General features: G+C 38.4%; 3 protein-coding genes across 5 annotated transcripts; 1 reads left to right on the top strand and 2 right to left on the bottom strand.

Annotated features, from left to right (window-relative positions):
* Positions 1–9723: 9723 nt before the first annotated feature.
* On the bottom strand, positions 9724–42632 carry LOC140231955 (CMP-sialic acid transporter-like). Of its 2 annotated transcripts, XM_072312103.1 has the most exons (6): positions 42444–42632; positions 31912–31959; positions 16194–16531; positions 13516–13735; positions 10752–10928; positions 9724–9977 (listed from the first exon to the last, which is right to left on the bottom strand). In XM_072312103.1, the coding sequence occupies exons 1-6, from the start codon at positions 42457–42459 to the stop codon at positions 9724–9726; spliced, it is 1053 nt and encodes a 350-aa protein (XP_072168204.1). In that variant the 5' UTR covers positions 42460–42632. The 2 variants fall into 2 exon arrangements, with proteins under 2 accessions (XP_072168204.1, XP_072168205.1); XM_072312104.1 differs by lacking the exon at positions 31912–31959.
* An 8611-nt stretch (positions 42633–51243) lies between these two features.
* Positions 51244–53282, bottom strand: LOC140231702 (G patch domain and ankyrin repeat-containing protein 1-like). Its single transcript, XM_072311856.1, has one exon. It carries the CDS (start codon positions 53280–53282, stop codon positions 52176–52178), a length of 1107 nt encoding a protein of 368 aa, XP_072167957.1. The 3' UTR covers positions 51244–52175.
* Positions 53283–54194: 912 nt separating this feature from the next.
* LOC140231551 (testis-expressed protein 47-like) lies at positions 54195–102600 on the top strand. 2 transcript variants are annotated; one of them, XM_072311688.1, is made up of 8 exons: positions 54195–54290; positions 62937–63009; positions 63541–63644; positions 64670–64870; positions 66136–66195; positions 80957–81020; positions 93366–93461; positions 100447–102600. In XM_072311688.1, exons 1-8 carry the CDS (start codon positions 54201–54203, stop codon positions 100488–100490), a joined length of 732 nt encoding a protein of 243 aa, XP_072167789.1. In that variant the 5' UTR covers positions 54195–54200; the 3' UTR covers positions 100491–102600. The 2 variants fall into 2 exon arrangements, with proteins under 2 accessions (XP_072167789.1, XP_072167788.1); XM_072311687.1 differs by lacking the exon at positions 54195–54290 and adding an exon at positions 60014–60154.
* Positions 102601–130287: the final 27687 nt, after the last annotated feature.

Here is a 130287-nt window from a genome sequence, read left to right as displayed (position 1 = left end):
AGTTATGCATTACTTTTTTTTTTTAATGTTGAAGAAAACAAGTGAAAGCATGTGGTTGTGTCTCAAAGAGGGATGTGTTTGGTTCATCATGCCTATGATAGGAATGATAAAAGGGGTGTGGGAGAGGCTAAGTACTTACTTTCCTCCTGTCCAGCTAGTAGGTGGTGGTTCCATGTCACCTGTTTAGGATTGATCTTCTCTTTCGTCTTTGATTTGTGTGTTTGTTTGCTATTTTTGAAGTGTGCACAGACGAGGCTGATGAGCTATTAGGTATGACTGATGAATTCATCAGATTTGTCAAGTGTTGAATGAATTACCTGTTGTGTCAAGACTGTTCTACCATATTGTGCTTATGTAGGAGTGTAAAGGGGGGGGGGGGGGGGACATTATACATTGATCCCTGTATGCTTATATTTCTTGTTTAGTTAGTACCCCACCTATATGCAGGTATCACTTGCTCAAGTCCATACAATGCCTGTTACCATGTAAGGAAGAAAATCTTGAGGTTTTCTGTAATCTGACCATTACTTTATGAGGCTTCAAACTGTCAAGATCAATTAGAAACTGATCCTGATTCCTTCCTGTGTCATTGCTAGTAACTTAATTACTTTACGACTTGAAAAGCACTTGGAGAGTGCAGACCTCCGCCAAGCAGCCCATTTTCACCCATACATGCATGCTGAAAGTTGCCCAATTTCCCAATATAGAAGCCTTTTGTTAAGGTCATCAGCTTCTAGCTGCGTGGCCCCTCGCCTGACCAGAGCACACATTTTTTAAGCGCTTATGCGAACATCAAATACGTGCAGCTTGAACTCCCAAATTCATAGACCCTATCGGCCTAAAGATAATGAATCCATAAAAATTCCTGGATCAGTACCAAAATTAATCATATGTTCCTTGTGTCTTTATCAACTTTTCCTGCCAGTTTCATTTTAATCCGTTCACAACTTTTTTGAATTATTTTGCAAACAGACAAACCAATGCCAGTGAAAACATAACCTCTTTCCTTGGCAGAGGTAATTATCCTTACAAAATATACAAACTATTCACTGCTGTTGCTGAACATAAGTTCAGAAAACAGTTCAAAATTCTTACTTTATTGGGGGATGTGTAGTTAACCGCATTACTTAATCACGATAGTTCATTGGCTTTGATGCAATTGCGACATGGTGATCATGAACGTTATTCTCAGTCCATGGATGTCTGTATTCAAGTTATTTTACTAGGCTGAACAGACCACTGGTAGCCATTATTTTCTGTCTTTTGGTGTTAGTGTAGCATGAACTGATTTTCCACATTTTAAGTGATATGATGGTTTGTGCGACTTGTATCAGGCACAGGAATGAAGACCTGTATGTAATCACCATTTTGTATTTTGTACATTCATAACCTGTTCACATATTTCTGCTTAATTTATTCACTTGTTTATATATACATATACATATAAATATATATATGAATACAAAATTGCATAAAGTATATATATGTTCATACATCAAAAGCAGGTTGATACGGCCATGTGCAGTCATGTATAATTTGTTGGCAAGAGATGTCGGAACAGGTTGCGCGCCACAGTAACGGTCTGGACATTCTCCTGCGAAGAATGGTAAAATGGCTGGGTGGTCGTGACAATGTTGGCATTATGTATACATCATAGGGATTCATATGTTTATAGGCAGGGTTTATTATACTTTTACTATGGAGCATTCTTGTAATATCACCTCTTTTATTTATGTGAACTTTAATATTGTTTGTACATTTGTGTAGCAATGATGATATGCGAAAAAAAGGCAAACTGAATAAAAGAGCTTAAACTCTGCTTCCCTCGTCTTGTTCATATTTTTGAAGGACACTATTGTAAAGAATGTAGTCTGAAATAAATATTCATATTGATAATCAAACACGGAATTGTGTCAGATTATTGTAGTTGTGTGCATAGTTCGTGTGTCGAGATTCTGAAATAATGCAGTGAAAGTGCAAGTGAAGCCGACTACAAGATACTCTGGGCGCAGCAAATTTTCGTATTGTAATGAATTCTTGTCAAAGTAGATGCCTGTAGGTTGCTACATAAATACACTCATATTAAGACTCTGGACACTTGCTACACATTATTCCCCACTGGCAGATGACAAAGTTGTCTTGTAAGCATATGTTTGCAATATCGTAAAAGTGCATTTGTGCACTCACATTGAAACCTTCCAACTATTTATTATAAATTATCCTTTTTTTGTGTGTCTCCAAGTGTGAACAAGTATTTAAGGAAGAGAAAGAGAGAGAAATAAGGGAAAAAATGTTTTATAGTTTCAGTGGTTAACTTTCTATGAAATCCTGCCGTCTACTGTATACGCCAAATATTTCGCGAGGTTATTTTCGTGAATTTCGCGAGTTGGGTGCTATTCGCAAAATCTAAGACACATGAAAATATTGACTCTGATCAAGCTATGAATGTGAGGTACATGTATACATTTCTCCATTTGGTAGAGGACTCCACGATCGTGAATTTAACCACTCTCGAAATCGTCGGGAAGTTCCGATTCGAGAAAATTTAGACTCGCTAAATATATGGCGTACACAGTATACAGGAGTGGAAGCACCTGTCAATCATAGCGGAAGAATGTCAGTCACATCTTTTACAATCATGTCAGCAAATCGGCAGATAGTGTTGTGCTGTATACCGCATGCTACTGACCCCAAATTTAAAAACACCACATAGCGACTGTTACTGTCTGTTTTGTGTGTGATGAGGTGCAACATGTTCCACATGTTTGTGTGTGATGCATACGAGATTGGTCACCTGGTTTGAGTTCTGTGGGTATCAAATCATTTCCCGAGATGGCAAAATGATGTGTTTTCATGCAACCTCTTTTCCAGTGAATTGAGTTAAAGGACAAGTTCACCTTCATAGACATGTGGATTGAGTGAATGCAGCAATATCAATAGAACACATGAGCAAGAGTTTGAGGAAAATCAGACAATCCGTTTAGAAGTTCTGAATTTTTGAAGTTTCTGCTTAGTCACTGCTGGATGAAAAGACTACTGCAGCTTGTGATGTCACATGTGTACAACAATATAAAGAAAGTATCAGAAAAATACAATATATTTTCACTTTTCTCGCATAATATAACAACACTTGACTTCCCTCTTTTAGAAGGCAAGGGAGAATAATATTACCCTTAACATATGTCAGTGACAGGTCAAGGAAATGTGCACTTTTTTCAAAAAGTACAATTTTGTGAAATTCTCTTCATATTTTCCTTATATTGTTGTACGCATGTGACATCATACACTCTGCGTGTGTGTGTGTGTGTGTGCGTGTGTGTGTGTGTGTGTGTGTATGTGTTTATGTGTGTGTTTATATGTGCGTCGTAGAGTCATTAAACTGAAATTCACATTCCTCTACCAATACCCTCATACAAACTAGTCACACAATTATTCAGAGTGTGCGAGAGACCGGCACTTTTAATATTCTTTTTTTGGCAAAAGTCAACTAAAACTGAAGGATAGCAAGAACAGAACAGGCAACTACACATTTTCTCCACACTTTGAACTTACACCATATGGATGATAATCCCATATTACTGCAGAAGTGGAAATTTTCGCGGTGTGGAAATTTTCGCCCATTTCCTGCAACCAGAAACTAGTGCGAAAATAAAAGCACGCGAATATATTTGCTTGCCATATGTTCTAGTAGTTGATGTCTTGATTCAACGGAATTAAAAACAAGTGAAATTCTTCTTATCGGGCCGAACACGAAAAATTAGTCGCGCAAAAATATCCACTTTTACAGTATTAATAACGGCCTTTGAGCAGAACAGGGTATCTACATAACTGAATGCTTCTTTTTCTTTACAAAATAAACTGCCCAGGAATATGGAGTACTTTTTATCATGGTGGTGGGGGATAAAAAAGGTACAATGTACACAGATCCAATTGTAGGGATTGAACGAGCATCGTGGATCTTGACAAGGTTTGTTGAGCGGGATAGTAAGCCGTCATAGACTGCACCATATGTGGGGCAATCATGTCAAGCCACCTCCCGCTCAACTTGGACAATACGTCGTGGTCTTCCGTTCAGTCTGTCAAACAGTATTCTTTATTTGCACAGTCCCTCAATGACTTTCAGTTCTCAGATGTGATTCGTATGTGGTATAGGAATAATAAGAAAAAGAAAATTCAAACTGCACTGCCTCTTGGCTGAGAAATATGACTGCAAAAATATTCCCAGAACATCTTTCACAGTTTATCAATATCTCCGGGCACCTTTCAGTTGCTTTACAGCAAGTAGAGTTAAGTCATCATGCAAACATTGCATGACCGAGACATATTATATTCAGTGACACTGGTACAGAAATTCACTCCTTTCTAAAACTCCTGTGACACTTCGCCAACAGAACAACACAAACGTAGTACAGGAAAGAGTTTTGAAACATTGTAAGACAAACTACATGGATCAAAACATAACATACATGTACATGTACAAGCTGTTGGCTGGAAGGTAAGTATAAGTCATATCTGTGCATACTGCTTTGATATACAGTATATACCAAATTCCTTTACTCCGTTGTTCATCTTTCCAGATGAAATAAAAAAGTATAACTCTGGTAGATTTACACTCCTCTCAGCCTGATGAGTGAATGATGTAGATGACACCCAGTAGAGGAATCTTTTTACAAAAAGTAATCTGAAAAGTTTTAAGTTGGGAGTGTAATAGTAACACTATTTGTAGAGGCCGGAGCAATGGCAGCAATGGAGCTTAAAGTAAAGAATTTAGATTTTCTCCAAGAATTTGTGGCAAGTATAAAACTGCCTGTTAGTTTGAGTACAATCTCAAAATCAGCGATAGTCACACCAAAAACAAAAAACGACCAAAGCAATGTCATAAGTATATGAAATAAAAGTTGCACTGCATCTGTCTGCTGCAACAAAGAAGCAAGCATAGCAGAAACAGTGCCAGAAAGAACGGGATACATCAAATATTTACAACTTTGATTTCTTGTTTTAACATACCTGGGAAAATTGGATCCCAGACGAATTTTCATTTTGAATAAATAGCCCAAAGGGGCAGTATGGAATGGCCAAAAAAATGAAAAATTAAGGAAAAAAAGAATAAAATGAAATATAGACACATTGTTCACTTCAGGCCTTTCAATGGCATTTTAGTATGTACAAGCAATATCTATACCCAGTACTGTACCATGATAAATTTATATTTATGATATACATTCTTTTGACTTACTAACGTACATTTTTGTCATTCCATACTCCGCGTCTACACTCTTTGTTCACAGTCTGCTTTCTAAAAAGTAAGTCAACTTTTGCTGAAGGTATAAATACCTGTTCTTGAGACAATCGCTGTGAATTGCTGACAGTAAGTAGCACAAGCACCTAGAAACCATACATGGTGTGAACTCTCTTATGATATGTCAGGTTCTAGAATGTGGTCCATTGTAAATGCATATTCTGGTCACAGGACATGAGTTAATGTTATGCAAACTACACTTCGTGCAGCGGTGGCACAGAACATTAATGAGTTAACTGTCAACACGTGATACTACATGTAATCTATAACTGATAACATCATATAACATGTAATAGAGCCAAGATACACATTTCTCTGTCTACAACAAGCCAGCCAGCTGCAGTTGGTAACACTGTACCCAGCCAGTGCAATACTGGATATTGCCATGTACTGCAGTACATAATGTAATAATCCAGCTAACTACCTGTAACGGTTATGATGTAAACACCATTTTTGGCCATGTTTGAATTTTGATATGAAAAAAAAAAAAATCTGCCTTACTACTCAGACAACACTTAGATAAAAATTGTTAAATCCATATGATGTAGTGCAAGGGATCATTTACAGCGTTGCAAACTGCACTTGGCCCAGAACACTTTGTGTGTTTAGCTCCAAAGTGACATCCTTGCTGCATAGCCCTCATACACTCACAACTACATGTACCTTATTTGATTATCCATGCATATGACAATGGTTGGATTATGCTTTTTCTCTTTCCTCTTTTTTTTTTTTTAAATCTAATAAACCAATAGGAAAAGATTTAAACTGTTTCTATCTGAATGAATTTCAGTTACCTTAACTTTGCCTGGGATTTACATCTGCTACTAGTTGTTGACCTTGCGTCGATTTATTCAAGAACAGTTTATTTTCATCTTTTTGAAGGTTGGGATGCTCATGCGTGATGGATGGATTCTGGAGACATGCATGGTTAAGTGTTAAAAAAAAGCATACAATAAGATTTGACTACACACAAATTTGCAATTCATACAATCACATAGTACATACTCCTTGTTCTGTCACAATCAACATTCACCTCTCCTCAACTATGCATTCATTGCAGTGCTCAGACAGTTCTCCAGAGATATGAAATATATAATGACGAGGGGTATCTTCAATGGCTACAAAATTGAAATAAACTACAAAACATGGCAAAAAGGGCAGTGGGCTAAACATCCTATATGATATAAAGAATGGCCACCTTTTCAAAATAATATGTGAAAGAGAGGCAATGTTGAGCAGAGTGTCATTTCAGTTCAGCATATATCTACTTTGACTTTTGAGGAATAGGTCAGGCATGATACTAGGGGTACTCATTCTCCTCCTCTTACATTTACACTTTGTGAGGCACAGGAACAAACCAGACGGTTTTGCTTCTCAATGTTGTGTTTAGTACTAATGTTTCTTTCTTTTTTTTTATCATTAGGATTCATTCATATGATGGTCAGTCGATCTGTCTCTTACTGTACGAGCTGAAATTTTCGCGGTGGTTTAATTTTCACGAATTTCACGAATCGCCTTTGAACCGCAAACATAACAACACGCGAAAATAACAACGCGCAAATAACTAAGTGCAGTTAGACTCTCGCAACCGCGAAATTAACAACACGTGAAAATGTCCTCCAAGTAGCAATTCGCGAAAATATCTGTACGCGAAAATTTCAGCTCGTACAGTATATCAGTGAATACACAAAAATATTAGTCCACTCATAAACTCAATTTCTGTTATTCTTGTAGGAATGAGTGAAATTTCTGAAATCTCACAGAATTTTCGCAGTAAGAATACTAGAGAAGCACTCTGAGAGCGCAGACCTCCGCCAAGCATGCAGCTCATTTCCACCATTGACCCTGTTCTTCCATTGAGATATCAGTGATTTCCACCCATACGTATAGCATTGTGTGCTGAAAGTCGCCCGATTTCCCAATATAGAAGCCTTTGTTACGTCATAAACCCTCAGCTGCACGGCGCCCCTTGCCCTAGCAGAAACTAGAGCATGCACTTTAGTGCGCGCATGCAAACCTCAAACACGCGTAGCCTGAACTCCCAAGTTCACTGACCCTACCTGCCAAAATATCAAAAATCCTTCATAATTCCCCCCCAAATTCTCAGATCACTACCAAAATGTAATCATCTGTTACTTGTATCATTCTAAACCTTTCTTGCAAGTTTCATCCCATCCGTTAACTACTTTTTTAGTTACTAGTCAATGTACCCGTGGAGTGCCAGAAATCCTCTATGGGTCTACGGAGGTCAAATAAATGTTTGCGCTACTCCTTGGTCCGATCTTGGCCAAACTTGCTCATCTTGTTATTTATATTTGGTTTTTGAATAAAATTGAATTGAATTTAATTGGATTAAACTATCAAATAAAAATCACCTATGATGACCCATGATGATGAACTTGCTTGAAGCATAAGTAGGCGTACACCTGGGAATCCCCATATAAGTAGGCCCAGTGGCGTATATTAAGAGAGTCTGGCCAACTCGGTTTTTGGCTTATGTGTTTTGAAGCCTGTGATTGGTCAAAAGCTGGTCCCGTGATCTACAGGCGCCATGTCGTTACTGAAGTGCGCTCATACGCAGTGCCCATTGTTAACTACCCCTTATTTGGCTTGGTTATTTTGTTACGTCTGAGCGTACACGCTAACCCTGTAACACGTAATACGCGCGGTAACGACATGGCGTCCAAATTAGCAGCTGGCCAGACTCTCTTTATATACGGCACTGAGTAGGCCTACATAGCACCCTCTATCGGGTGTCTGATTATATTTTTGGGGGAATCCCCATATTAAGTAGGCCTACATAGCACCCTCTATCGGGTGTCTGATTGCAGCTGACGAAAATTAGAAGTTATTTGACCTTTGACCCCAGTGACCTTGACCTTTCCAAAAATGAACCCTGCAACGGCAATTTGGCGGTCAACCTGCATCCACCCACTAAGTTTGATGGAGATCGGACCAAGGACCTGGGAGGAGTAGAGGAACAAACAGACACACAAACAGACAAACGTTGCTCGAATTATAGTATGATTTTGCACACAGACAAACTAACTAACTTACAAACGAACACACAAACCAACGGTAACGAAAACATAACCTCCTCCCTTGGCGGAGGTAATAAAATAAAAAACTTGCACTACTCTACATTTTTAAATAGATTCATGACTTTTCACCTCCAGAACCCTTTGTCTTAACTTTTCACATTAGAGAGTCAAAATACTAAATTTACAATGATGTTTCTCTTTTGAATAATTACAGAAGTACTGTTATGCATAAGGATTACAACATATCATCTCACTTCAACTTCCCTAAAAGAAAGTTGTTGTAACTCTGGGTAGGCAATGCACATTGTAGAACAGATAACGTAAATCCTACAATCTCATTGGTCGAGAACTGTGCGTTGATTTTCACTGGCCGCACATTGCCTCATGACAATAGCTACTGTAAACATGTTATCACGCACTTTGGAAAGATTTTGCGCAGTCAGAATAAATGCCTATTGGCTTGCAAACTATGCATCCAGTAATTACTGGAGGCATGGTTGGAAATACTGGATGCATGATTTTTAGTCTATGGCAAGCCAAAAATAAATGCATCCAGTAAATTTGATATCAAGTTACATGATTGAAAAATGGATTTCTGGCAAAAATCATCCCCCGTTCTATAAAACATATGTTGCATGTCTTTTTTATGCATCAGTAGGAATGGTGTGCATGCCGTAACTATGAAATCAAGCCTAAACCCATTTGGCTTCGCCTTGTCATTTAAGCACTCCATAGTTACCTTCTGCACACAATTTCCACTGACGCACTCAGACCTGTACGTCATTTGTATCACAGACAGAGACAGAATTTCTTCCTTTCTTGTTCTGTCTAAAAACCACATTTCCAGTTCACTTTCATTGTATTACACAAGCTCTACTGAACGCATTGTAGGTTTCTGGGCATAAAGCGTTTCATGTTCTGTTGGAAGAATACAACACATGTGTCACAAAGTTGTGTCAGAGAAGCACTAACATATACATGCACATTAGTAAGACAGGAAAAGATTTCTACACGACAAGATATATCAGCTGAGAAACGTTCATTCAGGTTAGAAAACAATTTCTAACTTCAAAGTGACAAAAAGGCTAAATCTGAGTGCACGAGGACTGGATTAAGAAATGAAAATGTTAAAAAAACAGACATAAATTCTTCCTCTCCTTCCACCATCAGCGTGCATCTCTCTGGATTCATCTCACGCTGACAACATCCTGCCAAAGTTGAGACTACGATGGCTGCACTCTTTTCACTGGAGTGAAGAAAATGTTTCATCAAGTGGTGGGGGCACCTCAAAATGGGGCTCCTTGACCAACAGCAATCCATCTTTCCATCCATCCATCCCGCAAATCATCCCCCCCCCCCCCCCCCCTCAAAGAAAAGAACATGCTAGACATTTTGCGGTCCCTTCTGGGGTCCCTTGCTCGCCACCGTCGTCGCTGGCTTCGGCAGGCTGTAGAGGTATACGGCCACGATGACGAGAAGCGAGCCGGTGCAAAAGAGCCATCCGAATGACTTATGGAAGAGGATGAAGGAGCCTAGAGCGGCCATCACTATGGAGACCGATGTTGAGAAGCCCTTGATGATGTTATCCGTGTATTTGACTACCACTGATGTATACAAGCCTCCTATACTGGCCAGTGCTATAAACAAAAGAGAGATGGGCAACAAGAACATTCAAAATAGATACAGAGGATTTTTCATTTCTAATGACACGAGTCAGAACAGTATGCCAATATAAATATTTTTACAATTACTGGCTAGATTAACATAGCAGCAAACAATGATGAGAAGGTGGTGCAAGGTGTTGAAGACTGATATTGACTACCAGAAAAGTCACTTTGAAAAATCCACAAGCAAACTTGAGGAAATCTACGCAAGTACTTTTATTTATCCTGCTAATGTTTACACTGAAGAAGAAAAACAGCAAAAAATTATGATAGACAGAAACAAGCAAACTAAAACAATAAAAAACAAGATACAGAGAATTTTATTGTGATTGAAACATGCATTGTTTGTTTGTTTGTTGGTTTTTTTTTTCACAACTGCTTCTTACAAGTCTCTTGGGTAGTTAATCATTCTTTTTGAATGTCTTTGACTACAGTGGACTCCCATTATAACGAAGTCCTAGGGACCAGCAGTTTTCTTTCGTTATATCGAAATTTTGTTATAATCGAACAGATAAACAATAAAAGCACATAGAGCAGATAATGTTACGGCCTGAATTTTTACTTCGTTGCAACCGGAATTTTGTTATAATCATGTTGGTTATAATGAAAGTGCACTATACTAAACACACAGGGCCCTGAAAATCAGGTTTACATCAATTCAATTGCACTTGCGCATTGTACTGAGTAAATCCTCCAACACACAATAATTCAGACAAAGGAATGACAAGGACTTTTTTTCTGTCTTACCGATTATTCCGTAGACATAAATATTGTAGCCATGGAGGAAACCATTTTCCACTACGTTCTTGAAATCTTTGGTGCATACACCTACGAAAGCACTGATGATTCCAAACAGATACATCTGCACGTTGCGTATCCACAGAGTTGTGTCTGAACCTTTGAGGACCTTTTCAAAATAAACACCTGCAATAAAGAACAAGCGGGGGTAAGAGTCAAAATTTTATCTACAGATGCAATAACTATGGGTCAATCAAAATGTGGACTCCTTGCAGTAAACATGTAAGTCTTCCATTTGGCAATAAACTGAAAATGTTCTGTATCCTGTAAGCAGGGATACAATCTTGTTAACAACATTGCAGTGTTCTGAAGGCTAAAAAAGCACATTCTTTTTGTGGAAAAACAGTATTTTTAATATTTCTTTCAACAGATATGTGTAGTAATACAATCTGGAAACAAAAATTTCATGAAACCTGCAGTACATTGGGCTAAAACTAGTACAAAATACTGCAAAAAAAAAGTAAGTTGGCATACATGTATCTGTGTAAGAGATAAGAAGCAACAATAAATTACCTGAAATTCAAACAAAAGATATCAGGAGATTAGTGAGCATATCGTCTGTTGAGAATGAGAAGGGCGTTAAGTGGTCTTGAACACTATGGCCCGAATTCACGAAGGTGGTACAAATGAAACCATGGTTTAAACCATGGACAAAAATGTCAAGCATGTCCCCTTTCTCACTTTCTCACTCATTTCAAGCATCTAAGGACATGTGTGCACAGTGAATGACAAGCGCACCTATCACAACGTTTACAGCTTGCTATTCTTAACAACGTACTTAGGACAGGGGTGGAGCTTTCCTAAATATCTTCCTAACTAGAATACCAACTTCTTCCTAAGTCAGAAATTTGCATACTCCCACCCCCTTCCTAAGTTTCTTCCTAAGTTTAGGGGAAAAAAAAAAAAACAACAACTTAGGAACAGACTTAGGAAAAAACTTAGGAAGATTTTCAGAATACCACTTAGGAAAAAATCCTGACTTAGGAAGAAATTTCTTTCTAGGAAGGATTTCAGAATATCACCCCAGAGGAATGACTGTGTACCTCCTCTCCCCCCCCCCCCTCAAAAAAAAAAAAAAAAAATTACCCCAAGGTTTGTCTATCCATTCACAAAGTAAGCTGTGTTGGAGGACGTACTCTGAACCAACGTAACATTGAAACATGCAAGCTTAAATCATGCACACTGTTTTGTTATAACGCAAGGAATTCCCTTGTTTGTAATATCAGAATCTTGTGCATAAAGCCTTCAAAACAATGGCTGCAGTGTCTCTGAAGCCAAAGACCACAATCCTTCTGCTGTGCAGGGGATTAATTGTCATGCTAGTATTGAACCACAAGTTGCACGACAATTCAGCCAGCAAGCCACAACTTGCTCAACAATATTTCGTCATCTTTAATGCACTGATTCAACATATAATCTAACTTTTATCCTTGAAAGAATTAAGTTTTCAGCAGCAGCAGCAACAACAACAAAATCATGCCAGGAATAGTACTTTGTGTACTTTGTGAGAGTTTGGCACAATTGGCCTCACTACATGGACTCGGTTCGTTGGGGGATCATGGAGGGACAGGAAGTGTGAGGGCTGGAGACAGACAGAGGCTATATCCCTCTAATCAGCCAACAGTCACAAACAGTTCGAGGAAAAATAAGATTTTAACCCCCTTAGCCAGATAATCAAATGTGCTGTTGTCATGCCAATGGTGCACTGTGGGCTACCTGTTTACTGTGTCTAGCTGTCGGCATGACACAGAGTAGCCATTTCAGCATATTATGATTAGGCCATCTTCACTGTCAACACTAGTCCTATGGGGAATACTTCTTTATGAAGTAAAAAAATATCAAAGAAGGATTTTTTTCTTTAAAAGTAACTTCCACTTTCTGGAAGGGATGGATGAGCAGAACGCAATGTCTTAGACCCTTCAGCTAAGTCCTGAAGAAATGTCTTTACAAGAAATCAATTGATAGGTCTTCATAGTGAATTACTTAGGACTTATCCCCAGCCTTTCAATTTTGTGCATTTTTCTATATTCACACGAAAGATTTACTGGTGATATAGAGTTTACCATTGTACCATTCTCTTTGCACTTGATACAGAATTGCACTCAGTTCAGTTCAGTTCTTGGTATGGCACATGTGCCTGGTTGATACCATTTACTGACAATTTCTAGACACCTAGGGTGAACCATGGAGTCGGTTTCGTTTCGAGATTGCATGTTTTGTGGTGTAGGTGTAGGTCCTACTGCACTCAATGTAAAGAGACAATATAGCAGCATGTGTACACAAAATGCAATTTTAAAGTATCAACTAGCAATAGCTGGAATTGATATTGATTTTAAAATACCAACTAGCATATAGCTGAAATTGATATCAATTCTAAAATATCAAGTAGTATATAGCTCGGATTGATATCCATTTTAAAATACCAAATAGCATATAGGTAAAATTGATATCAATTTTAAAATTCCAACTAGCATATAGCTAGAAAGTTTATATTGATTCTAAAATATCAACTAGTATATAGCTAGGATTGATTATGAGACAAGATGATTTGAACTAGATTATAGTTGGGATTGAAATTGATTTTAAAATACCAGATTAGCACATAGCTGGGATTGATCATAATACAAGACGAATTGAACTGAAATAGAATATTGTTGGGATTGATACTGATGTTAAAATACCAACTAGCATATAGCTCGGATTGATGTCTGACCTGCAAATCCTGAGCAGAGACAGGAAACTATGATGGCTATCAACCCTTTGGTGTAGTTATAATGCTTCTGGTCCTTGTTGGTTGTGGCAGACTCAACCTGTACCATCGCCACACCCGCAAACAGCAGAATGATGGCTAGCCACTGTGTTGAGCTGATCTTCTTCCCAATCATTATCACCATAAATATGGCTGTGGTGATGATCTTTACTTGGTAGGAAATCTGGACATCAAAACACAAAACAAAAATCAGCTCGATGTGATGTAAATGTAATCTGTACTTCGCACAAAACAAAACAGAAAAAGAAAAGTTGTAACTTCTGTGCTTTTTTTTTTTTCACTTTCACTAGCCTTACTGTTACCAACAAGTTTTATCAAATTAAGAAGATCTTTAAGGGCAGATATGCCCAACTCTCAGCCTTTGAGACTTTCAACAGTTTTATGTATCTCCTATGGTATTTCAAATACAATTGTAGAAGCACTGTAGTTTCGAGAATCTTGACCAAAAATGTGGCTGCAGGTTGTGTTTCGTTTCTAACAATATTCATAATCATTCTTTTTTTTTTTTCATCACTAACATCACTATCTTCACCATCATCAAAATCTTCATCATTATCATCTTTTCCATCATTATTATTACAAAATCTTCACCATTACTTTTACCATCTCCATCATTTATATCATCAGCATCTTCATTATGATCATCTTCTCCATTACTATCAATGCCAGCTTCATCAATATGGGCGCCAGACAACTCGCCCTCGAGACAAGTCGCCCCGAAGACAGCTCGCCCTCGTTTTTCGAGGGCGAGTTGTCTTGGGTCCGAGGGTGAGTTGTCTCAAGTGGCGTAGGAATATACCACGAATGTTTGATTTAATTTCAGACAAAATAAAAGCTGCTTAAAATGATTTTGCATTCATCTGCCTAAATTAAATTTAAGAATGCACACAGTTTCTATTTTCTCCGATTAAAATCATTTTTAAAATGAAAATTATGGCATTTTGTTATCGCATTTTCCCAGCCCTGAGATCTCAAGAATTGCCGAAACGTCCATGCCCAATTTGAGCTCGCCCCCTGGTTCTTCTCGGCAAACTGCAGTAAATTTTTTGACTTTGAATGCACCTCTTAGACTTCATTTATGATTCAGGTTTGTATTATTGATTAATGATGCTAGATAGTAGGTTTAATTCGATTAATATTTCACTGTCTTCGTTTATTCAGCAAAAGAAGAAGAAGATACGATCTCGCCTTCGCCTCTTTTTCTCCCGCTGGCGCGGCATGCATTGTAGGCTGCATTGTGCTCCAGTTAACAGCTACAGGAACACAATGCAGCACGCAGTCTACAATGCATGCCGCGCCAGCGGGAGAAAAAGAGGCGTATCTTCTTCTTCTTTTGCTGAATAAACGAAGACAGTGAAATATTAATCAAATTTAACATACTATCTAGCATCATTAATCAATAATACAAACCTGAATCATAAATGAAGTCAAAGAGGTGCATTCAAATTTCAAAGTCAAAAAATTTACTGCAGTTTGCCGAGAAGAATCAGGGGGCGATTCGGCAATTCTAGCGATCTCAGGGCTGGGAAAAACAAAATGCCATAATTTTCATTTTAAGAGTGATTTTAATCATAGAAGATAGAAACTGTATGCATTCTTAAATTTAATTTAGGCAGATAAATGCAAAATCATTTTAAGCAGCTTTTATTTTGTCTGAAATTAAATCAAACATTTGGGGTATATTCCTTCGCCACTTGAGACAACTCACCCTCGGACCCAAGACAACTCGCCCTCGAAAAACGAGGGCGGGCTGTCTTCGGGGCGACCTGTCTCGAGGGCGAGTTGTCCTGGATCCATCAATATCATTACCATCTTCTTCATCATCATCATCATCACAATCTTTATTATCATCGTTTTCATCATTGCATCACCATCATCTCCTGTCCAGTGTGTCTCTAAGAAAAGTAAACCCAACTTCAACGGCAAATTTTCAGAAAACTGTAAAATATTTACACATTATTTTTTCATGGTTAGATAGTCCAATACAGTCCTGTAAGTCCTCTGTCCAATGATACCACGTAGATTATGTAACTCTCATGCATGACTGAGCATGATTCAACTTAGTGAATGGGTGTGAAATCATCACTGTGGCAAGTTCCGTGATCAGCATACTTTCTCACATTGTACCAGATGGCTCTTTTTGTTGCAGGCTGCCTGTCAGGGAACTGCACCCGAAAAGCCTCTTGAACTTCCACGAAACATCTTGTTTCCTGGTATTGAGTTACCAGGAATACTTTCTGCTCAATTGTCAACTGTACCATGTTTGGAAAGCATGTGAAGTGTGAATGTGTCAGGAACAACCTTTGCTGAAGTTGTTATGTAATCATAGGCCTAACATGTGACAAAAATTTAACTTCAGATATGCCCTGAATGCATGACAATAGCAAGAAATATCTTGCCACAGTGATGATTTCACACCCATTAACTAAGTTGAATCATGCTCAGTCATGCATGAGAATTACATAACCTACGTGGTATCATTGGATAGAGGACTTATTGGACTATCTAACCATGAAAAAATAATGTGCAAATATTTTATAGTTTTCTAAAAATTTGCTGTTGAAGTTGGGTTTACTTTTTTTAGAGACACACTGTATATTGGAGCAGCATCAGCCTGATACCTGGTATGTGGCCGCATCCAGGTTGGAGAGGGCTATGAAGGCCAGGTTGTTCTGCAGGGCGTAGATGATACTGGGGATGCACATCTTGAAGGTGTCCGATGGGCTGCACAGGACATTGTGGTAGACGTCTCGCACCATCCCCAGCAGGCTGCGGTGCTCGTTCACCAGGATCAGGAGGCTGATGAAGAGTTTGGAGCACTCCGACAGGAACACGGTGGTGGTCGGGTAGTAGAGTGGGCCATCTTGGGACCGGGTGAAGCGAACGAGGAGGATGTATCCCGTTGCATTGAAGGTTAACACACACAGGATGTAAATCTTGAAGGAGAGACTTACTCCTTCTGCAGGGAGGGAAGGTGGTGGGATAAAGAAAATAGTGCAAGTTGAAGGCAGCATTTCTCACCTGTAAAACAAAATATCTATTCAATTGTTTTTGATGATGGTAATTCCTTTCAGATCAGAAAACATGGATTCAAATCAGGGGAAATAGCAGAAAATACAATGCCATTTGGATGATTTCCATTGTATATAGTCAAAACAATGCAACAGTTGTATTGAGCGTGTGTGTGTGTGTGTGTGTGTGCAGTCAAAATTTTGAAAGCATGCTGCAGCGTCTGAGAGTGAGCTACAAGCCAGAACATGCCATGAAAGGTGATCAAATGTTTCAAAAGTGAACCATGCCACTACCAAATATCACAAAATTTATTTTTTATGAAAAGCACACATTCCATCAACTTGTTACTGACATATTGTTGGGGGTAATCTTATTCCCCCTACTTTCTGTAAGAGGCAATGTCAAGTGCTTTTTCATAGAAAAGTGAAAATATGTTGCATTTTCTGTATATTTTTTATATTGTTGTCCATAATGATATCATCAACTGTAGTAATAGTAGCAGTCTCCTTATTAAGCAATGATGGAACCGACACTTTAAAATTCATAAGTTTGAGGAAAATTGGATATACACGTGTATTGCATGGATCATTTCGTAAAACAATCTCTTTTAATACTCGGATGCTATATTGGCTGAGAAAATTAGGTTCTAACGTCAGAAATACTTCTCTCTATCTAGGTTAGTACATGCCTTATCCCCCAAGATTTTGCACACACAGGGAACATACTGTCTAGCTCATTTCCATAATATAACTTCTTGATCTGATTCAATCTTGGTAACCTTGATATGCAAATTAAGGTCAAAGCTCAAAAATATTAATAATATGTGGATTGAACCGATCTCCTAAGATGTAAAACCTGACAAATTTCCAGGTCTGTTTGTAACACCTACAAATTATTTGACATGAATCCAAGACCACACTGCACTGATGACAACTGCTATTTAATGATAAAACTTTGTAGGAAAAAAATAATGGAAAGGTTGGCAAAAGAGGTGAACAGCATGCTTTTCACCAAGATGTGTTGATCTTACTACAGACAGTTGTTTAGACACCACGTTGTGATGTGATTGAACTTCAGGGATATTACACAGAGCATGTACATTTGTATCACAAAACAAAATGTTTGATACTTTAATGATAGTGTATGATCAAAATTCCTACTTTTTATTGTTTTCTTTATTTATTCACAGGCTTTTTTGTGGATTATTTTATTTAATAACAATAATATGTTGTAAACTTTCTTGGAATAAGCCACTGACAGGCCTTTGGCCCTTAGCTTGTTCCCCACAATTGATATCATCATGTTCATTCTCCTATAAACAGCTTTGAATAGCTGTACTTTATCAGTGATTCTTTCTATACCAGTCTTTGCATGTTTGTCTGTTTTTATCAAATGTGGAAAGCATGAACTTCTAACTTCATATCAGCTTTGAGATCCTCACTGAGATTCATCCACTTGCATTTGATTAGTAACCCATTCCCAGGCTATGGCTCAAAATCTTTGATTATATGACATCATTTGTGATTGGCCTATTGCCAGAGGAGAGATTAGAGTGCATACAGGAAAATCTTTGGAGATACTTTATTGAGCACATGCAGGCAATCCTTTTACCTTTTTGAAAAACTGTTTAAATATAATGACAAGAAGACACATACAAGAAGAAGAAAAAAAAAAAACCTTTGCTAATTTTTGCCCTGGCTGCGCATTCTCATTAATAATTCATTTAAGTTATGATTTCGATAGCAAAAATAAAACAAAACAAAACAGCACCAAAACAAATGAGGGAATTGCAGGAGTGTAATTTTCCTGTTCACAACACAATCACTACACAGTGCACATGTGGCGCTTTGCATTGTCATTGAACTTCCGTACATTTGGGGTTACTCTTTTGCATCTCCTAAAAGAAGTCATTGAGTTATAAAGCCATTCCCAAGGGTGGAACTCTTCCCACTACACAGGAAGGACACATTTCAAAAGAGTTCACTGCTACATACTTACCCAGGCGTAGCTTTGGGGACGTGGCACCATTCAGAGAAAGCCGGAATTGCTTATGCACATATAAATACTGATAGGTATTCTATTTGCTCTACAGTACATGTCATCTGAGTAAAATTTGGAAGGGAGGTGCTTTTCAACGGAGTGCGGAAAGAATTCCAAGTTTCGTTCTTTATGTCTGTTGATCATGAAAGGACAAATACAATACACAATACCTCTGGTAACACTTCGTGGCTGGGGCATAAAACTGAACACAATACCATCGATACCACTTATGTACTACAGTGCTCACTGAGTAATCACGAACCACTTAAAATGGGAGTAAACTTGTCTCCCGACCCCTCCTGATTTTGCAGGGACCACTGTGCTACTATATGCTTTTTGAGCACGATATGGCATGGTTTGTTAACTACAGGGTTTCTGTGGCAAGTTTTGTACTGTGAGGTATATATAATATATAAACATGGGTTCAGTATTAACTACCGTTTCCTGAATGATTGCTGATATCAGTCTGTTGCAAACAAGACTTGCCCTCACAAAACTTTGCCATCACATGCAACGTAATGGCAGTAATATATATTGAAATCCTAGGAATTAATACACTGCTGCAGCAGTTTGCTATTTTTTGTGAGTTTTTTGGTGAGTCTCTCATTATGGAGAATGACTGAAGACTTAGAGCTCGCCCACTGCAGATTTCCCTCAAATTTTGACTTTTACAGAACTCCATATATTTAAAGGACAAGTTCACCTTCATAAACATAAGGATTGAGAGAATGCAGCAATATTAGTAGAACACATCATTAAAAGTTTGAGGAAAATTGGACAATCCGTTCAAAAGTTATGAATTTTTGAAGTTTTTGTGCAGTCACCGCTGGATGAGAAGACTACTGCAGTGTATGATGTCACATGCATACAACAATACAAGGAAAATATAAAGAGAATTTCACAAAATTTCATCTTTTGAAAAAAGTACACATTCCCTTGACTCGTTACTGACATATGTTATGGGTAATATTATTCCCATTGTCTTTAGAAAGAGGCAAGTCAAGTGCTCTTTTGTTATGCGAACAAAGTGAAAATATGTTGAATTTTCTTTATATTTTCTTTATACTGTTGTACTCATATGACATCACGAGCCTTAGTAGTCTCCTCATCCAGCGGTTCCAACACAAAAATTTTTAAAATTCATAACTTTTGCATCGATTGTCCAATTTTCCTCAAAATTTCACTGATGTGTTCTACTAATATTGCTGCATTCTCTCAATCTTTATGTTTATGAAGGTGAACTTGTCCTTTAACTTCACATTTTCAAGTCAATTACGCTGGAGAGGCTAATTATAGTTAAATATGCACTAGTCAGCTGGTAAGTGCATGTGTACCATCATAAATTTAATGGCCATCATCAACGTTTAGCCTAAGCACTCGGCGTGAATTCGATCAACAGATGCATCCATGAGTGAGATTTCACAGGTGTTTTAAATCAATATTTGCTACGCCAATCGCTTTTCCCAAGTACAAACTTATATTCTAGGCTACACATGTTCACAATATCATATGTCATCTACACGAATGGCAAGAAAAGAAAAACCTCTTAGACAGGATAATGATTAACAATTGTACAGCTTCAAGATCGTTCCACTACAATTTAAGTTAAGATGGTAAATGCTGGTAAGGTTGGAGATAAAAGATTTTATAAACCTCTTGCTAACACAATAATGTCATTTGGGCATGAAATGGGCATTTATAGAGTGAAGGCATATTGTATGACCTATTAAATCAAAGTCTTACTGGCATATCAAATTATAATCAAAGCAAAGGTGAAAAATTAAATGTTCATCTGTCCCTTGTCCAACCCTAAAAATTAAAAGATTCCTTTCATAAGCTGGCATATTGTAGAGGTAGGCAATTCAGACCTTTCCTAAGAATTATAAAATTTGAAACTTCATTATGATGAGGGGGGGGGGGGGGGGGACAATACTACAAATTTCCAGTGAATCTGTTCGGATCCCAAAACAAATTCCAACCTTTATTATGGCTGCACAAGGGGAGCAACTTCTTGAGTGACATGGGAGTAGTTTTTCATATGTCTGTTTTAAAGGTACATGGTCCCGGTGTTTTAGTCAAATGCGTACGCGGGCGCACGGCGCAAGTTTCCTATAGAGACCTACGCTATCGACTTCTCTTTGGCGCTTACGCTTTGGCCTACTTTCCCCGAGTCCGAAGAAGTCCGATTCACTGTAGTCAGTGGTCCGATCACAGTTCGGCTCATGATTCGGCTGAGAAGGATGACAGCTTAAGCAAACTTCTTTTGTGATGTCATAATAACAAGCACATATGCATGCACCCTGGCATTACTACAGACTGCGCGATGTGCAAAGAAGACAACAAAGGCAATGTTACTTAGCAACACCTACACACTTTACTCTTGATAACAGCTCAACTTCGGTAACCTTCGTATCAATGCTGCGGTGATCCGCAGTATCATCAACAGCGCCATCTATACTACCGGGACTATGCCCCTTTAAATACTCTGAGGTGTGTTACCCTCAGATTTCATTCCACGATGTTGGGTGATATAATTCTTCAACTCTGCAAAATTTTGTGACGTTTGTAAAAGGAATATATGACCTTTAAACAGGATGCATCAAACATCAAACAGACTGTTCATTGTTGCCACGTGTAAATTCTTTCGAGGAATCACAGATGTCAAAGTGAAACTTCACTTTCATATTGACTTGAAATAAAATCAAACACACAGAACAATCATTGGTTCCCTGCAATCTGACCAAAATGAGGAGTTGAAAAAAACAAGTCTTCTCACAACAGTGAGATTGGTCAAACATAGCAATACAAATTCAGGTAGAGCAAAAAAGTCACGACAAAACACTTTGCATCAGATTAGTTTAGATTGCTGATGATTTAATAAAAGGCCTACTCTCTTAGGGAAAAGTTGCAATCTACTTTAAAAAAAAAAAGAACAACATGTTCAATATTTCCTGCAATGAGTAAATGCTACATTAGGGCACTTGACAAATATTGTCATTTTTTGAGACCATGAGGTACATGTACGTGTACAAATGCCTGTCTACATGTAAATACAACTATTCTCTCTCCTAGGAAGGTATGCAGCCGCAAAAGCAGCATTTGTTCTGGACAAAGAATTCCCTTTTATTTGCACACCACGGCCAGTGATGTATGAAAAAATTCAAGACACACTGTACACTTGACTGCTCAGGTTGATTAAAATTTTGTGGATGATGAGAATCATATCTTGTTCTATGTGATTATGAATTACTTGACCTAGCAAAGGATGTAAATATGGATTTCAATTTGCTATTATCCACAACAGTTCCAAGTTTAAAAACTACACACACACACACACACACACACACACACAAATCCAAACTGGTATTCCATTTCAATTTTCTTCCACAATCTTCAAATGGGGAATTATAATAAAAAAAGTTAACTTCCGCAATTCAAATTTAATTAAAGAAAGAAATAAAGGCCTTCATACCCACATCTATGCTCGTACTGCATTTGGCTTCATGAAGAAAAAAACTTATATTTTCTTCCCCCTCCAACAGTCAAAATGATCATGAACATATGAAAATGTGCAGAGTTAAAATTTGAGATATTCAGTTCGTATTCTCTCCAACATATCGTTTGGATTCTATAAACCTCTAGATGAGACTGTAGATAAATTCCTAAAGTTGATGACCTTTCCCTATGTGGGTGCTATAATTCTCTTTCCCTCTGTAGCTGCCATCTCAGACTTTTGAGTTTTGCTTGTGACTTTGGTTGTGTTTATCTGACTCGAGAGGGAGAATCAAGTATCAAAACGCGTTTTCAATGGCGTTTACGAAAGGTCAATTCCATTGTGACTTATGGGACAAAGTGACAATTTTCGGCAATTTCAAACCAGTATTTTGAGAAAATAGTTGCATCAAATGCATTTTTCTCAGTTCATGGTTAGATCCATCATATCACAGTTTATGAAAACACCATACTTAGTCTGAAAAGTATCATTGCATTACGTACAGCAACGAAAAATTGCTGTCGTGACTTATGGGACATCTGAGGACCACCGTTTTTCACATGGGAAAGTAAGTTCTGAAATATTCTTACACAGAGAGTCTCTGGAAAGATATTTTCTTTCCTGAATGTAGCAAAGGGTTGGTGCTTACCCTGAGCCAAGTGGTATGAATATCTACTCATTGGTACAGTAGCAGGATAGGGAAAACCAGTGTGACTGATGGGACACAAAAACGTGACTTATGGGACGCTATCAACTACCACATTTTGAGATTGAGAGAATAATATTTACTGATGCCGGAACAAGTTCTAGAACATCATAAAACCAATCTATGACCAAAGAACATTCAGAAAATAAGCCATTTGAGAATTACACAAGCTGTATTATGGTGATAATAGTGTATCAGAAATGATACATGAATTCTGCAAAAAATTGGCAATTTTCATGAAAAATGAAGGTTTTCCGGACATAACTCCACTCCACTTTCACCGATGTTCACAAATGAGGTATCAAAATATCCGTTGTGAAAGGCTGCTTTGAGTAAACAATACCAGATCATCTAATTAAGCTTCATTGATCATCTATACTCAATAGTTTGATTTTCATAAAATGCAACCTTTCTGTGGAATTGACCGAAAGTAATTTGAAATGCACTTCTTGAATGCCGCATTTATCTTAACATCTATAATCGCGATTCAAGTGTTGTCACTACGCAGTTGCTTTGGGCAGTTCGATCCGGGAAGTAGAGGTCAAAGGAGGCGTTACCTTTTTTTTCTTTTCTTTTTCTTTTTTTTCGTAACCGACAGCACGTACAGTATACTAGAAGTTGATCTTACCAGCTTGGAGAAAGGAGTTTCAAAACGGCATTGCCGTCATCTACTCGCAGGAAGGCGATCATGATCTCAAACGTGTTTCAAATCACCCTTTGAATGGCGTTTCAAGTTGGCATTTCCAAATGCGTTTGAAAAAATGACTGAATTCATCTATCACCAAAAAAAAATGCTACATTCAGCGTTTAGGATCATGATTCTGCCTCAAAATGCCATTGTGTGTGTGTGTGTGTGGGGGGGGGGGAGGGGGGGAGGGGTTGCTTTTTTTAAAGTAAGTTTGTAACAATTCCCCTTCCCTCCCAAGCACACACACACACACACAAACACACACACACACTCACACACACACACACAATGCAGTGGGCAAAGAATGCCACGGGTGAAAGACATTTAGCCTACTTGGCCCCTTTGACACTTGAGTAACCCGAAGAAATTATGGTATGAATGCATACTACAATTTAGTACAGTCAGATTAGTCTCCGGGTCAAAAGCCCTGTTGTTCCTCACGAGCACCCTGCCTTTAGATAATTTGTGCAATATATATGAATTGTTTGAGAATCAGCTGTCGGTGAGGGATAGGTCAGGGATTTCATGGCAGACAAAGCTTTGGCTGGCCTTCACAGGTCATGTCCATCGTGATATCCTGATCATTTTGGGGGAAACAATTACAGCTTTATAAGGCAGTGAATAACACAAAGGAGCAAAGAGCCAAGAAAAAGTCCCATAGCATCAACAAAGCAGATCTGTTGTTTTTACATACAGTGTAGCTATAACATTCACATATGTTTTAAGAACTGTTTTTGGTTTTATTGGACTACTGTAAAAGCGGATATTTTCGCGCGACTAATTTTTCGTGCTAGGCCGCATTTGAAGATGAGTGTGGCATGTTTGTAATTCCAAGGAATCAAGACATATCAACTACTAGACTATATGGCAAGCAAAAATATTCACACGCTTTTATTTTTCGCACTAGTTTCTGGTTGCGAGAAATGAGTAAAAATTTCAACAAGGCAAAAATTTCCACTTCTACAGAATGGACCTAATCTTAAAGCATAACAGAAATCAAGGTACATTAATGCACCACATATCTTTTTTTGTGTTTTTTTTTTTGACAAGTTGTATTTCACATTTCATTAACATTGCACACTATAATGGATGCACATTATCTCAGAGTCGAGAATTGTTTTTTTTTTTTGACAAGTTGTATATCACATTTCATTAACATTGCACACTATTATGGACGCACATTATATATCTCAAAGAGTCAAGAATTTTTTTCTTAGTCTTTATTAATTTGTAAACTCACATGATCTTTTCTGCAGAATGTTAACATAAATGAATGCAAGTTTTACTTACAACCATGCAAACTAGAACATATTTGCACAGCACTCAAGTTTTTACAGAGGGCCTAACCAGATGATTTGTCAGACTTTTTTCCCCAGGTTTTGCATTAACTCATTTCAGGCTAAGTGCAAACATAAAGAAATACACACTAATGATTCCCAAATATCCCATATTATATATTCCTGGGATAGACTAGCCAATAAGTAACACATGGTGTGTTCAAATATTTGACAAATCTTGTTAACTTTATTCTTTTCAATATGAGTTTGAATTTTGCATTATCCAAATTTTTTGACCTGTGTAGGTATGATAGTCATAAATTTGAAATTGCATGTATCAGACAAAGTGCTTTCTGCATGGTTTGAGTGTCTTTAGTTCTTGGAATGAGTAAACCCATACACACAGGATGGTACAGATTTTTTCAATATCAGGCACAGAATCAAGAAAGTTATAGGCTATTAAAGCAGGGCTGCACACTGGCGCTGGTCCGACGGTCAAAGACCGGTAAAAGTCACTGTCGGACCGGTAACTTTTCAGGAAATCCACAAGTTACCGGTCCGACATGACCAGTAAGAAAAAAGCATTGGTGGGGTCAGTAGAAAGAAAAAGAGCAGCCCCTATCAGGAAGAAACAGAAGGCAAGATATCGCACTGTTCAACAAGTTTTACGCAAGTTTTCGTTTATGTCTACCGGTCCAATTTGTACAGTAAACATATTAGTTTTGAGCACTAGCAGTCGACCAGTTATTCGCGCTCGCTTGCGCATTTGGCGCTGTTCACGCACTGCCATGCAATGCAATACATGCAAAGCATGTATAGAACAGTGTAACTGCTTTTCGTTTGCTTGCGATCGGCGGTCATGCCAGACAAGAAGCGTTGATAGAAGCGCACGCATTTCTGAGTCATTTTGCTCATGATTTTTTAACGCAAGATCAATCCGATCCCGGCTTCGCAGCAGCGTGGCAGTTATGTTAGAACTAATTTACTTGTGTTGATTTTTAGAAAAAGTAAAAAGACATTCGATATTCAACGATACAGTAAATGGATCTGATTGCGTTTATTTTCATTTTACACAGTCATTTCACAGATGAATATTTTCATTCGTTCAGAATGGTCTCATAATGAAGATAGGCGCAAAAAGGATCACGAAATCGGCCCTTCCGTGTACTTTTTAAGAATGCATGCACAAAATGTGAAGAGATAATACTAGGGAGAAAAAAATCATAAAATCATCGCAGTCCCGCTTACATATTTGAGGTAGAAATCGTCCCAAAAAGGATCATGAATTCGACCGGCCGCGTCGTATCTTTCAAAAGCTTATGTAAGAAATGCGAAGAGATTATAGAGGAGAGAAAAAAAAAATAAAGGACACATTTGGTGAGTACATCATAAAAGATTACAGCCGAATAACAATTCATGAAATCAACGCAATCCCGTTGAAATTTGAGGAAATAACGGGCGCAAAAAGGATTTTGAATTCAGTCCTGCATGCCGTGTTGGTTATCAAACACGCATGCACAAATGCGACAAGATTATCGGGAGAAAAATAAAAAAACACATTTTTACCCTTCTGGTGCGTGCATTACAAAAGATTACATCTGAAGTAATTCATGAAATCGCCACAATCCCGCTGATATTTGAGGTAGAAATAGGCGCAAAAAGGATCGTGAATTCGGCCGTGACGTATACCTTTTAAGAACGCTCGTACGAAATGGGAAAAGATTAGCGGGAGAAAAATAAAGGACACATTTTCACCCCTTTTGGCGTTTGCATCATATAGATAGATCAGATAGATCAGATCAGATAGATAGTAATTCATGAAAATTCGCAATCCCCTTGGAATTTGAGATAACAATAATAGGCGCAAAAAGAATCTCAAATTCGGCCCTGCATGCAGTGTATAATTTTGAAAACGCATGCACAGATGCGAAGAAATTATCGGGAGAAAAATAAAGAACGCATTTTCAACCCTTCTGGTGCATGTATCACAAAAGATTACAGACGAAATAATTAATGACATATCGCAATCCCGCTGATATTTGATGTAGAAATAGGCGCTAAAAGGATCGTGAATTCGGCAGTGACGTAGATAGGCATGTACGCAATGCGAAGTGATTATTGGGTGAAAAATACAGGGCACATTTTCAACCCCGTTTGGCCCGTGCATCATAAAGATTACAGCCGAATAATAATTCATAAAATCATCGCAATCCCGTTGAAGTTTGAGGAAACGATAGGCGCAAAAGAATCATGATTTTTGGCCGTGTCGTGTATCTTTTAAGAACGCATTTACGAAATGCGAAGAGTTTATCGGGGAAAAATAAAGGACACATTTTCAACCCCTTTTGGCGCGTGTATCATAAAAGATTACATCCGAAGTCATACATGAAATCATCGCAATCCCGCTGATATTTGAGGTAGAAATAGGCGCCAAAAGGATCGTGAATTCGGCCGTGTCGTATACAGGTACCTTTAAAGAACGCATGTACGGAATGCGAAGAGATTATGGGGAGAAAAATAAAGAACGCATTTTCAACCAGTATAGCTGGTGCGTGCATCACAAAAGATTACATCCGAAGTAATTCATGAAATCGCCACAATTCGGCTGGCTGATATTATTTTGATGCAGAAATAGGCGCTAAAAGGATCTTGAATTCGGCCATGTCGTATTCGCATGTACCAAATGCGAAGAGATTATTTGGAGAAAAATACAGAACACATTTTCAACCCCTTTTGGCCCGTGCATCATAAAGATTACAGCCGAATGATAATTCATGAAATCATCGCAATCCCGTTGAAGTTTGAGGAAACAATAGGCGCAAAAAGAATCATGATTTTTGGCCGTGTCGTATATCTTTTAAGAACGTATTTACGAAATGCAAAGAGTTTATCGGGGAAAAATAAAGGACACATTTTCAACCCCTTTTGGCGCGTGTATCATAAAAGATTACAGCCGAAGTAATTCATAAAATCATCGCAATCCCGCTGATATTTGAGGTAGAAATAGGCGCAAAAAGGATCGTGAGACTCACGATCCTTTTTGCGCCTATTTCTACCTCAAATATCAGCGGGATTGCGATGATTTTATGAATTAAATTCATAAAATCATCGCAATCCCGCTGATATTAATGACGTGAGTTCGGCCGTGTCGTATACCTTTAAAGAACGCATGTACGGAATGCGAAGAGATTATGGGGAGAAAAATAAAGGACGCATTATCAACCATTCTAGCCGGTGCGAGCATCACAAAAAGTTACATCCGAAGTAATTCATGAAATCGCCACAATGCCGCTGATATTTGAGGTAGAAATAGGCGCAAAAAGTATCATGAATTCGGCCGTGTGAAACATCTTTTAAGAACGCACTTATGAAATTCGAAGAATTTATCGGGAAAAAATAAAGGACACATTTTCAACCCCTTTTGGCGCGTTCATCATAAAAGATTACAAGCCGAAGTAATTTATGAAATCGTCACAATCCCGCTGATATTTGGGGTAGAAATAGGCGCAAAACGTATCATGAATTCGGCCATGTGGTGCATCTTTTAAGAACACACTTACGAAATTCGAAGAGTTTATCGGGAAAAAATAAAGGACGCATTTTTAACCCCTTTTGGCGCGTGCATCAGAAAATATTACAGCCGAAGTAATTTATGAAATTGTCACAAACCCGCTAATATTTGAGGTGGAAATGGGCGCAAAAAAGGATTGCGAATTCGGCCCTGCATGTCGTGTACCTTTCAAGAACGCATGCACAAATGTGAATAGATTATCGGGAGAAAAATAAAGAACCCCTTGTAGCGCGTGCATCAGAAAATATCACAGCTAAAATAATTCATTAAATCGTCGCAATCCAACTGACCACCAAGAGCAGGTTATGCAGCAAGTTCGTGCGCCGATGTTTAGAAAAAGTCACAAACGCATTTGACACAATCTGAATTTGTTCATTATCATTTTACACAGTAATTCACAAACAAACATTCTATTTTTTCCTATTCTTTTTTTTTTTTTATTTCTTGTGCAATATATAATGCAAGTTTTCCAAAAGATATTAATCTGTAGAATATACATGGGTGGGGGGGGGGGGGGACGTCCATAAAAAAAAAAAAACAAGAAAATGAGTTTGCAAGTCATTTAATGTTTTTTCAGGTTGTCGTTGTTGACCGGTAAATTTTCTGTTCGGACCGGTAAAAAATGGTAAAACGGGGCATTTACCGGTCCGACAGAGACAGGTTGGACCGGCAGAAAAAATGGGTTAGTGTGCAGCCCTGATTAAAGCTTCAAATGTTTTCACTACCTGATTTCTTTTTTGTTTTTGTTTTTTATTACGCAGAGTCAATAAGGTGTTATCCTACCCTCACATGTCTCTAATTGACAAACACACAAATCTTAGAGGAATTGAATTAAAGGAATTAAATTGATTGAATTGAATTATGTACCATTTGCAGGTGAAACAAAAACCCAGCTTTAGTGCTTCAAAATAGTTCTAAAATGTGAGTTATGGACAGAAACAACTAATGCAAAAATTTTCATCAGGATAATCAATGTTAATTAAATTGTTAAATATTCAAAATGCAAACAATAGTTATAAGATTGTTTTTAGATGAAACCGTCTACAGTTATGGTTTACTAAGGATAACGGTGATATCTCCAAATCTTTTCCATATATTTTGGGTTTTATTGCAAAATTTTTATGAGATGGGATGTTTTGTGATATAACTGACCTACACATATGCATCAAATGTGAACATTTTTAAAATCACTGCTCCCAATGGTAAGCTGTACCTTTAACGAAATGTCCTGTGTTTTTATTGATATCATACCGGAAAAGTGGTACGGTAGCTTTCACACTGCTGTTGCAATAACTGTGCAATTACTGCTAGGAGTGAAGGGACACAATTCTCAAGATGCTAGTTTACGACTGCCGTAAGTCAACATTGAGGTTTATGTAATGAGATTTGTTGATGAAACCATTCAAAGGAGGAAGTGACCAATGAAAACGAAACTTAGCGTGAAGACAATTTTTATAGAATAAGCTATAATGTAGCCTTTTCCATCATGCACACATTTACTCATTGTTATGCTTGGAGCCATGAATATCAGCAGTGGATGTGCTTTTTTTGCCACAAAATCAATCAGTATTTGTGATCATGATACATGTCATAAAAATGATGTTATACACTGTAATAAAGAAAAATGAGATTCATTACATCTGACCTTGTGTTTCTCTAGTGCACCTTTGTGTCAATTTCAAAGCTGGAGTGAGGTTTCACACAAATCCTTTTAATGGTATCATAGAACACTCATAGGACATAAAAAGTATCATAAATCATGATGGAGAAGAGGGCGTATTCATGCAATCTGAAAAAACATTGTTCTGGGCCCAATTTCATAAAAAGTTGATACGATATAAACTCTTGCTGGAATAGCCATTGTCACAGAAACGACAAACAATCAAGCTTCCTGATTGGCTGTTGCTATGGGAAGTTGCCATTCCAGCAAGCGTTGCTATCCAAACATCTTTTATGAAATGGGCCCCTGGGTTGCAGTTTACACATCTTTGTCATATCATGAAGATTTCTAAGGCCTACACCATGTTACTCAAGGTCAACTTGTCATGCACTAAAATGAAACAAAATAAGACAAAATAATTATGTAAACAAAATCTTTGGCTGGTATTTCATGCATGGAGTATGACTGCTTCTGAAAAACTCTACCCATCATGACACAATGCAAAAAGACATTATGATGCTGTACTGAAACTTTATGATTAAATACAATGTAAAATAACATGTTTGCATTTGTAGCAATTTTAGTGAGCAATAGATGATGTAATGTAGATAATGTACTTGGTTCTCAACATGCACAAAAATGAGAGAAACAAAAACATAAACACTCATAGAGAAGAATGTCTTGGGAAAAAAAAAAAAAAGACATAAGCAGATACTGTGTCATACCCCAAACAAATACTGTAAACACTGAAACTTTTGCAGTACATTAATTTTCGCATATTTCACGCTACTTCTGGCTAGCGCGAATTCTAAAACCCACACAAGTATTTTGACAAGTTTCTCTGCACATTTTGAATGGGCCGATAACTGTACAGCGTGAATTCAAGAACCTGCGCGTACATTTTTTGAGCCACTCAGCATGAAAAATTAATCGTGCGAAAATACTGATGTTTACACAATAGGAAGCCAGAATGATGACAAATATGAGAAGCATTATATGATTCATACTTCAAGAGATACTCTGAAAGATTAATATTGCCATATTTCACACAGAAGGAATGCCACTTGAAACACACATTAGCTTTGTACCCAATTAGCAAGCTCACTGGATCCCACATACAAGATAGACAGAGAAATACATATGAAGATGGACAGACATGCAGGCGGGAAGTTATACTTGCATCACTTTCTAGTGGACTATTTTAAAGGGATGGTATAGTTTTTGTTGAGACCTGGCTTCAGATTTGTAACTTTTTTGTGAGATAATGAGAAACTTCTTATGAAATATGAAAGAACATATCATTCCAAGAAGAATTCAATGTTTACGTGATGAAAATTGGTTTGAAATGGCCGAAATATCGAAATCAAAGCAATCCTAATAAAAAGTGGGACACACCTTTTATTAGGATCACTTTGTTTCACTTTGTGTTTGGATATCTCAGGCATTTCAAAACTAATTTTCAACAAATGACCTTTGAATTCCTCTTAGAATGGTATACTCTGCAGCATTTCATAAGTGGTTTCTAAGTATCTCACAAAAAGTGGAAAGCTCAATCCTCACCTCCACCAATACTATACCATCCCTTTAAACAAGTCACAAGTGGAATTGGGTAATACCTGGCAGCAATAAAATACAAACATTACTAACACAAATATGCCCTTCATTCAGAAAATATCGATAGAACATATAAAGTAGAGAGAAAGGAAAAAAGAAGAACACTTGCACCCTGTATCCAATCTTACACCAACCAAGCTTAAGATATGGAGAGCTTTGCGAAACTACCACTGCATTTTACCTTGCGAAGGATTAAAAGACTTTTTTTTTCACACCAAGATTTTGCCATGATGAAAAGGTAATTTGTAGTACAGATTATAAAGTTGTACACTCCTTACCACTCTTTCTTGTGGCTGTAGAGACTTGAGATGTGCTGCTGTTGGATTCTAGTGGAGACAGTCAGAGATAATGACATGAGACCACTGTGCAGTATACAATGTACAATAGTCAGCGTATGTCTCTTTCTCAATCTTAGTATGGTCTGAATGTTTTTTCTTAGTGTGTGTGGGGGAGGAACTGCAGGACGGGAGTGTTGAGGGTCAATGGTGCCCCCACCATTTCAACTCGAATATCTGGACAGAACCCTTGGAAAATCATGTTTTGTTTTGTTTTTTTTGGTATTATTTTGTTATAGCTGTAGTTGTAGTTGTAGTTGTAGTGGTACAAGGTAGTTGTAGTAGTAGTTGTACTGGTACAACATGTAGTTGTTGTTCTTTTTTAAAGAGCCAAACATGTAGGGACCTGCAGCCCCCCAAGCACTCCTTGTTCCATGGCCCCTGATGGTGGTTATTTATTCTCATTTTTCTTTTAAAGGTGCATGGTCCCAGTGTTTTAGTCAAATGCGTACGCGGGCGCACGGCGCAAGTTTCCCATAGAGACCTATGCTATCGACTCCTCTTTGGCGCTTACGCTTTGGCCCACTTCCCCGAGTCTGAAGAAGTCCGATTCACTGCAGTCAGTGGTCCGATCACAGTTCGGCCCATGATTCGGCTGAGGGGGATGACAGCTTTAGCAAACTTCTTTTGTGATGTCATAATAACAAGCACATATGCACGCACCCTGGCATTACTACAGACTGCGTGATGCGCAGAGAAGACAACGAAGGCAACGTTACTTAGCAACACCTACGCACTTTACTCTTGATGACAGCTCAACTTTGGTAATCTTCGTATCAATGCTAACGGTAATCGGCAGTATCATCAACAGCGCCCTCTACACTACCGGGACCATGCACCTTTACATGTAAGTTTTTACTATGGCCAAGCATGTTGAGAACCATAAAGAATGTGTGGTAAAGCAGTCCTTGAATGCTGTGACTGTATTTCCTGCTGTACAATATCTTTCCCGATTATCATCTCTGACCTACATATGTACAGATGTCCCTACCTTTATGATTCTGGTTCCAATATCTACAGTTGTAATGAACAGACAACTGATGAAACTAAAGCTCATCAGGTCACAGCATCAAAGTCTAGCATGCAATTGGGTCCTGCTTTATCAAAACACCTGTAGGCTAAGTGCTGTAGCTATGCTTTCCGCGTTCATGCAGATTTTTATGTCTGTACAATGTACAGTGTATGACTAAAAACCTGTATCAGATTAAATTCTATGTAAACCTAACCCACATTCATTTCATTCATTTTTACAATATAGGATACATTTTTGTATCCACTTAAGTACACAGCATCATGCACTTTGAACTGTTCAAACAGGATTTAAATCAGCTTGTTTGATTGAACAGTGATCTTCATTCCACACGAACAACATGATGAATAAGGGGCACTGACGTGCTCAATCAATACATTATTCTCTACCTTGAATATGAAACTGTTTGGACAGTTTCAGGTTGTGATAACATTATCTTGCTCCAAAAAATAGACAACTAACACTGGCTCTTGTCTCCTTACTTAAGTTAGAGCAGATGCAGTTTTGACATTGTACAGTAACTGGCACGTATCCATCATCTTTCTTTCTCATTTTAAAGGTGGTATATGTCGTTCTAAATACTCTTCTTCTTCTTCTTCCTGTACTTTGCAAAACCTCTGGAGAGTATACTTGCACATCTATGGTAGGCTATCACACATTTATACATAACACACATGAGACTCGAGGCATAAAAGTGCCAAAAAAAATGTTTCTAAAAAAATTTGTACACTCAAGTTAAAATCATTCTGTTCTGCCCCGGGTGACTACTTGAGGGTAACATCTCTGATTTAAAGATTTACTATCTTCTTTCATCAAATATGAAGTCAAGAAATATATATAAATATTCTGTTCATTTATCATACTAGTCTAACAGTAAGTGCATACCATTGGCGGCACTTGAAGCTGGATACAGTGCTTATGTTATGCCAAAGTTGGTAAAACCTGCCTAGCCACTTTCATGTTCTTGATGGCTCAGATATATGATAAGTTTTCATCTCATTTAAATTCATGAAATTTTGTCAATCAGCTGCATTTTAAGTTTTAGGACTAGAAATATGGAGCAGTCCATTAGACTGACAGACGTACAAACAGAATACACTGTACAGCAATATGGGTACGGCCTGTGTATAAAGCAATCATAACTGGCATATCAACCAACGCACCGCAGTTATTAGCTTCAATGGCCTCTTGTCATGATCTACATACACATGGCTGTCATCAGCACAAAGAAAACAGATCACACCACAAAACATCCAAGAACACCAAACATGATGATGACCAGTATGAGAGGGATGAACATTTAGCATGATCCCAGTATAGGGTTTGAAATGCAAGGCCCTGGGGGGTGTTTCATCAACGTTTGTCAGCGCTGACTAATGTTGATGAAACACCCCCTGATGTCATTTCAGGATTTAAATCCTCCTTGAAACAACACTTTTAAAGGACAAGTTCACCTTTATACATGTTGATTGAGTGAATACAACAATATTAGTAGAACACATCAGTGAAAATTTGGGGAAAATCGGACAATCCGTTCAAAAGCTATGAATTTCTAAAGTATCTGCGCAGTCACTGCTGGATGAGGAGACTACTACAGTGTATGATGTCACACGCGTACAACGATATAAGGAAAATAAAAAGAGAATTTCACAAAACTTTACTTTTTGAATAAAGTGCGCATTTCTTTGACTTGTTACTGACGTATGTTAAGGGTAATATTATTCCCTGTGCCTTCTGAAAGAGAGAAGACGAGTATTCGTTGTTATGAGAGAAAAGTGAAAGATGTCATTTTTCTTTATTCTTTCTTTACATTGTTGTACACATGTGACATCACAAGCTATAGTAGCCTTCTCATCCAGCCGTGACTGAGCAAAAACTTCAAGAATTCATAACTTTTGAACGGATTGTCCGATTTTCCTCAAACTCTCACTGATGTGTTCTACTAATATGCATTCACTCAACCCACATGTCTATGAAGGTGAATTTGTCCTTTAAGTCTAAACTCTGATGACGCATACAGTATTTCACATTCCTGACAAGTCATGATCTGATAATGCATTCTATTAGTCAAAGTGTTTCCAGACTAATGCCTGTACATTAAACTTGATTCTGTGCTAGCCATTTTTGTTGCATCCACAACATGCCCATGACCAATTAGCTATGCACAACTAGATGCACCGACGTTAATGTACTTTTTGTGTTCATGTGTACATATCATAAATTCCACATGTAACCAAACTGCAATAAAATTACAAGAAATATGTGTAAACCAGTTATATCTAATCTCCATTCACTCATATAAATCTGTTATCAGGAATCATTGATATCGATGTTGACTTGCATGCTCACAGCAAGTCACTCTTTGCAAGCTCCACAGCATATTAACTGAAGGTTGGCATCAAATTCTGGTACCCACATGTTCACATAAAATTTGATAGCTAACTTCAGTTTCACATTGTGTAAGCAGCATATGCCTTGAAGCTTGGAAATAGCAAGTTGATCTGAGTGACGGCATGAAAACATCTCATTTTTGCGTAAAATTAGATGGCTAACTTCAGGTTCAGATTGTGTTAGCAGCATACCCCATGATGCTCGCAACGTGTGAGTTATTTTGAGTGATGAAGTGCAGATCGATGTGGATATAAACTTTTTCTCATTACCAATTTGGTTCAAATTATTGTGAGCGATTATTGTATTTCCTGTATTTTGGTGCATATTGGTTTTTTGGAATTCGAGATATTTACATGGATACTAAAGTATGTCAGCGCTCAAATGCACCTATACGCACCTTCAATGTCTCTATGCCTCCTGAATGCAGTGCGTCGTAACGCCCTTCTTTCCTCCTTGGCCATTTAAATGAAACTGTTCTCCTGAAGGAGGATATTCCTGAGAATACCCTGGCCATTGCAAGGTTTCACAAATGGTCCACCATCACGATGATGATGTTATCCATTCACTGACTGGAAATTTGACTAAAGCAATGACTAATCCACTGATCAATAATATTGTAATTAGATACTGCTGTCAATCATTTTTTCTTCTCTGGAAAAAAAATATGGGTCAATTTCAATTGATTGTCATATGATTACACTGCAAATTGGTTGCCTTGGGAAATTCATCTTTGAATGATTTTTAATCAGATTCTTTATGGACGTTCACTAAAATATGTTCTACACCAGGTCAATGAATCAGATTGTAAACATCTACAGTAAGTAGTAGAAGTCTAACTGCTATCATAACATAATTATTCAAACAGTTACAGTTGGCATTGTTGCCATAGCTACTTAGGCCATCCTGTAAAATGAAACAGGGCTGTAAATTACACACTTAGACATCTATTCTGAGAAGGCAGTATACGGCGTGGTTGTATCCATGGCCGAAGAAACTGGGTATAGCCACTCGCATGTATTGATACACTAGACTGCATCCCTACACATAAAGGAGTCTGGATATCACTGCAGCCACATTATCATGCGATGTAAATCACACACCACCTCGTTAAGCAAAGTAAATAACCTCATTTTAGCATAAAATGTACCTTCTACTACTGGACATCTTTATTTTCACATATTGTTTTTCATTCCATTCTCACCCCTCTCTGTTCTGTTGGATGGATTTAAAATCAATTGCAAGGTTATAATTGATCAGGAGACTTGCGATTGATAAGCATCAATTGCAACGCTACATGGCAGAGTCTTGACACATAGTTACGCAATTTGGGCATTATTCGCAAGTATTTAACTTGTTCAGCCACACAAAAAATAGTTCATGCTCTTATATCATCCCGACTTGACTTTGGTAATGCACTCCTATTTCAGCTACCACAATCTCAACTTTCACGGTTACAAAAATTGCAAAATTCAGCAGCCTGCATTGTTACCCTTACCAGGAGAAATACTCACATTACCCCTGTTTTGTCCTCATTGCATTGGTTACCTGTTGAATCTCACATTGTATTTAAACTATTATTATTTGTTTTTCATTGCGTACACGGATCTGCCCCAGAGTACAATGTTAATTTACTGACATTTTATAAACCTTCCAGATGTTTAAGGTCATCCGATTGTAGATTGCTTGTTGTTCCAAAAACGAAGAAATCACGGGGGGATCGGTCATTTGCACATGCTGGACCTTACCTGTGGAAACAGTTGCCTCAAGCTATCCGTCACATTTCGAATGCTGACTCCTTTAAAGTTGCCCTCAAGACTCATTTGTTCATGACCATTTTCCAGTAGAATTGTATTTTATGATGTGTATTTTTTCATTATCATTATTGTGTCATTCATTTTCATGTGCATGTTTGTGTAAGGATTTTTGTATTTCATACAATGTAACTTACTCTTCTACTGCGCCTTGAGCACGTTAACTATGTGTAACTTGCGCATTATAAGTACCCTGTATTATTATTATTATTATTATATCAGGACTTTGGCTGTATACAATATATAGGTGAACATGTGCATATCGAAGTGCGTGCATATTCTCACAAACATAACCTGGAAACTGTATGTTCGGTTGTGCTTACTCGTATATTGTGTACCAGATGTTTAGGCTTTCAGGATACGCATGGTACCAGTACCACTTTCTAGCTGCCACTGCTCCGGTGCGGCTACTGTATACAGGCCTCGAATTAACCGACGGCCACCGACGGCCATGGCCGTTGGTGCCCCTCTCGTTGGCCGCAATGCCTTTTTTTCCTTGATCAAAGTTACGGCCAAAAAAAATGTGCCCTTTTTCTTGTAGCCGTGGTGCCCTTTTAGAATGAAAGTTATTATTTATGACGTATAATATGCCCTTTCTCAAAGTCTACACTTTAATAAGCTTGAACAACTTTCCTGATCTCAAATATCATACCTTCAGTTCACTCGCGTCCCAATATATCTGATTCAAACTCAAAGTATCTTTCCGAAATACGAGACGACGTGTACATACATGTACGCCCAACCGGCTTTTACCGTCCCGACTGCCTCCGCAGCCCAGCGGCCATAGAGTTACTAGCTAGGCAGCGGCGGGCCGGAGCAAGTGGTTGCAAGCCATCCTAAAAAATGCCAGGCCTGTCGGACGGCTGCGAGCATTGCCATCTCTCTCGCTCTGCATTCATGCCCGCATGCTCAAAGCAAAATGGCGCCAGAAGTGCTCCAAAGTAAGCGCGGCATATGCGTTGAGAACGTACCGTATTACAGAACCTACATCGTATTGCGTAAGACCTACTGCCTAATGTCGTCTGCTGCGGAGAGATCTTATGCGTGCGTGCGCTGCTGGAGTGTAGCAGCACGGTCGATAGCATACAGCTCTATGGGGCATTTACATCACGTATAAACACCCAACATGCCCTTTCCTTTAATGTGGCCTTGGTGCCCCTCTGACTGACCTAAGTGCCCTTTAATGGCTGGCCTCTTGGAAAAAGTGCCCTTTTCTAAATGGCCTTGCCCCTCCAAAATCCTATTTCAAGGCCTGTGTATATGACCACATGCGTGTCTTTACCATCCAACCAGACGCGCGTGTTTGTAGCCACATTCTGAGCAGCTGGATACATCCACGTATGTGTGTCACTACACTGTAAATATCCATACACATGGAGAAGCTGGATGTGTATGGGAAGCATGTTGTGTGTGTGTAGCTAGATATCAACACACAGAGTATGAGTACACCACATACCATCACCTTGCAAAACAATGAAAACAGCCTCATTTATCATACCCTTTGACAGCTTTATTTTTCTAAAATGTTTTTTCACTCCATTCTCATCATCGTTATTTCATATTAAAATAAGTTGGATTTAAAATCAATAGTAATATTACAATTTATTAGGGGACTTCGTACTGATTATCATTAACACTAGGATGGAGTTTTGGTACATCGAGACTTCAGCTGCTCACAAACGCCGCCCTTCAAATAACTTTTTTTTCTAGCATTCTAGACAACTTAATTTTCTTAAAATGGTTTCCAATTCATTCTTATCATCTGTACTCTTTTCTCTACTCGCATTTTTGCGGTCTTGTCAAAAACGTTCATCTATTTTAAATGTGACATGTTTTCTCAAAGTAGTTCTCTGTAGTGTAGGCCTATAGATATGTACAGTATGGCTGTATCCAGTAACTTGTGGGCCTTCGAAGAAATCTTGCAGTTAAACAAACGTTTGTGACAAGACAAAAACAAAACAAAACAAAACAGGAGAAAAGACAAGAAGGAAGTGAAACTAGATCATTTTAAGGAAACAAAGTTGTCCAGAAAAAAAGTTCTGTAGGAAAATTTTCAAGTCATGTTCATCGTAATTGACATGGTAGTGCTTGAATACCATGATGAACATTACGTGTTGATGGGGCTGTATCTAACTGGCCTCTCACAGGCTAGCTCAGACAGAAAGATCTGTCTGTCTGGAAGAGTCTTTTATTTTTTTGACGTTATCACTCTCCTCCTTAGACAAGGACCTCCTTAGACGAGGAGGGGATCCGTGAAGCCAGACGCAGTCTCTGCGAAACATATCCCGGACGACCAGATACAGACCGATCTTTCGGTCAAAGGCTAGCTGTGCAGCTGCTGTGCTGTGGAAACATTGATCTTATGTGTATTAGATCTATACCTTGACCGAAAGATCAGTCTGTATCTGGCTGGTCGTCAGGGAAATGTTCCGCGGAGACTGCGTCTGGCTTCACGGATCCCCTCCTTATACAGACCGAAGGCAATGATGCTGGCTCTTGTGGGGATACACTGCCAGCGGTCGCGCACAGATCAAACGTTACGATAAACCAAATTTCAGACAGCTTTTTTACATTCAAACAAGTTTGACATGACATGGCACATTATGCAGCAATATTTGGGGTAATCGAAATACATTGTGCAATCGAAATACTCACAGTAACTAGGTTACAATTGTATATCGCAGAAATTTGTATCCATATCGCAACATCGCTGTTCGCTAGCTACAAGTCGCCATTTTGAATCCGTTAGCCAATCACATGCAAGGTACTTGTTTTAATAAAAAACACGTAGAAATCTACCTCGCATGTGATTGGCTAATGGATTCATATGTTGAAGAGCTGGTACGACCACTGGTAGTTGCATCTTTTTTCATGAAAATTCTAACAGTTACAAAAATGTTGGATATATCATTAATCTGGTGAGTGCAATGCATACTTGAAATGTTGATTTTTCTATACAAGCTTAAATTTGGCGACCTAGGGCCGTGAATTAAACGCAATCGAGAAGGGCGAGGTACGTCACCCAATTCTCCACAGAGACAGTGGTTAAGCGATGTATACTACCAACTTCCGTCTGTCTACGGAGGAGAGCGATAACGTCATAAAAGTAAAAGACTCCTCCGGACAGACGGATCTTTCTGTCTAATCTATACCTAGACTAGCCCGACCAGACCCCGTGCGCTAAGCTAGCAGGGGTTCTGACGGTGTGTGATACAAATATCTACGGAACCCCATACACATATCTACTAAACCCCTCAAACACGGCCACACAACAACAAAACTATTGAAAATTTCTACATTCTTTTCACAAATTTTACGAATCACTCACGTGAATTGAGATACTTGGACTATGAGCATGGTATTTCAGTCCATAGTGAGCCCTCACGCAACATACACTGAGCAAAAAGTCCAATCTTAACCCGGAATGCTGTGATCATCGCGGGGCCATTCAAAATAAACCTTTCCCAGCTTTGAACGATGCAAATTGTGCTGCTAGAGTTTGTACGCCCGCGAAGTCGACAGCGCCCTCTTTGCCCAGTGCTGCGCCGACATTTCGAATCATTTCTGCAATTTCTACGATTTCTGCGGCGTACAGGATTAAAAAAGGTGCAATTTTTGGTAAGTTATAAAATGAGTATACTATCAATAGCTGAAAACGGTAGCTAAATAGATAAAGTTCTCACCTTATGTAGTCTTAGTAACAAATATGGTGCAGTAAATTCAAAATCGCGTCGGCGCCCCGGAATACAGAGATTACAGAGTGTCCACACCGTACAGCCCTGTCGCGACTTACACTTGTGTACAGCGACAGGGCTGTGTATAGTTATACCTAGACAGAAAGATCCGTCTGTCCGCAGGAGTCTTTTATTTTTTTGACATTATCGCTCTCCTCCGTAGACAGACGGAAGTTAATAGTACACATCGCTGTGTGGATGTTCTTAACCACTGTCTCTATGGAAAATTGGGTGAGATACCTCACCCTTCTCGATTGCGTCTAATTCACGGCCCTAGGTCAGCAAATTTAAGCTTGTATAGCAAAATCAACATTTCAAGAATGCACTACACTCACCAGATTAATGAATAATCCAACACTTTGGTAGAATTTTCAACGTAAAACACACATCAACCAGCCCGTCGCGTCGTCACGTTCAAACTGCAGAAACATATGAATCCATTAGCCAATCACATGTGAGGTAGTTTCTACGTGTTTTTTTTATTAAAACACGTACCTCGCATGTGATTGGCTAACAGATTCAAAATGGCGACTTACAGCTTGCGAACGGCGATGTTGCGATATTGATAGAATTTCTACGTTATAACCTAGTTACTGTGAGTATTTCGATTGCACAATATGTGAGAAATTTACCCCAAATATTGCTGCAAAATGTGTCATGTCATGTCAAACTTGTTCGAATGTAATTAAATAAAGCTGTCTGAAATTTGGTTTATCGTAACGTTTGATCTGTGCGCGACCGCTCCACACAGGAGCCGGCATCATTGACTTCGGTCTGTATAAGGAGGGGATCCGTGAAGCCAGACGCAGTCTCCGCGGAACATTTCCGCGACGACCAGATACAGACCGATCTTTCGGTCAAATCTATACCTAGCCATATGTTTCTGTTGCTGTTTCTGTTTCAGTTCCGTCCGTATAGGAACCCTAGGTTCTACTCAGAATCAACTGTACTCCACCTACGTTGTTATTAACGTTAGTATGGTCATGTATGTGCAGGGCAGGAGAAGTGTTTCACATTTGGAGTTCTAACGTTCTAGAACTAGATCTAGGTTGCCTAGGTCCTAGACTCTAACGTTAGTCATTTAGAATTCAATAGTCACACGCACGCCTGAGGCTGTCAGTGATGGTGAGTAGGCCTAAGGATTCCACGGTTCCACTTTACAATACAAAACTGGAACTAACGTTAGCTAACATCTTTAGATCTACAACATCAAGACCAACACACACAGAAATAATTTACAAAGAAATTTAGATTCTAAATTTATGTAGAACCAACTAGAACTTCAGAAGACGTTTAGATCAACAATATCTAAAAAGCTAAGCAGCGCGCGCGCACGGCTGCCTAACCCAACCATGCTAACAACTGGAAATACGCTCAACATGGGTTAGAGGTTGGCATTCCACTGATAATATAAGTTATAACGTTAGAGTGTACTTCTATCCTTTCATTAGAATAGTTCCATCCAGGAAACGAATTCATGATCATGATCATGATGATGATGACGCTTACCACTGGTGGATGCCATCTTGGTGATGTGAGATTAACGATTATGATGTGGAACTCCTGTGCCCGTTTCTGATTAAATAGAAAAATGGTAGGTACCAATGGTAGTCGCCAAGTATTCTGCTACGTGCAATGGTGAATTGTCACTTGGAATCAGTAGATAAGGTGGAACTTCGGTCAGAGGGAGTGGGAAAATCGTGTAGCAGATCAGAACGAGCGATCACACAGCTCAGCCAGCCAGCAAGCACCAATGTATGTTCAAGGCACAGTACAAGTCTCATGCGTGGATCGGACGTACAAAATACGTGGAAGCTGCAAGCATGCATAGCTCGCCATGGGAGACCGAGCGAGTGTACCAGCCAAACGTAGATGGCGTTAATCACATGAACGGCACTATGGTAAGGGCACTGAAGCCAGTGAAGGATTTTATCGGCTTCCGAAGCAGAAGCGGCCGTGTCATTCAATACCTGGATCTCCAAAAAGATAGTGAGAAAAATCTCTTTGTTGATCTCCCACGCACAGGGACAACATTACGTAATGATAAATCAAAGAAGGCTATTAGATGACAAAGAATCATACCTACAGTGACCTAACCCTCTGCTTCAAGGGCGCCGGAAGCGGGGGGGCAGGGGTGGCACTTGCCCCCCCAAACAAAATGTTGGGGGGGCAAAACGAGTTTTTGCCCCCCCCCCCCAAAGTGCCCCCTGTAACAAATAATTAATCACTGATTTAAAGACCAAAATGATCAATAAAGGCATATTTCTTGTCTAAATGTTGTAATTTCATAACTGAAAATGCAAAAATTTTAGCCCCTAACGGGGCGAAAATTATAATACACTAACAACATGCATTATTGTATCTATACACTACTAGTAACTTATGAGTAAATTTAGTGTATAGATCGTAGCCTCGTGTCCTCGAGTGTGCCCGCTGAAACATACCTTTAGTAAACCTTACACATTTCATTTTCTTCTTTGCTTTCTAGCAGTATAAGAATATTTTTATATTGTTCGAATGATGCGATCACGTTTAAGCTTTTAATGAGTACATTCAGATAAATTGCAAAGTAAAAGTGGCTCGCTCGTTCTGCCCGTACTTATTGTAAAATGAAAAGTTTTCATAAGTTATTATCATAGTCCTTCGCAGTGATTTCTTTTGCTATGTTTAATTCCTCAGAAATTTAATTCAAAATGCTCTATAAAAGCGACTTTTATACTCTGTTTTTACAAAAAGGTCCTACCGTGGGAGGGGGTATCCCCCTCCCGCACACCCTCCCCCGCTCGGTCGCTTCGCTCCCTCGACGAGGATCTCACACCATCACATAATATACCCCTGTGTGTTAAGATCATAGTCCTTCCAACTGATTTTTTCAATATGTTAATTCCCTAGAAATTTACTATTAAATGTTCTATAAACGCGACTTTTATACTCTGTTTTTACAAAAAGTCCCTACCGTGGGAGGGGGATCCCCCCTCCCACACCCTCCCCCCGCTCGGTCGATTCGCTCCCTCGCCGAGGATCTCACACAATCACATCATTACGTACTCCCGTATGTAATAATCATAGTCCTTCGCACTGATTATTTTTCACTATGTTTAATTCCTTAGAAATTTGCTTTTAAATGGTCTATAAACGCGACTTTTGTACCCTGTTTTACAAAAGCTCCCTAGGGGGGGGGGTATCCCCCTTTCCACACCCCCCCCCCCCCCCGCTCACTCGCTTCGCTCGCGCGCCAAGGATCTCACAACGTCACAATGTGCCCCCGTTGAGATTTTGCCCCCCCAAAACCAGAAGTGTTCCGGCGCGCTTGCTCTGCTTTTTAAAAGCATGAAACTTACACCTCAATGTCATTCTCACATTCATATACGACTCTTACGCCTCATAAAGAAAACCACAAACTAGCCCTCCCCCCCCCCCCCCCCAAAAAAAAAAAGGATTTCAATGGATTTGCAACCATACAAAGGGAAACATTGTCAGGCAACTATTTTCTCGTTTTGTTTTTTAACGGAATAAGCCAAAATGTTATAATCAGAATGCACCACATCACACCGTTCTCCTTTCCATTGAAGTGGACGCAGCAATAATTTCAGTTCCTTGACATTTACTTTTGAGACATATAATTATGTGCCAATCAGTGAAGATACAACACTCAAGTAATGATTTACACATGAAGAGTTTGTTTGCAAAAACCGATAAGTCCATATTTGCCAAGTGGAGATATTTGCGATTAAAGGTCAGGAAAAATGAAGAGAATAATAAGAAAAGTTTTGCTTCTTTTGACCATAAGTTCAAAAATGTACCTTTATATGTAGTGACCAACATATCATTTAAAAGGTATTATTTTGTACTTCATGACAGAGACCGTACTTCGAAATCTTCAAAAATGGACTTATCGGTTGTTGCGAACAAACTCTTCAAATTTACTTATCATTGTATGACTTGCCTACCAGTAGTCATGCTAAATTCGCTGAAATTGTTGATTCAGAACTTTCATGATTTTTGGGGGGCATATATGCGTGTGTATCCTTCATTCTCCCCCTAACCTGCCCCTACCCATTGTCTCTTGTTGTTTGTTCTGTCTGTCTTTGTTTACAGTGAGCGTCTTGTGCCTTTGTGTGTGTGTGTTTCCGTTCCTTTACATTTTCTCTATTGCAAGTTCTGTTTATTGTTATGTATGTATTAATGTGGCCATTATCATTATCATTATTATTATCTGGAGACAACACAGGCTAATACTCATATAAGTACTATTAAAGATGATTTGTATCATTACTGCACCAAAATAACACACCTACAAACACACACACAAACAACTATGCAAAGAATTAACACATAACAGGGCACTACTAGAATCTTTTTTTTTCCATATGGTAGCTTGAAAACATGGATATAACTATGTGTATATAGATAAAATTGTTATATATCATCATTTAGTTTGATCCAGGTCTGTCCCTAATAACGGGGTGGCTGGATTTGATTCACTCTCACAGCAACCGCTCTTACACCTTCTCACCATTTCACCCAATTTGGGGCATGTTTATTTTAGAGTCATTTGTATCTTTGGAGCATGAATCCCTTGATATAAATAGATATATAAATATAAATCAATACAGTAAATAAAATAAATGTATAAATATATATACATGTACATATAATATACATGTGTATATATATATATATATATATATATAGGGGCAGATCCAGGAATTCCTTAAAGGGGAGGCACCTTTACAAAATCAAAAATCAAAGTGGGGGGGGGGGGGGGCACACGCCCCCATTTTTTTTCTTTTGTTCTAACAATAAATAAAGAGGGGTGCACACCCGGAACACTGCCCTCTAGATCTGCCACTGATTTATATACATACTTGAAAGGTATACATTTTATGCTTTTATATCAGCATTCGTTTCCTGTGGATTTTTAAGTTACACTGCAGGTTTGAAAGGACTTTCTTTGAAGTAGGACAGAAAATGATTTCAGTTTTATTTATTCATTTGTTTGCTTACTTTTTTTATAGATAGTGGTTCATTCTCATTTGAAAATAGACAGAGAAGTAGATTGCACATTTTTATGGCACTGTGTAATATTCTACTACGTAAAGCGTCCATCTGATTTACAGCAAAATGATTTCAAAATGTTCATTTAGTGGGACATATAGAAAACCCAATCCCTTTTCAGACATCACTGATGTGTAATGCCTCTACATTCAGTATCTCTTGGGTATGTCTTATATCTGAGGATGAGCTAGCTTGCTCAAGGGTAAAAAAAAAATGAAATGACACATTCAGTAACACATGACTGTCCACAAGCACACTGGAATTTGAAGGAAATACATTTTGTATTGGTGAGCTTTTGAAATTTGCTCAAGTCTTTTCATTTGTCTGTTTGACAATCATACAAGTGATGGTGCTGTGAGCGAGTCAGGCATCATATCTACTGTAGGTAGAAAATGTCATTACTTCTAGGTTTGGTGCTCATTTTTGAACTTTGTAGAAAGTGTTCTAGAAAAATATCTACATTCCTATAATTGGGTAACCTTTCCAGTTCAGAGGACAACCAAATGTGCACATTTTTTAACTAAACATGTACAAATTCCACTGTGTAAAAAAATATACTAAGAAGCAAGGAATATCTCATTGTTTTCATGGGTCAATGACATACTTTTCTTTCTCATTTAGAAGACAGATCAGGTACCCAAGGCAACCACTGATATTAAAATGTTCCGAACAAAAATTGGGGATTGTGAAACTTTCCCACATAATCATGTACAGTGTAGGTCATGTTTGGAAATTGTATTTTTTGGATTCTCTTTTACTATCTGGTACGTACATGATGTGTCTACTGAAAAGTAAATAATATGTACTATAATTTAACATATTTTGCAAGAAAATTGCTGTGGAAAATAATCTAGCACAGAGGTAGCTCACCTGCTGCTTCACATGAATTCACAGCTTTTGATTACGACACATGCATTATCAAGCACTTAAAAGGGACAAGTATCTTTATTATGGCATATCATGAGGAAAATATTATGAACATAGATTAAGTACATTCAGTCACTAATGTTAACCTGTTGAGGACGGGTTGATTTTGCTACAACACGCATTTCTCACAGACACCTGCCCGAGGATCTCGCCAGCGTATATCACCCTTGTCGGCCCCGACAAGCGTGCGGTTTGAAGAAGCAATTGCCGACAAGGGTAAAACTTGCCGACAAGGGTAACACCACGCGTGAACTTGCCGACATGGGTAACTTGCTTGACCAGCTAAGTTCGGACCAATTTCTCGCCTTTTTCAGTCTTTATTATCTGGCTAGAAAAGAAGCTAGATGTTGAAAGCAGCAGCAGTTTACATACTTACACAAGCGCAAAAATTTATCTACGCAGTCACCGCACCGATCACAACAACGCGGCTCAACAGAGCGACGTACTAGCTGATACACACCACATCACACACTTGCTCACTCGCATGCGCTCTGATTTGGGATCCACACATACATGCACAAGCACCCAGCCGGCGGCCACTTACAGCTGCCTGCGTGTACAACGGTACAGTGTATTGTGAGAGGGAGAGAGAGGACGGAAAGAGAGGGACGGAGGCCGAAGGAGGCTGAGGAAGGCTGACACGTGCTCGCTTGTTGTCACGCTTGTTGTCCGGTTACGCAAAAACAAACGATATGAAATGCATGCCCCCCTCCGCCAAAGGTTGTATTTTTTTCTTTTTTTTGGCTGCTTTGGTTTGTTTGTTAGTTTGTCTGCCTGTCTGTCTCTCTATTCGCAAAATAAGTCAAATTTTGGGAACAGATTAGGATGAAATTTTCAGGAACAGTTACAGTTGGTTGGTAAAATGGCGCAAGGAACAGGTGATTAAATTTTGATAGTGAGCAGGATTTATAATACCATCGAAATTCACCGCCAGGATCCAGGATTTTTAGACTTTGTTTCGTATATTTGAAAGGATTCGTATCAATTCTTTAAGAAGCTGGCCATCGGCAATGATGCAAAATTAGATGCGTTCAAAGCATTGCCGCAGAGAGAAAATTAACTCCAATTTTCGTTTAAAAAAAAGAAAAGAAAAAAGAACGTGCGATGGAGTAAGCAAATGCAAATTGTTATTTAGGTTTTGGTAGTTTCAGTGGGTTATTATTTTTTTTTTTCTAAAAAGCCATGCGTTCCATTTTAGCCTTTTCAATTTCCATGGATTTGTAAACGTCATTCGTGAATATTCCATTTTCCTTCTCCGGGCCGAAATTTATAGTAATTCTGTCATGATGGTCTTTCAAGTTCAACGTACGTATAAATGCTCCACGTGCTTCTGGGTTGGTTTGTTAAAAGGTGGGTTAGGGGGCCTTCATGGGCGGAAAATAAATGGCTGATCATTCATCAATATTCCCAGTTGGTTTACATGCTATGTACACGCTGTTTACGACTACTGAAGCAAGGTGGCAGTACGCGCGACATTCTTTATCTGACACCTGGCTTTCGTGGAAATTTCGTGGAAATTTCCACAAGCCATGATATCAAGTTTCCCCACTGCTTGAGGTCGTGCTTTTTTTTTTATTCTTCATTACGAACATCAATTTTTTCAACTTGAAAAGTGTAGATAATTTGCTTCGAGGACGTCTTTCTTTCTTTTTTTTTTTCATTGCAGCGTCGGTAACATTTTGTTTTGTTCATCGTCCGTGCATGGCAGGGGTTCATGGGAGGAGAACGATAAGAATGACTGGGGAGAAAATAAACTGAAAGAAGGAGGCATCTTTAGAGCGAGCTGTCTTTGTTTTTCTCTACACCAGCATCAGTTATCGCCACCAAGGTTCATTTTTTTTTCGTTACTCCGACAGATTAATGATAAAATGATGCTAGATTCTTTATTCTGAAGGTTCGTTAATCCAAAAATGATTAAGAAAAAATGTCCCTTCATTTCACGACGAAATCAGTTTTGTTATTTCGAACGTTCTGCCAGTGAAATTTCGGAATAAAACGACGGCACAAAACAGCGTGTTTTCGTACTCTAAGGGTCTGTTATTCCGACAGAAGTAGTTATGATGAAATAATAAATTGTAGATTCTTATTCTGAAGGTTCGTTAACCGAAAATTGAATAAAGAAAAATGTCCGTAAATTTCAAAACGAAATCAGTGCGTCATTTCAAACGTTTTGCCAGTGAAATTTTGGAATAAAACGACTGCCCCCAAACAGTTGCAGTTTTCTTACTCTGAGGGTTCGTTACTCCGACAGATTAATGAAAAAATAATGCTAGATTCCTTCTTCTGAAGGTTCGTTAATCAAAAAAAAAAAAATGATTAAGAAAAAATGTCCGTTCATTTCACAACGAAATCAGTTTTATTTCGAACGTTTCTGTCTGTGAAATTTCGGAATAAAACGACGGCACAAAACAGCGTGTTTTCGTACTCTATAAGGGTCTGTTATTCCGACAGAAGTAGTAATGATGAAATAATAAATTGTAGATTCTTTATTCTGAAGGTTCGTTAACCGAAAATTGAATAAAGAAAAATGTCCGTAAATTTCAAAGCGAAATCAGTGCGTCATTTCGAACGTTTTGCCAGTGAAATTTGGAATAAAACAACTGCCCAAAAAAAGAGTTGCACTTTTCTTACTCTTAGGGTTCGTTACTCCGACAGATTAATGATAAAACAATGCTATATTCCTTATTCTGAAGGTTCGTTAATCCAAAAATGATTCTAAAAAATGTCCGTTCATTTCACAACGAAATCAGTTTTGTTATTTCGAACGTTTCCGTCAGTGAAATTTCAGAATAAAACGACGGCCCCAAAACTGTTAGTTTTCTTTTACTCTGAAGGTTCGTTACTGCGAAAGAATAACGATAATACTTTAGATTCTTAATTCTGAACGATCGTTAATCGGAAAACGATATAAAGAAGAAATGAAAACGGTTATAGTTTTCTTACCCTCAGGGTTCGTTACTCCGACAGAATAATGGCAAAATAATACTCTACATTCTTAATTCTGAATGATCGTTAATAGAAAAATTATAAAGGAGAAAATATTCGTTTATATCCAAACGAAATCAGTTTTGTTATTTCGAATGTTCTGCCAGTATAATTTCGGAATACAACAACGGCCCCAAAACGGTGTTTTCTTATTCTGAAGGTTTTTTATTCTGAAACAATAACGATGATAAATGATAGATTCCTTTCTGAAGGTTCGTTGATCGGAAAATAATAAAGAAAAAATGCTTGTTAATCTTCGAACGAAATCAGTTTTATTTTGAACATTCATCTGTAGTACCGACCTTTGGTGTTGTTGTTGTTTTCGATTACAAACCTTCGAAGTACTCAGTAATGAATCGTTTCATTTTATGATTAAACAAACCTTCGGAATAATGACCATCATTACATTTAAAATTGTAGGATATCTCTTTGATGTCACGGCCAAACTACCGCAGTATACCCAGAAAGGAAAGTGCAACGATGTCCCGAAAGTTCTCGATCGCTTCTCGCGCATCTGCATGCAATAGGCCTACCACGTGGTCGAGCAGACGGCGAGAAAGCAACACGGCGCGCGTTGTTGCGATGCAGAGGCGGCTAATTATTGCAACAGTGAAAAAGGAAAGGCCTAAAAGAAATCGGAACCTCCACCATCGGCACCTACTTCTCTTTCATTTACCGGTATTATTTAGGAACTGCCGCTAACATAAGGTATGGAGTTTCTGCATTGTTTCTGTGAGAATATGCCCCTCACAACGTTCATTACATCTCCGTGAGAATGTCGCATTTAGTGGCATTTTAGCGGCGATTTATCTGTGTTGTATTGAGCATTAGCGAAGGCTTCCGCGCTTCGCGCGGGAGGGGGAACCCCCCTCCCGTACCCACCCCCAGAACAGCGCGCATAAATGCCGACAAGCGTGAAGAAATTCCTGGCGAGAACCCTGCGAGTATATTCGGGACTTGTCCTCAAGGGGGTAATTGTTATCTTTTTTTTGTTTTGTTATGACCATTATGAGGAACAACCATGCTAGGCTGTTGTAAATGGTACTTCATCAAACTCAAGAGTTCATCAAACTCAAGAGTGGTTTCCAATGTCTCACAAAAGCATGTAGTGAATCTGTTACAAAATGATGCATAAGCTGACCATGAACCTTACGGCTTGAGCATCATATATCACAACATGACAGAATCTTCAGTTTACTGTAAAAGTGGATATTTTCGTGCAAGTAATTTTTCGCGCTCGGCCGGGTAAGATAAATTTTGCATGTTTTTAAATCCCGGTAATCAGGATGTAACAACTGGAACATACGGCATGCAAAAATATTTGCATATTTTTATTTTCACGCTAGTTTCTGGTTGCACAAAATGCGCAAAAATTTCCACACCATGAAAATTTCCATTTTTACTGGACATGCTAAAACTAAACTGTCACGTGGAAAAGTTAATGACACAAGTTTATATAACTTTCTTCCAAGCTTTGATATTTGTACCTGCAGTGTATCCTTGTTACCTGCATCTGGATACTCTGGTCTTGCTTTCAAATTGAAGTATGCTCAGATCTTACATACGTAAGCTGATTCTTCATCACTTCCTTAAAGGATGTTACATGAATAGAATAAAAATGATGTCAATTACTACTAACTTTAAACTGACAGTCTACAAGCACGTTTGGGCATTAATAGGAGGCATGCTGGTCAATCATCATGGATTTCCTTTTTCAGTCTAAAAGTTATCATGCACAATGACAAATGGTAAATGCATGCAATTGACAGTATTTCATCCATTATGAAGTGTGTAGTGGCTTAGAATCATACTACTGGTACACTTTCTGTTAAATCTGGTCTATCACTGATGGTACATTTGATATTACACTGTATGATATGAACTCACATGTGTGGACACTTTTACCAGACTGTAAAAGGTATCAATCAACCAATCAATGTGTATGTAATAGAAGGCAAAGATTCCCTACATTTAGATTGCATTCACATTTGTGACTTGTGCCCTGAACAGAAATAGCACAACAAGCACATGGATGTCAATAAATTCATCAAAAATAAAGGCAGATGTAGTATTGCAATGACAATAATGAAATCTGAGTTCACCTTTAAAGCCAGGTTACTGTAATAATGGAGGACAAATGAGACATGTAAAGCATTTGGAAAATTAATCACACAGAGCTTGACACTGAAGACGCTGATTTTGCTACAAGCCCACAACACCCATTTCCCATAGACTCTTGATCAAGTATACTCGTGGCTCGTCCTCAATGGGTTAAGGCAAATGGAAAGACCTTCTAAAGTCTATTTCCATGACTTTCTGCCTATCCCTGTCTCTAACTTTTGCCTTTTTATCCACAGGATTCATCTTCACCTGGTTTTTCCTTTCTTTCTTGGGCTGCCTCCTAACAGCGTCGGTATCGTATGGCTTGAAGTGAGTAATTCTTGGTTTACTGTCTGTGTCGGCTGCACCAAGGCCACGCCTGTCTCTCTTAAGGATAGTCTTCACTGGAAACTTGTTGCCCTCCCCCGCCTTCCCCAGGCCCATCTCTCCGTCCCAACCATCCTGGAGCAGCATCTGGTATCCCCTGTTGGATTCCGGTATGTGGTAGAGGGTTGACTTTGGAGCGTGCTTGCAGCTGAACAGATGTGCAGTGGAACGTTGATGCATGTCAGAAGCGCTGTCGCGGATCTCCACTTGGCATGCCTCACACCAGTATGGCTGGTTAGTTCTGGAAGGAGAAGAGCATGCCGCTCCCGCGACTACTTCCGTCATAGCTGGACTGCCCTCTTCACACTGCTGCAGGAACCTAGCGATTGAGTGGTGTCTAGCCAAGTTAGCAAGATCTGCAGCAGACTGCCCTTGTTTGTTACGGTGATGACACAGAAAAGAGTCCTTCTTTGAGAGGTACCTGACAAGACGAAAATGGCCACTGTATGCCGCACACATGAGGGCGTTCCAGCCATACTGATCGCTGTGTTTAAGAGATACATCTCCTTTTGACAGTAGGCCCTTCACCCCACGTAAGTTTCCCTCCTGACAATGACGCAGTAATTCATGAAGTCTCTTTGATGTATCTCCTTGTCGAGAGCCTGCACTTGAACTCGAACAGCCTACTTTGCTTTTCTGGCTTGAAGGTTGAAGAGAACCATGCTGTTTGTTGCCAATTTTCCTTGATTGTCGATGTTGTTCACCATTTCGTAACTCTGGTGTTGGCTGTGACGGTTCAGATGCTATGATGCTCTCATAAAATTCCTTGGCTTGTCTTCCACTCTCCTCATCATCGTTCTGAGTCTGAACTGGCTGGAGATGCTCGCCATTGTCTGATACATTGCAATCTTTTGCTCTGACAAACAAAACTGGCTCCAAGCCAAAGGCCATGTTGATCACCGACGACAATGCCACTTGTGTTATACCTACAAAGACAATGGTTTACTGCGATGATCAAAAGAGCTAATATCAATACATGCATATTTCTAGGTCAAATTTTATTTGGTGGAAATAAATCAATTAAAATTTGAAGAATTCATAGAACATCACATGACATGGATGTGACCATGTGACCATTTCAGTTCACAGCTTGTTTATGCTTCTGCTTATTCTTTAAAATCAAAGCAATTGGTACATGATATTAATAATACATGTAGCTGTTCTTTACAGTGCCATTTAATCAAGTGTTACTGAAGCTGGCGGCAATACTTTCACACTATTGAATTTCATGAAATTCATGAAATTTGCAATAAATTCTTAAATAACTGAATTAAAATAATGAAATAAAGAAATCCTGTTCATTTAATCATCTTTATGCATATTACTCCCTAAAAAGAAAACTAGGCACTGCACAGAACAACACTGTGCCCTTACAACACGAGAGTCACGAGAAAAGGGTCTGTAGTTTAAATTTAATTTTAATTTTGAGTAATTACGATTAACAACACAAAAAGCAATAGGTGGGAACGTACACATCACACAATGAACTTTAAATAGGAAGACAGTCAGAGGATCAGTATGTAGATTTTTCAGTCACGACAATTGGGGTGTAGCTACGGTTATAAAAAGACTTTATACTCACTTCATCCTCTTTGAAGCAGTCACTAGCAGTTTCAGTGACCACATACACTTGCCATAGTCAGAAATAAAGTTGCGACGTCTTCCCGACGTGACGAAGCTTGGAAACCTTGAAGCTTCGCTCGTCATTCCTCGCCGCACCTAGTGTATGCGTGCGAGCGATCATGCGGCGGCGCGGGCCCGCACGTCCGTGCCGTTGAAGTTGCTGTGACAACCGAAAGCGAGCTGAAAATGGCAACGGAACGAGCTGAGTCGATGTACGAAAATGCCAGATTAAATCTCCTTGAAGTCATAGAGGAGAGAAATAGAGCACTGAATAAGGTGAGGGAGTATATCAGGCATCTAAATTTGTCATATTTGATAAATTTTTGACATGTGGAAGTAGTTTGTTTTGTCTGACTACCACGTTCCACCTCTACCTCGGTCCTCGGACTCACCGCCCTCCTCAGATCAGCCCCACCGGGTTGCGGGTGAAGCCGATCATGATTATGCCCTCAGCTGCAGCTTACCCCTGTCCTCTCCACACAGTTTTGTTTGCTTTCTTTCCCCTGCTTAGCAAAGAGAACCAATCATGACTGACATGAAATCACAAGTTAAGTTACTACCTCTCAACTTTACGGTTATCATGGCATAAAACAGATGAGATGGTTTAACTTGTGTGTTCTGAGCCTGACAACACAACATATCATGTGATGCTGATGTCGATGAAAGTGTACTAGAACCCCTAACGTTAACTTATGTGTGTTGCGAGAAAAAAAAAAAGAAATAGGGTAAGGGCACCAGTATTCGGTCAGGCACCGGTATTCGGTCACTTATCACTAGTCACCAGCCAGTAAGTTCAACTGTCACAACACACGCAAATCACACTAATTCACATACTTGCACACTCATTCACAACAGGAAACTCCCTTAGCCCCCTCCAAAAATCCATCCAAAATCCCAAATTTTACCGTCAAAAGTGCAGAATCGGCGCTACTTTCCAAAAGCGCGCGCGGATAAGGCCCAGTTTTAAGAGTACGGGTCGCCGAAAAAGCGCTAAAAATCGAGAAATACGCCGTTCTCTCTCGGGATTTTTCGCTTATCGCAAGCTTGGAGTGTAATGGTATCCTCAAAAACGCAAAAGAAAAACAAAATGTCCGTACGTGCCGATACAGTGTCCCAATGTACAAGGGTTGAATGCAAGTGCCGAGGCCCCAGTATTCGGTCACCAACGGTCGCCGCAACTTCCCCGATGCGATTTTGCGCCAACAAGGTAGCGCGCGCGCGCGTTTTTCAGCTGCCTTGAACACGCATTGACTTTGAACGCGCACATCGCATGACCGAATACTGGAGCCGATGACCGTATACTGGGGAATTTCAAGGTGAAATATTTCGCGATTTTGTGCAATTCTGTGAGATATTTAACGAAATGAAAGTTGAGATTCAAGAAATTTGATATATTTCACATACATTGCTGTAGATATGATGTATGTATGTATTATTTTAGTTTGAAAAATATTGCAAAAAAGCTTAAGTGACCGAATACTGGGGATGTTACCCTAGACTAACTGTTAATAGTTAGAGACCCGCCCTTTCTATATCATGAAATGAAATGATGGTATACTTGGGTGACCCGCACCTCGTCATAGTTAATGTTTGTGCATATTTGAATCACATTTCGTCACTGAAATTCTATGAAATCACCTTCACATACAACTTACAAGGAAAATGCTGAAGATTCCAATGGAATCACAAGTTCACTGATTGATATCGAAAATTTGCAGCTATCGTCGCCAAATGTGAACGATTCGGAATAGTTGTGTGCCAAGGAAGGGGCCCGCAACTCGTCACCAGCACTCCCATGGACAAAGCACGTAAAAGACGTGTGCGGGTGACCGTGATGCTCCCATAGACATACACATAAAAGATGCGTGCGGGTGACAGTGATGATACTTGTAACACGTATTCCTCATAAAATTTCAGATTTTCGCGAAAAACTGTTCGGTTTTCACCACAATTTGCTTGGTTGTGGTAGCCCTGTCAAGTTTCAAGCGTACTGAACATGGTCCCGGGCTTAAATTTTTGTTTAGCGGGCATAAATTTTTGTTTAGCGCGCTTGTAACAATTTTCAATTTTAAAGGTATTAGCCCACATTTGCAAACCTGCAGCAATTGGTCTCATAGTTAGCATGGAGTTTGGGTATGATTGCAGTAACACCTGTGCAAAATTTCGTTCCAATTAGTCCATTACTTTCATAAAAATAAATGAAAATGCACCGTATGCATGCGTATGAAAACGCTCGCTAGCTCCGGTCCACGCACTTACTACATGCATGTGATACATGTGTAAGTTAATGTACGTAGCTAGCCCGCGCTCGTAATTCGATTTTGGGTCGGGTTGACCCGGTTTGAAAATTGATTTTAAAACGATGATTTTTCTCTCTTTTATCGAATGGTATAGACAAAGAGCAACAGGTGAGGTATGTTACTGTTATAACTTGTACTTGAAGTCATATTGGACCTGTTTTATGCAGTTTTGATTTTCGTGGGTTTGCAAATGTGGGCTAGTACCTTTAAGCGGGGTGACGGTATTCGGGCCCCTGACGAGGTGCGGGCACCTCACTAAACTAGAGATTGCAGAAAACTTGACTTGACCTGTGTAACTAATCCTAATAACTTTAAGGCAGGAGAATTTTCTCCTCCCGACAATACACCAAAGGTGGACTGTAACTGTACTGAGCAGGAAGAAGAAGGCACGCAGACATGTGGTAATTAATTAACCCCGGGGAGCTCCTTAAACACAGTTATACTGTGGGAGCTTCACGTTCAGGCTGGTCGCAGTTAGATCTAGTAATTAGTTAACTATCGACAGGTACAGTGTTCCCTATTTCATGCACTGCCACATCTCATTCTAACTGCAACAAACGCGACAACTAGATTTCTATACAAGGGAGCGCCCCGGGGTTATGCCACATCCTACCAGGGGTACCATCATACCAGGGAGGTGGGAACCTCCCTGTTCATACTGTTCTGTTATCCGTGCCGGTTTAGGGCATCAGCCATTGTGTTGCACCATCTTGTGTTCGTAAGATGTACAGACAGGTACATTTACACACATACACTGCCATCATTGTGTCCAAATTTTAGCAGTCCTTGATAATCACATAATGCCAATTCAGCCATTGGATGACATGATGAGCAAGAAAACAGAATTGCTGTTGGCTCCTGGTGGTGCTTTTACTGTACCATGTAATTACAATAGTGATTATAGAACATACCGGTACTCTGTATATAAATATATTCTATATGTATTTATATATATATTTTTTTTTTATGTTGTTGATAGAAACATTGGCCTACAGTATGCAATTTTGAACAGCAGTTCAGCACCTTTCAGCATGAAATCATTTTAATCCACCCCTTTTGTACCAACCCCCACATCATTTTTGAAATCTGGCTCTAATCAAGTAGTTATCTAAGTTATCTAATATTTTCTTCTTTTTTTTTGGGGGGGGGGGGGAGAAGTCAGTTCTGACCAAAAACAGAAATGAAAATAGTTGTGATGAAATTGCATAATAGCTATATTATGTGGCGATAAACATTCCAATATTCATTGCTTGTGATACAGTGATGTTGCAGTCATTTTACAGAGATCATTCCATACAAGAGCTCTTGGAGTATTGCTCTTGTGTATGGAATGATGTACCAAAGAGTGAAGCAAAAAGCTTGAATTGGTTCCTAGGGTAGAGCAACCAAGTTAATGTCTGAATTTAAATCATTGTCATATTCTGAGAGACTCAAGTCTTTGGGGATTTCATCCCTAGAGTATCAACGTAAATGTGCAGATACAAAATTAAATGTATGATTCAAGTGCTCAAAATTTTGCTTGATGTGGAAGATTTTGATCCAGCTGTTCTCTTTTATATCAATGATCAAGTTACACAGGTTCATGTAAAGTTTAAGATGTATAAAGGAAGGTGTCAAAACTAGTTAAGAGGTTAAACTCTTTCAACCTGAGGGTTGTAAATTCTTGGAATAGCCTTTGTGCAGAAGCTGTCGAGGCAACATCTGTTGACACCTTCAAGTCTAAGCTCAATGATCATTGGAAACATAGGCATGACAAATTTAATCCAGGTTGCATAAATTGACCACCCCATGGATAGATAATATGGAACTTATCAGGCTCAGGATTGAATCCTTTGAATGGCTCTCTGCAAGTTTTTGACTGACTGGGTGTCATCATCTATTCAGGTAATCAATTCAGGTAATACACAAACACAAAGCAAAGTAAAACAGAAAGAGATAATATAGACGAGGTTCCAGTGACGTCACCAAGTCATGCTGAGGGGCAAAAATTGCGCAAGGGGACCCCCATATGAGTGGGCAAGCGCGTAAGAATTACATACCACGTCTCATGATAGGCAGGCGGGTATACGCTACGCGTACAGCGCGCTTGAGCCATGTGCGTAATACACATGAAATTTATTTTTGCCCCTCAGCCAAAGCGTCATTTGACGTCACGGAACCTCGTCTATTGGAAGACAGAGAACAGAGAGAGCATTGACACAACCTGTACAGTATTTACAATGACTTCAAGAGAATATACAGGAGAAATTCCTTCATGCTGGATAAACATGTACAACTGAAATCTTGATCAATGGAAGTTCAAGAAGTATCAGATGTAAATCTGATAAGAGGGTGACAGGTCTTGAAAGAGCTCCCCCTACTTGTAGGTTACTCATAATAGATTGAAATCTAGATCTAGTATTGATTTTTTGATAGCAATGCAATGCTTAATTGCAATTTCCTGGGTCACTATTGGACCACAGAAGGCACAGGCTCAAATTTGCCATGATGAACAAAAGAAGAATAGAGAAAGCAAAAAGTTAATTGATGGCTGTATACTAGAGGAGATTATAGATTTTGTCTGGCAGTCAAGCAGATAAGATAAACAGTTCTTATTTCTGAATAGTGCAACTAAAATGACCCTGAGAAAGTACCCTGTTTTCAATTGTCCAGTGGTTTCAAGCAATAGTGACTTTGTATTGTGCTGCTTTATTTTGGCTTTCATACAGTAGACAAGATACAGGTGGTATCCTATGCATGAAGGATGGGAATATCAATATTTGAAACAAGCCATGAATAGGTATTTACACAATGCTGATGAACGCTGTTTGACAGCTGTAGTGAATTGTTGAATGGATCACAGTGTGTTGCTTGTTGCCATGGTAACCACACAGTATCACCTGGCTTTCCAGTCGGGTGTCCAATGTTGGTGAATTTTGAGGACAGCCAAGTTAATGACTACCAATGCTACAGTGAAATATGCCTCTGTGTGGCTCTTTACCTTCAGTCTGTGTATTTCTGAAATTAACCTGTGAGTCTAGCTGTACAGTAGTGTGTAGATGTGGTTCCTGTCCGGATTTTTGCTTCATTCTACGTACTCAAATGCCATTGGAATGACGTCATTATCTTGAGCAGCATAACTTCATTCAGCTGTGTTGTGATACATGTGACAACTCTGAAAGTCGAGGAATTTCTCATGAGTTGTGATCAAGAATTGATTGGTGCTTCGTGTATGACTTACTGGTATATTTGATCTGCTCTTCCTCTTGCTGATCACCTGGAATTCAGGCCCAAGGCTTGGCACCATATGTTTTGTGTGTGCTGCATATCATTAACTGAAGACCATCTTTATTGCATCAAGAGTAAATGACTCACTTTTACTCTTGCTGCTTCTGCAGTGATTGTGATTTAGAGTGCTAAATGGAAGAGATAGTTGATGAAGTATTTTCCATGAACAGAGCGAAAATGTGTCTACTGTGGACTGGTTACTGAAAACTTCCATAAGGATCCAGTCTCTTCTGCACAGCCTTGGAAGACTTTGTATGATTTATTGGAGCCAGTGTTTGTGGTATAAAACCTTCTTGAGATTTTTAAGCCAGTCAACAACTTCAGATGTGGCTTGTTGTTTTAGAGCCATTTAAAAGTCTGTGATTGCTGACGATAGATCTGCACGCATAAGCCAAGTGTTGCTGTGGAGAGGTGTGTCCTACAGCTAGGAATATGGCAACAAACAGGAGTAGTCCTAAGCAAGCACAGCAACCTCAGTACTGGTGGGTGGATCCCACTGAAGTGCTGACAAGACCCCGTCATAGTGTCCTGGATTCGATTCTTAGCAAGATTCGCAAAACAGATCCAGACAGGGTATTGTATTATATTGTTTTGCGATGTATTGTATTATCACATACAGTAAAAGAGACGAGCACTGCTTCTGCTCCTCTGGTGTTGTATACTGCAACTACAACCACAACTACCATGACTACTGCTACTGTATACTCCTGCACCTACTACAATTGCTACTACTTTAACTACTAATACTACTGCTACTATCACTTCTGCACACTGCATGTAGTATGATACATAATATGACATATGAGAGAATCTAAAGACAGTGTCAGAATTGTAATTGGTAATCATAACTGATCTGTTTACTGTTGTATGTGACTATATTCAATGTATGTCACAGCTAGGTTATGAAAGGCTCACCAGTGCTATTGATTGTTCTCAAACCTACAGAACTCTGTGAAGCTGAGTACTGTACCCAAGGCAATCATGGTCATAGCTTTCACTGTCAAATACAACTTGAACATCTTGATTCTTGATAATATTAGCATCCTACTAGTATACATTCTTTTTTCCCCCCATTTTAGATCCCCCCCCCATATCAGTGCATTGTATTTTGTGCTGTTAATACATCCATTCTAGATGCCACACACATACAATATTTAATAAGGTACAGTTTTGTATTAATTTAGCTTGTAAATATAGTTGTATATCCGGGCCACAATTTTTATCTTATATGTAACCCTGCACCACAAAACCAACAAAAAGTCGCCAGATATGGATTTTTAGTTAAGGGCAGATTCTGAATGAGCAGACTTTAAGCTTTAAAATGATGTATAACTCATTTCAAATGGATTCTTCTAACCTGTATAAATACTGGAAAGAAAGCACACACTCTGGAAAGTGTGATTTGAGAAAAGAGGCTCCGAAGTAAAGGGTCTATATAGGTGCTTAATCTTTACTAAGCCGTGCTACCTGTACCATGAAAGGGACAAAAACATGATGTTAACCACTGTAGCACCAACAATTAGGGATTATTAGATTAAGCTGAAATTGAGCATGGTCTTTTACCACATTCTGACAATGATAAATGTCAACTTTCAGAGCAGTAGTATCATCCTTTCAAAAGTTATTAAGAGTTGAAAGTAAAGAGGGTGCAAAGGATTTTGAAGAAATGAAAGGGGCCTCTTAGAAAAACCTGATCAGAATACTCTACCAAAAGGGGTTGTAGAAAAACTGCTGAAAACCCATTTTCCCATTCAATTTATAATCCCAAATTCAAGAATAATGTAGAGGAAGAAAAGGTCTTTCAGAAAATATGGAAAACTCAAAATTGACTCGGTTCACCCATTTCACCTTTCTTGAGTCATCACGTAAAATCAATGGGTGCGACTTTTTGTTTATTTTGTGGTGCACGGTCACATATCATTATTATATCTGTTTTTTAGGGTAGGGGAGGGAAGAGGGGTGTCAAGGTCATTGATACCCCACCCCATTAGACATGAAGAATCTAAGGACAGGGTTTCCTGGTTGCTGTGATTTTTTTCCCTAGGTTTTTTTATGCCTCCGCCACGAAGCGGTGCCGGAGGCATTATGTTTTCGGGTTGACCGTCCTTCCGTCCGTCCTTCTGTCCGTCCGTAATGAATTTTGTGGACAGCGTTACTAAAAAACCTTTTGAGGTATCCTAATGAAACTTGGCATGTACCGGTATGAATATTAGGGGGTGAAGTTGTGCCTATCAACTTTTGGGTGCACATGCTCAAGGTCAAAAGGTCAAGGTCAAATACGTAAAATTTCACTATTTCCACCATATCTATGCAATGCCCGAAGATATTTTCTTGAAACTTAGTGTATACATGTATTACCCAATTAAGGTTCTCTGGTGAAAGTTTAGGGTCATGAGGTCAAAGATCAAAGGTCAAAAGGTCAAGTAAAAATATTAAAACTTCACTTTTTTCTCCATAACTTGGAAATTGTTCAAGGTATCTTCATGGAACATAGTATATATACATGTACTGACTGGTAGTGATTATCTAGAGAATGTAGGGTTCATGGGGTCAAAGGTCAAGGGCAACACTTCGAAATTTTACTATTGCCCTCATATTTATGTAATGCCAGCAGGATTATTTTTTTTTACACTTGGTATATGCATGTATAACCTAATAGAGATTCTCTGGAAACTTTCTTCTTTTTTTTTTTTGCCTCAAAGGTCAAAAGGTCAAAGATAAAGGGAAAGTGCTGAACTAACTTTTTCCTCCATATCTCGGAAGTGGCTCAAGTTATCTTGACTCTTTCTACATATTTATGCATGTTCTGCCTGACAGTGATTATGCTATGAATTTTAGGGTCAAAGGCCAGATGAAAATGGTAACAATGTACTTTTCAATACAGAAATTGCACTTTTTCTCCGTACCTTGGAAATTACTCAATGCATAAACTTATGAATGGGTCAAAGTCAAGTTAAAGTCCTTAAATCCCCAAATACATGCTCTCCTATCTATCCAATTAAACCTAGGTCAAGGAAGGTGAACATCAACACATTTGTGACAAACTTGTCATTTTAATATTTTGCAAATTTTGTCAAAATGTAATAACACATTGTCCACATGTACTATAGACCTATTAGGAGAATCATGCATTATGGCAGAGGCATATCAGTCGCCTTAGCAACATTTCTAGTTTTTTTTTTCTGTATTTTTTTTTTTTTTTTTTGGCAAGCCCAGAAAGTGGGGGCTCCAGCCCCTAGCCCCCTCCCCTTCTGTGGCTCCTGTATACTTGTGTCTTTTTTGACAGTTTGCAGTTCATAATTTCTTATTTGTTGTATTAATGTCTTGCCATATTTCAATATCTTGCTCTGTACAGAAATCCCTTCTTCACAGACTGGTCTATGTGGCCAAACTTCATGACAGTCTCAGTGATAAGAGAGACCTTGGAGGTGAGTGAATGGATCGTCTTTGTAATCTGGCAGAATCTCTGACTTCTAGTCTGACTTTTAAAGGGGTGGCATAGTGTTGGTTGAGATGGGGGATTCAGTTTTAACTTTTTGTGAAATAATGAGAAACCTTTTGAACTTTTGTGACATGTTAAAGAGCACCTATTATGTAATGGGGCTCAGGTTTTCATAAGAAACACATATATACAACCAGGATCAGAAAAACAAACATGAACACAGATTAACTTGCATTTTTTCAATGACATCATTGTATTTTGCTAGTGGATCTACTTTGTTCACATCAATAACAAAAGCTAAAACATTGAATTAGAAGAAAGTCAATAAGCTCAGATGCCATGGTTCAAGCATGTTGAAATGTTGAAAACGTAACATTTATAACTGTTTCTATCGAGCAGGAATATGTGATATTCTTTCGGATGATGATGAAGTAAAGAATAAAGCGTGGGAATATTGTACCCATAACTCAATTAATTCCACTGTTGTCCTGACCCTGAATATTTTGTTTGTGTCCAGCTCACTATGAACGGCAGTTCAAGAACTGGCAGAATCACTTCCAGGGTGAGGGAGCCACAGGGATGCTGCTGGTCTATCCCAACCATTTTGTGCACTTAGTGGAGGTAAGCGCTTTACATGTTTCTTCATTTAGCAGTACAACTGTATTTAAGGGGTCCATAAGTAAAGGGGAGTGTTTGCTGAAAGGGAGACAAAAGGGTCATCCCATGAGACCTACACCCACAAGTGATACGGCTGACAAGATAGACATTGAAAAAAGGCCCATGAGTCATACAGCCCACGAGTCATATAGCCCTTGAGCTCAACACTAGATAAATAAGGCCCATGAGTCTGACAATGGGCAAACAAGGCCCAAGAGTCCTACACTAAGCCAAAAAAAAAAAAAAAAGGGCCCACATGAGGGTTAATGTGTAGAACTTTTGAGCCTTTTTGGTGTAGTGTCAAACTCATAGGTCGTGTTTGCTTAGAGTTGGACTCATGGGCCTTGTTTGCCTAGTGTTGGACTCATGGGCTTTATTTGCCTAGTGTCAAGCTTATGGACTGTATGACTTGTGGGCTGTTCAGTTTTTGTAGAACTTTCTTTCTTTTGTAGAATAGTTTGGTTGGGTATGTCTTAGGGGCCCCCTTAGCATTTCTTAAAAAAAAAAACACCTTTACACACCTTTCACTCTGAACTCTAATAACTTTTGAAGAGATGATGCTACTGCTTTGAAACTTATTAGTCATAAATAGAATATACTTCTAGAGTATGTAAAATCTCAGCAAAATCTGATAATCCCTTCATTGTGGCTGCTACTGGAGTTTTACATCCTGTTCTCTGTCCCATTCATTGTACAGAGCACAGCATGGTGCGTAGATCCTTTAATAACTTCAAAGCCTCTTTGTTCAGTACCAGTAAACACTTTTCCAGAGTGTGTACTTTCTGTCCATCATTTAGATACGACAGGAAAGTCCATTTGTATGGAGTCATGTATAATTTTAAAGCTTTGAGTCTGCCCTTTCATAATCTGCCTTTAACTAACATCCATGGCTGACAACTTTTTGTTGGCTTTGTGATGCAGGATCACATATTGACTCGCAATTGCCATCTTTCCCTCTACCTTTGTCTCACTGCCTTCAAAAACCCTAGTCATCCAGCGAGATGCTAATGGCCCTCATCCGAGATCTCCGTGACATGATTGAGGGTGGTGGCCTGGTGGAGCAGAGCAAGATCCTGGTCATCTCCAGCAATGTGCCCACCAGACTCTTCTCCCAGTGGAGCTTTCGAGTCCTCAACCTGCCAGCCTCCAGGCTTCAGGAGTATGAAACCACTGAACCCATTGAGAAGCTGGTGAGTACGGCGGGTGATGAAACATTCCCCCTGTCACATTACAAGGGGGGAAAGGGATACTGTAAAAGTGGATATTTTCGCGCTCAGCCGGGTAAGATAAGTTTGGCGTGTGTTTAATTACATGGAATCTAGACACCAAGTACAGGAACATATGGCAAGCAAAAATATTCACATGCTTTTATTTTCGTGCTAGTTTCTGGTTGCGCGAAATGTGTGAAAATTTCACCACCGTGAAATTGTCCACTTTTACAGTAGGTGATGGCACATTCCCCCTGTCACATTACAAGGGGGAAAGGGATACTGTAAAAGTGGATATTTTTCACACAACAATTTTTTTTTGCGCGCAGCCTGGTAAGATAAGTTTCGCATGTTTTTTATTCCGCGGAATCAAGACATTAACTACTGGAACATATGGCAAGCAAAAGTATTCGTGTGCTTTATTTTTGTGCTAGTTTTTGGTTGCGTGAAATGCGCGAAAATTTCCACGTTTACCGTAAGTGAAAGAAAACAGTAGCAGTTGAGTATAAAGTGAGCAGAAATAACAATCACTTCCAATTTAGCTTTCAGCTAATTAGAATGAATATATGATACTTTCAAGCTTGCTGGTTTCTGCTGGGTTTCAGTCTTTAGCAAAATATTTAACATCGGGGCCTGAAAAAGTAAAGATAACTCGGATGATGCTGTGTAGTAAATTCTATGTTCATAGTGGCACAATAGTCACCAATGGCTCTAAATCAAGATTTTGACATTTCTTATCATAGCAGGCTAATTATTCTATTAGAATGAGGGATAAAGTCAAGTATCTGTACGACATTTACATAATAGTATGCAAAAACAAAACATTGTAAAACAGGCACATTTGATTTCATTGCTCACTCTAGTGCTGATCTTGCACTGATATGTTGTTTACCAATGTCATCTTTACTGAGACCATTCCATGATTCATACCCTCTCTGGGGAATGTGGTACATTGATACAGTGATTATATTATCTGGGATATACAGGGGTACCTATTGTGTCAGCCCTTGTTATGGGAGAAAGTTCAAGGGGTATGACTTCTATATAAAAATAAATATTTGGAGGGGAGAGTGACCATGGCACATAATTGATACTGCCCAGCTGTACTCGCAAAATGTGCACATGCACAAATATGTCGTGTGCTCCTAGCTGAGTACTTCTGCCAAGCAGTTTCTTTTTTGACTGAATGTATTTTTACTAAATAACATGATTTTAAAAAACAGCATTGCTTTTTTGCTATACCACAGGCACCTGAGTGTTTGGCATTGATGCTGAAGTTAGGATCATATCTTGCAAAGCAGCCAAAGGTAAGTGACATTCGTACTTCTCAAGTGATAATTGATTTACACATGGAGTATTAATAAATGCATGGAACTTGTACAGCAGCTACTATTCCAAATGTTGGTCATATAGTGATAGGGAGGTAATGCTTCCCCATTTGATACTCTCAGGTGGGTGATTCATTGACATAGTAAAAGATCTGATATCACTGTCAGTAACTTTCAGGTAAGGGCCAAGCCCGGGCTAAGTCGTAAAATTTTGAGTATATGGTTGGGCTGTTTTGGTGCTGTTGTTATCAGCACCAGGCTAGCGCCAGGCAGGCGCCAGGTGCCAATCGAATGATTTGTGAACAATAGCAGACCAGGATCTGGCCAAATTCCTAGCTCGGTCAAAGGTCACAATTAGGCCGTGCCTCTGCCGGCCGTGCCTCTGCCGAAGTGCGTGTTCAGTTACCACTGCTGCTATCCCGTATGTGGCCGAGTTTGTGAATGGGTCATCGTAAGAGTATTTCATTTGTATCTTTGGAAATGAATGTGTCATAATGGCTTTGATATTTTTGGTAGAATGATGATTTTAGAAGCATGTCCCATCTCTTTTTGTCAAATTACATAAAAACAATATAAAACAGAACACAATGAAGTCAGTTCATTCAGTTTGCATCAGAAACAAAACAATATTCTTTCACAGTTTTACTTTGAGATTCCACATCATTTCCAATGAATGTACATTTTACCTTCTGTATATGATATGTGTATGTGTATGTGTGTGTGTGTCTCCTGAACAAGAGCTGGGATTGGCTGGTGAACCAGGGTTAAAGGTGCATAGTCCCGGTAGTGTAGAGGGCGCTGTTGATGATACTGCCGATCACCTTTAGCATTGATACGAAGATTACCGAAGTTGAGCTGTCATCAAGAGTAAAGTGTTTAGGTGTTGCTAAGTAACGTTGCCTTCGTTGTCTTCTCTGCGCATCGCGCAGTCTGTAGTAATGCCAGGGTGCGTGCATATGTGCTTGTTATTATGACATCACAAAAGAAGTTTGCTAAAGCTGTCATCCGCCTCAGCCGAATCATGAGCCGAACTGTGATCGGCCCACTGACTACAGTGAATCGGACTTCTTCGGACTTGGAGAAGTGGGCCACAGCGTGAGCGCTAAAGAGGAGTCGATAGGTAGGTCTCTATAGGAAACTTGTGCCGTGCGCCCGCGTACGCATTTGACTAAAACACCGGGACCATGCACCTTTAAAGCATGAGAAGTCATGTTCTTGATTGGGCATATCCAAGGTACATAAATATGACATATTCCGTGTATAGAGAAAGAGAGAGAGAGAAAGAAGGTAGAGATCATAGGTGTATTCAAGCACTCTCTTTAAGCATACCACACCGGAAGGAGCACTCAAATGCTCCCAAAATTTACCATACTGTACCGTACTGTGCCAAAGTGGACCACTATCCAAAAAGCTTACTGTAACCGTACCCTGCCTTCGAGCACTTGAACAGAAACTGGTCCAAGAGTGCACTGTACTAGAAGTTGTTAACATTCTGAATAGAATGTGTGTGAAATGCTACATTATAATTCAAAGATGTGATTCTCTTTGTTGGGGATGAGGTGAATGACCCCATTGTTATAAAATGTGTGATCCCTCTGACTCGAGTCCAGAAATAACATATGAGGTACACTATCTCCACAGAGCGCTCAAACACTGCTATTCTGGCATGGTATAGTATACAAATAGTGAATGGTCACGAGTGCAATGGTACAAGATTTCGCATGAGGTGAAAGATAGAGGCGCTCTATTCAACGATGCGAAGCCGAGTTGAATAGTGCGCCTCATCTTTCACCAAGTGCGAAATCTGGTTCCATTGCACGAGTAAAGACCATACACTATTTGTTTTATACAACACCTCGAACGTCAACAGATTTGGTACTCACAGATTCTTGAATTTAGCACAGAAATGGCAACCATTTTCCGTGAAAGACGAATGAGTAGCCTCACAGTTGCAGTCACCGTGTATGTACATGTACGTATGCGAAATGAAGTTGTTTACAAAAATGAGTGACAAAAGTATGCGCTTGTAAGCGCGCTTGTAATTGTTGAGTGCGCGCGGCACATGTTTGTTTATTGTGACATCAGAGTGCGTGCAATGGAACATTTTGGTCAAACAAAATTGCACTACTGACAGCCAGAGCGTGCAATGGAACTTTTCACTAAATGTCATATGATGGGCAATTGACCAATCAGATACTACATTCTAAATAGGTGTTGTATAATACGGTTCAGTTTGCTATTGAGCACTTGAACATGGCATTAGACATATGGCTTTACAATTAAAAAAAAAAAATATCAGCATGCTGTAGTTCAAACCAGAGAGGGTAAAATGTTCACATTTTTTTTTTTTTCAATTTACAGTCTGTACAGTGTGCTTTGAGTTATACACAGAATTTCTCTTCTCAACGTTAATTTAGACTTGCTGTCAGCATGGTGTACAAACAACAAACAAGTGAATACGGTACTTGTTTCTTTAATGATGTTGTGAAATCATGTACGTTTATCAAGAATGGATTATACTACGTCATGCCTCTAATAATTTGAAAATATCTATGTTGTACCAGCATTGTGTTCATACATGTTTTGTGGAAATACAGGAAGTAGATAGTAATTGCTGTGATACATGCATAACTAGAGAAGCACTCTGAGAGTGCAGACCTCCGCCAAGCATGCAGCTCATTTCCACCACTAATCTTGTTCTTCCATAGGGTATCATGATTTCCACCCATACGTACTTATAGCATTGTGTGCTGAAAGTAGCTCGATTTCCCAATATAGAAGCCTTTGTTACCTCATAAACCCTCAGCTGCACGGCGCGCCTCGCCCCTCGCAGAAACTAGAGCATGCACTTTAGTGCGCGCATGCAAACCTCAAATTCGCGCAGCCTGAACTCCCAAGTTCATTGACCCTACCTGCCAAAATATCAAAAATCCTTCATAAATTCCCCCAAATTCTCGGATCACTAGCAAAATTTAATCATCTGTTACTTGTATCATTCTAAATCTTTCCTGCAAGTTTCATTCCAATCTGTTCACCGCTTTTTGAGTTATTTTGCACACGGACAAACAAACAAACGAAAACACAAACCAACGGTAACAAAAACATAACCTCCCTCCTTGGCGGAGGTAATAATATGCACATGGGCCCGAATTCACGAAGGTGGTACAAATGAAACCATGGTTTAAACCATGGACTATAACCATGGAGCGCCAAGTGTCACATGGAATATTTTGTTACGAAATCAGTCATTTCGTCGATGAAATGGTTATTTTGTAACGAAATGACAACATTTTGTAACTAAATGAACATTTCGTTAACGAATTGGTCGACGAAATGACCAATTTCGTAACGATATATTCCGTGCGACACTTGGCGCTCCATGATTTTTGTCCATGGTTTAAACCATGGTTTTGTTTGTACCACCTTTGTGAATTCGGGCCATAGAGTGTACCAGCACACATTATTCTCATACATTCACATCTATAGCAGATATTCTAGACACCAATCTACAATTCACTACTCATGAATTTGCCAGTATGCAATCAGACTACAAGGAATAGTTTATGTTCACAAAAGACAAACCATTTGAATGACATGGTCATGTGTACTACCATCTACAGATACAAACACACAAACATGCACACCCACCTACCCACCCACACACTCACACACGCATACACACACACACACACATACACACACACACACACATATACTCACTTGTACATAGTACCCTGGGCTCATACTGTTCAGACTTTATGCAAGGGAACTCTCTTTTTTATTTGACTTACTAGTACAAATTTGAACAATAGCACTTCATTCACTACAAATATGAACAAACAACACTCGGGGGTTGGAATGTTTTCATCTCTCCTAGGCATGTCAAATGATATATCTATGCATTTGTTACTCAGTATCAGTGAGCACTGTATGTTATAAACATTTTTGCATGTTGCTTGAAAAATGGCATGTATGAAATATTCTTCTCTCTGATCACAGTCAACACTGAACACTGAAAACAGGGTAGATATCTGTATGGATTCATATGGCAAGAAATGTCTGATGATCTTTACTTTAATGTATGCAGAAGTCAGGTTTATAGATGAAATAGTATTCTGTAAAACTAGAAACGGTCATGACATAAAGTTTCGCTGATTAGAGCTATTGGCCGATTAGAGCTGTTGGCCTTTTTTAAGACATGAAACTTACACGAATTGCCAACCATGAACAAGTTATGAGCACGCAATGATACGTGTGCTACAGCGAACCGACCTTGTTTGAAGTAAGGCGGCGTAGGGTTGCAGACGGACAGACTTGGATTTTTTATATCATTTTATGCATTAGATGCGAGGATCACTGCTGTGTGCCCTGTTGGTGGCCTAGCTATGTAGCCACTGCTTATAAATGGGAAGCAATATCATGATAATAGAGTGTTGATTCAGTCGAGCTAAGGAGCTTCTATGTCATTAGAAAGAGGACATATTTTGCTAGCTTAGAGTTAAAGAGGACATCTCGTGCTAGCTGAGAGTTGAGCATCCGTTCATTACCCCACTGAGTATTCCAGCAAAGTTTCTTAGCATATGATGTGATGGCAGTAAATGAGAAGTGGGCAGACTGATGTCATAAATCATGCTAATTACAGTGAGAGAATGTCAAATGTAAAATCACCAGAGGCAGCAGCAGGAATAATTCAGCAATAGATGTGTCATTTAGGACTGCGAGAAAGGGCATGGCGTAATTGGTAAACAGGCACCAGAATATCAAGTGTCAAACTGTTGTTAAAGCCATACTCTGGCCTAGTTTGGCAATGAGACAAAGGAAGTAGTCATCAGCATTGCTTCTTTTTGTCACAAGTCTTCAAGCTGTGTAAAAAAAGGGAAAAAATACAGAGATTCTTGCTCCATTAAGTGCTTGTTAACTAGTATGCTGCCATGTCAATCAGATAGGGCGATGTTAGCTGCAAATATGAATCATCTGTTATAGACTCCCTATGTTATCTTGTGTAAAGGCATTGTTTATCATTAGCAGATGAAACAAAAGCCCAGTGTTAGTGCTTCAAAATAGTTCTAAAATGTGAGTTAGGGATAGAAACAACCAGATTAAAAAAAAAAGTTTATCAGTATCAGCAATGTTAAGTATTGTCAAATGATGACATAAATGGTATCCCGGGGTACCAAATAAAAATCAGCCATTTTGTTGAATTATTTATTTTTTCAAAAAGGTTATACCCAAGGTTGCCAAAAAGAGGAAATTATTTTGGTGCTGGAGCTAGCGCGCGCTAGCCACTGCATTGCACTGCACTGAAGCACATGCTAGTGGTATTGCAGCTTCCATGCACGCATAGAATAACATGCAGTGGCATGGGAATGACTATGTACACGCACACACAGTGCATGCATTTCTCTGTGGCTGTCCTCGAGAAGACGTGAGGTGGCGCTACACAACACAGTAACCCGGGGTACAACGGTACCCCGGGGTAACGCGTGATGCATCAAGTATACAAAATGTGAACAATAGTTATAATGAAATTGCGTCTAGACTAAACCATTATGGTTTAGGGAGAAAATAGTGGTATCTCCTTATAGGCTTTATTGCAAAATTTTTATATGGTAAGATGTTTTGTGATGCAACTGACCTACACATATGCATAAAATGTGATAACGCTAACATTTTTAAAATCACCACTCCCAATGATAAACAGTACCTTTAATTCATCTTTTGGCAAAAGAAGAGCCGCTGCTTAGGGCAGCACCTGTAGCTTCCAGGAAGAACATCATACGACCCACTTCACATGTACACAGCATTCCTAAGAAAGAGGAATGAAACCAATACATACATGTACACTGTAAATTGAGGGAACGCAGCGATATTAGTAGAACACAGCAGCCAAGTTGGAGGAAAATTGGACAACCTGTTCACAAGTTATGAATTTTCAAATTTGTAAAAAAAAATTTAAAAGACTACAATACTTAGTGATGTTTTTTTGTGGAAAACAATAATTACCTTCAATATATGTCAGTAACAAGTCAAGGTAACATATTTTTTGATAAAAAATGAAATTTTGTGGCATTTTCTTTATATCATTTTTCATATGTGACATCACACAGTTTTCTCATCCAGCTAATGCTGAACAGAAACTTTTTTGAGATTCATAACTTTTGAAGGATTGTCTGATTTTTCTCACACATTGCTCATAAATGCTGCAGTCATATAGTCCACATATTTGGTTTTCATTCCCCTTTAACTCTTTATGTGCCATGTTCGCACGTCCGACTCAGTCGACGGCATACCAACTTCGCATATTCCGTTGAAACGCACAAACGCACCCAAACCGATTGATAAATCGCCAAATGTCAAAGTACAATGAAAGCGTTTCTCGCGATTCCATTCCTCTCGTCTATAGCTTGCATTTTATGTGGTGATTGACTAACAAGCAGTGTTTCATACTGAATTTGCGTACAAATTCTAACTTTCTGTTACTGCTTTGTGTGCAAAAGCCATACATTTAGGGTAATGTAGCTACTGGGCATTTAAAAGAAAAGCATTTATAGATTTGTCGTAGAATTTACATCGATGTAAAGCTTGGCATTTTCTCCACAAGTTTGATCACTACGTCTACGATTTAACATAAATCTGTAAAAGTTATATAGATTTGAAAAATAGAATGTTATCTCAACGCATGACTACATTAGAGTCTCAGAATAATGTGGCACACGGGGGGTTTCCACCATGGCACAGAGAAGCACTCTGAGAGCACAGACCTGCGCCAAGCAGCTCATTTCAACCACTGATTTGTTCTTCTGTAGAGGGCCATGATTTCTACCCATACGTATGCATGCTGAAAACGCCCGACTTCCCCAAACAGAATCCTTTTGTTACGTCATCAATGCCAGCTGCACGGCGTGCCTCATCCTGGACCAGAAACTAGAGCACACACTTTAGTGCGCGTATGAAAACCTAAAAAATGTGCAGCTTGAACTCCCAAGTTCATTGACCCTACTGGCCAAAATATCCAAAATTCTTCATAAAATCCATAAAAATTCCCAAATTACTTCCAAAATTTAAACCTCTGTTCCTTGTGTCATTCTCAGTCTCTCCTGAAAGTTTCGTCTATAAATCCATTCACAACTTTTTGAGTTATTTTGCACACAGACAAACAAACAAACAAACCAACAGTAATGATAACATAACCTCCTCCCTTGGCGGAGGTAAAGAAAGCTTGCCATATATTATAACCTTGAGTAAATGAAACTGTTTAACTTTGCTTGAGGGCGTTCTTTTTACAAGTTTGTACTATATTGTGTTGTTGTTAATTTGACATGGAATTGAATGCAGATAAATATGCAGACCTGACAAGACCAGTGTAAGGATGAGTCAATGTACTATTAATTTAATGGACACATTCAGTGATAGCTCTGTGACTTTGTTCCAAGAAAATATCTGGTTCTTGCCCCCCTCCCCCTTTTCAAAATCATGAGGTAAAAAACTCTCTGCTTTGATTCAAATGATACATGGATATTACATGTCTGAATCTATAGATTTACATGTATAGCAAATTCAAATGGATACGTGACAGAAATGAGTCATAACATTAATATTAGGACTTTTAGTTGATTTTTTTGTTTGTTTTGTTAGTTTAAACTGAATAATTTCAGATGCTTATTGTCAATTAGTATGTGTTGTTTCAACAAAAATGTACTCCCTAATTGTCTGGTCTTCATTTCTTTGTAAGTCTCCATCTGTAGATGAGATTAGACAGTCATTTTAGAGCTTAAATTGTGTGTTGTGAATTATTGCACATTTAGTAATATATTATCAATGAGGCAAACATTTGATGCTGTTGTTTTGTGTTTTTGTACATATGGCTGTGGTTCTTTGGAATCAGCAACAACAGTAAAAGGAAAAAACGTAAAGTAGACCAGAGCCGATTGGAGATCCCAAGTTCCGTCTTTGCAATGTTTTATCTAGATCAGAGCACGTTGTGAACAGCAGTGATATTGGAGAGATGGGCAGAGCTCACTGTGTACTGATTACTGTGTCCTTAATCCCACACCACCTTCCATCAGTAAGAATAATGTGGGTATAATTTTACCCGGGAACTCGCATTTAATCAATTTAGAATCCCTCATCATCCACTTTCCAGTCATTCTCCCCTAGCCCCGAAGACGTCATCAGAGGGGGCCCCCCATGTCGACAGCAAGAAAACGCAATACGCCATGGCATCCAGGGGTGTTTAGTGCTGCTGGCGTGTTTATGGAAACAGCCGACTCTGCGGGCGGTAATGATTGCTCCAAACAAGTTTAATGCACCCAGGAAATGCTTACGGCCATGATTTGCTGGCCGCGATGCGCTGATTTATGGGTGCCCAAATTATATTCCCTCTGCGCCTGTGCCATTAAAGGTAGTTTGCCACTTAAAAGGAAGTGCGTGTCGTTGTTTTGAAACAAGGTTGTGTGAAGACAGTCAGTTTCAATTTTTTTTTTTTTTTTTTGGAGGGGGGGGGGAGGGGGAGGGGACACCCACAATGCACCTGTGTAGCTACCATAAATGCTAAAGTGAAATATTTGTCCCAAGACTCTGCTGTAAAGTAACATGTATCTCAGAAAAAAATATGATGGGAATGAACTGAGTCTAATTATTTTCAAAACAGAGCATTCCTGCATTTGTACACTGATTTTTTTATTTGATTTGATTTGATTTCTTTAATTGTCCAAATAATGTATAAAAACATGGCATGGAAATCTATTTTGTTACAACTTAGTTGGTAAAACTGTATCTTAAACAGAAGCAAAGTTCAGACACATGTGCATCTCAAGAGAAGGTCGTTGGTGGGGGCAAGTATGTTCTGATGTATTTTTTTATCATATCATTATTTAGGAAAATTGGGCTGTTACGGTGCTCGATGTGATGGAGACTATTACTATATTTGGTCAAGCTGTGGTGCAAATAATCTTGCTTTTTCTCAAATGATCACGATATTTATGAAATAGTCACAGGATTTCTCGTAATTTGGATTGCGTACTTATCATGCAATTTAGTGAAATTTGAATGTCTTTGTGGCAAAAATTGTAACTAAATGGTTCCACTAATTTACATCAGTGTTGAAGATTTTAATGTGACCAATTAGTGATACAAAGTGTTGTCTTACCATCCTCCAATAGTGGATTTCAAATCATGTATTACCAATATATGCTGTAGTATTTTGATAGTTTTTTTTTTTTTAGTACTTTGAGTTTCAAATGAAATGAAATTATAAAACTACAATGGCAGTTTGTGAACAGAAGAGTATATTTGTACCTTTTCTCTTCTCCTTTCCTGTCTTCTTTCATTTTGTTTGGGATATCAGCATCCCTGTGGCTGACTTGTGAAAGAAAGAGGTAGCTCAGACAGTCAGCATCCCTTTCAATTGTACTGCATTTTGGCTGTCATTTGAAGCGGTTTAATCCGTTCCTTACATGAACCAACCTGGTATACCAGGTTCCCATGGCGTCAACTGACATAATTATCGGAACCTCGTATACCAGGTTCCCAAAATGCAGACAAGAATGGCTGCATGCATGGCCTAAAGTCATGTTATTTTGTGTTATAGTACCCAGAAAAATGGCTTTGATAGAAAGATTAGAGTTTCTTCTATGAATATTTGTTCCCTTTCTGTTGGAAAACTGGTGTATACCTTCATCCAATGTAGTGTGCATTTGTTTTGCTGTAAAACTTGACAAAATGTATGATTATGTACATAGCAATCAAGGCTGAGCTCAGTAGATGTTTAGTTTTGCTGATCTCATTCAGGTGCCTCATTTTGTGTATAAAAAAAAAAAAAAGAATCTGTGAGCCCGTCAGCTCATTTATTCATACTGTACCTCGTGCCCGATCGATGTTCTATTGTTCAATGGCACATGTAGTTGACCATGGAAAGGGGATACATGCACCGCGTGACTGCTTTCACTCAGGTGGATTACCAACCTGTCCATTCTTTGTTGACCTGCCAGAAGAATCTCGTTTGGGGGCATTGAAGGCGCTCAGAGAATTTCGGAAGGAATGGGTTAAAACAGAAATCTCAAAGCAATTTTACATTTCTAGAGCCATTCATGTAGCACATTTGATTTTCACAATACAGAAGTAAGCTGAAAAGCAGTTTTTATGCATGGCTGTATTGAAGAGTTCTAAACATCATCAGTAGCCACGCCTAAGACTTTAGAAATAAGAATTGTACTGCAGACAAGTTGCCACTACGCTAAGTTTGCCTGTGCTGCGTACTTGACATTCACCTTTTTTACAAGTGAGGTGCTTGTACACACGTCTGTTCATTCAGTTCCAAACTGTACAGTTGTTCATGTAAATCAGGTGCAAATGTGTTCTCCCCCTGTAATGAATCTGAGTTATGCCTAGTACTGGTTAATTGCGACAAAGATGGAGCCTGTAATGATGTTAGCCGTTGCTATGGTAATGGGGGGTGGGGGACGGAGTTTGAAGGAATATAATTTGTATGCAGCAATTAAGCCCACTATACTCTGTAGGTTAAGAAAGAAAGAAGGAAATGCTGGTTTTGATAGCTTGCTCCCTTGCCATATAGCAGTAAATGGCCAAATCCTGGCTTGGATAGGTTCTTCCCTGAGTGTTGTGCATGGTAAATGTACCTTAGTATTCAGATTTGGTACATATTTCCCTAAATTTGAATTATGAATTTTACTTGCCTATTTGTTTACTGTGGAAAGAGACCTACATTGTATTCCTGTAATGTGTCGCATCTTAAATTGGAAGTACATGTATATGCTGAGAGTTGACAACAGAAGCAAGGACGTGTTTTGAGACTTGACGGCATGCAGATGAGCAAAATACCACATAATTTGCACTAACACTCCCCACCAGCCGTACCTCAGTGTCACTTTACGATAACGAACATCTCATCAGCCTCTCTTTCCAAGAAAGATGGAATGAGACCTTCGTTCTCCAGAGGGTCTGGAGAAATAATAGTTTGACAATGTATGGTTACACAGCTTTTGCGTATTTTGCAACTTGTCATCCTATTACTTTTGAAGTGAACAATACCTGTAGATTTCTTATGCCTTTGTGTTGTTTGGAAAGAGGAGTTTGGATGTGATATCTTTGTCTTGTCAGCCATTAGGAAATGTCACCTGTTCTTTTGCTTTGTCTGGTCACATGTCTGCCCAGCACTGCGGTCTTTCGTTTTGTCTCGTCATATGGATAATTAATGTCACTTCCTTGTGTCTCTAGCCAATTTAGAGAAGGGTATTGACTGTGGGCACTGTTTGCCACCTGTGCTTCTCTTCTCTGCTGTCATAAGTCCTCTTCTTGATGGCGTAGATGTCTGCAAGTTTGACGAATGTTTGAAGCCACAGCAAAGTATAAGGACTAAAAAAATGTAAAAAATATGAAATATAAAAAAATGAGATGTGCCTCAATAGAAAGTTTCTAAACCTTGTTTTGAGTGATTAGGTGACGCAACAATTGCTCCTGCAACAATTGCTCCGGTTGTATTTTCTCTAATAAGAACTTCTGGTTGGGGTTAGGGTTGTGAAAGGGTTTTAAGCTAGCAGTTTGATGTGAGGGTTAGGATTAGGGTTAGGGTTATGTTTGTGGGTAGAATTTATGTTTGGCTAAGTGTGCAGATATTTCATGGGAGCAATTGTCGCAGGAGCAAATGTCATGAAACCGAATGATTACCGGTAATTGTGCAGTGAACGTCAGTTCCCACACAAAAGTGCACTCTGCAAAGGATGGCTGAGACTCCTTAGAGCGAATGAAAGCACATCTGTTCTCTTGACAATACCTGCCTCTTTGGAAAGCTCTTTATATGCTGCCAGCATAGCTATAGATATGTGGGACTATTGCAAATGAGATAAGCATTCTGTGAAAATTCAAATCTCCAGTATTAAGGACTACTGTCACTGTTTAAGTTAGTGAGGCTGGTAAGTAGCAATTTCTTCAAAAGTTAGCTATGAAACTGATACAACAGAGAGAGAGGGAGCTATAGTAAGGAAAAATACAAATTATGTCATTGTTTGCTCTGTGCGTTCTTCAAACTGTAGCATTTTTCCCCCCTCAAAAGTTAAAGTTATGAAACTTATAAAAGAGAGAGAGAGAGAGGGAGAGATAGTGAGGAAAAATAAAAATCATTTCATTGTTTACTTGGAGCTTTCTTCAAACTGTGCTAGGAAATATGCTCCAGCACCTTCAAGGTTACAGACCTATGTTTCCTATTCTTGTCTAAATTTCTGACAGATGGAATTATAACATGTTATGGAAGATATGACCATTACTAATTGACAGCCATGCCTTGCTCGTCTTTCACCTCTGAGGTCATTGTGGATTTTTTTTTTCTTTCTTTCTATAATGACCGCCTAATTGGCACATTGTCTTTGGTAACATGGCATTTACGTCTTTTTTACTAGTTTTGACTGTCAGTCAAAAAAATAAAATAAAGGACCAAACACACAAATTATATAGTCCTCACCTGTCAATAATGCCTTGTGTTGCACAATTCTAAAAGTTTACAAATCACAAAGATAGTTATGATACTAATATCAGAAAGTACAATCATTGTGAGCTTTACACCATGTCACTTCAAGATATCAAACTCCAAACATGATAATACGAAGACTTTTGTTTTTGCCAACTATCGGATTTGATGATAATGACTTTTATATCATTGTGTGTGTCATCATTGCACCTGGGCACTGTTTCATTAAAGTTGACATCCGTAACAAGTTGTCAGTCTTTGGCAATTACCCCAGGAACAGTCAGTGACCAGAGCTTCTCAGCCAATCAAAAACCAAGGATTTTACTGAAATTGTCAGAGACTGACAACTTGTCAGGGCTGAAAACTTTCATGAAATAGTGTCCCGAACTTGAAATATGGAAAGGAAAAAAACAAACAAACAAACAAACAAACATAAAGGGAGTAAATTGTGGTAGCCACTAGTTTTCTAACAGCTTCATATTCTTTCAGAGATCAGAAGGATTTAGTAGCCAATTCATTAAAGACGGGGCATGCAAATAAATAGAAAAGATGAGTTCTAAGAAAGGCAGTGGTTGATTAATAAACAAGACAAAAGGTAACTATCATGCTAAACTGAAACAATACAGAGAAAATGGAAAGCAATTGTGCAGGTTTGCCAGATATTGTAAGAAGAACAAAACCAAGGCAAATATACAATGACAAAAAAAAAACAAACAAACAAGAAGAAGAAGTAGAAGTAGATTGTGGATATGCCAGAAAAGGAGGACGCTAGAGCGTAGGGGATATCAAAGTGCCAGAAAAGGAGATAAAAAGGAAAGGAGGAGGAGGAGGACAATGTGATGATCACAAATTTGTATCTCTGTTGTCGGCACGAGAGCTGCACAGCCCCTGGATGGCAAATATAGCCCCCGTCTTGGTATACTGAAGAGGCCCCTGATTGTAAACATAGCAGTTCTCTCTAATCAGCCGAGGCGTAGCAAACTCAAAATAGACCCATAAATCACTTTCCATTCACAGAGAACACTCTTCAATATGGCTGCTTGTTCCATCCATTTCGGAAATACTTAAAGGGAAACTCTATACCGATGCTATGTGGTTTGCAGGAAAACAGAAAAATTCAGAGAAGTAGATCAGTGTTATTGTGGAAAAAATAGGACACATTAAAAATGAAGTTTGATACTAATAGTAAGGACCCATGTGAAAGTCAGCCCTACCTATGGCTGAAGTGGCAGTCCTTCCCATGAGTAGGAAATGAATAAATAGATAAAATGAATAAAAAACTTAGAGAGTTAGAGCAAATTGGCAACTGTAGGTTATCTTGGTGTTGAGCAACTCTCCATTCTCTTTGTGTGCAAATATTCATAAATTTGCATGTTTTCCTATGAAAAAAAATAATTCATACACATGCAACACACAAGTAAACACACATGCAAATGCACAGAGTACAAATTGCTAATAAGATCAGCTACAGACACAAGTACTCTAGCAAGTACTATTGATACTCAGGTTTGCCCTGGTTGGCTGGCTGTTATGGTAGTAGTCTGCAGACATCTCAAAGCACAGAGCAAAGTGGTAATTGTGAAAACTACTGTGATTAGACGTGGCAGCGGATTAGACGTGGCAGCGGGGAAAACAAACAACAAAGAGATCCGACAGTCTGGAAAGTAAGATGATACTTGTTCAGCACTTACCTGGCCCAGTTAGGGATGCACATTATTGTACAACAATAATATGCAACCCTCCAAAGACCGTGTAAGGAAATCATCTCAGCTGGTGCAGTTACTCGAAGAAAAAAAAAATCTAGTAGTTGCATTATGGACAGATGTCTACGTGTTCAAACGTTTGTATTGCTCTAAGGGCCAAAGCTCTATTTGTATCTTCCTATCCACTTTCAAAGCTTGTTGCATTTTGAAATATGGAAAGAGAGAGAGAGAGAGAGAAAGAACGAAAGACAGACAGACAGAGAAAGATGGAGAGAGTAGACAAACGTGGGCAATTGCGCTGTTTTTGAAACAATAAGAAATTGATTCTCCCCTGCAACTTGCTTTGTTTTCGAAACAGAATAGGAAATTGATACCCCTCTATATGACATGTTTTGTTGTACTCTTGGAAAGCATTACAAAAATGTAACTAAAAGGAAAGAAGCACAGGCAATCAGCCATGTTAATGCTTGGAAATGGGTTGTTGATTTTTTTTTTTTTAGAAAATGCACCAAGAATTGGTATCTTTTCTTTTTCTTCCTTCCTGACTAAATTCCAGATTACCCTCAAGACTGTGATGGACCAGCTTCATGAAAAAGTCCCGGAGCTACTGATACCACAAGGTGAGCAAAAACATAAAACAAAACAAAACAAAACCAGCGCAGTGAGTTATGGTATGCTACTTGATGGATACTATAGTAAAGACTCATGAACTATACTTTCTTTGACGTAAAAAGCAAAAACAAACAAACAAACGAAAAAAGAAATGAAAACAACATATCATTTATAGATTTTTTGACCCTTCAGTCTATATGATTGTGATTTGGCATAAATTTGTAAATGACACGTCTATTGATGTATGTTTGCTGGGAGTATCTCGTACTTGAATGATAATAAAGCTTAAAGGTCCTGCTTACCTTTGGGAACAGTGATTAATTCTTTCTTTTTTTCAAGATATGACATTTAGGCCTAATGAATATGTGTAGGTCTGTTGTACCACAGAACATCCCAACATATAAAATTTTCACGATAAAGCCTAAAATATAAGGAGATGTCTGTATTTTTCTCAATAAGCCATAACTGTAGACGGTTTAGCTTGGAAACATTATCATTATAACTATTCTTCACATTGTGTATATTTAACAATACTTAACATCGATTTTACCAATTCAAATTATTACAGTGGTTGTTTCTATCCCTAACGCACATTTTAGAATTATTTTAATGCACTTGTCAATTGTAGTCCCGGCCCCTGGGTACCCGGGGATGGCCGGGACTTGCATCCCACTTGCAATTTTGGGATGTTACACGACCCGGCCAAGTCCCGGCCAAGTCTCCGACAGGTCGGGCAAAATTTTCACGGAAATCCCCCGGTAAGTCCCCGGCAGGCCGGGCAAAATTGAAGTTGAAATCCCCGGCCAATTCCCCGACAGTCCGGGCAATATTTGTGCTGAAATCCCCGGCCAAGTCCCCGACAAGTCAGGCATATTTGCATAGAAATCCCCGGCCAAGTCCCGACCCTCAAGGCCTGGTCACACTGCCCACAAGTCGCTTAAGTTTGCGTGAATCATGCAAGAAATTTGGTTTTGCGTGCTTGCCCGTTGAGAATTTTCACTGATTTACGCGATGAAAATCACCGATGAATTGCGCAAGAACTACGGAAATATCACTCAAAAATCACTAAACCACGCACTTTCAGCGTATAGGCATGCAAAGGCCCCAAATAGGGCGAATTCGTGGTTGTGCGCGACGACAGAGATCCACGGAAAATCACGCATAATCTGCGCTTTATCACAATGAAGTGCGTATGAATCGCACATGAACGTGATAGCGGCAACATTTTCGCAAACGATCACTGATATTCCACGCATATTTTGCGCGTTTTTCGCGTAAGAGCAACGCAAACTACGCAAAAATTACGTAAAACAGCGCAATACTGCCTAAACTTTTACGCGAAGCCGAGTTTTGAGCTGCTCAAAAACCTGGCCTTTGAGGACCTGTCACACTGCCCAAAAGTCACGAAAATGCATGAATCACGTAAGAAATTCGAGCCTTATTTTACGCGATACATGCGCGATTTGCGCATTTCATGAGTTTGTCTACAACGTGGAACCTTCGTAGTTGTCAACCAATGTACGCCGGATCGGCGCTTAACGCAATTCCAGGTTTTGAGGAGCTCAAAACTCGGCTTTGCTTAAAAGTTTACGCAGTATTGCGCTGTTTTACGTAATTTTTGCATAGTTTGCGTGGTTCTTACGCAAACAATGCGCGAAATGTGCGTGGAATATCAGTGATTGTTCGCAAAAATGTTGCCGCTATCGCGTTCACCAACGACTCTCCACTGACAATTAGCAGACATAAATAATGACACATGTTTCGCGCTTGTAACACCTACGTATCACTGAAAATCACTGAAAAAAAAAGATATTGGCGTAGGCCTATGTATCTCTAACAGAACACGCAAATAAGCGCATGTAATACTTACGAAATACTGATCGATGAATCACTAATGTATCACTAACAACTCACGTATGATTGTGGCGCTATATTTTTGCGTGATCTTTCCGTAGTTCTTGCGCAATTCATCGGTGATTTTTCATTGCGTAAATCAGCAAAAATGGTCAAATTCTCGACGGACAAGCACACAAAACCAAATTTCTTAGTTACGTGATTTATGCGATTAGGCAACTTTTGGGCAGTGTGACCGAGCCCGCCCACATGGAATCGCGTAAAGCGCCAATCCGGCGCACATCCGCGGAAATACGATCGAAGGTTCCACGTCAGAAAAATTCATGAAATGCGCAAATCGCGCATGTTTCACACTAGGCTCTATTTCCTTACGTGATTCATGCGTTTACGCGACTTTTGGGCAACGTTAGTAACCGAGTCCTCAATAATAGCGGGGAATTGCTGGTCAAGCGAAATAGTTTATGGTCACATTACCGTACTGGAAATGGTACAAAACATACAAGTCATGATCAACTCTCAAGCAAAATCTGGCTCAATCCCGGGCCAAAATTCCCGCCCCAAATGCCTGCCATTTGGTTGGAACGAATTTCCCCGACAAGCCCCGGTTTATTCCCCACCCACCGGGGCAAAATAAGTGAATCTCCCCCGACAAAGCCCGGTCCATTCCTGACCCACCGGGGCAAAATAATTGAATTTCCCCTGACAACACCCCGGTATATCCCCAGCCCACCGGGGCAAATTAAGTGAATTTCCCCCTACAAAGCCCGGTCTATTCCCGACCCACCCGGGCGAAAAAAATGCTGAAATCCCCGCCCAATTTCTTGCAAGTCCCGGCCATCCCCGGGTACCCATGGGCCGGGACTACAATTGACAAAAAAAAAAATGCATAAAGCACTAATGCTGAGTTTTTGTTTCATCTGCAAATGGTAAATTATGTCTTTAAGTATCAATGTTACTTGGTATGATTTAATCTTTAAAAGACATAAAATCTATCATGTGTCTTGATAAGAACACATATTCTTGAGACCATTATTTAATATCTTGATAGAAAAAGACAACGTATTTCACTGAAATAATTATCTTTCTTTGATACCAGTATTTTGTCAATATTCTAAACTTCATAATTCTGAGAAGACAAAAGTGTAAATCCTTATACACCATACCAGAAAAAAATCATAATCATTACTGACTGACTAATGCAACGACAAAGAAAATATGCATACACACACACACACACACACACATGTTTGCATCATGCTAGATGTAGTTTTATCTTCACTATTTTTTCTTGGAATATTATCCACTAGACTGGAAACATCATTGGGCTGTGTGTATTTTTGCATATCTTATGATTTGATTTAATTCACGGAAGTGTTGCTCTGTGCAGTTGCATGGAAAAAAAAGGGGCAACACTTTTAACAAGTGACTGCCAATGTAGCAGCATCCATGCATAATTCAACAAATTCATGTCACAATGGGAACATTTTAAGCACTTACACGCGAGTCCCAGGTAAGACTAAATGGCCCGAATTCACGAAGGTGGTACAAATGAAACCATGGTTTAAACCATGGACAAAAACCATGGAACGCCAAGTGTCGCATGGAATATTTCGTTACGAAATGGGTCATTTCGTCGACAAAATGACCGTTTCGTTAACGAAATTATCATTCCGTGGACGAAATGTTCATTTAGTTGCAAAATTTTGTTATTTCGTTACAAAACAATCATTTCATTGACGAAATGACTGATTTCGTAACGAAATAATCCATGCGACACTTGGCGCTCCATGGTTTTTGTCCGTGGTTTAAACCATGGTTTTGTTTGTACCACCTTCGTGAATTCGGGCCAATATGTACAGGGAGTCGTGTGAGAGAGTTTAGCAAATTCCATAGTATCATATCTATGGCTTGTTGCATTGAATATATAGGGTGTATTTCTTCTTTCATCATGTATATGACACCACAAATTGCCAGGTTTTCTGAAGTTGACAATATAATGTTGGGGGGGGGGATAATAGATGCCATTACAATTTTTGGTTTATTTATATGTTTGTCAGATTCAGAAGTAAAGCCATATGTTGTTGTTTTTTATGTTTCATTTCATTTTGTTTGTTAGTTTGTTTGTTTTTTTTTAATTGTGACTATCTTTTTTTTTTAGGTCTCTTGAAATCAATTCAGACTTGCTGCATTTTCTTTTGTTTTTGGTTTGCTTTTTTGTGTTCCCTCCATATGTTTCCAAGACACTTAAGTAAACACCTCTTTAACAGTCATTGAAAATTGGGATTGTAATCTGTGTTTAGTGTAGTGTAGTCAAGTGGTGATCTTCAGTTTTAGATCACAATCATTACTCTGTTTGCAAATTTCATCTTTTTACAAGCGCTTACTTTCACCTTGACAGTAGTGTATGTTCCATTCAACTGTACACTTTGTTTCTCATTCTTACATACTTGAAAAAAATTCTTTAAATTCATAAGCATGTGTCAATAAAAGTAAGCATAAATGTATCTTGATTACATTTCAACAGGGAGGTGCTAGAGAAGGAGAGACAACTACTGCTCTCCTTTGAAGTCATGCGCGGCCTGCTGAGCAAGTTATGCGTTCAACTATAGGTGTTACCCATGTGCTTTGACAAAAGAGAGCATCAATAATCGGGACTAGCGCTCTCACATCTAGAAATACTTGCTCCTACCAAGGAGGTTTTATACATGGAGTTCCAACTGGCCGTAATTTATTCAAACAGTAATTTTGTCAGATTTCTGTTGATGCACAAAAGAATTCCACAGGTGCACTTGTGCCTTTGATGATCGATGTTCCAAGCCGCCGTCTTGCTGAGCAATCTGAAGGTTCATTTTGAACGTTATCATAATGTTGGCCATATTTTGCTTATTTATTTATTAAATGAAATGAAATTTCACTTAGTAATAAAGCGTGTAAAACAAAAGTCAATTCCGTTCAGAAAACTGCGCAAAAGTGTAAATCAGAGCTGTACTATGTGAAAATGTTTATAACTGTATCATCCTGGAAAGCTGGTTTTATAACTTTTCGACTTAATTTGCCCAAATGAAATATGTAATAATCTTCAAGTATGATTCTTTATTGATAGATATATCAGATTAGTGCCCGCGTATGCCCAGTCGAGTAATTTTCATCTTCATTTCAGCATTTTTATGCCTCCGCCAACGAAGTGGCCTGAGGCATTATGTTTTCGGGTCGTCCGTCCGTCCGTCCGTACGTACATCCGTCCCGTTTCGTTTTTGTCGATATCTCAAGAACCGTGTGGTGGTTTTACATCAAATTTGGTATGAGGGTATATCCTGGGGGGATAATACTTTGTTTGGATTTTAGGGTCACGGGGTCAAAGGTCAAAGGTCACAGGTTATTTTTTAAAATGTGATTTTCAGGGTATTGGTACACTTTAACATAAATGCACAGGAAGGATAGTACACTGTTAGCACAATTCCCGCCATGGTGTCAATCTTATGGTGATGCTCTGATCCAGCACCTTACAATGCAGCACATCTATATGAAGGTCTTGGTTTAACTTTATTCAGACTTCGGGAATTTGTGATGATGCATGCAAAGGAAACAAGCCAAATAGCTCTATCACACACACACACACACACACACACACAAATCCAACTCAATAAATTGTTGATGGTTTTGCAAGCTCTGTTTGATAGCCAACTGTATGTTTTCCATCTGAAGAGGGCTGCATACCTCTACAGAGTTCAGAATAACAAGCATTGAGTCATTGAACTGTACATACATGTCTTTCAAGTATTGTTCAATGGTGTGATCTTTCTCCATTGGCTGGTTCAATCAAGTAGCATACTGTACACATGAATGTATGCCATTTATACATGCATAAAATTTGCTATATGAATGACTGCAGATCTGACACCGTAACAGAATGACTGATCACATTTATATATTCATATATAATAATATATATATTCACATACATTATATTCATATAATCATATATTCATATAGTCCTGTATGTAGTATGGACCTGTTGATCATTTGTGATTATTTGTAAATATTTGTAATTATACAGTTACAGACAAGCCTGATTTCACATAGACCATGTACAAAGTACAGCCGGGCCAAAGGCGGGGCCAAAGGCCGGACCCAAGGCCACGGGCCTTAGCCCGGAACCAGGGGCCCAGAGCCCAAGTGGGCCCAGGCCCAGGGGCCCATAGCCCAAGTGGGCCCAGGCCCAGTGGCCCAGGGGCCCAGGGGCTCAAGGCCGGGCCAAGGCCAGGAGCCTAAGTGCTGGCCGAAGGCAGGGGGCCCAGCCAGGGGCCACCAGACTGAGACCACTAAGAGTACCAGTCATGATTTGCTGTGATAATGATGTGACAGGCCTGTGCATACACATATTATGTAAATGTATACACTGTACAGGGCTGTGTATATTATGTAAATACACTGTACACTAACTATACACAGTCATGACTTGCTGTGATAATGATGTGACAGGCCTGTGCTTACACATATTATGTAAATACACAGGGCTGTGCATATTATGTAAATACACTGTACACTAACTATACACAGCCCAGTCGCTGTATAAATCGCGACAGGGCTGTACCTGAGCAGCCCATAACACAGAGCAAACACAAAGCAAATACAAAGCAAATTTTACGATTGCATTTAGTTTTGATACTTGCATGACATCATTTTTTGTCACCTCAAACGCATCAAAGACAATCTTTATTAATGAGGCTTCATACTGTACCTGTTTTCCTGGGGTTATTTGTGGGAATTCTGCGATCTGGGTACTATTCGCAAATCTAACAACATGTGAGAATATTAACTCCTGATCATATAACGTGCATGTGTACATTTCTGTGTTCACTGCTGTAATCCATGAACATGAATTCAACAACTACTGTTATATCCTGTAATATGAGCTGCCAGGACAAAACTCACATACACTTTGATTCTGTACAGCAATCACTTTCAAAGCAATGTATTGATACATTTCTGCCAGCTAAAAATTCTTAAATGTTGGTTCACCCATGTGAACGGGTACAGAAACTGAAGCCTAGGTGGTGGGTTAAGCAGAATTGCTGCTGTCCTAACAGTCCCACTCATATGTTTTCATGTTAGTCTAATGCTATATAGTTTGTGGCAATAAGAGAGTGTGCCAAGCAGTTTGCCAAGCAGGGATTCAGCTGGATGTCGAAAGTGATTAGCCATTCTGAAGCTTGAATTTAACAATACCATCTAACAATTCCATACCACCTACGACCCCAATCCTATCAAATTCTTTAGAATTTCTGCTATCAAAACAATGATAGGATAGTCTGCAGACAAAGTAGATTTTTTCTGTCACAAATCTGCTGTTACTGTGTTATTACCTCCGCCAAGGGGGAAGGTTATGTTTTTGTTACCGTTGGTTTGTTTGTTTGTTTATTTATTAGTTAGTTAGTTTGTCTGTGTGCAAAATAACTCAAAAAGTAGGTAACGAATTTGGATGAAACTTGCAGGAAAGGTTTAGATTGATACAAGTAACAGATGATCAAATTTTGGTAGTGATCTGAGAATTTTGGAGGAATTTATGAAGGATTTTTGATATTTTGGCAGGTAGGGTCAATGAACTTGGGAGTTCAGGCTGCGCGTATTTGAGGTTTGCATGCGCGCACTAAAGTGCGTGCTCTAGTTTCTGCTAGGGCGAGGCGCGCCGTGCAGCTGAGGGTTTATGACGTAACAAAGGCTTCTATATTGGGAAATTGGGCGACTTTCAGCACACAATGCTATAAGTATGTATGGGTGGAAATCACTTCTATGGAAGAACAAGATCAGTGGTGGAAATGAGCTGCATGCTTGGCGGAGGTCTGCGCTCTCAGAGTACCTCTGTAGTTTTGAATGTCTTCCTCTGTGAAAAATGTGAAATCAATGAAAGGAAAAAATATGGTACCTGGTAAATACTAATAGCTGTGCACATTATTCACACATGTACTATACAATGTATGACAGTAGCATATATTCACTCACAAAAAACACTGATACATGTAAAGGAGTTAAAGAATCAACAGACATAGTTTTACAAGATGTATTGCAGAGTTCAATTAGTATTAGTATTAGTAGTAGATTAGTAGTAGTAGTAGTAGTAGTAGTAATAGTAGTAGAAGTAGCAATGATAATAATAATGATAATAGTGGCTACTTGTATAGCGCACAGGTCCGCTTTTTAGTGCTCATATGACATGGCGCTTCATAAATGAAAAGATAGATATAACACATGTTCAAACATGACAACAGAGAAGAAAATGGCAAACAACAACAAACACATACCAGATAAAGAATACAATTGTTCCGAACATTATAGACTGCAATTATAGTCCTCAGTGTGAGAGGAATAGGTAACGTTTTGAAGTTTGGATTTGAATGTTTCTGTAGATGACAATTATAGCTGTACACACAGAGAAAATGTTCCAGTTAAAGAGGAACGTAGTCATACAAAGTGTATGTATTTCACATTTTTCAGTATTTTCAATAGATATCTTTCATATCCATATGCAATGGGCATAATGGACTCATTTGCATATCATTTGCATAGTATGCTATCATGGGGTGTGAAAGTATGCTGAGTGTTGACGTATAGGTCATCCACTCATTGTATCCCCCGAACAATACTATGGATTTGGCCTCGTTGCGCCGCGTCCGCCGCAGAGATTTTCTTGTGAGCACTCTACTGGCTGCAGTTCTTCTCAGTTAGATCATCTTCAAATTTGGCATGAAGGTGTGTTATGGTAAAACGAAGATGCCTATTGTTTTTGGTGATGGTGCCCTCGCTTGTTCCGTCTTTATACATGAAAAAGTAAATTTAACAGGGTCTGTTTGTGTGTGCTACGCTGGCCTTGCTTCGGGACCAATTTTTTTTATGCCTCTGCCAACGAAGTGGCCGGAGGCATGTTTTCGGGTCGTCCGTCCGTCCGTACGTACGTCCGTCCCATTTTGTTTATGTCGATATCTCAAGAACCGTGTGGTGGTTTTGCATCAAACTTGGTATGAGGGTATATCCTGGGGGGATAATACTTTGTTTGGATTTTAGGGTCACGGGGTCAAAGGTCACAGGTTATTTTGTGAAAAAAAAGGTTGAAAATACATGTTTTTATCCATATCTCGCAAATGGTTCAAGGTATCTTCATGGAACTTAGTATATATGCTTGTTCCAATGGGCAGTGATTATCTAGGGAGTTTGGGGTCATGGTTCAAAGGTCAGGGGGTCAAAGGTCAAGGTCAACTCCTCAAAATATCACTACTTTCCTTATATTTATGCGACGTCTGAAGGTGTTTTTTTTAAAACTTGATGTATGCATGTATTACCCGATATATATTCTGTGGGAAGGTTCTTGCCAAAAGGTCAAAGGTCAAAAGATCAAAGGTCAAGTGAAAGTGCTGAATTGCACTTTTTCCTCCATATCTCAAAAGTAACTCAAGGTATCATCATGAAACTTACATATTTATGCATGTTCAACCTAACAGTGATTCTCTTTGGAACTGTGAGGTCAAAGGTCAAAGGCCAGGTTTAGATAATACTATTTTACCATTTTATACTGAAATTATACTTTTTCTCAATGCCTTGAAAATTACTCAATGCATAAACTTATAAAAGGGTCAAAAGTCAAGTAAAAATCATCAGTTCCCCAAATATCTGCACTCTGACATTTTTAATCATTCATCCAATTGAACCTAGTTCTAGGAAAGTGAACATTCAGCACATTTGTGGCAAACCTGTCATTTTGATATTTTGCCAATTGTGTGAAACTGTCATCACACATTGTCAAGACATTGTACTATAGACCTATTAGGAGAACCATGCATTATGGCGGAGGCATATCAGTCGCCGTAGCGATATATCTAGTTTCCTCAATTTCTGTTCGCGCATCCTCGTGTCTGTACTACCTACCTTTTATAAGAAGGGATAGCGAAAAGTAATTACCATCACAAAGACATATATCTGCCCTTGAAAGTGGCTGGTGATTATGCAATGAGACATGAGTCAATTGTCTTCGTATCGGCGCGGCAGATCCTGTTTGGCACATGCTTCAAATATTTTTGAGCGGCGGCTTCGAACATAGATCAAAGGGAATAACTCTGTTGTTACTCCATCTCTTCAACCTCCTTGCTCCTACTGCAATTCGCTCTCTCTTTCAATGTGATGGCAACAATGAATTTGTGTACCTTGAATTGGAGCAGTGAATCAAAATGCAGTGTAAAACTCACAATTTTAACAGCGAATAGTTTAAAAACACGCTGGAACACGCTTTAGCGGAGTACTTTATTTGAAAGATCAAAATATCCCTTATTAAAAGATAGAAAATTAACATGCGGAAATGTGCGCATTATAGAAAAATATTAGGTTTTTAAGAGGGCGAATTACAAAGAAACTTGAAATATATAAAAATATTTATAATATTGGATTCTTTCCTAAACTATTCTAAATCAATTCAAGTATTTCATTTAAAATTTTGCGGTGAAATAAAACTTGTAATTCAACTGAAGGTGAAATGCGTTCTTCGTCTCCGAACTTCGTCTTGCAACTAAAGCGGTGCCGAGCATGACTTCAAAGCGTAGTGGAATGCTAGACATCCTATAAGCCAGTTCGTAGTTCCACTTTGCGCATGAGCAGAAAAACGGTCATTTGTACCAAGAGGCAAGTTGGTTTTTAAATTCACTGAGATAAGCATCTGTCATACAATGATTATTCATGCAATCCTTGTAAATGTTGCTTGTCAGTACATCCACCTGACAGCAAACCTGGTATTTGGCAATAAGAATAAAACAGTTTTTTAATGCATTCAGTGCAGAACAATGAAATGGATGCTTCCCCGACGGTTGATTGACGGACCATTCTGGTCACCTGGTCTACGCAAGTTCATTCATTGTTTAAACACGAATTCCATGAATTATTACGTCAGGCAAGCTTACCGGTACCCATAAAATGTCTCTTTGAAAACGATTGAAGTGCCTAACCAACTGAGAAAAAAGAAATGTCATTTGTACCAACGTGCCCATGAGCTAATTACGAACTGGCTTATCGTAACCCCTTGAACCCAAACATGTGTTTGCATGAATTACGAAGAGTTGCCTCTCCATCTCTGTAACACCTCCCTGATTTGAAACTCACGCTTGGTCATGTACATCAAATGCATTACACAATGTGTTGAAAGGGGTCAAATATGTGTACATTAAACAACCTCTCTCAGAACCATATCCAAGCAACTTGTCAAAGACTGACAAATGCCACAAGGACCGTTGCTAGGAGATCATGAAGACATTCAAATTCTGAGGGAATGAATTTAACGACCCTGCTCTCCAATGTACATCGGCTGCTCAGCATTTTGGTGCTTCAAAGTCGAGAAGTAAACCCACATCCATCACTAGGCAACACCAAAGACCTCCAATAAACGTTCCTCCCCAAATCTTTTGCATTGCTATCATAAACTTGGTATTCTACAGGAAAAGATTCACAGATTTGTGCAGTATTGTATACACCAGCTGTTTCCAATATGCCAGAGGTTTTCATGTTGGGGTGTCATTTCTTCATTTCCCATGTATTTTTTTTTTTTTTTTTTACTCACGTTTATGCACTTTGTTAGGTCCAAGCCTGTTCCTCTAATCATCTGTGTACATATGTCTGTATCTACTGTATACGCTGTCATTTTTGCACACAGATATTTTCGCGAATGACGAGGCCATAGGCATTTTTGCGACATGTTGTTTTCGCGAATTGACGCCGACGCTTACGTTAATGTACTATTAACAGGGTGCATGGAGACATTTTTGCGTGTTGTTAAATTCGCGATGCAACTGTAATTCGCGAAATTCGCGAAAATTAAACCTTCGCAAAAATAACAGCTTATACAGTATTTCTTTGTTTCTGTCTGTTTGTCTGTCTGTCTGTCTTTTTTTTCCTCCATTATATGTATCATAGGTTATGTATATATAGCAGACCTCCCAACCATACTGAATTTGAGGAAAGAATCTGAATTTTGACCATTCCTAACTCTTGTTTCAACAGGAGTTTCCTATTTTGTGGATAATTTTACTACACACTCCTTTGGGAACTGTTTTTTTTTTCTTTCCTACTTTTGAGCCAAATTATCCCTATTTTTTAGTCAGAAAGGCAGGGAGGTCTGATACAGGTGTATGCATATTTGTATTTTTTATATAACACAAACATGTGTGTACATGACTATTGATATGTGCTTATGTACATGCATACATGCATACATGTATTTGTTTTTGAGTGTATGATAATGAAGAAAAATATGAACAGTATGTACAAATTATTGTACGTATTAAAGATGTGGGTATGGTATCATAGCAGGATAACCCATTAATTTGTATGCTAAACTTCATTGACAGCTCAGACATGAGAAATGCCTTCAAACAATACTTGCAACAGGTTTCTGCTTTAGCAGAACAGCAGTTCACCTTTATAGTTGAACTTCGGTTTCCTTTTAACACCCTTCCCCACCACAGATCTGATTGGTTACCTACTCTTCACCCCTGACCTGTGCACACCTGCGGAATTCCTCAAGAGATACGACAGTCCAATGGATGTCGTCCTGGATAATGGTGAGTCTTACACCTTTATCTCTTGGGGAAAAATTTTTTTGGAGTACTCTATCACCGCAAATGTATGGGGTAGTATATTTAACTGCCAGTGCTTTATAGTCTCAATGTCAGTATACAAAGTAGTCTTGATCATGTAGAAATAGCTCCTTTGTTGTTGGATTTTTGACTTTGCTCTCTACTTGTTGCTCCCCACGAGCGGGGATTATGGTGAAAGCTGTTATTTTTATTCGGGTTTAATTTTCACAAATTTCATGAATTAACTCTTAGGCTAGCTGGGACTTTAAAGGGATTGTACAGTATTGGTGGAGATGAGAATTGAGCTTTTAACTTTTTGCGAGATACCAAGAAAACACTTATGAAATAGTACAGAGCATAACATTTTAAGAGGAATTCAAAATTTATTTGATGAAAATCGGGTTTGGCATGACTGAAACATCCAAAAACAAAGTAAAACAAAGTGATCGTAAAATAGTGTGGGTCCCACACTTATTAGAATCACTCTGTTTTGGATATCTCACCCATTTCAAAACCAATTATCATCAAATAAACGTTGAATTCCTCATGGAATTACATACTCTTTCATATTTCATATGGGGTTTTTCATTATCTCACCAAAAAATGTTAGAAACGTGAAATTAGGTCTCAACCAAAAATATACGATCCCTTATATTTCTCATTATCTCACCAAAAAATGTTAGAAACCTGAAATTAGGTCTCACCAAAACTATACGATCCCTTTAACAACACTAAAAAATATTGCCACCTGATATTGATAGCATCAGATTTGCTGACAGACATTAGTACAAATACGATAGCCTCAATGTCAAATCTCGAAAATAACATCTCATAAAAATATCTGTGACCTCCTCATTTGCAAAAATATCTGTATGCAAAAACAACACCTTTTACAGACAGGTGGTTGTGTCTATGCAACGTGTCTATGTGTGTGTGATTATGGCGTCTCTCTCTGCTTTAAGTGTGCAGAGTGTGAGCGGTTGACCAACTGCTGTACACACATTTGTAGAATATTTTAGTACAAACGTGAGATTACAAACAAAGATGAAATCAAGTGTGTAATGAGAAAAACAGCCTGAGGAAACAGAATTAATTCCAGATCATGGCAATAATGAACAGAGAATAAAGACACTCATTAGCACAAATGGCATTGACATTTGTCATCGTAGATTGAAAATAACAACAGAGTCTGGATCCAATGTTGGGAAACCCTTTACCTTGGCTTGCTCACCAATGGGAATATCTGCTGCATGTTTGTCTTTGCTGCTTTGGTTTGTTTTGGTTTGGTTTTGCCAACCAGCATGGCTGTCCTGATGGTGACTTTCAATAAGTGGGGATATTACCTAATTCCATATCTTATTAACCCTTGTCTTGAAACTATCCCATTCTGTTAACATACATGTAGTGGATTTCTAAATTCAGATTGGCCAAGTAAATTGGAAATCAAATGTGTTTCACAAAAATAGTTTTGCAAGTATAAGAGCAAAGCAAATGGGTGCTCATAATAAGCACATGTTATCACTGTAATTCTTCTAGGGTTAAGTACAATGCACTCCCGTTATAACGAACACGGTTATAACGAAATTCCAGTTACAACAAACTAAAAATTCAGGCCGCAAGATCATCTACTCTATATATTTTTATCGTTTATTTGTTCAGTTATAATGAAATTTCGATGTAACGAAAGAAAACTGCCGGTCCCAAGGACTTCGTTATAATGGGAGTCCACTGTACTCAACATACCAAGGTCCCTGTAAGCTGTGAGTTGGAGCATTCATCCACACTCCGCCTCACAATCTGAATGTCAATGTCCTGGATCTGTGAAGGTGAACAGGATGTATTGCTGGGCAAATACATCGGACTTCTAGCATGAAAAAGAGAGCAACATCTCTGAACACTGCCATTACTTGTTGACTTCAGTCAAGCTGTCTTCATATGAAATTACCTTTTCGTAGTGTCTACACCCTGTTGGGTTTGTGCATATTAGTCACATGACAAAACGCAAGGAAAATTTCATCTTTTTTTTTAATGCTTCTCTATTTTTTTCTACAGTTCACTCCCGTTGTAATGAACACGGTTATAACAAAATTCTAGTTACAACAAAGTAAAAATTCAGGTTACAGCATTATCCGTTCTATGTTTTTTTATTATGCCTCCGCCAACGAAGTGGCCGGAGGCATTATGTTTTCGGGTCGTCCGTCCGTCCCGTTTTGTTTTTGTCGATGTCTCAAGAACCGTGTGGTGGTTTTACATCAAACTTGGTATGAGGGTATATCCTGGGGGGATGATACTTTGTTTGGATTTTAGGGTCCCGGAGTCAACGGTCACAGGTTATTTTGTGAAAAACAAAGGTTGAAAATTCATGTTTTTCTCCATATCTCGCAAATGGTTCAAGGTATCTTCATGGAACTTAGTATAATGCTTGTTCCAATGGGCAGTGATTATCTAGGGAAGTAGGGGGTCATGGTTCAAAGGTCAGGGGGTCAAAGGTCAAGGTCAACTCCTCAAAATATCACTACTTTCCTTATATTTATGCAACGCCTGAAGGTTTTTTTTTTTTTTTAACTTGATGTATGCATGCATTACCCAATATATATTCTGTGGGAAGTTTCTTGCCAAAAGGTCAAAGGTCAAAAGATCAAATGTCGAGTGAAAGTGCTGAATTGCACTTTTTCCTCCATATCTCAAAAGTAACTCAAGGTATCATCATGAAACTTACATATTTATGCATGTTCAACCTAACAGTGATTCTCTTTGGAACTGTGAGGTCAAAGGTCAAAGGCCAGGTTTAGATAATGCTATTTTCCCATTTGATACTGAAATTATACTTTTTCTCAATACCTTGAAAATTACTCAATGCATAAACTTATAAAAGGGTCAAAAGTCAAGTAAAAATCATCAGTTCCCCAAATACCTGCACTCTGACATTTTAATCATTCATCCAATTGAACCTAGTTCTAGGAAAGTGAACATTCAGCACATTTGTGGCAAACCTGTCATTTTAATATTTTGCCAATTGTGTGAAACTGTCATCACACATTGTCAAGACATTGTACTATAGACCTAGTAGGAGAACCATGCATTATGGCGGAGGCATATCAGTCGCTGTAGCGATATATCTAGTTATTTATTTGTTCGGTTATAACAAAATTTCGAAATAACGAAAGAAAATTGCCGGTCCAGAGGACTTCGTTATAACAGGAGTCCACTGTATAATTATGTCCATGATGATTACTAGTAAGCCTTAACCTCACGTCGCACAAGTTGAGTAGATTTTTTATGTTTAAAAACTGCATCAGCTGGTCACACTTCAGCTGTGAGTGACTGAGTGAATGACCATAGCATTTATGGAATCTTGCCACAACATTTACTTTGGGTCTCCATAAAAAGTGCATGCTTAGTTTATATTCCTCTTCATCTTGGCATAGAATGGACTGGGGTAGGGCCCTGTGATAGATAGATTACAGTCCTCTGTTTGACATGTGCATCATTTCAAGCCACCCATTAAAGCTCTATCTCCCTACCTCTCCCCTCCTGTAAACATACCTGCCACTTTCGGCTGACAGCTGAATATTTCAGCCTGCATGTTACTGTTGCTGCATCCCAAAGTCCATGTCGCTTTATTTGTTTTTTCCTTTCACTCGGCCGGCAGTGCGTTACAAGCGGGGTCTCTTATCCCACCCACCTCCCTCACCCCTTCCCCCTTCCCCCTCTCCCCTTATAGATGTCCCTCTTTGATGTGTTGCAATGCAAATCACTATGAAAGCAATAAAACTTGTGGAGATGGGGTGGGGGAGTTGATAAGAATTGCTGGGTTTTGCTGTTTGACATGATTACAATGCATTTTGCTTACAGCTTCTTTTTTTTTTTTTATATATCCGGCATAGCCAGTCCGATTGAAATTCATAGACAGAAATAGTACAGCAGAAGCAGTTTTTCCAGTCGCTATCAATTAGCATTCAAGAACTGCCGCTTCAACATTAAAATGATATTGTTATTCAGAGAATAAGATATCATTCTTATTGGCTATTATGGTTATTTAGCAGCACTTGTGGCTAAATTCCGATAATTCACCTACTCTTTGCCATTATTGTGATTATGATGACTTGCGGACCAGTAATCTTTCTGTAGAAATTGTCAGGGTACTAAGAAATTTTTTATTCACTTAATCGAGTACACAGTCATTTTCTGCTTACAGTTTTGATTGGTTCTTTGACCACGTAACAGCAGAGATATATAGGTTCATTTATCTTTTAATATGTAATAGTAATGACTGTCCAAAGCTTAAACTTGTGTGCATTTCTCCTTAAATGCTTTTTTTTTTTTTTTTTTGGGTAAAGGATAAAAAATGTTACAGTACAGTGACTGGTATATCATTTACTACTGTAGTGTTGTGCTGCTTTGCAAGTAATGACCATTGCACAGACAAAAAAAAAATGATAATATATGTGTGGCTATGCAAATCAGGCATGTATTCATCTATTCATAGAAGTGTCCTTTGCAAATCATAGACTTTGTACATTTTCTTTTCACAGTATCTTCTGGATAATAGTTATTTTTGCTGGCTTTGATTATTTCTCATGAAATTCTTGCATGTCTCAGTAATAAAACAATAACTGAGTCTAAAATGCCTGTGATGTTCTCAAGGCTGTGGTGCCTTGTGAATGCCAAGGAAATGTAATGCATGCCAGGAAATTTGATTTTATGATTTTACAATCAGGGCATCTTCACATACAATGTATTTCATAAGTGTACCCAAGCTTTGCTCTGTAGTAGGGAACATGAAGTGGCCTGTGGTTAGTAAGTATTGACACTCAAGTTTGGAGAAGCCTGTACATTCGAGTGTGGATGTATTGTTTTACCTACTGCTGTATGTAGCTGGAAAGCACTCTTGTCTGAAGTATTTACAGCTGTGGCTTACACAAGGTGTATGTTATTCTTGGTTCTAAAATGCTGTGCCTGCAGTGCAATCGTGCAGAAACATTGTTTTCTAATGCAGGATGTGAAAGTTTCACTGTGAATGTTAAAGTTTAGCTCTACAGTTCATATCTACTGAAGACAAGTCATTGATAAATTTCTATTGGCATTGCTGCATCTCCTCCTACATAAGTTAGGGATTTTTGACCAAATGAAATTACACTTTGGAATAAGAAAATGAAATTACATATGTAATGTGAATTAGATAGAGTCAGCTGTGAAAGGAAACGAGAAGACCCAAGTACCAATTATTAGGGAAAATTTTAGTGCAATAAAAGATGCTGATGTATATCATGGCCTCTGTTGAGGCAGCTTTTATCTTAAATTAAAGTCTTCTAAAACATCTGCAAACTGCGAGCAAGGAACATTGGTTTACAGACTTTGTGATGACAGCTTCCATGTCAGCCTGTGACTGAAGTTGGTTTGAGACATGCCTGGGTGTACACTTAACTTGTCCCCTTGTGACACCCTGGTAATGACATGCGGTCCCTGCCTAATTTGCCACTTGAGGGAGGCAAACGTGACATAGATAATGGACTTCTTGGAGTGTTTTCTTGGAGGCCTCATCATCCGTCTCATATGTACCACGTTGCTAGGCTACTGTCATGTGATGCCAGCTCGAGTGTGGACAGTTTGCTTCCTGTACACGTTCTGTCTCCGTAAGCACCCTCCATGACGGCAACATTTGAAATTCCCGTCTTGTGTGTCATCACAGGGCAGTCTCTCTTTATTCAACAGTGCAATTGTTGCCATGACAACATCCAGATGGCATGCTCCCTTTGTGATGCTTGTCTTGAAGTTGTTATTTCACATTTGGGCCGAACAGGTGTATAAGGTTTTAGTCTTTCAAGAAATTTGCTGAGAATGATCAGCTTTTGTAAGTAAAACCCCCTGTGTATTAAAGAACCTATGCAATGCAGATACATGTCGACTTGTGTTGATTTATGATGTGTAGAATATCACTTATATGTCCAAAAGAATGAAATCTGTGCCATATATTTTACAATAATTTTGTAGCTATTTTTCTTCAGATTGCTTACATATATGCCCACAAAAAAAAAACCTTCAAAATTTCCCAACCATGATTCTGTTGATGACATCATCTGTCAATCACTGCTATAGAACTAGTGTGATTAATAAAGGACATTGCGTGGAAGCTGCAATTTATGCTCAGTTTAGGGCTGTGCTTCTCAACCAGAAGGCCTCGATCTCAGTCAAAAAATGAAATAAAAAAGATGTGATCTAACTAGACCTCAAAACAAAAACAAAAAATATAGGAGGCAAAGTGGGCCTCAGGTTGAAAAAGGTTAAGAAGCATAGGGCTACGGTAAGGTGCATTCCCTTGTATTTTGTTATTCATATTAATCAGTAGGCACATTAGTGGTTATTGACAAATGATGTTATCAACAGAATCTCGGTTCGGAAGGTTTTTGTGGGCATGTCTATAATCCAGGTGATCTGAAGACAAAAAGTAGAAAACTTTTGTATACTACAGTTCTGCAATGTGGCTTCGAAAATGATAACTTGGTCTTTCCATAGTACACATTGTAATTTGCATGACATTGATTGAAAGCTATTTTGGTGTCTTCACTTGAATACACAGGATTTTGTGATGACTACAATAAATCAATTTTCTGATCTGTTAAACATAATGGATGCTTTACTCCTTAGGACTCAGGAATGAGCTATTCAGTTCATCTGGTTTCTGTGTAATACATATTGTACTTTGATTCCAATTTACCTGTATTAGACGGCGCTACATGTCAGGCCAGTCTCAGACCAGCTTATGGTCTAGTCACTTATGTTTTGGAGCTAAGCATTGCAAGTGTGCCAGTGAAATAATCTCTTAGTTCGTGTTACCTTTCTTGATGTATTAGTTACGGGACTACTGTAATACCTGTAATACTGTGATATGCTGTTATTAATTTTTCCCATTGAAAATGAGATGTTACAATCATGAGTCTATTTTTGCTTTCTGTGTTTTCTATTTCAGAGCTTGTGTGGCCGCTGCCAACAAAGAACTTTCCCATCAATTGAGCCACAAGCAATACAGGAACACTCACCGCAGCATGGACCACGTCGATTCACAACATGAACAGTCTTGTTGGAACAGATTTGTTTCCTTGAGGGACTTCTTTGGAGATGCATTCATTCATATCTGAACTCTTGTCAGAAATAGTTTGTTGTACCCAAGTGATTGATCACAGTGTATTGATGCTGCTTCCACTTGTTCTCTAAATTCCACCATCTTTGTGATGTTAGACAACAAATTGATAAAATTGCCTTACTATCTCATTGAATGTTCCATATTGAACTCTTTCTGTCAGGGGAAGGGGTGGATCTGTGTTGAAGTGTCTCTGCTTTTGCATTGTTGCACTCAGCATCAATAGTTGTTTTAGAAGTTCTATCTAGTGAAAGGGAACCTGGTTATGACAAGGATCTAAAAACCATGAGAATCACCTTGTTACAATGTATATCAGGTTCCTCACTATATCAGGGTACAAAAACAAAGAAATATAAAGAGCTGGGACCTGCAAAATCACCTTGTCATTAGATTGTTTTGTTATATCCAATCTCTGTTAAATGAGGTTCCACTGTAACATGCCAGAGTAATGTAAAAGCAGTGTATTAATGAATTTAAGTGCTAGGAGGGAGGGTAAGTTATACTGTGATAAATTTCAATGTGATCTGCTATTATAAGGGCACAATTTCCCCTTGCAAAATCCTGCTTGCATTTCATCATCCATAATTGGTGAAACAATTCATGTTTTTGTTGACTGGTCAACTTTGAATGTTTTTATTCCTGTTGCTCTTCAATCATTTTGTAGTGCTGCAGAATCGGACATTCATTTAGATCTGACTATACAATCTCTGCTTAGTTTTCCTTGTTGTTTCTATGGTAGAAAGCTGAAAGTGTGATTAAAAGGGTCATTGTAATGTATAATTGCTTTCTTTTGAACTTATAGATAGATTACATGTTACATACCATGTCATGCCTTATTTCTGTCTGTCCTGTTTCTATAGAAGCACTTGTACATACAGGAAGAGTTGACTAATGTTAACAGATGTATGCCTGCCCAAATGTTTAAGAAACTTCTTTTATCTTAAATACCTGTCTACCAACACTAAGGAACACATTCAAGATGAGTTTTCTAAACTGACATGATATGTTAGCCTTTCTGTGGCTTAGCTTTGGTTGACTTGGAACCAGAGGGTGGAAGTGTGTGTGTGTGTATGTGTGTGATTGTATGTCTATGAGTGTGTGTGTTGAAATCTCAAAATGCTTTCCTTTTTCAGTGTGTTTAAAAAATGTATGTTTTCATGTTTGTTTGAGGAAAATGCAGAAATCAAATCAAATCAAATTAAGATAGTCATTTCAGGACTATACACCAGCTATTAGTTACCAGATGCTGACTATTAACATTCTCAATTGCTGAAATTGGTGCAAATCACACAAGGTATGGATCCACAGGCATGAATAGATAGGTTCATGGTGTAAACGTACAATATATGAGTCCACAGTGTCATATAGTGTCTGGCCTTATGGTCCATACTTTGATGTTGTAAAATCTACACAGTGAGTTTACACTTTTTCTCTTTGGATGACAAACAAATCAAATGCAACTTTACAGATTGGTTAGTATTTTTACCACAGAATTAGATTAGAAATATTGTTTAGGAATTTTGAAATGGCATATAAATAAACATCCTTTGTGTGATTTTTCTCATACCCTAATTTTATAAGTTATTATTAAATGTATGATTTTATTTCATGATTGCAAGTTTTAATGCTTGACATCACTGAATAATTTGTTTTGAAAGTCAAAAGTCATCCCTGATTCTCTTCAATATTTAGGTACATTGTATCCTAAAAGAAACCTAGCAATACTGAACAAAAATCTCATGTATTTGAGGCCCTTTTCTCCAGTTTCTGTAAAGACAATAATATCGAAGAATTCCATGGTCTTCAAGTGTTATGTTTTTCCCCTTGGTAAAGAGATCTCTTCCATGTCATTCAGTGTGAAAAAGTCGAGTTTGTACATAGTTTTATTTATCAAACATTCCATGTGACATGGCATGGTATGACTATGTGTGAATGGGGATGCCTCTGTACATATGTGATTAATTAAAGTCTATATTGTACGAATTCAGTATGTGCATTGTGTGGTGTTTCATCATTTGTATAAGATCTGCAGAGGGCTTTTGGGGTATTATTTTGATGTTATGTACTTGGAGAATTGTTATTATTTTTTAGGGGTGGGGTGTTGAAGACACACGGTTAATAATGTATGGCTGTATGTCGGTTAGTGGATAGTTTATTCAAGGGTGAAATAACTTTTATACAAATAAGAGATCCGAATCACCGTCTCAACATTCTGAAAGCTAAGAGATAGTTGCTGCGCTGCTTGCATTCACATTATTTTTTGAGTCTGGAAAGATTATTTTAGAAGTCACATGTATTTGTTTCATGGTATGGACTTTTGCGCACTCCAGGTTTCTTCCATGATTTGGTGGAGTTGTCCCCCCCCCCCCCCCCTTAAAAAGCGCACACACACACACACACACACACACACAAACCGTTATTAACAACAGTAAAGCAACAAAGCAATATCAAGAAAATAAAATGAATTGACAATGATTTACTGAACTACATTGTCGGGTCTTTGAAAGAGTTCCCTTTTTTATCGTGGCAAGATGACCTAATTATAGACAACCTATATATACCACTGTTGCTTTTATGACACTCGTGTGTGTGTGTGTGTCCTCGCCACACGAACACAAATTAAATGCAGAAAATGGACATACAGTAATGCTCGTATTCTGACATTGGATGATAATAATGGTAATGACGAAAACAGGAAATGCTGTGGACTGAACGAACAATGGCACTGTATCTTACATTACATATTGCGATAGTATAGTTATAAAGATACCACTGACCACATTTAAGCAATGACCCAAGGAATTGTGATTTGTAGGCCATCATTTGGGGAACTCGAGAATCTATGGTTCTCCTGTAGTTGTTGGCACAGTATAGACCAAATAGTGCTCGTATACAAAGTATCGGTAGCTTTGCTTTCCGTTATCGGCGATATTGTAGAACTCACGAACAGGCTTCCGCATTTTTTGTAGTATCAACTCCGTACATTCCCCGCCACTCTTCTTCACTTTCTTCTATAAATTTTTTGATATTCAATTTCAGAAAAGTTGATTTGAAAACGAACTTATTTGTTGCTTTCATCTCTTCAAAACGAATAGACGATGACAACCCGTCATGGAAGTGAGGATCATTGGGGGGAAAAATTGAATTCTATGATACTTACAGGTACAAAACTTTACATGCGTCTTCTTGTGTTTAAACTGTACCAGGAATTTGTCATAGATCAAAATCCTATAAATCTATCTGTCTAGTACATTTCCTTCATGTCCATAAAGGCCACAAGTCCTACCTATCTTTCTTTGTCTGTTTCATTGCAGCACTGTCTACCACGGAGCTACGTAATTATATTCTTCTCGCCAGCCGCAGTAAATAGAATACGAAACAACCGCAGTGAACTTTATGAGCTGTTGCTTCGATGACATTTTAGGGAGAAACGAGTCTCTCGAAGATAAAAAAAAAAAACCAAACAAACAAACAAAAACAATGTTATAAAATTGATTCCAATAAGATGAAGGAAAAGCGAAGAAAGAAAACGCCATCAGAGGAGGAACTGTCTAAAAATGGCAAAGCTCTTTGTATAATATCATCCACGAATCAATGCTTGAAGAGTCACAACAGTTGTATTTCCGAGTTTATGACTGCATTTTGCGTGATTTTTGGAATGAATCATCCGCTCTGTGCGTTTGGATAGACTCAATCGAAAAATTGTACTTGCTCATGAAATGTTTGCAAAGGAATAAAGACTCATTTTCAGTATACTTTTTGTTTCAATCAATTTTATGATTACGTTTTGATACAAGGACCAGGTCTCAGATGAAAAGAAAACTTACCTTTTTCATTTTTGCACGAAATTTCGATCATCTAGAGATATATCAGCGAGGTTTAGATCTGTGACGCGAACGCTAAGACGACGCAGCCTCCTGGGTTAGACAATGGAAACTGCTGTCATGCGTATGTGCAAAACACCTTTTTTCCTTCTTCTTTTTTTTTTTTTTTTGCCTAATCAACGTCGTCTCAGCGTTCGCGTCGCAGATTTAAAGCTGGCTATCATCAAATGCGGAACCAGTGTTCATGGTCCTTGGTATGATTACTGTTTAATGTTCGGATATTGCCTATACATCGGATGTTTTTTTTATAAAGAAATGTATAAACAATTTCCATGATTGACACAGACTTGATTCAATAACAATCGAAAATTTGCGTGTAAGGTGTAAGCGTATACTTGGCTCTAATAAAGTAAGGCAGTAGTTGGCTGGCTGCGTGGCTTACACTACTACGCGAAATCTATATCGACGCACGTGCAGTCGCGTGATCACTTTTTTTTTTCTTTTTTTTTTTTTGCGTTGAGCACGTCAATTAACCTCAATTATGAAGCCATCACTGCTGCTGACGCATTTCATGACGTCACATTCTGCTTGTTTCTGTGTTTACAAGACTGACGGTCATTGACATCGAAAAATGATTTTACTTCTTTATAGGAAGATAGTTATTGGTATTATGGTAATTATGGCATGTACAGGTTCAATTGCACATGATTGCAACCAAAAATATGTCCATCTATTTCTGAGTTGTTACTTTGCCCTTATATATTAGAATAAATAAATGAATAATATTATATATCTATATATATATATATATAGGCTATATATATACCTATATATAGGCTATATATATATATATATATATATACATATATACATATATATCATAAAAATCAAAAGTCATAGCTTCTAAAATGAACTCAATTACATCTATCTTATGTTTTTCCGCATATATATCAAAGTCTATTGTTTGTTTGTTTGTTTGTTTGTTTGTTTGTTTGTTTGTTGTTTGTTTTTTGTTTTTGTTTTTTTGTTTTTTTTTTTTTGGGGGGGGGGGTGTCCAAGATACTTACACATGCAGGATTTTCGTGCAGCCGTGATACAGGTTGATGAAATACCTATAGCAGCCAGTTATTGTCACATGTCCATATGCAAATTAATTAAGGTTGACAAACTGGTGATTGTAAAAATTCTACTGTATCCCATAACATATTGCATCAGCGAGTCAAATACATTGCAGGCCTAAACAGATAAAGCCACGTCCAAACGAATGGAAACCCGATATATGCACACTCCACTGGCTCTCATCAGCATCCGATCTGAAGGAAGTAAACTGTAGGGTTTCCTTCAGTGTCTACGATAAAACGACTACTTTTTTTTTATCTATTCTGGATTTTATTTTAGATTTCAATTATCTTTGTTTTTGTCATTGCACTATTTTCCTTTTGCATTGCTTCGAACCTTTACTCGATAAAACTTTTGATGAGATTTTTATTCTGCACGAGATTTGAAAAGTATAACATCCTTTGATTGTTCTGATGCAAGTTTTCATTTTTCGTCGATTTATATGCCGTTTTGATATTTCGATGATGATTCAACGTGTTTGATATTTATCATATCAAAATGTGAATTTTGATTTAGATAGTCCACAAGAAGATCTACATGAAAACATCGTTTTACTTGGTTTTAAACTAGGGATGGTACAGTATTGGTGGAGACGAGAATTGGGCTTTTAACTTTTTGCGAGATACCAAGAAAACACTTAAGATATAGTACTGAGCATATATACCATTTTGAGAGGAATTCAAAGTTTATTTGATGAAAATCGGGTTTGGAATGACTGAAACATCCAAAACAAAGTAAAATAAAGAGATCGTAATAAAGTGTGGGTCCCACACTTTATTAGAATCGCTTTTTTTGTTGTTGATATATCAGCCATTTCAAAACCAATTTTCATCAAATAAACATTAAATTCCTCATAGAATTACATGCTCTTTCGTATTTCATAAGAGGTTTCTCATTATCTCACACACACAAAAAAATGTTAGAAACCTGAAATTAGGTCTCAACCAAAACTGTACAATCCTTTTAAATCTCATCGATTTTCAAACCGTATTATGCTTTCTAGAGTTATTTGTTCATAGTTAAGTAAATACAATTTTTGTGTGCCAGTGTGGAAAAGCCAGTCAAAGAGAGGAAAACTGCATCAATATACGCTGTTTCCAACTATACTAAACAAACTAACAGCGATGTCAATTTTGTGCTTGTACACCTTTTGCTATAGGCTAACAAAAACACCGTGTCGATTTCAGTATAGATTCGCGTTTATGGCTCCGCTAGTGCGCACGCGCACGAGATGAATGCACCCGAAGATTTGCAGTTTACAATCGTGTACAGTATTCGCACCGTTGAGTCGGCGATCGCGAGTAGATGTGGAGAAATTCGCTGTTCGCTCGCTTGTCAACTCCGTACCCCCACAGCAGACGACCGAGCGCGTGTCGCCTGACTGCTGACTGTCCTGTCACTCTCTGTTATGATCGCTACATTTTCGGCAAGTAGCCAATTAGGGGAATACTGTTCACCTTCGGGACACCTCCTAATTGGTTTCAGCGTTGCATAACATGAAAATCATAACTGGATTTAAGAAAATGACAACCATATATCAGCGAACGATTTCTTGCGGTTTTTGGTCACTTTCTTTCGCATCGAATCTGCACCAGGATCGACTTAACCGGGGCTCGTGGTGTATCTCTCTCCTTTCATGATACTTGATATTTATTCTGTTCAGAGATTGTTCAACTTTTGCTGAGGAGCAAGATTTCAGACAATATTTTTTCCTGCGCAGCGAAAGAAGAGAAGCCTATCGAGTTAATTCCGGGTATTTTAACAGTCATCTAGGTGTATCGACCTCTCGACATGATACGAGGTACAGCAGCTGCTAATCCCATTTCTGGCGCGCAAGTCCTCATTCCCTAAAAAACGAGCCAATAGCGAAGAAATCTCCTCGTCGCTTCTCAAAGCCCAGTCTTATGACGTGGACATCGCCGGATTGTTTCGTCTTGCAGACCCAATCAAGATTGAGCTGTGATTGCTGGTGGCAGGTGTTTTTCTCTTTCAATCGTTCCTATCGTCCATGTACGACCTGACGTGGACTGTCATCAGTCCACATGCTTTCTTTTCTTTTTTTCGCCCACTCGGTTCGATCTGCGATCTGCCATCTACATTCGGTCGTCTGCTACGTAAAACCTGTGAAGCCCAAAGATCCACGTGACGCCGCACCACAATCCAACCTAGGAGGGTACGACTACAAACAGTGATGGTAAGTGTATAACCATGGTAGCCCCCACCTCCTCTCCCCCCCCCCCCAGTATTTTCTACATAGGGTACACATTATGTTCGTTCCCTCCCTTTGAAACCAAACCCCTATCTAAGGACTGCTTCAATTCTGAACTATTCTTTCGCGGGCTTTTCGCATGCTATTCCTGCCTGTGATACCCTCTTTAAAGTCCGGGACAATGTTTCCTGTAGCCCTATCTCAGGTAAGCTCTTGTTCTAGGTGTCGTAACATTTGCTGCTGCGACTTTATTATTGCTCCTTTGAAATATCTGCACACTATGTCAAACATAAATTCTACCCACAAACATAATCCCAACTTTATCCTCCTATCAAACTAAATTTTAAACCCTATCACATCCCTAATCATAACCCTAGGTTCTTGGAGAAAATAAGACCGGAGAAATTGTCGCAGAGGCAAGTGTCGTGTCACCATTATTCTGACTCCTGTCAAGACAGACATCTCCACCTTATCCTATATAGGTAAGCTGTCGATAATTAAGCCTACAATACCGTTAACATTTTGTTTTTCATTTTTGTACACGAAATGGAATCTCGGAATTCATAACAAATCAAGTAGAAATGAGGATTATGACATAAAACAGAAATGAGGATCATGATGTAAATGTTTGTTACTAAATAATGGTATAAGTCCTATTATTAGCACAATTTCAGTGGTAACAATCAATAGGTCAGATATCCCGAAGATGCTATATAGTTATACATAGTGTGCCCATAATTGACCTGCGTTACATGCTATGCATGTCTTTTAGTTCAGAGAGAATGAAATGAAATGAAAGGGCGAACTAGTGGAAAACGAGTAGATTGTGGGAATGTATTTTCGGTATATCAAAAACCAGGTAAATAGTTCCATACAAATCTCATTGGACCCTCGGTATAGGGATACCTTCTTTTCTTTGTCTTTGTGTATTTTTTTTTTTTTTTTTGGGGGGGGGGGGGTATGACATGGTTCGGCAATGTGTTTCCTCTGTTTGTTGCTTCAATGTACTCCGTAACACGTTCTGTCCTTCGTTAAAATCGTAAGAGATCTCTGTGTATGATGTTAATATAACAATGCCATTGTTTCTGCATTGGTATGGGCCCTGTGTAAAACAATAGCTGACTGGGGTTATTATGCCAGTCAGTGTCGATATAGTAAATGAATGAAAAAAAAAATTGTAGCACTATAGTATAGTGATAAATCTCAATTGGTGTGATGTGACTTTATCCCACGTTACACATTTTCTCTGGAATCCATGACGACTGTTTTTTTTTTCCTCCTGTTAATTTCTCTATTACCAAACAGTGATAGCTGGTAATACGTTAAAGTCAAACGAGCGAGATGCTTTCATTGCAAGTGGTGAAACACACCCGCAGTAGTCATTTAGAGGGATGATCAAACTCATACCAAGTGTGCACCTAATTGTCTGAATATGAATTGACTCAAAATCATTAAGAATATTCCTCGAGGGAAGGGCAGCCTGACGTAGGGATTATGTTACTAGGATACCATCTTAGAATTGTTTTTCATGTGCTGTGTAGGCCTAGGTAAGCAGAGACATCTTAATGTCAAAGTTTTACAGATGAATTCTTTTTCTTCATGAATTCTTTTTCTTCATGGCTCTGCCTATCAAAATATCCTACTTTATCTCCACAACGAGAAGGACGCTAAGGTGCCTCGAAGACTTTGGCTTTCGTGCCAACTTAACGCCCTTATCATTCTCACCGACGATGTAAAATAATACAGACCAGTTCATGGCAATAAACAAATCGCGTGTTCAAATCCCATGCATGCACTCTTGATTTTTTTTTTCGATTTTTTTTTTTCGATTTCGATTTATTCAACACTTTCAGTAAAAGCAGGAAAAAACAGAAAAGTGACAACACCATACTATAAGAAAAGAATGATCACAATAAGCATCAGTATAACATTACGAATATAACAATTGAAAGTGTTCGGAGACAGACAAAAGCTAAGCCTTATGAAAGTCTTGTCCCCATACTATTTCTTCTATAAGATATCAAGATATTGTTGATTTAAAACAATTCTTTATGAGTTGATACATGCATACACACACACACATACACACACACACACGCAATGACATATTTCATAAGAGAACAATTTATCATGCAATTTTAGCATACTGATTTAAGACATGCAATCTTAATTAAAAAAAATATATATATTCAGCGATGAACTATGTCTTATTTCAACCGGAATGGCATTCTAAATTTTGGGTCCATAAAATGCTTTCACACACTTTCGTTGCACAAACACACACACACACACACACACATGCTATTGCAGATGGACTAACAGACAGACAGAAAGACAGACAGAAGATGAGGAATGATCTTAATGAAGAAAGATTAAAAAATGTTCCCGTCAAGCATCATCTTCTTCTCGTACATTATCGTACTTGTTGCGCACTTCGACGTGTATAGTTTGACGTCGTAGATTAATATCAATGACTCGCCGGATCGCCGGGCCAGATAATCACTTTATCCGTCTGGTCCATTCCTCGTTGAGTCAGGTGAAGATGGCGCGTGATCCAGTGTAAAGATTGCACTAAAGAGTTTCGTCTCCTGCTCCCAGGGATTGAATGTGTCGTCACCATCTCGCTCGTCGTCCTCTGCATTATCATTGAAGACTATTCCCGTAGTACACTCCGCCAGGTGTCTATAAGAAATGTGTATTGTGACAAAATCAGCTATAGCTCTCAGCGGGTTAACATCCCCCTCTTTCCATCTCTCCACCTACACACACACACACACACACACACACACACAAACGCTTGCTCACAACAATTTCAGAAAGGGTTTGTTGACCAATTCTCTCATCCGTGTTCTGCCATACTGTAGTCTAGTCTTCCCCATGAGCATGGTGAGAACTAATGAGGGTATCAATTTCGGTCATCGTCCATTAGACCATCGAGCCATTTTTTTTTTCGTGTTTTCTTGACGAAACGAGGAGGATTTTTCGGAATTTAATTTGAAAATATTCTTAGAAATGTAGTGTTAGTGAGCTCTGTAATGTATGTGTAAATTATAGCTATTTTGGAACTTAAAACGGTCTTGTCTTTGTCTCCTTCTAGGACTTGTTTCTTGCTAAAACCATTTATTTTTGGAACCCTATTAAACAGCCATAATATCATTAATGTTAAAGGTAACTCTCATTTGCTTACGAAGCAGAGGAAGAGAATTTCTCCGCAATGCACACGTCATGTCGTGTTATTAATGAATGGTGAAATTCATCGACATCACGGCTGAATGAAGGAGGAACATACATTGAGTAAATTTTCGCGAATAATGATAAAGACTTCTTCCTTAATTGTCGACACAATTATCCAATGCTATATACAGGCAACTATTCAAGCATTTGATCGTTACATATATATATATATATATATTATAGTCTATTCTTGTTTTGGCCATGCTTCTGAACTTGACAATTTGTAACATCTTATGTGACCTTATGTAATTACATGCTATATTGTACCGTTTATGCTCTTTGTCATTGTTTACTTTGTTTTCACTCTATTATAATGAGTGTAATTATCTTTTGTACAACCGGGCCCCATTTGTTACGAAAGACCAGAAGTGATAATCACTGTCATTACTGATGATGGACTCCAATCACATAATTACGCCATCCTGATTTCCCCCTTTGTACTTTACCCCTTTTAGCTGACATTGCACAGCGCACACTTTTAGTGCAAGTAGAGATCATTACCTTATAGCACCTCCCCACGACACACATGTGTAGTTCATCCCAGGATATAGCTTTGGAGGTGCAACTGGGATTACAGTATAAAGTATCAATAGATTGTGAAAAAAATGCTTGAAAATGCTTTCCGTTTGCCACAGAAATATTCAAAATTTATTAGATTTAATTTTAAACCCATTGGGTTAGAAGTATCTTAGAGTTGAGTTAATGGTGAAGAGGACTACCCCGAGGTGACGAACCGTGGTATCATAATTGTTGTTATCATTACCTCCCCCCACCCCCATAAAAGAAAAAAAAAATTACAGTTCACATTTTCAAGTATAGAAGTAAACTGGATTAAAAAAATTACATTATCATGACACAGTGAGGTTCAATTTACTTTGTTTTGATTCGATTTTTTCGAGTGGGCTTATCTGAAACAACGTCGAAATTTTATAGTAATAATAGATTACACAGGCGAGTTGGAAGCCCCTTACATTCGTGGGAAATACTGCATACAACAACTATGTCTGTCTGTGTGTATAACCTATCTTTGAGGACAAAATCAAGCCATAATGAAGTATCCTATAATTTCTGTCATGATGACAGCAGACTCCGACATAGTCTCAAGACCAGACAGAACGTCTCCTTCCCCGAGCTTTTTTCTTTCAAAGATTTGTGTGATATTCACAATTGTTGTGTAACATAAAAAAGTAGAAGCATACAAATTATCGCGTTCACTGTTTACAATGCATTGCTGTTTCGAGAAAATGATACCACTGTATAGAGACCGGGTTACTAAAATATTCAAATGTTTACCGCAATAACGTTTTTCCAACATCCAGAGATCTCGCCTAAGGAATGTTATATATAGCCACAACAAATGCATGCATGCGTTCTAACTAACTTTCGTAAACGTGGATGGAATAGCTTGTAACTATGGGTTCCCCTATATTCCCATATCCCCCTCCTGAAAAGAATTCATAAGTTTGAATGCACATACTAAACACGCCTGATGTGAACGGAAATTAAATTGAATACAACAAGGGGCTGCATATCAATGACTGATATTTTCTCTAACAGAACAGAAAAAAGTCCGGTTTCCATTAAGTTACCTTTCAAAACATGCATTTTATTCTCATTAGTAACCGGGGAACGTGTCGTTCTCTTTTAGATGCATTCTCCTGTGCCGTATAAAAATAAAAATTCGAATCATTATACAAATCGCAAGCTCTCAAATTGCGCTCGTGTCCCTCCAAGTGAAGTTGCAGACACTTACGGCTTGTTAGTCGTTGTTAATCAGAAATGCCTATCACGCACATTTTCGAACCATTTGGATCCGCATCCATGCTCCGTGCTATTCGCGTGAGTGACAAAACATTCCCAGTATGATAACTTCTATTAACTATTCATCTTCGAAAGTGCTCGAAATATTGCGACGGTTAACTCCCCCGGGGAAGTCGGTGCGTTGGCATGGTTGGTCTGAAGATTTTCAATGCGCAGTATACGCTGGTTATTGTTTAACCAAATGCCAGGTCAACCGGGACGGGTTGTGATCACTGATCTCGGAGATCAGTGGTTGTGATGAGGGCCTGGACTCGGAGAGGGCGGTAAAGGGGATCTTTCCGGACACGCCAACTCTCAGACGATTTTCCAAAAACGGCGGTAATTAACAAGTAATCGAGAAAAGAAAAAAATACACTATCCGTTATTTGAGTGTGACTCAGTCACTCGTTACAAACGTGGTAAACATGAGACAACATTCCCTTATGGTTAATAAAGTAATGAAATTGCTAACCAGAAAGTAAACGTATGTAAACATATTCATAATTTCACATCAACTTCTTAAGCTGTTAAATACCAAATGAATCGCAGTATAATAGATAAATAGCAAAATTGCTGTTCGAAGATATTTCAGTTTTCACATAAGGAGCTTCGTTTTAGGAGCCTTGTCAAGGTCGCCAATCTATAAATTGAATAACGTCGCAACAACGGTATAGTGCGCCTCGATGGAACGTTGTTAAACTAAATAGTGAGCGATCATTGAGAACGAATGTATAGCGTTAGATCAACGTCAACGACTTCGCTGTACAAGAATATTGTAGGATTATTTTCAACCCCAGTGAGGTAGGAATCTGTCTCCATGACAACTTCGTAAATCGGTACTTTTCAACATCCAAAAGCCGTTAGCTTCATTAAGCATTCACAGCGGGCAGCCATGAATTGCTTTGCAGCATAATAATTATGCGAAAGGGACCCTGTGAAGTTTGAGGATGAACAATGATACACATGTTGAAGATGACATACAAGCTGGATATTGCCTTTCCTTCTGGAATATTCATATTTCCATTTCTTCGTTCTTTTTAATTTGTTTTGACATAATACATTATCTGCAAAGTCTTGGAGCCTTCAAAACCAAAAGCTACAGAAGACTGAAGGACTTTTTTTAAAGGCCAGCATTTTTTTCTTTTTGTATTGCTATACAGTTTGCGTTTAAAGGGTTGCATAAGAAAAGCTCACATGCTTAGATATTTTGCTTCACAATTCATATATATATATATATATATATATATATATATATATATGAAGAGTTTGTTTGCAAAAACCGACAAGTCCATATTTGCCAAAATGAGATATTTGCGATTAAAGGTCAAGAAAAATAAAGAGAATAATAAGAAAATGTTTGCTTCTTTTGACCATAACTTCAAAAATATACCTTTATATGTAGTGCCCAATATATAGTTTAAAAGGTATTATTTTGTACTTTATGACAAAGATCGTCCTTCAAAATCTTCAAAAATGGACTTATCGGTTTTTGCAAACAAACCCTTCATATATATATGTATATATTTATATGTATATATATATATATGTATATATAAATGTATAACATTCATATGTGTATGTATGAATACATGTATATACAGTGTATATATATATATATATATATATATATATTACTACTTGTAGTGTTTTCTTCATTATGTCAGATGAGTCTTTGCTCGTTTGATTAAAATCGACTTCTCTTGTTTACAGTGCAATTGTTCCGCCTTTCAACTTCCTAATCCCTAGTATACAAAACGATGTATATTTCACACACTCGAAACAATTTCTATAATCACTTGTAGGGAGAAATGGCAACACTAATTAAGTTGAATTATTACTGCTACTCTATGATCATCAAATGAACTTGCGAATGATATCAAATCAATTATTTTCGAAATTGTTTCCCAAGCACTTGATTCTCAATCCTGGGGTAACTTGGTAACCATGGTAACTTTGTCATCCAGTGGTAACTTCAATGAAATTCCTGATTTTGATTGGCTGTTGAGTATTGTTGCCATGGTAGTTACCATTGGATGGCAAAGTTACCATAATTGTAACTTTTATGCAACGGGCCCCTGGACCCAACAAACTTGACTAAGAGGGGGAACACCTATGTGAAAATTATATATATCAATTTGAATATATCCACGATATCAAGAGAGTAAAATAAATAGTACATTATCCCTAATACACCTTGGTACAAAAGTACCGATATCTAAATTTCATCCTTGATTAATACCCTCTCAAATTAATTCCATACTGCACCGTACACATCAGAAAGCATCGTGCGTTCCCAATCTGCATAGCAGGCGACATGAAGGCGAATAACTGAACTATAACGAAGAAGAATTTCTCACATGCAGGTGAAACGTCGCGCTTGCACGCTAATGTTCCAGAATGTGTATTGGTGATGGTCGTATCTATACGTGTGTGCGAATGCCACTAATTGATTATACGTCATTGCCATGGTTACCCGTGAGATAAAAATCGAGTTAAGTCGAAGTAATGGGATGCACTGTATGTACGTAATAACAACTGTTGGTCGTTGACAACAGCATAAAACTACGTCTCCGATGCAACTTGCTGCAATACATATCATGAAAAGTTCACCCACGCACGTAACAGGCAAGAAAATTATCTTTGAACGAGAGAAATTAAAAAGAAAAAAAATGAACGGTTGCGAAAAACAGGATCACACATTGGGACTTGGGTGTAATTTACCCTCCCCCCTTTTTTCTGATTTTTATTTTTTGTACGTGCACAACCAGCTCGTTCATTGCTCAGATTTTCTTGGCATTTGTATTCATTGTTATACTTCCAGCGATTGCCAAATTTTGAAGAAAAGGGAAGAGCATTTCCATTGCAAAGAGTAAAGTCACTATGATTAAATTTTTGAAAGGTCACCGTTCAAACTGGGAATTTGTGATGACAATCATCCTAATTTTGTGAGCAACATATGAAACTCTGCGGAGGAAACAATATTTTGATGCCCGTCTCTTTAAACGTAATCGCTGTTAGTGAATAATAACTTAAGTAACAACTCTCCCAATATACATATTCATATATTTGAGCATGAAAAATACTTTCGTTTTTCACACCGAGCTGACAATGGGGGGGGGGGGGGGGGGAGGGGAGGAGGAAAATGCACAACTTGAGACGATCCCTGCTTTTTCTTCATAAGAGTCACTCAATGGTCCTGAAAGAATATTATCTGCAAGGGTGGCGGACCCCCCCCCCCCCCATGAAAAAACAAACAAACAAACATTCCAACATGAATAGATACTCCTTTTGCAGAGTTACATATTTGCCGGCGATAAAGGATGGGCTGCGATTGTTAATCAATTACGAAATACCATTGCACGTAAGACCCTAAAAGGGCATTGATCAAAATTATTTGAAACACAAAAATTGTGTTGGTATCATGATGCATTTTTCTTTTCTTTGCCCCCCCCCCCCCGACTTTGCCCTATGAACATCTTACATTCACCTGTGTATTTTGATTTGAATGAATACAGTTACACAAATTAAACAGTGGAATATTGTGAACAGTTACAGTTCTGATGGAATAGGACAAAAAAGGAATTAAGGTTTACATTATTTTCATGATACTCCGTTATAGATAACAGTATGTAAAGTAATGAGGTGATATAGCGTCAGCATCTCACAAGCCTCTCACTGGGTTAAAAAAGGTATATTTCAGGGGCCAATAATTCAACCACTAAGCAAAGCAACTGAATAATATTATCACTTTTCAGTTTGTTTGAATTATTTGCCACTCTAATTTGACTCTGCTTTAAAAAGGCGTTATAGTGTTTTACGTTAAACATGTTAAAGGATCCCTTTAACTCTGTCAATTGATTGTTAGTATACAATCCACGTTTCACGACAAGTAATAAAGAGAAACAATCACAAAGTAAAATGCATGTCATCACCTGCTCATTAAAAGTCGTCAGAAGAGTAAAATCTCTGTTCCCCCTTCCCCCCCCCCCCCCCCACTTGACGCTTCATTAAAATTTATATCACATGGTCTTAACATTGGGCCCTCCATAGATAGAAATGTCAGTTCAATATGATTTACTATGTACTCATTAAAAAGTTTGTTGGAACGAAATAAATAACTTGGTGTTTCTCATCCTTGGGGAGTCCGTGTTGTTGTGACCCATGGCTTCAATTCTAAAGCGGCTCAAGAAAGTCGTAATTTACGACTAATGACAAGGCTACAAGTAAGACACTTTGGCCGCTTAATTTACTAACTTCTTGCTGTTGTTGAGACTGGCTGTAGTTGCATTGCGTTCTACAGGACACGACTTGGTGATTTTTCTACTCCCACACTTTAAAAAAGATATGCCACCTGAAAAAGTTTGTTCGGCAGATAGTACAGTCGTGAGAAAGAAAATAATCTGCTGAAATTGATATGACAGAGCCATTCATGAATACGAATGAAAACTATTGTTTTCTGAGAAATTTCAGTATGACGTAGGTATCTGGTTACGTATAGGTGCTTAAGTTCACATGTTTTCCTTATTTGTTTGTTTGTTTGTTTGTTTGCGTTCTTTTCTTCAGGCAGCGAACGCTAGAGCATAAACGCGTTGACTTATGCATAATATCCACGATCACTAAGACCGTGATAATGGTAATTGATTCACTCAGGAAATGGCTATCCTGATGCAAGTCACAGCAAGAATGCAAAACGTTCACGAAACTGAAAACTCTTCGGGATATGGCGTTTTGCTGATGTATGCATAATAAATGAGGAGCAAGCAATTTGACCTACTGCCTAAACTGGACCATCACCAGTCAAGCAAAAAGGTTAATGATGCCCTAGAGTTCCATCATTAATTCTACTGTATTCTTAACTTCTAATTTTCGTATATGTGAGATGGGTTTTTATTGCTTGACATTTTGCGTCAGCATCGTAATCAGATAATAAATCATTCTTGTTGAATAAAAATCCAATTATGTGGGTTGTGATTTTCTCCGGAAAAGAAGTGGTCCTGCGATGAGGAAACAATATCAATCACAAAACGCAGAGGCTCTGAATGATGTATTCTGGGAAAGAATAAAGGAAAAAGAATATATTGTGCAGTTCACATCAGGTTAATGATCGTAGCTTATTACGTTGTAACCAAAAGAATGTTTTTTTCTGGCAATGACTGCAAGATAGCACTTCATAACTGAAATAATTTGTCGTCATGACGAAGATGTTGTGATCATATGATTCGAACAGTGAATACACCTCTTATATGGTAAAAATACAGTAGAAATCAGGCTACTAAAATTAGTCCTATCATGTTTGAATCAACTTGTCTGTCTTTGTGTCGAGTATATACACATGTATTTCCCTACCATAAACAGAGATTGCAATATTTTCGGACAGAGGCATGTCCGGGGAAATCGTTTGAGGCGACGGTGAGATATAAATAGCAAATTAGACCGTTTTTCTATCATTCATTTTTGTCCCTTTTGTGTTTGTGTATTGGACAAAAAGAAAGCTCGTGCAGTGCGACAGTTGCATGTTCGTTGGTAGTAATCTAATTCTTAGCAGAAATTTGTTACACACAACTTCGTGCATATCATGTCTTACTCTATTTATTTACGTAATGGTTATTGCTTGGATATGATTTCTACTCTTTTCAACGAGAGTTTATTCTAAACCTAATACTTCTTCACCAATGGTTTTATTTTCACTTTTCTTATGCCCAGATTTCGCCCTGTATCTTTGCTGCTGAGAGCTTTATATCGAGTGATTCAAGCTAACGCCTATCAGAAGGAATCGGACCTTACATGTTGCTCTCGGTCCTGGCTCATCGCTCCCAAAGAAGAACCATCTCAAAGGGACATTGCCGATTTTAGCAGCACTACCAAATATCAATATCATCGGGAACAGCAACTAAGTGTTCTCGTTAGCGTTAAATTTTTACAGGCACATTGAGAGATATTTCCATCGGAAAGATACACCATTGTGGCAGTTACAGCAATTGTACACACATTTCTCTTGAGGATTATGCCGCTTATTGTATTGTGAGAAATATAATCTCTGATTAACGCAGTCATCGTCCACCGTTGCCAGGCAACTTGACCCTCGACGGATGTTGGCTTGTTAAGTGCAGTCTGTACAATGGGAGTTGTACCTAGCTGCTACCCTACAAAGTCGCAGCGGCGAGTGACGGCCGCCACGCAGCCGTACGATACGCGGCGCTTACTGTCCGAACTCATTACCGTGCAGACTGCGATAGTCTTGAACGAAGACGCTACCAACGAAACTGCCATCCTGCCCCCAGGCGTTGTAGGGGAGGAGAGCGAGCTGGGTGCAGAAAACGCAGACCCCTCTCAACCGGTGACGCCCCAACGACGGGGCTCCATACGAGAGTCGCGGCGTCGTAGTGTCGAATACACTATTACCAGTAAGACATCGCGTGGCTTCCCAGGCGATCTCAGTTCGACCACCACTACCACGACCACCACCTCCAAGTCTGACGTCTCGACGATGAACACGACACTTGGTCAGACTGCAGCCGACCTCGTAGGCTCGCATATCGCTGCCCACAATCGTGACCTCCAGCGGGCGACAGAAGATGGGAAGAAAATGCCAAGTATTAAAGAAATGACCGAGACAAGCGTCTGGTAAACGAGGCTACCATATTTCTTTTACAACAACCGAAACAAACTACGACAACAGTATTAAGTCCCCAGACGGCGCCTGTGTCTAGGTTGGTGATCCATGCTGTGGAAGGCAGGTGTGCTATTTCGCTGATATCAGTGGTCCTCCTGAATGCCATGAGATGACGTTAACTTAACGCACGTTTCGAGAGGAATCCTAATCTATTTTCACTGTTTATTGTGGCTCTCTTCTCAGTGAGGGGTGAACTAGTCTTGCTGCCTAGAAATATCTTTGTTAGATATCAATATGTTAATACACACAGTAACCCACCAATTTTTTCAACCTTTACTGTGAAAATGAGTAATAGTATCTTTGTTAGATATCAATATATTCATACGCACAGTTACCAACCAAAATTATTAACCCTCACTGCAAATCTGAGTGTTTCTTCTGCTCTCTGTTTGTTGCTAGGTCAATAGATTCGTCCAATTTGCAGGGAAAGACAGAATTGCAGTCCACACGAAAAGGCCATGATATATTTTCATAGCCTTCGCGAGTCTCGATTTAAAGCTGTCAACAAGATATTGGTTCGCCGTCCTATTAACGATTCTCTATGTATTACATTATAAATGAAGTGTTACATATACCGATTGGTCAAAATTATCATTATGAAATCGCATCTCGTTCAGTTACTCAAAACACAACCACAAGAACAAACGTGACATTTATTGTAATCAGTTGTGCTTCGAGAAACCTGGCCTAGGAAGTGAACGGATATTTGGGTTTCTTCATGAGTTTAATTTCTGATATTTACTACTTCCTGATAAAAATACTGAGCCTTCTATACTTTTCGGAATATTAAAGAGAAACCAATCAATGTCAGTCGTTTTCAGTCTCAGTGGCTATAGAAGGCAAAGACGTTTCAGAATGGGGGAATAGACTGTCAATTTTTTTTAGTTCTTATGATACACATTAATTGTTAACCTCGAGTCACCTGTAATTCGCACTCCACAATCAAGTGCACAGTACGGTCATTGACGCTGCAAGTTTGATCACTCGTTGGCTGTTTCTATCACACATGAGTAGTATTCTTACAGAAGAATACACCTGTCAAACTGGTAAGTTAAAGGTCGTGCGTGGATACGTTTACGCCTTTTCGTCAGGACGAGCTATCCACAATATTATGTTAATTTGTTGACATTAAGGGAGAAAAACCATGTCATTTTGTACATCTTTTCTCCTCCGATGATGTTGTTAAAAAGATCTTTATTTTCAAAAAAAACCCGGAGCTTTCATTACAATACATTCGTACCATCTTGCCATAATTGTCAAATAATTCCAGCAAAGTTCTCTTTTTAATTACAAATACTGTATCTTGAATTTGAAATGTAAATATATGCACATTTAGTCTTGTTCGCCTGATACCAGTAGATCGAAGTTTAGTAAGACAAAATTAGAATCTGAAAAATTATTCAGACTCAGAACGCAGGATCATTACTGACGATGCCGCATCAGTATTATCTCGCGCTAATCAAACGCACAGGTTTAACCGATATAAAGTTTAGTTCATTAACATCCAACATGTTCCTTTCTTAAAAGATTTAAGACATTGATTTCCCTACGTATATAATTAGACACGAAGTTATTACAAGTCAGTGTGAACAGGAACTATAAATCAGACAAGAGTATTTATACATACACATAGTATGTGTAGTGTTGGAAAAAGCTTCCTTGCTTATTTTGTGCACGATCTGTTGCGAATGAATTCAGATTCTATGCCCTGACTTGTGGTGCCTTATTGATGCTTGCTTTCGATAAGTAAAGACATTATGTGAATTAGTCCTTGAGAAATTGAGTACAAATTGAATTTTTAAAAGTTTAGTATTCAAATAACACATTCTGAGAGGTTATAACCGACGATTGTACCTGAAAGGGAAATTCCCGATCAGTTGAATAAAACTCAGTCAGAAAAGAACGAGTAGAATATTTTAAGCACAACAACTACAATTTGATCAGAATGGGATAAAAGTTAGGAGAGATATACTGTAAAGTTTTGCTAATCTTTGCAAAACAGTCCTCAGACAATTTGTATGAATATGTAAATGAATGAACTGATAATGTCATCACCTTCCAATTTTCCTTTGATTAAGTTTTCTGCATTAACTGTGAAGAACCTTATGTTATTGCTGACAACTTGAAAACATTGATCAGTCAGATAATAGGATTTGATACTAAGGAATACTTGACGTTTCAAAAAAAAAATTAAAAAAATATAGCCTGGAAATATCAAGATTTTGTGTCCACATTGTATTACATAATAATGGCCAATTGTGAAGCGATGAAATCATCATTTCACTCATTTGCATATTCATATTGACTGTTCATGAACTGTTTTGTGAAAATTAGCAAACCTTCACAGTTTGACAAGTTCCTTCATGGTTTCATGCGATCTTGATCAAATTTTAATTGTTGTGCTATGCGGATTAAAATCTTATACTCTTTCTTATCAGACTATGACTTGTACTGATAGTCCGGAATTCACTTTTAACTATTGCAACTTCTTCCATGCGTTATCATGGTTTACTGCCAACAGTAAAGGAGTGTGTGTTTCATCGTTGCTGCTGCCTGGTAACGTTTTATATTATGATTGTCAACGTCATTTATCGCAGAGCAGGGGATAATTTCACGCTGCTACTTTACGTCAAGAGCGCTGAGGATCCAATGCCAGTAATAAACGATTACGCCGTAAAACTCCCAAAAGTATATCATTAAAATCTCAACGGGCCTGCTATCGTCTCACTACAATTAATGTGCGTGTAGTTATCAAATCCTTAATGAAAGTAACCATGGCAATTCCAGTTGCGTATCCAAAATTTCCGCGCTCAGAAGATGGCCAGCGTGTGTATATATATATAGGTATCATTAGTCTTCGATGTGGCCTCTTTCTTTCATCATTCCCCCCCCCCCTCAAAAAAAAAAGGAGGAAAAAGAAAAAAAAAAACAAGGGGAAAGAAATTCCTTGTCTCATCGGATCATTCTCCCTTCACTTTTCTTTCTATCGACTCATGTAAAGAAACAGCTTTATATAATGGAAAAATATTAGAAGTTGGTGTGAAGGTTCCTTAATGATATGCAAGAAGCTGTATCCAAGTTACGTTTAGTAAGCATATTTTGGCCAACTGAGTCTGGTGACGACACAGTAAAATAAAGATTTAGCAGAGATATAAAGAGGAAAGATATATATTTTGTTGGAGAAAGATGTCAGTGAAAAAATCGACTTGAGACAATTTAATAAGCGGAGTTTTGAGAAGACGTTGCATGATGAGTGATTATTGCATCCGAAAGTATCCTTTTACAATGACAATGACTAGAATGGAATCATGAATACGGTCATTATAAATACATTCATTACTGAGCAGTAACAAGCATTGCAGTATATGGCACCTGTAGATCACGGTCAACATTAATACACATGCAATGTATGTATACAGTACATATATTGTTCAGACGCCAGAAGTAGAACACAACAATCTTGAAGTTAAATGTATCACGGTTGTAACACACCGCAACTCGGAGAAAACCATCAATTATATTGTTTGTACTGTAGCTAACTGCGTGATATATATATACATAATTATATATATATATATATATATATATATATATATATATATATATACATCCATTATACAATACACACTGTATGTATATATATATATATATATATATATATATATATATATATATAAAGAAATAAACTGGTAATGTATTTTTTTTTTGCCAATAAAGAATGAGTTTATTCGACTCGAATTTTCAGCGGCCTCCGCCTTCGTCATATAGTCTTGACAATGACTCCTGAAGAAGGCGGAGGCCGCTGAAAATTTGAGTCGAATAAACTCATTTTTTATTGGCAAAAAAATGCATTACCAGTTTATCTCTTCATTTCTTCATGGAGCCAATACGTGAATTCTCAACATATATATATATATATATATATATATATATATATATATATATATATATATATATATATATATATATCCTTTATACAATACACACATATGTATTTATATTTCAAGTTATAATATCAGTGGGATTGAAGGTACTGTGCACATTGCATACTTTCAGCATGTCGTACTCCTTTTTTTTTTTCTAGTGATTGTTATTTGTAAAACGGAGAGTTTTGTCAAATTTCATTAGATTTATCATCGTCAAATTATCAATCCATCGTACAGAACGTAAGTCAACGACACCCACTTAGAATCGAATTTCAACTTTGTAAGATTTAGGCCGAATGGAACAATGGGTGGAGAATTTTATGCAATAACAGTCATGACTGAAGTGCACGCGGAATTCTGTCTCGCTAGCCACAAGGCGAGTTGTGACAAACACCGTTGTATTGAGGGAGGTTGCATAATCAAGCAGAGTCGGGCGAAGAGGGTGAAGTGGCCGTTCGCTTTGTGAGTACCATTCTTGAATGCTTATGGGTATATGGGGGGAAATGTGACTAGGAATTTTAAAGGATACAGGTTGCAAACTGCGATGCTATAAGCCATATTACATATTGTATCCTCAGTCAATGCTGTAAGCAGGTAATTATATGTTAGGTTGGGGTATTTTACTTAACCTCAACTATAAACTTTGAGTCCCCATCCTGCATTAAATTTTTCTAAAGAATACTGTTCATTATTTCTGCATTACTTCGGACCATCTGGGCGTGCAAAGATGATATCAACGGTTTTGAAAGATAATTTATACAGCCTAAGCTTAATGATATGCCATCGAATACTACCTAATAGATTTCAGGGTAATGTAACGTGCAAGTTACTTTGTTTGACGATTTGACATGTGTTATTGAATTATTGTCTATAAGTGAATAAACATCGTCGCATGGCATTAATCGAAGAAATCCAGAGTCTTGTAAAGGCCTATAGAGAAGTACGGGGGTGGGGGCATTTCATGATCCTTTTTGTCTGACAAATTTGTCAGACAAATTTTGTCTCAGCCAATCAGGTGCAAGGACAATAGCTTAGAACAGTTTGTCAGAAGAAAAAAAAAATCTGACAAAATGCTTCATGAAATACCCCCTGGTCTAAGGGCAGATAAGTGACAACTTACCTCATTTCTGAGCGTCACGTGACAATGGCTAGCCAGTCGAAACTTTCCCACTCCAACCTCTCATGCGATACCTCATCTCGAGCTATTTTCAGGGGAATGGTAAGAGGAATGGCCCAGCACTGTATGAGTGTTACAAACGACCTCAGTCCGTCTTTCGCGTAATGGTGGTTCACAACCGAACTTTGGCATCCGATATCAAAAGATTCAGAAAGAGTTATTTTAGTTTCTTCCACTAAAACTGTAACGCTAAAAATAGAAAAAAATACGCTGCGTTTCGAGCTACTTTTCAAGTATATTATATCCCATAGGAGTGAAAGTTGTCTGAGCCCAACATGTACAACGTAGTTTGATCTAAATTACTGTTTCTCATAATACTATTTTCTCCCGAATTGCAATTAAACTACATGTATGTGCGATAATCTGGGTACGGAGTTTTATAATCATCTTGTACATTCCATTGAAATTTCAATGTGCTCTTTCAACGTGCTCCGAATTCAGGCATCTGCAACTTTTGTAAGCTGTAGCAGAAGGCATGGGAATTTCGAAGGCATGTTAATCCGAAAAACGCACTTTCTTTGTAATTGATGAGACGTCGAAATATCGATATTTTTTTTTTTTATTCAATTCTTGGATGAACGAATCTGCGGAATAACGATCCTATTTCATTTTCAGGTTAACGAAAAATTTCCCTTATAATGATATAAATTGAACGCATTGTCACTTGGATTACACACCGGTTCATAAGCATAATATATATTATAAGCATAATATAATATAGGCATATCTATGCATAATCTTGTGCATAGTACTCGAGAGGTTGTTCTGACAACAATAAAAAATGGCTAAAGGTTTACCCGAGACTTTCGCATCAGATTTTTATGCTTTATTAAGTGCCATTTCTTTGTGGGAATGCCAAGCAACCCACCCCTGCTTTTTGTTTAAAATGCTTTCGCATTACTTCTAAAGCAGACTCGAGTCTTCAAGCAAGATTTTCTTCTTCTTTTTTTTCATACTAAGGAAGTGTCCAGACATGCCCCCAACACAGTAGGCCAAATTTCATACGTAATCGAATCAGTTGTGGCACATTGCATCTTCACTTTCACACAGACTCTGTGCATGTAAAAGTGAAGATGCGACGACAGGCTTGAGGAAATTATCGTTGTGTACTGCAATCGAAGTGTGAAAGAAGTGTTGTGAGTGGAGATCCGTGTGTTATTAATTCGCTTCTGTTTGCAGAAGCTACCCGATGAAGGTAGCACAATTTTCAAGCTCCTATACTGGGTGCGGAATTAGGAGAAAAACAGGTCATTGGACATGATGTTAAAGTGAAAACCACTCGATGTTCAATTAGAACTTTAAACACACACACACACACATACCCTCACACACACACACACACACACACACACACACACATATATATAAATATATATAAAATATATATATTTGTATTTTAAAGGGACTGTGCAATGCAATAGCATTTTGACTTGCCTTGATCTACAGTACCCTGATCACCACTTTTGGCCAAATGAATATCTAAACATGTGCCATATATCTTATAATTTGTTTTTCTATCTTAAAGGGACTGTGCAATGCAATAGTATTTTGACTTGCATTGATCCATAATACCCTGACCACCACTTTTGACCAAACAAATATTAAAACATTTGCCATATATCTTATAATAATACAATTGCATTTCTATTTTTCTTCAGATTCCTTCTTCAAACTATGTTGGTTTTTTTTTTTCCAGATTTAGACATAATTTTCAGCAACATTAACGATGTTGAGGGTACAATGTGTCATGATTTAACACAGGTCAACGTGTATTTCCATTGCATAGTTCCTTTAATTGATTGACATGATTGAGTGAAATAAGATAATTAGAATGGTAAAAGTTCTACCCGATACAAGTCAAATAGGACATAAAATGAAATAAGCTATGAAATCTTAATTTCCACAGATTTTTCTCTCACTGTCATGACTGCCGCAGTATAAACATGTCATCACCTTGCAACTTGATTTGCACAGAAATCCTTATACAAATCATGTTTTTGGTCTCAACCAAGTAAGTATAACCCCTTCCTCGTATATTCAATGTTCTAACTTACATATAGTTGATGATATGCTTTTTTACACCAATATCATATTTTCTCGATTTCATCTCCAAAAAAATTACTTTATGAAAGATTACATACCTTTCTATATTGCTTGATTTTAAAGAATTTAATGCTTTAGTGGTTTTTTTTCACTTGACTATAATAATTATACTAGTTCAGTCAACGTAAACATCGAGTGGTTTTGTGTTTGTTAGCTTTTTATTTTTGGTCAAATCTAAAATTACTGCTAGGAGACTATGTTTCATTTTGATCAAACACGTGAATATTCAAATGAGATATGAACACCTGTGAAACAGATCGTGAGAAATCGATGCAAACATTAAGATCGATATTCAACGATACCGTATACATTTTATGTAATATATCGGTGGAATTCTGTTCGATGATTACTATGCCTTTATATTACGCTTCACTGCATTGATTGTATTTGAATTCAGTTGCATCCCATCTGAAGCTCAACAAAAAGGAGATGAGGTTGCAATGGTTGACCTTTACTTCAGTTAAATATTGAAACTGTTTTTACTGTATATATTGATTAAAGAGTTCAACACATGTACACGTATATGTGATCATATTCTATAAGTCCGTTTGTTCCCCGTGGTGTTGATCTCGTAGCTGAATTAACTGATATGATGTGATTTGTCAACTTCTTTTAACACAACTTTACAAGATGGTATTACATGTATGAAAGCTGTGGACAGTGATGGAGGTTGTTTATGTGACTGTGATGACAGATGACATGCAAATAATGGCATAAAAATACTGTATTATTCTTGTATTTAAAAAGAAATCAAACAAACGCAGTATAATTTTGTGGCGTGATGCTGTTTTCAGGAACTGAATACGTATATAGAATAAATAAAGAAAAAACAACACCGTACGGATACAGAAAGTGAAGAGAGAGGATACTCGGATCACCTAATAACACACGCAACACAGGGAGAATAAGTACATAAAAACAAACCATAGTTGAGGTATACAAACATAACGCACACCCTTGTATGGCTGACATTATATCTAACGTTATTTCACCAACAAGTCGCACATTCAGACATATAGATTATATAGGCGCACTACAGAATACCATTGAGCTACAGAACATAAGGCTTCCTCATATTATAATCCGTGCTATACATACATCATCTTTATTGACAATGAATCGCCTGGCAAAGAAATATGGGTCAAAAATCCTTCTTTAGGTTATGTCATTCGATTTTTTTTTCCTTACCACTGGATGCTTACAAACTTCAGTGGACTTGAAGGCCCACGCAGTCATTTGGGTTCATTAGGATGCCATAGAGGGATACTTCATGGCTAAGATTGACGCAAACTACACGCTATTACCATGGACACCAATCTCGCATAGAAGCTATGCATACCAATTGAACATTATTATCATTTTTTTTCCTGAAAAGGGAGAAAATACCTATGTTTTCATAACATGTTATGCAATCAGTGTTGTATAATATTATTATTTCGAAGATGCCCACCAAACAAACCTTCCCTTTTATAAGATAAGGAACGATATGATCAAGCATAATTATCTAAACCAAACACACACACACACACACACACACACACACACACACACACACACACACACACACACACACAAACACACACACGATTTTGACATACAGGTGGAGTGGAGGGTAGACGGAGTCGGAGGAGAGAGAAGATGAAGGAAGGTGTGCTAAAGGGGAAAATCCAGTCGAAATATAAGTAAGTCTTATTAGAAAGAGTAAAATATCACACGAGTTCGACGGTAACATTTTGACTGAAATCGGGCGAAAAAAATAAGGAAGTTATATATGACATTTTGAAGTTCCGTTAATTTTTTTTTTTTCAGGAAACGTTCTTGAACGGTTGATATGAATATGCAAATCGCAATTTGAACATGTCATCCCCTCACAACTCCCCACACAGTTTGAACATAAAATTGTGAAATTTCCAGTTTTTCATTCAAACGCAATTAGGCTCAAATCCTGGTATATCTGACTGATCACTATTGTGATTTTTTTTTTTTCAACCAGGAATAGCATCATGTTTCAGACTTCAATGACAGAAACATTGAATTTTCGTCATTCTTTTTTTTTGTATGCCATCAATAGAAAATTGTGAGGATATGACATGGTTAGCTCACTCATTTGCATATGCATATCCACCGTACAAGAACTGTTTTGCAGAAATTAGCAAAATTTCAACATTATTTTTCATCCGAGTTCAGTCAAATTTTTACTGTTGAACTCAATAAGATTTTATTTTATCAGACTAACTTATATCTGGACTGGATTTCCACTTTAAGAGACAAAGACAGTGATGGAGAGAGAGAGAGATGAGATTTGTTCCAAGTTTAAGAGACACCGCAGTAGAAACATGCAGTGATTACAAGCTTTGCATCAAGGTGAGGAGTTTGGAATGCACCATATAGCATGCATTTATCTGACATAACCGAACAAAATAACCAATAGAAATTCATTGAGCGGATTATGTTGCGGCCTGAATGTTTACTTCCTTATAACCGGAATTCCATTATAACCGTGTTCATTATAACGGGAGTGCACTGTAACGGGTTTTAGCGCACGCGCTGACCAAGTAACTAAATTTGTATCCAGACCTCTTTTGAAGATTATCCTAAAGTAATATTTTGCTACAGTCTTTTTCAAAAATAATGACACAAGCCTAGTTCCATTATCCTTAATAACAAATAACATGCAGGCCGACATAATGGTTGTGTACCCCATGTTCATAACATTACTCATTCTCGTCCCGCTGTGATAGCAAAATAATATCCCTAAAGTAATAAATGCGCAAACCCATTTAACCCCCCCCCCCCCCCCACAAAAAAAAAGCAAAAAAAAATACGTCCGCGCTGGTATTATTATGAACATTTTCGTTACCTACATTCATTGAAGGCTCCTTTTTTTTTTTTTGAATACTTGAATAGATGAAATCAAATTACTTTTTTTCGAATATCGTATGAATGCCTTTCATAGCAATGTGATTTTTGAGCGGAAATGATGTATCACAAAGTAATAAGAGAGTGACCAGTGTTAAAAAGAGGAAAGTCATTTAAAGTACAATTAAAGACGATATTCACGCATGAACAGTACACCGGGACAGCCCCCGACCTCTCCTATCCGGCCTCCCTTTATCCGGATCTCGCAATTATCCAGACGCGATCAGTGATCCTGGTGTTTTTTTTTTTTGTTTTTTTTTCAATCTAATAATTACGGGGAAAAGGGAGATTTCAATCTCAAATAAAATTCCTACACAAACTGACTTGGATTAGATGTTATCCCCGACATAAGTTTCATACATTCACATCAAATTCTGATCTTAATAACGTGCGTTCAGACATTCACTACCCCCAAAACATTGCAAAATTCTGGATAGATAACTTTCCATGAAATCAGGGCACAGTCCAGGCGATCGTTCATTGAGCAAAAGATCATAGAATTCTGAACGCTGACCAGCTGATGAGGATGTGAAATGTTCAAGTAAATTGATATATGTGCTTGACTGTAGCTACCATTGGGTAGGCTGCTGCGTGTATTAACCCGTTGAGGACGAGCCCGAGTATACTCGAGAGGGGTCCATATACTTAGTATGGGACTTAATTGCGTGTTGTAGCAAAATCAGTAG

This window comes from Diadema setosum, chromosome 8, assembly GCF_964275005.1.
Source record: "Diadema setosum chromosome 8, eeDiaSeto1, whole genome shotgun sequence".
Taxonomy (NCBI): Eukaryota; Metazoa; Echinodermata; class Echinoidea; order Diadematoida; family Diadematidae; genus Diadema; species Diadema setosum.
This window is presented reverse-complemented; position numbering and strand designations above follow the sequence as displayed.

Excerpts from the sequence above, each read along its gene's own strand:
- LOC140231955 (XM_072312103.1), bottom strand. Across the intron at positions 13,736-16,193 it reads TGGATGCGGCCACATACCAG|ATTTCCTACCAAGTAAAGAT; the intron begins GTATCAGGCTGA and ends TTTGATGTCCAG. Across the intron at positions 10,929-13,515 it reads TCTCTGCTCAGGATTTGCAG|GTGTTTATTTTGAAAAGGTC; the intron begins GTCAGACATCAA and ends TCTTTATTGCAG.
- LOC140231702 (XM_072311856.1), bottom strand. The coding sequence starts at position 53,282 with ATGGCCTTTGGCTTGGAGCCAGTTTTGTTTGTCAGAGCAAAAGATTGC.
- LOC140231551 (XM_072311687.1), top strand. The coding sequence starts at position 60,014 with ATGGCAACAAACAGGAGTAGTCCTAAGCAAGCACAGCAACCTCAGTAC. Across the intron at positions 64,871-66,135 it reads CTGAACCCATTGAGAAGCTG|GCACCTGAGTGTTTGGCATT; the intron begins GTGAGTACGGCG and ends GCTATACCACAG. Across the intron at positions 93,462-100,446 it reads GGATGTCGTCCTGGATAATG|AGCTTGTGTGGCCGCTGCCA; the intron begins GTGAGTCTTACA and ends TTTCTATTTCAG.